This window comes from Phalangium opilio, unplaced genomic scaffold (genome assembly GCF_054372755.1).
Source record: "Phalangium opilio isolate 3A_F unplaced genomic scaffold, DU_Popi_V2 ptg000073l_1, whole genome shotgun sequence".
NCBI classification, from domain to species: Eukaryota; Metazoa; Arthropoda; class Arachnida; order Opiliones; family Phalangiidae; genus Phalangium; species Phalangium opilio.
The window spans coordinates 2,488,248-2,632,426 of NW_028324183.1; the positions used below are offsets into that span (position 1 = coordinate 2,488,248).

At 36.8% G+C, this 144,179-nt stretch overlaps 7 protein-coding genes and 6 non-coding genes across 14 annotated transcripts; 3 read left to right on the forward strand and 10 right to left on the reverse strand.

The window, feature by feature from the left end:
* Nucleotides 1-8,049: 8,049 nt before the first annotated feature.
* Nucleotides 8,050-9,237, forward strand: LOC149659307 (THAP domain-containing protein 1 A-like). Its single transcript, XM_089844046.1, has 2 exons — nt 8,050-8,473; nt 8,535-9,237. The coding sequence occupies exons 1-2, from the start codon at nt 8,266-8,268 to the stop codon at nt 8,582-8,584; spliced, it is 258 nt and encodes an 85-aa protein (XP_089700172.1). The 5' UTR covers nt 8,050-8,265; the 3' UTR covers nt 8,585-9,237.
* Nucleotides 9,238-38,124: 28,887 nt separating this feature from the next.
* On the reverse strand, nt 38,125-43,425 carry LOC149659308 (uncharacterized). Its single transcript, XM_089844072.1, has 4 exons — nt 43,224-43,425; nt 42,045-43,181; nt 40,762-41,984; nt 38,125-38,253 (listed from the first exon to the last, which is right to left on the reverse strand). The coding sequence occupies exons 1-4, from the start codon at nt 43,423-43,425 to the stop codon at nt 38,125-38,127; spliced, it is 2,691 nt and encodes an 896-aa protein (XP_089700198.1).
* A 245-nt stretch (nt 43,426-43,670) lies between these two features.
* Nucleotides 43,671-45,242, reverse strand: LOC149659309 (uncharacterized). Its single transcript, XM_089844073.1, has one exon. The coding sequence runs from the start codon at nt 45,240-45,242 to the stop codon at nt 43,671-43,673; it is 1,572 nt and encodes a 523-aa protein (XP_089700199.1).
* A 4,997-nt stretch (nt 45,243-50,239) lies between these two features.
* Nucleotides 50,240-51,859, forward strand: LOC149659310 (uncharacterized). The gene is made up of 2 exons (XM_089844007.1): nt 50,240-51,013; nt 51,302-51,859. The coding sequence occupies exons 1-2, from the start codon at nt 50,976-50,978 to the stop codon at nt 51,810-51,812; spliced, it is 549 nt and encodes a 182-aa protein (XP_089700133.1). The 5' UTR covers nt 50,240-50,975; the 3' UTR covers nt 51,813-51,859.
* A 53-nt stretch (nt 51,860-51,912) lies between these two features.
* LOC149659311 (deoxyuridine 5'-triphosphate nucleotidohydrolase-like) lies at nt 51,913-52,779 on the reverse strand. Its single transcript, XM_089844008.1, has 5 exons — nt 52,627-52,779; nt 52,480-52,571; nt 52,374-52,418; nt 52,161-52,306; nt 51,913-52,102 (listed from the first exon to the last, which is right to left on the reverse strand). Exons 1-5 carry the CDS (start codon nt 52,734-52,736, stop codon nt 52,043-52,045), a joined length of 453 nt encoding a protein of 150 aa, XP_089700134.1. The 5' UTR covers nt 52,737-52,779; the 3' UTR covers nt 51,913-52,042.
* A 511-nt stretch (nt 52,780-53,290) lies between these two features.
* Nucleotides 53,291-54,487, forward strand: LOC149659312 (uncharacterized). Of its 2 annotated transcripts, XM_089844006.1 has the most exons (3): nt 53,291-53,596; nt 53,687-54,224; nt 54,312-54,487. In XM_089844006.1, exons 1-3 carry the CDS (start codon nt 53,291-53,293, stop codon nt 54,485-54,487), a joined length of 1,020 nt encoding a protein of 339 aa, XP_089700132.1. The 2 variants fall into 2 exon arrangements, with proteins under 2 accessions (XP_089700132.1, XP_089700131.1); XM_089844005.1 differs by having other exon boundaries at nt 53,687-54,487.
* A 1,303-nt stretch (nt 54,488-55,790) lies between these two features.
* Nucleotides 55,791-60,271, reverse strand: LOC149659313 (uncharacterized). Its single transcript, XM_089844009.1, has 6 exons — nt 58,824-60,271; nt 58,376-58,745; nt 57,492-58,310; nt 56,911-57,419; nt 56,560-56,848; nt 55,791-56,496 (listed from the first exon to the last, which is right to left on the reverse strand). Exons 1-6 carry the CDS (start codon nt 60,123-60,125, stop codon nt 56,009-56,011), a joined length of 3,777 nt encoding a protein of 1,258 aa, XP_089700135.1. The 5' UTR covers nt 60,126-60,271; the 3' UTR covers nt 55,791-56,008.
* A 6,895-nt stretch (nt 60,272-67,166) lies between these two features.
* Nucleotides 67,167-67,248, reverse strand: TRNAL-AAG (transfer RNA leucine (anticodon AAG)). The gene has a single exon. It is a non-coding gene; the product is annotated as a tRNA-Leu (tRNA).
* A 1,461-nt stretch (nt 67,249-68,709) lies between these two features.
* On the reverse strand, nt 68,710-68,791 carry TRNAL-AAG (transfer RNA leucine (anticodon AAG)). Its single transcript has one exon. It is a non-coding gene; the product is annotated as a tRNA-Leu (tRNA).
* Nucleotides 68,792-69,856: 1,065 nt separating this feature from the next.
* On the reverse strand, nt 69,857-69,939 carry TRNAL-CAG (transfer RNA leucine (anticodon CAG)). The gene has a single exon. It is a non-coding gene; the product is annotated as a tRNA-Leu (tRNA).
* Nucleotides 69,940-70,009: 70 nt separating this feature from the next.
* TRNAL-AAG (transfer RNA leucine (anticodon AAG)) lies at nt 70,010-70,091 on the reverse strand. The gene has a single exon. It is a non-coding gene; the product is annotated as a tRNA-Leu (tRNA).
* A 473-nt stretch (nt 70,092-70,564) lies between these two features.
* On the reverse strand, nt 70,565-70,646 carry TRNAL-CAG (transfer RNA leucine (anticodon CAG)). Its single transcript has one exon. It is a non-coding gene; the product is annotated as a tRNA-Leu (tRNA).
* A 156-nt stretch (nt 70,647-70,802) lies between these two features.
* Nucleotides 70,803-70,884, reverse strand: TRNAL-AAG (transfer RNA leucine (anticodon AAG)). Its single transcript has one exon. It is a non-coding gene; the product is annotated as a tRNA-Leu (tRNA).
* Nucleotides 70,885-144,179: the final 73,295 nt, after the last annotated feature.

A 144,179-nucleotide genomic window follows, 5' to 3' on the forward strand; every position in this document is an offset into this window, starting at 1 on the left:
TATGCTCAGATACAAGAAAAAGCCACTGTCCATAGGCACCTATTCCATCCAATCAAATTCGAAGAACTTATTTAGCAAGTGTAAAACTTTTGAATTTATTTCTTTGCCTTTCTTAGGATTGAACCTGGCAATGCCCCTGAAATGATTAAATTATATTTATGTGAATCTACACAGATTCCTTTATTAATTTATTTATACCTTTGAAAGAATTCCAGAGTAGCCACACATTCTTCAGGGTATTCAACATTGAACATATAGTACATAGCAAAGAACATGGCTAATGCGCCAATGATTTCTTGTCCTCCGAAGTGGTCATTCACTATAATTTTATCTACCGTCACCCAGCCATATTATCACCTATTTCGATTAAATATCGTTATGTTTTGCTAAATCGAACGACATAGTCTTGTCAACTATATCTTACCAAATATGACCAGACAGGGATGTAATGGAATTTTCTTAATTACCTCGCTCTGAGGAGTACCAGGCTGCAAATTTTGTTGTTTTATATGATTAACTCCGAGAACTTTTATCTTAATTCTGATTCACCTTACCTCGACAACTGGAAAAATAGCATCGTATTTTTCACCAAAGTGGTTCAATACCAAGGACACCACCCCTGCAACCAAAGCCTGTTTTACAGGGCTACTATCTTGAATTTTGCCCGCCGATTTTATTTCAGCCAAAATTGCTTGAGTTGAGGTCTTTTTGCTTCTGGAGAAATACTGGCAAAGGAGATTGCTTTTTTTCTCGAAAAAGTTAATAAATAGTTCAGGAATGTTTTTCATTGTTAACATCTCAAGGTGAATGGCCACACCACGTAGCTCAAAGAGGAAAGGCCATTTTTCTTTAAAATCCGAAGTTAAGATCCCCTCGCTAATTTGTTTCCTTTGAAGTTTAAAACACATCTTTAGCTTAAGATCAACTTCAGCCATATTTGGATCAGCTTCCATCCAGAGTTTTCTAAGCTCTTCTTCCTCATAAACTTGCCGTTTCAAGTCTATTTCGTTAATTTCCACAGTTTCAAGGCGTGAACTTTTAGATAATTTAGGAGAGCATTTTGAAGACCTCTTCACTGGCGGCATCGCTCCTTCCGTTCTGCGCGACAGGTGATCTAGCCTTCCATAAAGTTGCACAACTAGGCTTTGATAGCCAGACCCAATTACTTCACCATCTTTGACTGCATTTGGAAACTTTTTGGTGAATAGTTCAGCAACTACGCGCATGTCACCCCTACTTGGCCTGCTGCATTTTTTTAAGGTATCATCGACTAATGCACGAACTAGTCGCCTTCGGGTTTTGGCATCCAGTTTTGTATTTCTTCCCAGTTTTTCTTGCGTTTGTTTGTTGAATATATTTGTCGAGATTTTGTACTTCTGTACCCATGTCTCCTACGTGGAAATAATATCACCTTTTTTTACTCTCTGTAGATACGAAAAGCAAATATTTTAAAATCTTTAAATCGGTTTAAACCGTAAAAGTGGTTTCGTGACCATTTTAAATTCAGATTTGGATACTTTCTAATTTAATGGGCATGTTCTTTGGGCAATTTCGAGTCCAAACTTTTCTATGACATTTTACCATCCGGGCCACTGTTTTCGAGTTAAGAATGAAATATTTTACGGATGACCCCTTAAAGAAATGTTAATTAAATTTAAGGGGTCATAAGTAAAATAATCCAATCTTTACTTGAGAACAATCAAACCCGAACGGCAAAATGTCATTGAACATTTTCGACTAAAAATCGCCCAAAGAACATCCCCTTTATTCTATGACCGGCTTATCAGATACACTCTAAATATAGTAGGCCTAGTAAAACAATCCTTTAATAGACCAATGAATGAATATTACATGAAGGGAAACAAACTTTCAGGGGCACGCCTCTATAGTGGATAATGTCAATCATGTCAGGAGACACCGCTAGAGGCATGACCGAGTTGGCTAGCCTCTCAGACGCAGTGAGCTTGGGCTGCCTCTAGTGTTGCCTTGTGGCGACAGGGAAATTATCCAGTATGTAGGCAAGCCCCTGGAAGTTTGTTTCTTCCCATAGGTAATATTCGTATTGGTCTATATTTACACGAAAATACAACAGTTTCGACTTGAAAACAACCAATTTCTAGTATTCTTACCGGGGTAATTTGAGAAGCCTTTTCAGAGTTTCCAGAGGGAGTTTCCCTCGAGTGCATAGATAAGTCAAACGAATCTTCGTCAATGAGTGTCATTGCTTTATCCATGGATGATGACGAAGCTTTGGATAAATAAAAACATAAAGGTTTGTATGCCATTTCTCAAAATTTGATTTGTGTACTAGCAAAGGAAACGAGCCTTATACCTTTTGTCAAACATTCTTCCAGCTGTTTTTTAGCATAAGTACAAATTTTTCTAGCTTGGACTGGTTTTAAAAACGAACATTTTAACATATTCTCATCTACTAGTTCCATGTCATTCAAGTTTTCAACTCCGAGCTCGATTAAATGATTAACAATCTGATCAACTAGGTTTGAAGGTGCTGATGGCAACGCACCTATAACCAAAGATTTAAGGCCAACATAGCTATTGTTTTCAGATGTCACAGGATTGATCGCTGTCAGATCGTGAACCAACTGAGTAAAAGTTTGAGAAGTTATAGATCCTTCCATAGTTTGAGCTGCTTCAAATTCAGCCATCTGAAAGAAATTAGTTAATCTATGGCGTGTGCGTATACTTGCAACATAACTATTTGCATGAATTTTTCCATGTACCATTGCAATGGTAACCGCACTGTCATAAATTGGTTGGCATTAATTCCCTTGAATCTCGATTTTTAGGGGCTCAACCTTTTAAGGACAGATACAGCAACCAATTGTTCTTAAGCTGTTCTTTACTCGTGTGAAGATATGAATTAATTCATGCTACGCGAAATAGCATCGACTTAAATATACTTTCAAATATAAACGGAGTATTATTAATGGCTATACGATATACGAGTCTAATGGTGATACACTGAGTGTTTTAACGTAATTATATCTTTCCCGTCAATTTTGTACAATGGAAGAGGATAATAATCAGATAAAGTTGACACTAATATTATCTTTGACTTGTTCATTTTTACCAGTTCGAATGAGTGCAAATTAGGAAGGTATTTAGAGCTATACATGGAAACTATGCTGTATAAATTCGTTTCGAACAGCATCGATTCAATTAAACCGAAGTTAACACTGTCTTCATTAGCGTCCACACATAAACAAAGACCTTCTTCGTACGTAGTTCCCTTATAGTCAACTTTTTTCATAGAAGTTGCTGCATTAGTGTTTATCTTAAGTCTCCGAATTTCTCTTTGCACATCATTATCAAACATTTTCAAATCAAAATACTTGGAATGTAAAACTTGAATATCGGGTGGAAATGGCGAACCTGAGCTTAGATATGCTTGTTGCAGTTGATGTTTCTCGCTCAGTGTTTTGGTAATGTTAATGAAGTTTTTTGTGTGTTTAGCGTATTTCTTGTAAACATCATGTTTGCTCTCAAATCTTAAAGTCCACAAACGAATTAGCGGGCCGAAATGTAATATAAGTTCTGGATAATGCTCAAAAAATATGTGGTGTTTGGGTTTTAGTTTGTAATCCGGAAATAAAGCTAATAAATCCGCTTTGTAATCTTGAAGGAGGATCATTAACTCGGCAACTTGATTTTTCGAAATTGCTGGAGCAGTTACAATTTCTAAAACTTGCTTTAGTTGCAGGTAAAGCCCCCAAACAGGATTTTTATAGTCTTGAACTTTGCCTATTAATATTAGAGACAAGAGCCTTAATAAACACCAGATTTGTGAAGCATCCCCATTCAGTTTTCTAAGTTTGGTTTTGCAGGACTTGGCTTATTGCCAGCATCTTTTCCTTGATAAGGAAACCTGCGCAGAAGCCAGTTAAAATAACACCAAGAAAACCATTTTTCTTTAACCCAATATGATATAAATAAGTAAAGATCATAAGAAACCACGCCTTCGAAAAGATCATGCGCTAAACACGGCGCTAGTCCTGGTTCGCATACATGAAAATTCTTCAAGTCATTGAAAGGGGAATTAAATTTAATACCGCGGCTCACACTCAAAGACGAATTACGATTAAGTACTTCAAGATCTTCATCGTATAAACGTTTGGTTCTTTTTTCAAATGACATGAATTCGTTTAGGTTTTCAGCCGATACTAAGCAAAAGCGACAAAAATTTCCATTTGCAAAACTCTTTTGAAAACCACCGATCTCGTTATTACCAAGATTGTCCCCAAGAAGCCTAACAAGATTTAATTTCAACTTTTGTCCTTGCTTAAGATGGAGTCCCTCGTCTTCTAATTTTTTCAAATCGCTCACTAGTTTTTGGTAACATTTTCTAATCCCAAAAGTATTTATGTTTTTGTCGTTATTGAGCGAAATAAGCTGAATGTGATCAACCGACGAACGAAATTCTGGGGGAATGTTAACAAGGGTGTAGTATACACCCACAATTTTGTGTTGGCATTTTGCTGATCCAAGTGGATTAACAGTTTCAAAAGCGTCTTGAAAAATAAGAAGCTGAATGGATTTTTCACCATTTTCTGAACAAGATTTTTTGAAGATCTTTCCATCACTTATATCTCTAAGAACTTGATTTTCACCAGTTCTATAAGTCGGCTTTGGAAACTGAAAAATTTTGGACAGCATTATTTGATAATAGTGCGGAAAGGGACTCCTTAATGGGGACATAATGGTAAAACATTTTAACACCTTCCGAATAGCCCAAGAAAACCGGAATTGGGTCCACTTAATTCATTTTAGCTTCATAATAATTATGACGACGGTGAATGGATGAAAATTCTTGGTTGCACTGCTGCACGAGGCTAGAGGTTGGTAGTTTTGCCATGATGTAAATAATAGTTTCATCATCCACCCCTGAAGATTTTAGAATGCGAGAAACATTTTGAGCAATGAAAGCGTTCTCTACAGTTTTTAATTCATGCATCTCCTGTGCTATAAACTGAATAGTTGAACTTGAACAAACTTTTTCGCTTGAAGTTTCAGATAAAATAGCCCAAGATTTTTCATGTGCAGGTTATAATCTTCAGAATTTTCATCACTTGCTTCGCTCAATGGCAGGTTGTCTTGAGTTTCTAATTCTAACAGATTTTCTCCCTCCCATTCTTCTTGCAACATATCAGTCTGGTCATTAAGATTTATATCCGAAGTTTCAAACTCGTTGCTAATTATATTTCCTGTGACGAGCTCTGGTCGAATGTTAGAAATATCCTTTTTGTGGTATCGACTCAAATGGCAGGTAAAAGAGCTGAGTATATTATATTGTTTGTCGCAATGATTAAATGGACACAAAAGTGTGTCACCTTTCTTCAAATGTTCTTTGATCAAATGTGATATAAGAAGTCTTGGGTGAAAAAATATGGCTTGGCAAGTCGCAAAGTTGCAAGTATAATTCCCACGTGACTGTTCTTGGACTTGAACGCGTCTATGTGATTTAATACAAACGCTTTTATTTCTATGAATACGCTGTGTGTGACTTTTCAAGGAGTCAAAACTGGAGTACGTCATACCGCAGTTGGGAACGACACATGAAAATTTTACATTCGGTTCATGTTTGTGAAGTGAGATGTGACTAACATATAAACCCAGTTCGTTTGTTGAAAAACCCTCACAGTCCTTTACGGTGCATTTAAAGTACATTTTGATTTTGCCGTAATGTAACGTATCATAAAAGCAATCTAAATTATAAATAAAAGAAGGAAAACAGTCCTTACAAGTCTGTCTAAATTTAAAAATTTTACAATTACACCCCTCAAAGCAATTCTTATTCATTTACGAATGCGCCAGTAACACAGTCCCCTCAATTTAACGAAACCTAACCTAACCATCCAGCACAAAGTGCACGAAATTTATCATGTTATATCCTTCACTCAAAAAGGCCGCGAAATTTAACCTACCCATCTTACATCTCTCCTCACCATTTCTCCCCCTCACTTATGTACGCAACGTTTTCCACTTTTAACGCGATGTACGAGGTTACCTCCCACTTCTTAAATGTTAGTAGTTTTTGATAAGCGCCATCTAGTGAGCGAATTCTGTACTTTGATTTTATTCCGTATTTTAAAAATGGCCGCGGACAACAACAATCTTTATGACACAGAGTTAACCCTTTGCCAGGCCCCGAATGAAGTTTGCAAACGCGCGATGTCCACTCCCTTAAATCCCTATCACTACTTTTACAGCCAAGAACGGAACATGTTCTACCCCAACTTGCCACTTTTATTTTTCAAAACATACTAATTACCAATGAGAATTAAAAAATATGTTCAAATCACCGGATTCACCGCGCCAAAGGATTTCAGACGATGGTTTTGAACTTTCTGCTTTTGAACGCTAGATGGCTTTAAGCACCGACGTTTAAAGAGACAAAATACCGAATTTTACGCTTTACTTCGACGCTAGATGGCGGTTTCAAAAACTACTAAGACGCAATGGCAGCCCCCTTGGAATTTGCTTGGTAAACGACGTATCTCTCTCTTCAAAACGCCCCCTCTCTCCCTTCCCCCGATCATTTATATATGAGGCAGCTAGTTCTCTCTCAACGCGGCCCTTTCCCTTCGTTTCTCTGGCACAGGGTGTAGAATTATTTAGCGTAAAATTCAAAATGTGTAAAAATATGTAATTAATTAATAAAACTGTAAGAATAAACTAGAATAAAAAATGTAAAATCTAAACACTATTTAAACATAAAATATAAAATTGTTAACTATTCAAAATGTAATGGTATTAAAACCACAAAATTCAAATGTATTAAACCTTAAGAAACATTATAATTGTAAAGCATGAAGGGCTTTGACCTTCTTTGTAAAGGGAAGCTTTTGGGACAAGAAAAATTTACCCAAAAGCCCCTCCAAAGCCTTTCTATGCTCAAGAGAAAACGCAAAGGTCACGGAGGAGTTCTGGGATGGATGAAAAGACAAGACCACCAAAAACCCCAAAAACCCACGGCGTCATTGCCACAAAATCTAGGTCCTTGTCCATCCCGGCCTCCTCATTGGCTAAAAATAAATGCGGTTTCAAGTCGATAAAATTGTATAACCAAAGAGGTACCAAACATGGCCGCCCACTGCCAAAGCTAAGCCTATGACGTTTTACCTAGGCACTGACGTCACAGCTGAGATAGCTCTATTAACTCTAAATTGCCCCCATAATTTGTGCTAGACTTGCCAGAAACACCCTGTATATGATGCGTTCGCATAAAGAGAGAGACTAGCAGGACTGTTTCGTGCCCCGCCCTACATTTTCGCGCGAAAACGGTTGAGAAGAGAAGGCGGTTCATAATGGCGTCATTTCTTTTTATTTGAACAACGTAATTTAAAGTGAAATAAGAGTTATCAATAAATGATGTGAATCTGAAGTATTAACTTTGACTAAACTCAGAAGTAAATATTTACTTCTGCTATACTATTAAAAAGTAAACCAACTGAATTTTATGACTACAATCGTTTGTTTGGTCTTTTTGTTCTATGGTATTACTGAACTGCATAGCTAATATAGAGCTATCTCAGAAGGCTTAGTGTGACGTCACCCATGCTATTTGCCCATAGAACCAAAGCGGTACCAAACATGGCCGCCCACTGCCAAAGCTAAACCCGTGACGTTTTACCTAGGCACTGACGTCACAACTGATATATCTCTATTACGTATGATTTCAGTTAATGCGTTTAACAACATTTTAAACTCACCTTAGACTTGTTATCATCTACCAATTTCAATTCACGAGCTTTTTGTAGAATATACTCCAACTAAACAACGTAAAACGATTATGAAATGTATATATATATATATATATAAAATGACTGTATGGACAGCGTTAAATTACTTACCAGAATATTCACATAGGCAAACTTAATTTTCCTTTCCAGTTGCGAACGCTACAATTTCGTGAATGCAACACGTCTGTCGCCTGACACGCCGCGCCCAAGTCTACACTCTACAGGCTACAGTGCTACTGACTGCACAAACTGTGCAAAATTTTATTTCTTTGTTGGCTTTTTCGAAAGAATTAAAAGGGGGCGCTTCGGTTTGTCCAATATGGCGCGATCTTAAGGAAACCAAAGGGAGTATAGGGGAGGAGTGGAAAGAGGGAAAAATCGAGGAAACAGAGCAGACGACTTGGTAGACTATTAGGCGCAAATCTCAGGGAGTGAAAGTAAAGTCAGACATTAACTAATTTATAATTAAGTAAACACTCTTTTACTTGTGTTTTAAATTACAAAAATGGTTACATATTGCTGTGTTTACGGGTGTAAAAACAATGGCACCATGAAAGGTATGCGGTTTCATCGTTTTCCTTCAAAACTACCGAAATTAGCCAAGGCTTGGGAAGTTACCTTAAAAATGGGAAAGAAACCTAGTAATACCATGGTTGTTTGCTCTTCTCACTTTAAAAAAGACGATTATAAAACAATTCCGCAAGAATATAGAGGTAAGACACTTGCTGGAGTAATAAAAATTGTAGTAGTTTTAATTCTACTATTCCTTAACAGATCAGTTCAAATACCCAGCGCGCCTAAGACCTTTGGCAATTCCATCCTAGAAGTATCTAGAGTTTCCTCTTCTTAGAATTTGGGTCACGTGAGTGAGTGAATAGTTTTTCCGAGAGGTCCGCCATTGAAATCTTAATGGTAGCCGACAGTGGACGAGAAATGGCCGATGCTAAAGGATTACTTCCTATTATTCACCCCCACGAATGAGAAAAGAATGTTTTCTTTCTAACCGGTCCTATCATGGACAATAGGCATAAGGAATGGAACAGAAGACATACCCGGTGGGGATGAGGGACAATCATGTTATGTTTAAATCAAAATTAGAATGACTCGTGTTCTATAGATATCACTAGTCTATGGGCAAGGGAAAATTCATCCCATCTTTCTCACTTTGATAGTCGTTGCTGAGTTACTAATCACTCGTGAATGTAATTTAGTCTTTATTATTTCAAAAGTATCTTTATCTGTGATTTAGACTGTTCTCACAAGTTTCTAGCAACACAAAAGGAACGTCAAATATCTCGTTAGACGGCGAGTTTGGATCCGTACAGTTCCTTATTAAATTACACATAGCGTCATCAGTGTAATTCTAGTCCTTCTATTTAGTGTTTATGATTCCTTTTCGTTTCACAAAAATGTCTCTCGAAGACCCACACCTCGTTTACTATAGGCCCCAAATCCCGAGAATGGAACGAAATTTTCAAAACCGATAACAGTTTCAGAGGGGGATGGGGCATTTTTAATCAATGTGAAGTAAAAATAAAAATATTTTCGCTTATGATCCCAGCAGATCAGCTCTCTCCTTTTCATTAGGAGATACAAAGAATTTACTCTATGGGCTTCAACAAATTATAAAATGAATGGGATACAAAAACCACTTACTGTTGGGATTGCTGTTTTTAATATCAAGTTTCACCTTGAAACAAAAATAACTCAAAAACAAATGCTAAAAATTTTTGAGGAGAAATACTTATAAATAAGCTTAACTTTGTCAAAATCGAAATAAAAAATAATAGTAGAAAAACGCTCTTTTGAAACCAACAAAAGTTTGAGAGATTATAGCCAAGACTATATATGCATTAATTCTCAAACTATCATAATTAATTCTAATTTAAGATGTTACCGAAATTCCAAAGAAATATGGTTTTAGGTTCAACCTGTGTAAAACCGGTAGTGATTTATTTTAATTGAGGATCTGAATTGTAATTTAGTTTAGACAAGTTGGGAAAACCAAAATATTACCTCTCCGAGTCAAGAGGTCTAATACTACAAACTTATTTACCTAGATATGGAATTATTTCTCTTTTTTGAAGTAAAAATTTACGAATTATTGAAGCAGTATTCCAAGCATAGCGAATATGCAGTAAAGCAGACGACATTTTACATCCAATAAGGGTAAATCTTGGACACATGGAAATCAGTCAATGGGGAAAAGAACAGGAAATGAAGTCTACGCTTATATTCTGATAGCTACATTCACAACTGGTTTGCAGTGTAAACACTATCGTCTCGTCTCACCTCAACAATATTCTTAGTTTGCCAACATGAATGTTAACGTTAAATAACACCAAAGCTAAATTGTAGCTAGACGCACTAATAGTCAATGCGCACCATAAAGAGAATAAAAAGTCTGTAGCTACAACCCGTTTACCATTAGCCCTTTTACTATTCCAATTGCCACCACGATCTTTTCTTCTATTTTAAAATCTTAACCTGATTATTTAAGAGTGTTTTAACTTTCGGCTCACTCTGAACCGTTGATGTCTCTTCATTTCAGACACGAAAATCAAAGCCCAAAGTTTACTTCACCTCAGGCCTCAATTATTTACTCTTTGTTTCACTAAGCCTATTACGGATGATATTTGATATACCCGCCGGAGTCTAGGTCTTAATTTTCTTCCTGAAGTCACTAAACCAAGGATTATTCTATATACAGATGTAGTATAGCTTAAGTAATATATAAACAGCCATTTCAAATAACAGTATTAAAAAAAAATCTTTGGAATATCAAAATGAAACAGAGCTTTAAAGCTACAAAAGTACTAAATGCATCATAATTACGAAAAATACTTCCACATATTCACTTTATATTATAGAAAAAGGGAATATTAAGGTTCTGTATGATTTCTTAACACATCAACACAAGGCTAACTGCTAACGCGACGCACTAGTGTAACAATGGACGGACACACACAGACAAAACATAGACTGCTTTTTAACTCTTTCCGTATTAATTTTGAGTTGAGAAACAAGATTATCTTAAATATTAAAATAAATATAATTACTATTAAATATGTTCTTCGTTAGTTGTTCGCCTTATTGAGCGTTACATCGTTTTGATAAAGAACAATTAAACATTCTTGAGAGACTTGACTAATATTGGCGTTTTAAATGAAGCATACGCCGGTTGCTTCGCCTTACTTAATTAGGTAGTATATAAGGGTGTCGAACTACAGTTAAAAGCAAGAACAACCGCAATTGCGAAAACCTTTGGTGGACAACCCACCCTAGGGAGGCTAGACGTTTCTCGTAACCCTAGCTGATCGCCGCGAATGTCTTAAACCAAACGATGACGATGGAGTTAGAAGCCAATGAGACAGATTGGTGTCTATGTGGAATAGACGGAAGACCAGTAGATGGTGGTGTTTAGAAGCCAGTATGTACAGACTGGTGTCCAAGTGGAATGGACGAAGACCAGAAGATGGTGGTGATTAGAAGCCAGTAAGAACAGTCTGGTGTCCGTGTGGGATGGACAAAGACCAGAAGATGGTGGTGTGAGAACTCAAGTAGAGGAGCCATTTCCGTGACTGTGAAAGCAGTTCAGAAATGGCGAACACGTTTGCTCCGATTTGGAAACTGCGAACGCGGTCACGTGGGTGTAAAAACAGACACACACAGACAGACAGACACAAACACAGACAGACAGACAGACACACACGATCGTTACAGAACCTCTCCGTGACATACGTCACTCGGAGAGGTAAAAAGTGGGTTGATTCTAGTTTTTGTTCCTGGTGTAAAGTTATTTTCAAAAATTGCCCATTATTTGCTTTGGGTGAATATACTTTGTGAAAGGTTTTGATGAAAATATATGAATGGTCTCTTTCTTCTATTGTAAGTTACCAGAAGAAAAACAATTTATGACTGATGTGACAATTTGGTTACATTTATCATCACAAAGCAAAATAGGAAATATATTTCATTTCAGTATCCTTTTTGGCTAAAACCTGGTTTATGGAAACGTCCCTTTCTATTTCCATCAGAATTCCAAAATTGCAACAAAATAGTGTCACGTAACTGCATGATAGGCTCTTGGGAGCATTTTGCACAGGGTTGCAAAAAATTTAACGAAAAAAGGACGGAACCATTTGAATAAACGAAGGACTAGTTACCAGGAAGCTTATAGTTGATGGATACTTTCCTAAATATATAAATTTTTGAAGAAAAAGTTAAAATTCTGTGTTTCTAGGAATGGAAGCAGAAACGGTTAGTTTTCGACTTTTTAAAAATTTACTGTAAACTTTTCAGACAGTTCCAGAATTTTAGGTCTTTTGCGTAGAAAATACAGAGCCAGTGCAATTTTCGATTAAAAAAAAATTCTGTATATTTGAAGTACATAAAACAAGATATTTTAGAAAACAGAAATGTTTGTATTGCATTTTTAAATTGATCCTGTAAAATTTACAGTTGAAACTGTAAAATCCCTAAATTTAATGTGAAAGTTACAGAGCCTTTCAGCGGTTCAAAAAAACTGCCGTTTCTGTATTTTAAAATTACAGAACATACTGCAAATTAGATAAAATTATAGCTTCTGTAATATTTCTCTGTAAAAATAACATAAATTTCTCTCAGTGTGGTCCTGACCATCTGACTTTGCCCAGTGAAAATGATATTTATATCCTAAAAGATATGTTGGCTCTTCTTCGTCCGTTTAAGTGGTCGACTGACCTCTTCCAATCGCAGGCCCCCGTGGCATCCAAAATGATTCCAACCCTGCTGGGAGTATTTCAGCAAGTAAGGGAAATAAGGAGTCCTTACTTGCATAAACTATAATCTGAGCTCTTGAAGCTCATGGCTAAGAGGTTCGAGGAAGAGGTGTCGGACAGCGATTACGTCCTAGCAAGCCTCCTTCATCCAGGAATAAAAGCTTCAGTTTTTGATGGTAAGGTGTAAACATTCTAAATTTACATAGCAACAATTGAATTTATTATTTTCTTTTAAAAGGGCCTTTCCAAAATCCTGAATGGATAGATGATTATCCAAACTTTAAATGTTGGACAAAAGAAAGAGCAGTGGAGCATTTGAAGACAATACTGACGGCGCTGGCTGAATCAATACCAGAATTGGAAAATGACATGCACGATCTTTTCCCTGAACTGGAGCAGCCAGACTATTCTGGGCCCAGTGCAGAAGAAAATCTAGAAGACTACTTAGCGGAGCCACTTCTCGAGGATGAGGACCTGTTTTCGCCGCTGGGTTTTTGGAAGCTGAAGGAAAATAGATTCCCTTATTTAGCCAAATTGGCTAGAAGGTATTTGTCCATCCCCGCTTGCTCCGCAGATGTTGAGAGAATGTTCTCAATTGCGGGGTATATTCTCAGACCAAGACGGTCAAAGATATCGTTCAAGCGCGTGGCTGCAATGTTGAGGCTTCGAGAAATTAGCAGCCTGATGACAGAGAAATAGATGAGCCAGAGGTGAGTTTTCGATTCCCACATTATGCATGCACTTCAATGAAATTGTAACAGATTAGGCCTTACTATGCTCGCTTTCTCATTATATCCCGTTATATCCTGTCATCTGCTCTTCCGTAACCGAGATACTAACTAAACATTAAGCTCCACTCGCACTCTACTATCCAAAAGACTACCCAGTAACTAGTATATCACAGCCAATACCCCTACTCTATCTCAGTTCAAGTGTCACTAGCAGACAGGATATCCCTAGAAATGAACGAATAGCTTATCTTTTATCTTCTATCTTCTCTTTAGGAGTCCGTCCGTCGTCGAGGCATAGTTTGGCGTAAAGAGGGGATAGGGCTACTGGCGAAACCCCTCGGAGTGAAGCGCGTACCCGGTACACTTCCTCCAAACAAAAACGCGTCCTACATCGAGTCAATTTAATCATAAGAATTACGCCGCCACGTCGTTCTTATGAGTAAATGACTCGAGTCTATTGTACCTCTTGGGTGGACGTGGAAACAATAGGCTAGAGTTTTTCTCTTTTCAGTTGGCGTCTTAACATTCACTTGGAATATTGCATCTAAAGCTATAAAAATTGCTTCGAATGCCGATTAAATTTAGTTTTAAGAAGGACGCTGCCACGTTCAGCTTAAGACTTAATTAGTCGTTTTTAGTTTTTCTTTTTCCAGTTTCCTCATCATGAACTGGTTCTGGAATCACCAACTGATGGGATGCTTCCAATTCGTTTAAAGGCTATTCTAAGCCTAGCGCATTTATATACTCGTAATATAATTATAGTTTAAAGAATGACGCCGCCACGTCAAGCTTAACACTAAATTATATTCCTATGTATTGTTGTACATTCATCTGGAAAAAATGTGTAGGCCGAAGTTATTACCTTACCTCAATCAGTTTGATCATCGGTGACGTCCACTTGGCCGCTTTTCTACTGGATCTGAAACAATCCGTTCTCGCCTAACTTTACATTACAAAACACGGTTAAACTCGGCTAACACAATTTATATTTGTAACTTTAATTTGATTTTATGACTTATAAAAATAAAACCAGTTGGGACTTTGGTCCTTGAAAATTACAAACATTTAAAAAAACTTACTTACTTCTTAACCTCTCCTATAAATATTACCGAAAATATTCATGTTCATAAGCAAACTTTTTACCTTAGCTACGAATAAAGCGCAAGTTTGCAGTTCCAAGCCCCTCAAATACTATGGAAGATAGAAATGAATAGGTTTTGGGGACAGGAATTTGTATCTTTAGGTCTACTTAAAGCAAATAAGGAATAAAACGATGCCAGACTTTGATTCGACATTTCAAATTATCGTAAAATTATTTCGCGCAAAATTAAAAACATGTAATAAAGATAATTAAAATGCGCAATAAAATGAAATGCATAGTGAAATGAACCTATTTTAATATGAAATGTCACCAAAAACTTGAATTTAATAACTTTAATTCTACATGGCATATTTTTAAATCGTTGAATGGCCGTATTATTTTTTTAAAATTTAAGACAATAGAGTAATGGCAGTACGACATACGCAAACGTCATACCCTTCTATCTCTTAGCTCAGTGTCACCCCCTACTGGGAGCGTACAGTATCCCCTCTTACAAGAGCGCTCCCAGATGGAGGGATGCACAGTTTACGCCCCTCTCTACCGCCACTAGTCTACTGAACAGAAACATGTCAAAAGAGACAGCCGGGCGCCGGCAGGTAGTCTAAGCCTCTTTTTTTTTGAAAATGATTACTGTGTCTCACCCTAGGAATTCAGCGTCGTGAATCGTTTAAAGCAAGCGCATTGATTGAGTTATCTTTTTGGTAAGAGGAATTGAACTCCGGTTGTGGGATAGCTTAAAGGAAGAGAATGTCCTGATAAACCCTACTGTAAAGGGGGCAGATAGGGATCAACCCCCGCTCAGCTGATCTCCATTCGAACCTTAGGTCGCTACTCTTCCCTCTTAATACGTTTCCAAGCTAGAGTAAACAGTGGAAATGGGGCTGTGTCAAGGGGGTTGTAAGTAAGTTAGTGGGTGAGTGGGGCGATTGAATCTAAGAATGTAAAATAAAGGAATGGAGACTGAGGCCAAAGAGACGTTTAGTTTGGAATAACGACTTCCGGTGAAGATCACGTACGTGGCTTTGCTTTAACTACAGCAAAGCCAATCACAGTCCAGAAATCTTAACAAAGCCCTACAGATGTTGTCCCTATATTTGATTACGGCTCCAAATTCTGGTCTTAACTGACTTTCAGACCTTACAAAAGACTCAAAAGTTATTTTTACTCTTTTCGTTTTCCTGTCTTCCATACGATAATCGAATATGTTACCGCTGAGGACAATTGTTTTCATTATACTGCTTAAGGCCGAGGGGTGGAAAGAGTCTCCATTCCTTATTTTTATAGTCTTTGATTAAATGCTGTAGATTGTGAAAAAAAACGCGGTGGCGTCAGTCCGACTGAATCAGTTCCATCGTGATGGGCCTATCAATTGGGTTTTTCCGTAAAATGTAGGTGAGAAGTTATGGGATGTTCGGTAAAATACAAATATTTCTGAAAGTATGCCTGGCGAAAAGTGGCTTACACAGTTTACGATAGTGACCACGGGTGAGGGTATTTGAACATGTGCCTGTTTTTGTTTATCCAAGATTGTCGATTCCGAAAGGGACATGGAAAGGCCAAAACACAACAGATGTCAAAAAGTGCTACTACGTCGAAAAGCTATGATTTTGCTGCTTTTATGGTCACTAAAAAGGGAACGACACTGAATACTTGGTACGTCGATTCAGGCGCAACAAGTCACATGTGTAGTGACCGCTCGTTTTTCGAGAAGTTGGAACGAAGGACGGAGAAAATATATTTGGCGGACGACTCGGAAATTCTCGCCGAAGGAATTGGATACGGAACCTTACAATGTCTCGGGCCAGAGGGTACTGTTCGACGCATAACGATAAAGAAGGTTCTTTACGTACCATCTCTTGGAGGCTGCTTGCTGTCAGTTCACCGGCTAGCGAAGACGGGACACAAGATAATATTTGAGAACAACCGTTGTCTTATCATGGAAGGAGATCACGTTGCTGCTGTTGCCGAAATGGATGGACAATTATATCGTCTGAATTATAAACAAAGGGCGAACATCATCGTGAATCCCACAGTTAACACCAGTCTTCATTTAAGGCATCGTAGACTGGGCCATAGAGATCCTGCAGCGATAAAGAAGTTAGCGCAACAAGGATTGGCTACCGGAATTACGCTACGGAACTGTTCGACCAATATTCTTTGCGAACATTGCATAAAGGGGAAGATGACTGAAAAACCCTTTCCCAAAGTATCTGTCACCACCAGTAAGCGGCCAATGGATCTCGTGCATACCGATGTTTGCGGCCCCATGAAGGTAGCAACGTGTAGCGGACACAGATACATGGTCACGTTCATCGACGATTATTCCCGATTCACTTACACGTATCTGATGAAGCACAAGGATGAAACGCTAGCTCGCCTCAAAGAATTTGTTGCATTGGTCAGCAACACTTTCCAAAGGAAGCCGAAAGTACTCAGATCTGATAATGGGGGTGAGTACGTTGGACGGAGTGTAGACGAATATCTTAAGAGGGAAGGCATTCAGCACCAGACTACGATACCCTATTCACCACAACAGAATGGAATCGCGGAGCGAAAGAATAGATCACTTGTTGAAATGGCGACATGCATGATGCTTGACGCCAAGCTCCCTGGACGCTTTTGGGGTGAAGCCATCATGACTGCCACATACCTGCAAAATCGTCTTCCTACTAGTCCGCTGGACACGACCCCTTACGAACGTTGGTGTGGCTCTAAGCCAAAACTTGGTCACATCAGGGTTTTTGGCTGTAAAGCTTTCGCATACGTGCCGAAGCAAAAACGAAGAAAATGGGACAACCATGCTTTTGAGGGAATTCTGGTTGGCTATGGACTTGCATCAAAGGGATATCGTATTCTCAATCCGAATACTGACAAGATAACGATGAGTAGAAGTGTCACATTTGATGAAGGCCAAGGCCATGATGCCGAAGATCAACCAAAGACCAAGAGTCCATCACCTTCAGAAGGGGACAGCGATATACCATTTGAAAGCCTACCACCACCCAATGACGAAGGATCAAATACCAACGACGAGATGGCGGCTGAGTCAGACGAAGAGAGTACAGAGTCCACTTCCGGAGAAGCAGAAGACGCTTTGTCAGACGTTGAGAGTACAGAGTCCACTTCCGAAGACGCGGACGACGCTTTGTCAGACAAAGAGAGGCCAGAGTCCCCAAGGCCAGAATCACGTCAATCAAAAAGGGTAAACAAAGGCATACCAGAGTAGTATAGGGCTACATTTCGTACCACGGTAGAGGTATAAAGTAGGTGCGTGGGAACTGGGTCATGGGAACTGGAGCGTGGGAACTGGAGCACGCCGCCGCCGCCACGGTGAATCTTCGCGAGTTCCCCGCGCGCGAGTTCCTTCCCCCCTCACCCCCGCGGGGTTCCCCGCGCGCGCCGCGAGTTCCTTCCCCCATTTTAACTCCGCGCGCGGCGCTAGTTTCGTACTATTCAATTCCAGGAAAAATTCTATTGTTAAATTCTTACTATCTACGTAGTGATTAATGCTTTTGGCATATATTCTATAGACCCATACTTATAGAGAGTATCATAGACTTATGGTGATAACTTATAGCGTATGAATACAGTTGTATTGTTATAGTGAAATCAATTCTAAATAAAGGAATAGGGTAATAGAATTTAAGCTTAGCAATAACAATGGAATCAAAATTAAGCCGAGTATATTACGATTCTGAAAACCCTCTTAGTTACGGAAGCGCAAATAAATTGAAACAAGGAGTAAAAGGTATTTCAAAGAAAAAAATTGAGACTTGGCTTCAGTCTCAACCCACATACACTATTCATAAACCAAGGAGAATAAACTTCCCTCGAAATCAAACTTATGCTACAACAGCTGATGAAGTATTTCAATGCGATCTAATTGTTCTACGACGTATCAAAAAGCATAACAAAGGTTTTCAATACATTTTGACTATAATAGACGTATTCTCAAAATATGCCTGGAGTTTTCCTTTAAAGAATAAAACTAGTAGAGAAGTTTTAAGCGCATTTCAGAAAGCGATCAAAGAGAGAAAGCCTTTGCGTATTAATGTTGACCAAGGCAGTGAATTTCTATCAAAATTGTTTAAAGAATATTTGAAGAAAGAGGGTATTCAACTCTATACAAGTGTTGGAAGGATAAAGTGCGGTGTTATTGAAAGATTTAACAGAACTTTAAGGGATAAAATTTTCAAACTATTTACAAGAACCAAAAAATATAATTATATTGGTAGTTTGCCAAAAATCACGAAGGCCTATAACTCTAGTACGCATTCAAGTATTGGTTTCGCTCCAAAAGATGTTAATATCGAAAATGAACATTTAGTATGGCAGCGTTTGTATGGCAATCAAAAACCTGCTAAACCCCCAAAGTTAAAGATTGGTGATTTTGTCAGACTGTCAAAGAGTAAACCTCTTTTCGAAAAGGGTTATAAAGGCTATTGGACGAGGGAAATATTTACCGTATCAAAAGTTCTTTACAGAAATCCAGTTTGTTACGTAGTTAAAGATTACGACGACGAAGAAATAAGAGGTGCCTTTTACGAATGTGAACTTCAAAAAGTAGTCTACTGATATATGTCTATTGGCAAATAAATAAATGTTCATTTTAATCTAGTTAACCATGTCGAACGATTCATTTTATGTTACACTCGTAAGTTCGGCTTCTATGAATGTCTTTCCGGATAACACGCAATCTCATTTTAAAGTTCAGTTACCAGCTCCTTTAAACTTAGTTGGTAATTGGCATGTGGGGCTTGCCGAAGCATTTTTACCCCAGGCTTGGGATAATGTATCCGGCGAGTATTTATATTTCAATGCTGGAGTACATGACTATACTGAAAACAGCTGGGACCAGTATAAGATACAACTTGTCGCGGGAAACTTGCGTGGAGACGAATACGATGTTTATAAGAAATTAATTAAATCTATTAATAATGCCATACCCCCCGAAATACGACGGTCGGTTTATATGTTTATCACCTACAGTGATGACAATGAGAAGGCTTTTTGCGCTCTGAGAGCTAAAAATGGATATGAAGTTCAAATACCGGAAGAAATGGGGATAATCTTAGGCTTACCCTTCATGGATTGGATCAAAGAGAGATACACTTTTCCCGAAGAACTGATTAAAAGAAAGAAAGACGATCCTTTAGAACTAAATAGTTCCAATAATTTTTTCCATATAAGAAAAAGAAAAGGCCCAACGAATCCAAGGGAAATTACTCTGCAAATTCAACCCGGCCAGTATAACCATATTGAAAATGTTATTGAAGCAATGCGCCACGCAATTCCTCGAGAACACAGTAGTAATTTTGTAATTAAGCTTAATCCCGACGGAAAAGTAAACGTAAAATGTGAAAATAACTATTATTTGTGTTTTAACAAAAATCAGTCTGGTCTAGGTAGACTATTAGGGTTTCATATGGACCAAATGGATAGACCCCTTATGGATGAAACTGGAAAAAGTGTTGCCGATATAGACAAGGGTACGGCTAGTTTGTATATTTATACAAATTTAATTCTACCACAAGTGGTTGGTGACGTTTATGCCCCTCTTCTGAGGGTTATACCAATAATAAATGATAAATCTTCTAGCTTAGCTGTACATAGGTTTCAAAACATTGATTATTACCCTTTAAGATGTCCATCATTTGAAATGATCGAAATTGATATGAGGACAGATTTCGGAGAAAATATTATGTTTAAATTAAACAAGTCCGTCATAAAACTTCATTTCATTCTCAAGCATGTCACGAAGTAACATATATCTAAACTACTACTTAAGCCAAACCGGAAATGGTCTTAATCACTACCGGAGGCCTGTATTTCAAAGAGGAAACGGACTCGGAAGCATCTTCAAAAGTTTAATTAGATATATTACACCGATATTTCGACCAGCAGGTAAAGTGTTAGGTAGGGAAGCTCTCAGAACGGGGTAGAGAATAGCAGGGGATCTCGTAGCAGGAAGAAACCTAAGAGAATCATTGAAATCAAATTTGAGCGAAGCAGGATCAAATTTACTACAAAAGGCTAGCCAACACTTGGCTCAACAACAAACGGGCCAAGGACTTCGCAGAAAGCTGAAGCCTAAAAAGCGATCAAAAAAGAGTAAAAGAACGAAAACCGATTTTCTCGATTAAAAATAACAATGGTTGAAGGAATGATGTCTGAACTGGTTTTGTTCGCGGAGCCACCAACAAATTACAACATAGAAAATAGTGATTATGCTATGTATAAAGCTTTGGCTTCGCTTTCTGATGATGGACCAATTGAATTTTTTATCCCTGGATCTAAAGACGTCTTTATGGATTTGTCTAAAACCTTATTGCAAGTTCGAGTCAAACTAGTTAAGGAGGATGGATCTTCTTTAACTTCCCAAGACAAGGACGTTGGTCCTACAAATTTATTACACGCATCTTTATTTAGTCAAGTTGACGTATTTTTTGGAGATACGCAAGTTAATACACCAACGAATGCCTACCCATATTTGGCATTTTTTGAAACACATTTAAACTATGGTACAAGTGCCAAAAAGTCTTATCTTTCTTCAAAAATGTATTACAAAGATGACCCTGTGGACGCTAGTAAAATGTTTTTACCCGCGTCAAACAACGACAAGAATGGAATGCTGAAACGAAGAGATCGGGCTGCCCTATCGAAACGCATTGATATGTTGGGTGATTTACATTTGGATGTATGTCGAATGAGTCGATTTCTCATTAATAATATTGATGTACGGTTTCGCTTCATAAAGTCAGTTAATGAATTTGCAATTATATCTACAGCAGCACTTAATCCAAAATTTAAAATTAAAATTGACGATGTTACATTATTTATAAAAAAGATTAAAATAAATAATGAGATTATGTTAGCTCAGGCGATGGTACACGAAAAGCACAATGTAATTTATCCAATTAACAGAACAGTGTTAAAATACTTTTCCATCAGTAGCGGTTCCACTGACATTATACGAGAAAATGTCTTTATGGAAAGACAACCATCACGCGTGGTTATCGGCTTAGTTAGAACAACGGCCTTTAATGGAGCCCTAGATTTGAATAGCTTTGAATTCAATCATTTTAATTTAAGCTACTTGGCACTAACAATTGGAAATCAAACATATCCCAATCCTCCGTTTACACCCCACTATGCCGTTAACGAGTATTCCAGAGAGTTCCTCTCAAACTATACGGCCTTGGATTTGTTGAAAAGTAATAAAGGAAACTGTATTACCTTCGAAGAATTTAAAGAGGGTAACGCTCTGTACGCGTTCGATCTTACACCGGAAGAACAAGCGGGCGCTGAACATTTGTCAAGAAACAAACAGGGAAGCCTAAGAATATCTATGAAGTTCAAATCTCCGCTAGTCCATAACGTAACTGTAATAGTGTACGCCGAGTTCGAATCTGAAATTATTATTTCTAAAGATCGTACCGTGATTTATAACCCATCGGGATAATGAATACGGTGGAATTAATCGAAATTTTAACGTGTGAACCTGTAACAAGACCTTTTTTCCTCGGTGTATTAGCTTTCGATCAAAAACCATTACCGCCAAAGCAAGCTAAATATTGCTTTTGTCTAAATACGGAACCTTCATCGAGTCCAGGACTTCATTGGTTAGCTATATATGTAAATAATAATGTAGGGAACTTTTTTGAATCTTATGGAAATGATCCCTCTTATTATAATCTTAGCGATCTTTATGTCTACGCTAAAGAATGGTTTATAAACCCTGTACCTGTTCAATATCCATTATCTTTAACATGCGGTTTACATTGTATTTTTTATCTAGTTAATGCCTGTTACGGTTATAATCTAAACGTTATTATTCAAGATTTATATAAACCAAATGATTTAATGTATAATGAAGCTTTGGTTCTATTGTTTTTATGTAATCATTTGTTGAAACATCAAAACAAATATTGCAATCAATAAAAAAACGTTTATTTAAATTTTTCTTTCCATAGTGTAGTGGGTACAACAGTTTTTTATCTTTTCTGGTTTTACGTTTAGAATGAAGAGGCGAATATAGTTCTTGAAATTTTTTAAATTCATCTAATGATTGAGCCACGCTGTTTTTACGTAGAGTTTTTTTTCTTTTGGGTGGTGGAGACTTAGCCGCTATAGCCGTAGCCGTAAATGGCTGCCATGTCAAGGTGGACCCGCTAGGTGGTGCTTGAAAAATGGTGGAACCCTGTGCAGAAGCGGTAGGCATAATGGGGGTAGTTGCGTGTATTCCTGTTAGGCTCGGAGTAATGGGTAAAGTAGCGGTAGAACTAGAAACCACCGGGGCAGAAGGTAGCGCTGGTTAAGTTGTAGGAGGTGCCGATACAGTTTTTACGGTAATGGGTTGTACTAGTTTCTTCATATTTAAATATTTTTGCTGGGTTTCCAAGTATTCTCTAAGTTTAGTTTCTGTAGACCCGGACTTTCGAAGAATGTTATGCATTTCTTGATCTAGCTCAGATAATTCTTTATCCACCGGATCCAAAATGGTATTGGCAGGCACCAAAACCATTTTCTTCATGTTAAACTTTTTATAGCTGAGATAGCACTAGGGATAATACTAGCCAGTAACATTGGCCAAAAGGCTCCGCCTGATTGATTAATCATCAACTGACGCTTCTTACTTAATGGCAAAGACTTTTGAGCCAATAGCCTTATAACTCTCCTGTGACGTTATAAATGATTTTTTAGTTTGGAGGTCAAAGGTATCCCGCCGTGTGTAATGTTAAAACAAATATTACAAAGCGTCTTTAATTGATCTTTGGTACTGTTTTTTAGAATGTGTTTTCTTTGAATTTTATTGCTTCGTTTAAGAAAAGTTAGGTGAGACCGGCAGCATCATTGTATTAAATAGATTAAAAATGCACCGTCACTCTTTCTTATTCGTCGATAAATACGTACATATTTCCATCTGGAGGGAGGACATTTGTTCTAACTTGTAGACATTCATCCGTGGCTTGATGACAGTCAATCAAAATGTACGAGTGCGGCTTTTCAGTAGCAATGGCGTAGGCCTTCACTAGAAACTGACTTTTTCTAGGAAAAACTTGCCTACTTAAAAATTGTATTGGCGATGAATCCCTGGGACATTTGAATATTAAAATATAAACGCAATTTAGGCTAATCAATCTGAACTCTATTTTTACTAAATAAGCTCTGTGTAATTACAATTATGCTGGTATTATAGTGGTGACTGCCCTTAATAAACATATCAGCTATTTCTTTACTATTACCACATTCTGAAGCTAAATCATCCAACACCAAAAGGTTATTTTGATTTCTATTCCAAAAGTCTTCGTTATTCGGAGGTAACCCTTCCATAAATTCTATTTCAGGGATTTCTTTTCAGATCATCAAATTTATTTTGGTAAATTGAATAGCAATAAACTATCCGATCTGGTTTTGGACTAATCATGCATGTTCTATATCTTAATAAATTAAAAACCCACGATGATTTACCACACATGCTAGAGCCTGCGCATAACATCTGAGAGGGCGCTACAAATTTTATTCGACACGCCATGGTTAATAAATGTAATTGAAATGACACAAAAAATTCAACACTTGAATATTATACTGCTCAGTTCGAATTGCATATATTTTGAGTAACATTTTTTCTACCTTTCGAATACGATCTTTAAACCTTAGCGCATTGTAAAGGGCGTAATTACGTCTATCTTCGATAGGTATTTCAAACACAGTTACATTTGGTGAAAATGTACATTCTTTATAGATCTACTCATCCTGAGTTGTCTCTGTTAAGTAACCATATGCAAATGTATTAAAACCCTTAACTACGCGCTTGTTAAATGTATATCCAAATGTCTTTTCCATTTTTTAATTTATTATTGTTGCCGTATATTTATCTCTACGTACATTAAAAGGAACGGCTACTTTAATTCTTTTTGACTGATTATGAATACTTTCAAATATAGAGTCAAAATTTACAATATTTTCATTTATTCGATTTTGAAGACTTATGCCCTTTACTTTCACGATAGTTTTGTTGTCTGTAGTTTTCAGGGCGTAACTTTTTGGAGCATTGCAAACAAATTCTAAAATTGATTCCTCTCCCAGTTCGTTTACCCAACACCCCAAGTTAATACCAGTGGGGGGTATGTAGTCCCCCTCTTTTGCAACAAAGATTACGCTATCAGTAGCCATATAAAGTTCACGCTCATTCAACTTTGCAAGTGTTTCATAAAGAGTTAATCTACCATAACATGAAACAAAGCTGGCAACATATGGGATCCCCTTATAATATGTGGGTTGAAACTCGTCCTTAAAACTATACGTTAACAAACATAGCTCTTCGTTTAGGGGCCTTAAATCTATAAGTTCTTTTGTGTCGTCTACTAAAATGCCAATTAGATCTTTATAATCATCTATTATGATAGACTTTGGTTTGTTAGTATTTAATCCAAATTTTCTTCATAGTGAGTTCAAACAAATTTTTGAGATTGCTCTCATAGCAGGGTTCCTCATCCATTTCGATTTTGATTCCTTCAGTCTCATAAATTGAATCTAAATATTCCCTCTTTTCTTCGAAGGTTTTTACTGAGGAGGGGAACCCCGAGTTGGCCTGCTTAATCTTTAAAAATTTATTTACGTAACCACCGAAAAGTCCGTCGCTTACACCTTTTTCATATTTGAAAGTTTCTTTATAATGATGCACTTCTGATATTTTTAAAAGTTTGTAACCCATTTCCATAGCTTTATAAATTGCTGGGGTACACCACACGCCCGAAATTGACCTTTCACCATCGCTATGACTACAAAGTTCAGTATTTTCTTCGATTACACAAGATTTACATAAAGGAAAATACAATCGCCCATTATGTCTGTAGGGTAATACAGGAATGTACAGACCATATGGGGGTAACAATTTCGCCGACATGATTCCAAAATAAGCGTCTTTCCGATAATCAAAATTGAATTGAATCATCTCAGGGAAATGTTTCGGGTAAATACCATATTTATTTTGACTAGGGTATAAAGACATAATGTCAAAATATAAAATACGTTCATTTTTACTTGGATCTGCTTTATAGTATAACTTTAGGGGTTCGCATCGTCCTCCATAAAGCGCTGATCTTGATAAGATAGGGTCACATACTTCGACTGAATTACAAAATTCCCTAAAATCTGAATTTTCAGCCATCAGTTTATCGTAATCACATTCCCACATAGTAATGATCTCAGTCCTATTATGAAGCTCTTTAATGTATTGTATTCTATCAAGTCCTTTTTCGTAAATAACTTTATTGGTTTCCTTAACTACGCTATTCCACTCACTTCCTTCGTAACACTTTTTACACGCGTGAGTTAAACAGCCCATGAATTCTAAAATTATTTCCGGGTCTCTACAATAACCATCAACTGCATATGGAGAAGAGAATAAACTACTAAAGGTTGTTGCTAGAAGGATTTTTCTTCGAATTATGACTCAACGCAACAATTAACTTTGAAGTCTAATGAGACTTATATATGCTTTACTATACTTAAACTATCTTTGCCAAAAAATCTAATATCACCTCCGTCATACATTGTATAGATAGTAGTTATTGGAAAAATAGACCTATAGTTTCACACGGAAAGATCACAGGTAACATTAGGTCGATTGGTAGCGTAATGGCTGCTAAATATGGAATTCGAAAGATCCTGGTTCGATTCCAGTTATCGGTAAGTAACCTTTCAATCGACCTAATGTTACTTTTGGCAAATATTTTTATCTAATTATTATAGTTATTAACTTTTAAGCATCTCTTCATATATTGAAAATCAATATGGAATCTCGTTCACCCATGTCTTTGAGATCCATGGCCGTTAGAGCGTTAGTAGTAACAATGGAATTCGTTTTAGCTAATACGGAGCAAACCTTTAATGATATTAAGAAAACAGTTCCTCGCCAACTTTGGGAGTATCTGAACGGGTATTTTGGAAAGCGGCTATTGGTGAACGAGGGAACCTGGGCGAAGAAGATCTATATCCCGAAGAAATTCCAAATTGGCTTTTTATCACAGAATCAGAAATTGAATTCGAAGTGGATAATCGCTTGACTTTTGCTCAATTTCACGCTACGCAAAGGAATAGAGTTACCATCCCTTTCTTTTTATTGGATGGGTACCACCACATAGAATATGACTATTTTTAAAAAACATAGACAAAAGGTGAAAGGAAATGCCAACGTACAGTTTGCAGAGACTGTTTTGTCTTTTGTAGCGATATGGACGAACCAAATACTAAATATCTAGCGGTAAAAACTCATACAGCAGTGCATCGAGACGACATGATGGTAGAAGTAATTTGGGACGTTCAGAAACGTTTCTGTAGTAATTGCATAAAAAACCTTTATTTAATATGTATCGGTACGCGACAATTTGGTCTCGCCGTTTTGGTCTTGCCGATTTGGTCTCGCTGTTTTGGTCTCGCCGTTTTGGTCTCGGGACAAATGGGTTTCGGGACAATTGGGTCTCGGGACAATTGGGTCTCGGGACAATTGGGTCTCGGGACAATTGGGTCTCGGGACAATTGGGTCTCGGGACTATTGGGTCTCGGGACTATTGGGTCTCGGGACTATTGGGTCTCGGGACTATTGGGTCTCGGGACTATTGGGTCTCGGAACTATTGGGTCTCGGGACTATTGGGTCTCGGGAAAATTGGGTCTCGGGACAATTGGGTCTCGGGACAATTGGGTCTCGAGACAATTGGGTCTCGGGACAATTGGGTCTCGAGACAATTGGGTCTCGGGACAATTGGGTCTCGGGACAAATGGGTCCCGGGACCTAACCCAACCCAACCTTGTTTGAAGGTAAGAAGATTATTTATATGAGTATTAAAAGCCCGCCTCTTACAACGAACAATTTATTAGCAATAATAGAAATATTTTGGATGGTGTCAGACAATTAATAGGAGAATATTTTGAAAAGGTGGCAGCTAATTAATTGGAGAATATTTTGGAAAAGGTGGCAGCTAATTAATTGGAGAATGTTTTGGAAAAGGTGGCAGCTAACTATTAGGAGAACATTTTGGAAAAGGTGGCAGCTAATTAGTAGGAGAATGTTTTGGAAAAGGTGTCAGATAATTAATAGGAGAATGTTTTGGAAAAGGTGTCAGATAATTAATAGGAGAATGTTTTGGAAAAGGTGTCAGATAATTAATAGGAGAATAATATGGAAATGGTGGCAGCCAATTAATTATAGAATATTTTGGAAAAGGTGGCAGCTAAGTATTAGGAGAATATTTTGGAAAAGGTGGCAGCTAATTAGTAGGAGAATGTTTTGGGAAAGGTGGCATCTAATTAATTGGAGAATATTTTGGAAAAGGTGGCAGCTAATTAATAGGAGAATATTTTGGAAAAGGTGGCAGCTATTTGGTAGGAGAATGTTTTGGAAAAGGTGGCAACGAATTATTGGAACCATTGTTTTGGAAAAGGTAGCAACGAATTATTTGGACCATTGCTTTGGAAAAGGTAGCAACGAATTATTTGGACCATTGCTTTGGAAAAGGAGATAACTAATTAGGTAACCAAATAATCACGAGACCAAATAATCACGATACCAAATAGTCCCGAGACCAAATAATCACGATACCAAATAGTCCCGAGACCAAATAATCACGATACCAAATAGTCCCGAGACCAAATAATCACGATACCAAATAATCACGATACCAAATAGTCCCGAGACCAAATAATCACGATACCAAATAGTCCCGAGACCAAATAATCACGATACCAAATAGTCCCGAGACCAAATAGTCCCGAGACCAAATAGTACCGAGACCAATTAGTCCCGCGACCAAATCGGCAAGACCAAAATGGCGAGACCAATTCGGCGAGACCAAATTTTCCTGTTCCGAATATGTATAGTGAGGAATTGTTCGCATAATACCGGCTGGCATACTATTAGCAATCGTAGATCATTTACATTTAGAGACCAAGAATAGGTAACGCATACTAAAGTGGCTCGTGTATCTTTTTTAAATTAATTTTTTTTCACGGATATGAATAATATGTATTGTAAATTGTAATATAATAAACTTAAATTCTCAGTCAGCTACATTGTTTTCATTTCTAGAGAAAAGGGTTTTACATCTCGCATTCCTAGCGAAAGGGTTTTTGCAGCTACAATTTCCAGTTAACAGGATGGTGTGACTTTTGTTTCATAAGAAAAGGGTTGGATTTTCTGCCGTTTGAGACAACTAAATAGATTAAGCTCTATACGCATTGGTAATTTAACTGAAGAGGAGGAGGATGAATTCGTTTATTTTTTTCGTTCATTACCCATTTTTGTCATGTATATTGATTTTATTTTAGTGGCTAACACCCTGGCACGTTTATAACTCATAACGATAGTTCACTTTTAGAATATTTTTCTTGAAATTTATTAAAGTGCACATTTCAAAAACTAGGCACCCCAAAACTATTTTAAAAATAGCAAAAAAATGTTACCTTTCAATGTGAATATATGTATTCCTTATTTAAGTTGATGATCACAAAAACAAACGTGGTTTTTTACTCGAAAATTACACGCTTGAAACCACTATATCCACACAAATTATATTTTGCACTCGTACTTAAAACCAAGTTGAAAACAAAAAGCCTTTTTAAAAATTTTTGACCATTTTTCCATTGAAATTTTTGCTAACTTGTAAGACCTCTAAATGACCGTCTTAAACTGAACTCTAAGAATCTCCCGATTCCAAGAAGTGCTTGTAACAGTAAAATCACGCTATAAACATAGGTCTTTCCATTTATATTTTATATAGCTATCTTGTAATATTCCATAAGAACAGGACGTGAATTTGTAAATATCGCTTTCGTTCTATGCCATTAGGAAATGCTTACGCCGTCGACCCTCAATAAATAATCTAACTTTATCAATAGAAGTTTGTAACAAACAGTCCCAATATAACAATAAAAAATCATTAGAGTGAAACTTAAGGCAAATATGACGTCATTCGTCGAACAGTTATTATATAGCCGCATTGATTGGTTCAATTAGATATGACGTCATTCGTATTACTTTTTTTTGGAGATCACCTAAACTTTGAGGAAAAACTATATTAGGTAGGAACTCAAAGTCGAAATCGTCATTTCTTAACCGCTTTAAAATGAACCAAGTTCACAATATTTCGGAGAAAGTAGAAGTTTGGGTTGGCAATGTCACGACCCCAAAGGTATATTTTAGACGTACTGGCACTCGTGTACAAATATCATTAAAGAAACACGTTTGGTCTAATATTTGGGAGTTTTCAAACGAAATCGACGCTTTCTTCAAAGGAAATTCGCCGAGGTTTTCCGTCTGGCTACATCCAACTACTACCAATTTAAAGCTAGAATGCTTCGTAAACCGGAAAGGTCATATATTTGACATTAGAAAATACACGAGAGGATGTCGAGAAAAATACAACATTTTGTACGCTACAAGCGGGGGCATTTCTTTTAACCAATCTAGTTGGGATTATTTGAAGAAAATTAAAGCCCTCATAGACTTAGAGCTACACGAAAAAACAAGAGCCGTTGAAACTATGAGAGAAGCGATTCTGAAAAACGTAACGGAAATCTTATTGGAGATGACCCAATGCTGCGACAATAGCTCTTGCCAAAACAAAATAGCCCACGATATTATGTGCGAGTCCGAAGAAACTGACTGGAACGAAAGGGTCGAAAAAAACCTAGTGAAAGCTTTAAAAGTAATTAACTACGATAATGTCATTGAAAAGTTTCGCAAAGATTTTGGTACTAATCTACCTATTGATGAACCATTTCTTTACAACTACATTGTAAACGATGTAAATGATTTAAAAACTAAACTGATATATATTTGAAGGCATTGAATAAAACGTATTATAGCCAGTTCGTGTTATTGAATAAATAATCCCTATTACTGATTAGACACACGCAAGGTATGAAAACAGAAAGGTTAAGGTTTGATGTTACCGAGGAAAAACACCTCTTAATTCTTTAAAAGGACAGTCTCAGGATAAAAAACTAAAGGGATAGTCTCAGTATAAAATCTCAGTAAATAGTAAGAATTTAACAATAGAATTTTCCCTGGAATTGAATAGTACGAAACTAGCGCCGCGCGCGGAGTTAAAATGGGGGAAGGAACTCGCGGCGCGCGCGGGGAACCCCGCGGGGGTGAGGGGGGTAAGGAACTCGCGGGGAACTCGCGAAGATTCACCGCGGCGGTGGCGGCGTGCTCCAGTTCCCACGCTCCAGTTCCCATGACCCAGTTCCCATGACCCAGTTCCCACGCACCTACTTTATACCTCTACCGTGGTACGAAATGTAGCCCTATACTACTCACCATGGCGCTCGAAATGTGAAGGAAATTGCGAACCAAAGTACTTTAGCGCTATCATATAAGTCTACAGCAGTTTTACTGGTTGCGAATAGACGTAAAACAAGCCTGTCGGGACCCTTCCCTTCAGTTGTAATCGATTTTTAGCTGCAAGTTTTAAAGACTTTTTCGATTATGTTCTGTGAGTGTGTATGTTGTGGATGTTAGATAGACGAAAAGACCTTTTTAGCTAGATGTGGTAAGAACTTGTACATGTACCTAAACCGGGAGCAGATGACAAAACAGTTGGACCATCTCAGATGTTAATTTAGCAAGTCAGAAAAGCGTGTATTCAGATAAATTACAGCTTAATATTTTTGTAAGGGATGAGTACAAGTTGGGAATCCAAAATAAACCTCTCCAAGTCGAGACGCAATTTAGAGGCTATTTTTAAATGTTAAAAAAAATATAATTGATATTTATTAATTTAATCGTCATTAATTTACCTTAATTCTAGTTAAATCGTTTTAAGGAACTTTATTCCTAAAATAATTTTAAACATAGCTATTGTTGACGTTTGAACTCAAGCGTAAGCCTCTTTAATTTTTTTTGGAAATTTAGGGTATATAAGGCGACTGATTCACAATAATTGATAGGAAAACCCGCAATGACCCTGCAAAGCATCTGAAACGCGCCTGCAATGATCCTGCAAAGAATCTGAAATGAACCTGCAATTATCCTACAAAGTATCTGAAATGCACCTGCAATGATCCTGCGAAGTATCTGAAATGCACCTGCAATGATCCTGCGAAGTATCTGAAACGCATCTGATATTATTCCACAAAGTATCTAAATCGCACCTGCAATGATCCTACAAAGAATCTGAAACGCGGCTGCAATGACCCTGCAAAGTATCTGAAACGCACCTGCAATTATCCTACAAAGTATCTGAAACGCGGCTGCAATGATCCTACAAAGTATCTGAAACGCACCTGCAATTATCCTACAAAGTATATGAAAAGAGCCTGCAATGATCCTGCAAAGAATCTGAAACGCGCCTGCAATTATTCTACAGAGTATCTGAAAAGCACCTGCAATGATCCCTCGAAGTATCTGAAAAGCACCTGCAATGATCCTGCGAAGTATCTGAAACGCGGCTGCAATGATCCTAAAAAGTATCTGAAACGCAGCTGCAATGATCCTAAAAAGTATCTGAAACGCACCTGCAATTATCCTACAAAGTATATGAAAAGAGCCTGCAATGATCCTGCAAAGAATTTGAAACGCGCCTGCAATTATTCTACAGAGTATCTGAAAAGCGCCTGCAATTATCCTACAAAATATATGAAATGCTCCTGCAATTATCCTAAAAATATCTGAAAAGTACCTGCAATTATCCTACAAAGTATCTGAAACGCGCCTGTAATTATCCTACAAAGTATCTGAAATTCGGCTGCAATGATCCTAAAAATTATCTGAAAAGCACCTGCAATGATCCTACAAAGCATCTGAAACGCGCCAATAATGATCCTGAAAAGTATCTGAAACGCGACTGCAATTGGCCTACGAAGTATATGAAAAGCGCCTGCAATTATCCTAAAAAGTACCTGAAACGCGCCTGCAATGATCCTGAAAAGTACCTGAAACACGCCTGCAATTATCCTAAAAAGTATCTGAAACGCGCCTGCAATGATCCTGAAAAGTACCAGAAACACACCTGCAATTTGCCTACAAAGTATATGAAAAGCGCCTGCAATTATCCTAAAAAGTATCTGAAACGCGCCTGCAATGATCCTGAAAAGTACCAGAAACACACCTGCAATTTTCCTACAAAGTATATGAAACGCTCCTGAAAAGTATCTGTAATGCGCCTGCAATTATCCTAAACATTATCTGAAAATCACCTGCAATTATCCTACAAAGTATCTGAAACGCGCCTGTAATTATCCTACAAAGTATCTGAAACGCGCCTGCAATTATCCTACAAAGTATCTGAAACGCGCCTGCAATTATCCTAAAAAGTATCTGAAAAGCATCTGCAATTATCGTACAAATTAAAGTATCTGAAACGCGCCTGTAATGGTCCTTAAAAGTATCTGAAACGCGGCTGCAATGATCCTGCAAAGTATTTGAAACGCGGCTGCAATTATCCTACAAAGTATCTGAAACGCAGCTGCAATGACCCTGCAAAGTATCTGAAACGCGCCTGCAATGATCCTACAAAGTATCTGAAACGCACCTACAATAATCCTGCAAAGTATCTGAAACGCATCTGCAATTATCCGACAAAGAATCGGAAATGCACCTGCTATTATCCTACAAAGTATCTGAAACGCGCCTGCAATGATCCAAGAAAGTATCTGAAACGCGCCTGCAATTTTCCTACGAAGTATATGAAACGCGCCTGCAATTATCCTAAAAAGTATCCGAAACAAGCCTGCCATTATCCTACAAACTTAGCAATTTCTGACTGTAACATGCATACAATATATCTGGAAGGTACAGTACCTGTAATGAGCCTACAAACATCCTGATTTCTTCGGTAGTTACTATTTCCCTTCTGTTTTCTAGCTGTAAGGTAGCTATTTTATGACTCTAGAGTAGCTAAATTTTGTATACTGCTGTACTGAGTTTTCCAACGGAAGATATTTCTCCTGCAAAACGTCTAAAATGTTCTGCATTGCTCTCTGGAATGCATCTTAATTTTGTCTGAAGTTAAACCTTTTTCAGGTTTATTCCAGTATTTTTCCAGAATATTCCAGTTTATTTGCAATATATTGCAGATTCTAAAAAATCTAAATAACAGCAAAATGCAGCCGTAAATTTTTGTACGGGCGCGCTGGCACAGCGCTGAGCACCGTGACGTCAAAATTCAAAAACAAAATCCCGTTATGTATGACACTGCTAACAGCGCTGGACTCTGCTGAACGCGGCCCAGATTTCCACCATGATTATAAAATCTAAGCCTAATTATTTAAAAGTGTATTTAACTTTCGGCTCACTCTGAACCGTTAATGTCTCTGCATTACAGAAACGAAAACCAAACGTTTACTTTTTGGTTCACTAGGCCTATTGACAGATTAAAATTCATTTAACCAACATAGTAGCTTTCTTCTTGTAATCACTTTAGAAAGGATTATGCTATAAACAGATGTAGTATAGCTTAAGTAATATATAAACATACATTTCAAATAATAATATAAAAAATATTCTTGGGGTATCAAAATGAAACAGAGCTTTATAGCTACAAAACCACTAAAGGCATCGAAATTACGAAAAATATTTCCATATATTAATTTTGCTTTATGAGAAAACCAAATATTAAGGTTTTGTAGGATTTCTTTCCACAAAACACAAAGCGATCTGCTAACGCGGTGCACTAGTGTAACAACGGACGGACACACACAGACTAAAGCATAGACTGCTTTTTAACTCTTTCTGTTTTAATTTTGAGTTGAGAAACAAGATTATCTTAAATATTAAAATAAATATAATTAATATTAAATATTTTCTTCGTTAGTTGTTCGCCTTATTGATCGTTACATCGCGTTGATAAAGAACAATTAAACATTCTTGAGAGACTTGACTAATATTGGCGTTTGAAATGAAGCATACGCCGGTTGCTTCGCCTTACTCAAATAGGTAGTATATAAAGGTTTCGATTCGAAGCTATGGATAAGAACAGCGCAATTGCGTGAACCTTTGGTGGAAGCCCCGCCATTGGGAGGCCGGACGTTTCTCGTAACCCTGGCCGATCGCCGCGTATGTCTTAACCTAGGAGGATATAGGGGTGAAGGAGTCTTCGACTGCCCGATTTCCCATTGAAACGCGCTTACGGATTATCGGCCGTGGTTTTCCCCGTTCTCTCTCGTTTTGGGAGATTCATAGCCGCGCAACTAGTTCCGCGCACATCGTCATCGGGCGTCGTCTTTTCTTCTGAATTCATTTTTGGTAAAGGCTCCATTTTTTAGTGCTTTAACGGAACATTTATCATTATTTCATTTTTTATTAATTGTAAATTATTTGTTCTTTGATAAAACTGTTGTAGAGGGTACGCTTTTTTACTCTATCCCTAAACCAAAAATTAAAGTAAAAAAATGTTTAAGATGGCTTAAAGCCTGTGGGAGAGTAAAGTTAACACCCGATAACATTAAAAAATATCATTCTTTCCGCAAATCTCTTACTTTTTACAACGCCGCCTACATATAGGCGGTGTTGCTTCTAAGGCCTAAGCTAGCATGAAAAACCCGCTCTTGTTTGAATTGGGATTTGCATGGTCACGTGATACGCGTAACCAAGGTCACTAGGTGCGCGTGAACGAATCTCCCATGGGAGAGGCCGAAACCTGAGCACTAAGAACGGGCAGTCGAAGACTCCTTCACCCCTATATCCTCCTAGTCTTAACCTTAAGGATGATGTTGGAGTAGAAGCCAGGTGTGCAGACTGGTGTCCATGTGGGATGGACAAAAACAAAGACCAGAAGATGGTGGTGTAGAAGCCAGGTGTACAGACTGGTGTCCATGCGGGATGGACAATGACCAGAAGATGGTGGTGTTAGAAGCCAGTAAGTACAGACTGGTGTCTATGTGGGATAGACTAAAACATCGCCCAGAAGATGGTGGTGCTAGAAGCCAATGAATACAGATTGGTGTACAGACTGTTAAACAAGTCTTTGCGCGTTGCGTTTTTCGCACATATTTTACTATATTTCAAAAACTATTAGAGCTAGCGCTCTGGAATAAAGTGCGTTATAAAAGTTTTGCATTCCTCTTTCATATTTTACCCGTTCCACAGTTGTCCTTTGCATAGTTATGCGGAAACCGGAAATGTCAAAATTATTAACTTTGAAAATATTGGATTCTCGAGGATATAAATGCGATTTTCGGATTCCTTGGGGTCGATTCATATTTGAAAAGTTTTCACCAGATTCAATTCGGATGAATAGATCACGAGTAATCAGCCTTTATTCAAAATCTGGCAAACTTGGTTAGATTGGCGATAATTCATAATCGGGTAGCGAATCTTTGTCGTAATAATGCTTGTTAGATGTTATGACACTTTATGCATATATATATGATTGGTCTTGTGGCGCAATTTTATGTGTGTTAAATGGCTTATATTTTAAAATATTATTAGGATTCCCCTAAAATAGATCTATATGTCCTTACCATAGATCTAAAATTATTAAGTTGAATATCTGTAAATATTTTTTGGTTTTATGCATTAAATATTTCCAAGATACCTATGCTTGACTCTCATTTAACAAACTTAACATCAAACGCGGAAATATTTTTGGCTCAGAAATTTAATAAGCCTCGTGAATGCTAAACACTCGTTGGCCTCTACTTACTGCAAAATTAACCATAAACTAGTGTTTGGGAGGTTGGACCAAAAGTGAAATAGGGTTACAACCGTCCCTCTCCCATAAAACCCTAACCAAAGAAGAAAAAGATCTATACAGTCAAAACTTGAGTTCAACGCTAATGATGCCTTGTTTATAGATTTTCATTTGTTTAACACATAAAGTAGTTGATTTTCTACAACCTTAATTTGAGTTCAGCACTAGGGGCGCTTCAAATGCACATTATCATTTGTTTCACCTTTGAAGTAATAGTAAATCATCCTTTTTAAATCTAATGTTTTGGTCCATCAATAGATTTCGCAAAAATAAAAGGAAGCCAGAAGCACAAAATGTAAGAAAAGTTAGGTTTCGACCAAAATTTACCGTATATTTTAAAGCACTATATAGTATGTGTTCGCTGTACTTTCTAGTGATGCCATAAACTTTATTGAGAATCCGTTCCACCTCTCTATACCCCAACAGTTCCAAACTGAAAATATTATGCAATATATCCATTAGTAGCATGACAAAAATAATCACGACACTAAAGGGGGAGTTTTTCCAAGAAATTACATTATGTTCCGCCAACTAATAGCTTTTGACAACGGCCACTTGATAATAGTAGAGTGAAATATAGACCGATTGGGAAAACGTTAATATCCGCCCCTTAATACTCGCGGAAACCACAGGATGTTTTACTTTCAAAAGCAACATGTAGATGGCGGGAATATCTACTATTTGGCGCAAAATTTAAAATGCTTCGTTTTGATGTTACTACAGACATTTTTAGTTCAAGTTTTAATAAATATATAAATTATCGTGTTATTTTACGGATTTTGAAATGTTTTTCACCAATTTTTAAACACAACTTACAAGTAGCTTATTACTAAAGAAAAACAGTTAATATGTTTAAGTTCATTAGTTTTGAATTTTTAAAGTTATAGTTATGGGCGTAGTTCTTCTTAAGGATTTTAATTTATTATTTCTTAAATAACTACATGTTGTAAGTGAGCAAACCCGTGTTGGTGAAACAACGAAATTGATATTTAGTTACTGCAATTAGCAAATTATAGTGACGTTCGGAAACGATGATTTAAATTTATGGGTATACCAAGTGTGGGTGGCGTAGCGGTTAGCGCTTTCGCCTCGATTCCGGACTGTGGCACCGGGTGAAAAATCTGGGAAGAAATCCTTCTGCGTAGAGTTTGCAAGTTCTCTCCCCGCTTGTTAAAAGGAGTTTTCCTCCGCGGTCTAACCCGGTCTCTCCTTTCCATCAAAATTTGCAGAGGTTAACGGTAATAGTTAGTATAGGGCGCTGTCGGTTAGCTGTGGCATAGGGGCTAGCCACCACCCCTCTATGCATTGTATAGCCGTTAGATAAGAGGCAATAAGTCGCAAGATGACTTGGTCCAATTAGCTAGCTGAACTATTTACTTTTAATGGAAAATGTCGGCACTTGCGTCTTTGCAACAGCGTTGCTGATTATTTTGATTGATCAAAAAATCGTATTTTTTATTTAAATCGGATTTTTTGGATATATTTGATTTATTGATTTTTATTGAACTACTAGTTAATAAATTACCAACATGAAAACTTTTGAGTCAAAATTAACAAAAAGCAAAATAATCATGACATTTTAGCAGCTATTGGATATTTTCTACTAAGTTATTCTTATTGTTACTATTCTAATGCTGGTAAAAAAGACTAGCGTGACCGCTATTTTATTTCCTAGCCTATTTCAAATCTTACTCCAGTAAAAATTGACCACATGAGTGGCAAGACAAACTTGAGTTCTGAAAAAAACTTAAACTGAAATATGCCAAAACCATGAGTTTTTAATTATAGGTCTTTTCTAGTAAAGTTTCTTAAACTATTTCTTGGAATCTTTGAAAACATTTAAAAAAAATAAATACTTGATTTTAATCAAAAGATTTAAAAAAATCATTTGATTTAAATAAGTGATTTAAATCAAACAACCCTGCTTTGCAAGGTAACCAATGAAAGACCTATAGTTTTGTAATAGCTACTTTGTTTGAACAATAATTTTCATTGGAATTGTTGCGTTTAATTCCAGGATAAGTCTAGGTCTTTGTAAAGTGCGGCGCTTAGAGTCAATTAAAGAGGCCATAAAGTTAAGTAATAACGATTATGATATTCCCGCCATCTAGAAGTTGCTGTTGAAAGTGAAACATCCAGTCGTTTCCGCTCATTTCCATGGGCGCAACTTTACATTTCCCCACTAGGTCTACATTCCACTCTCGCTAAGAGAGAAGATAAACACATTGGATGCTTCTATGAAATAAAGATTTTGCAATATTTTGGGTGTTTAATTTTCCTTAGTCATTAGGTTTTACTTGAAATATTTAACGAGTTATGAAATTTTTGTTTATCCTAGTATGTCACTGAACCATGAAAAACCCTATAAATTTCTGGATATTTCAAGTACTTGATACTTAGATTATCAACTAAACAGTTAATAATTGTAAAGCAATTTAATTTCGAATTTAAACTTACGTGACGTTTTCAATATTTGGAAAAATCTATGAAGAAAACAACCAAATGTCGCCTTTATACAGGGAATGTTGTCGATTAAGAATATTCTTTTGAAATTTTTCATTTTCCTGTGTAAAAAGACAACAGAATTTTCAATTCAGTACAATAGTTAGCTTGAAATACTAGGCAAGAACAACAATACCAATAATGCATCACTCTGGTTATATAGAAATCTACTTAGTATGTGTGTATAAAAATTCTAATCAATACGGAACTTTTGTGTTTTTCTGTAAAAGTGGATACGTGGGTCGTGCAAAACGTAAAAAGGAAATTTACGGAACATCGAAATTTTTAACCGCATAAAAGTGAATAAATATACTTGTTCGTGACCTTCATTATACCATTAATACTAAATTTAAACCAAAACTTCGATTTTATATCTTACGTACTGGGTGATTTAAAATCCTTATTTTCAAGGTTCTGTAAAGAATTTAATGATTTAATTAAAATAATTTCATGTAAAAGCAGTTTCCTAAATATCAACCGTGGTTCATAAAAAACGGCTTAGCTCAAAACTGCTGCTTTAGGAATAGCAGCCGCTGTTTTAACAAAAGCTGCTAATTTTCTAGAAATTTCAGCTTCAGTATTTCAAAAAATCATGGTTTAACTATAGTTTTGAACCCTATAGTCTGCCTTACCTATTAAGTACAAATTCATATTCATCATCACAAACTAACCTTACCTCACCGAATTGCTAGGTGAGGGTATGTAATCAGACCTAGCTCTGCACTGCTGTTTTGTGTTTGTGTGTTTTTTGTGGGGTACTTCGTAAACAAGTGTGGCTAGAAATCGATAAATGCAACATCTGCTACGAATTTGGAGCTCGTTACGAGAAAAAAATGGGGAAAGAAGTACATTAGCGTTAAGCTATGCGAGTACATTACTTTTTCTGAATTCGCCTGGACGTAAAAGAAGTTTCACGGAGCCCGTGTTAAAAAAGGTGTCCTCTTCCGGCTCTTGGAAGTATTGGGAAAGAAACAACATTGGCATCGTCAAAGAATTTACCCTTAAAGTTTTGTATAATTTGATGGACAACTGTAGCAAAGCCCATTTGTTGAAAGAGCTCATAATTAAAATATTTTTTGTAAACACCGGTGTTTGGGGTTACCGCGGAGTGATAGTAGGCTAGAACAGATAGACTAAAAACCTTGGCCTAGAACATTTGAACAAAAAGATGAAAATTGGTACATGAGTTGTTTTTGAGCCAACAAAAACTATACTAAAATTTTCCTGATGTATAGCGTGATTTTTCGCCGCCATCTTGGAAAATGGCCTCGGGTAATGCCAGCTACAATGCATTCCATATTCGTCTTCCATATTCATGGTGCACATGATGAATGGAACCACATAAACATCATATTAAAATTTCACAGCTCTGTGTTCGATAGTTTGGTCACCTTATTGGAAAATGGCCACCGTGTATTGCGGAATACTATTATTAATTGAAGGGAGAGCTTATTTAATTTAAAGCTTACACTTAAAAACCGACTGAAAAATTTCTAAGTGATTTTTGCCTATTTGGCTAGGCGCTAAATATTTTCTAAGTATTTTTACTTTTTACCTATTTGGCTAGGTTCTAAATTTTACCACTTTTTTGTGGTGCTAAAGTGACGAGATCTTAAGGGTTTGAATTCTTAAAAGCAAGTGATTTTATTTGTACGATTTTTTACAGAGGAAAAGTAGTTTTTCTTTAAAGGGGACCACCCCCAGATCGAAAAACCCCGTTCGTATCACCCTCGTCGCAGGTTATTTTTCATTTGGAATCTTTTCAAGGTACCCCAATCTTACAAAAATAGTTTTCTTTTCTTGGGGGTTTTTTGGTTTCTCCACAACCTGTTTTCAAATTTTAGAGGGTGCTTTTTAAACGTTGGGTTTTATGATACAAAGGGGTGAGGGGTTACATTTAATTTTTTAACACTCCCCACAAAAGACTTTGTCTTTTTTACATTCAATTACACTTTTACAAATTAAAAAATTATATCAATGTTACAGAGTTTTTTTTTTATACATAGATTTCAAATCAAATTTTTAGTTAAACAATATTACCTTTTATGATTAGTTCACTATTTAAACATTTTATAACATGAATTGCATGCAATTTTAATCTTAATTTATTTCATTGAGTTAGTCTATTCATTTACTTCTAAAGAATATAGTAGCTGCACTGGCCTACGTATCTCATGGCCTTTATCGTTTTTGACTATGCATGATCTTACTTTTCCATCTCTTCCTATTATTACTTCGTTAATTAAGCCTAACTTCCACATTTGTTTTTGAACTTTGTCCTCGTGAATTAGGACTACATCTCCTTTTTTCATTTCTTTTTGTTTTTTATCTAGTTTACTGTTATGAGCCGATCTTAGTTCTAAGAGATATTCATTTCTCCATCTTTTCCATAATCTATCATTTAATGCTAATCGGCTTTTTTCCCTTTTACTAAATTCCTCTTTTGAGGCTGGTATCTTTTTGGCTAAATCAAGTTTTTGAGGGGGGAGGCAAGTCACTCTTTTTCCTATTAATAGGTGGGATGGCGTTAAGGGGCTTGGTTCTCCTATCTCGTTAAAAACGTATGTTATTGGTCTGGAATTGACCACGGCTTCCGTTTCTATAAGCATTGTTTCTAGTTCAGTGTAGTTCAGAGCCGCTTTACCCAAAAGTTTTTTCAATACAGTTTTTGTTGAGCTGACTAAACGTTCCCAATAACCGCCATGCCAGGCAGCTCTATCTGTGATAAAGCGCCACTCGATTCCTCTTTTTCCAAAAAAATTCAAAACTTCCGGATCTTTAATTACTTTCCAAATAGTTTGTAATTCTTTATCAGCTTTTTTGAAGGTCTTGCCATTATCACTGTATACCAGGTGGGGAATTCCCCTCCGTGATATCATCCGTGAAAATGCAAGTAGGAATTCGTGAGTACTAAGGGAAGCCACCAACTCTAAATGTAGGGCTCTTGACACAGCACACGTGAACAAACAGATATAAGCTTTTTCGCTTTTCCCTGCTATTTGTACGTAAATAGGCCCCGCAAAGTCGATCCCTATGGTTTCAAAACATGGAGTTTCCTCAATTCTTTCTTTCGGCAAATTAGCGAAAGGTGCGTCACCAGCTTTAGCAAGGTGTTTTTTACATAAATAACAGCCTTTGACTACACTTTTGGCCAACTGCCGACCAGAAATCACCCAATAGCGCTCACGCGCCTGAGTTATGGTGTCTTGGACACCTGAGTGATAAACTTGGTCATGGCTTCTTTTCATTATCAATTTTGACAGTTGTTGATTTTTAGCTAGAATGATTGGATGTTTTGTTGCATAGCTCATGCTACCTTCCTTTAATCGACCCCCTACTCTTAACACACCTTGGTCATCCAAAAAGGGCGATAGGTTCACAATTTTAGAGTTATTGCTAATTTGTTTTCCTTCCTCTAATGTTTCAATTTCCTCTAAATAATCTTGTTTTTGAGAAGCTCTAATCCTGTATAACTCAGCTCAATTTAGTTCACTTGTTTGGATGGGTCCTTTTACAACATTCGCTTTCTTATAGATTTGCGTATCTAAAAATCTAATCATGTAGGCTGTGATTCTTAGCACTTTTTGAAGAGAGCTAAATTTGTTTAGGTCAATTATTTTGTTTAGGTTTCGATTTTCGGTGCATCTAACAACCAAAGTTTCAACTTTTCTTTCCCTTTTAATTTCATCTAAATTTGGTTCTATTCTAGATTGGTCTTCCGAAAATTTAGGCCAAAATGTTTCATCCTTTACGAGCCAACTCGGTCTTTCTAACCATTGTTTCCCTTTTAAAAGATCCTCAACTTTCACCCCCCTTGTACCTTTATCCGCGGGGTTTTGTTCCCCTGGGCAGTGAGCCCAAGTTTCGGGGTTGGATAGTTGCTTGATTTCTTTGATCCTATTTGAAACAAAAGGTTTCCAGACTTCTGATGCACCCTTTATCCAATGAAGCGCAATCATTGAATCTGTCCACATATGAACATCTAGATTTTCCTCTTTGAAAGCCTCTTTGACATAAGTTAATAGCCTAGCTCCTATTGCGCAACCCATCAGCTCAAGTCTTGGGAGGGTAAGTTCTTTCAAGGGAGCCACCCTAGCCTTTGCGGTAACAAATGCCACTTTTACCTCCTTGTGGTTGATTACGTAACGAATGTAAATTACGGCACAGTACGCTTTCATGCTCGCATCACAAAAACAGTGCAGAGACATGTTCGTTACTTTATCAGGAGCTTCCTTGAAATAGCACCTGTCTATTGCCACTTTCCCAATTTGTGGTAATTCTTGGTACCAATGACTAAACGATTTTCCTAAATTTTCAGATAGCTCTTCATCCCAACTTACTTTTTCAATCCAAAGTGTCTGTAGTATCATTTTTGCTCTAATCGTATAGGGCGCTAAAATCCCCATGGGGTCGAAAACTTGTGCCACAATACTAAGGACACCCCTTTTTGTTTGCTTAATGTTGGGTAAGGTCTCAATAATTTTTGTGACTTCTAATGAGAATGTGTCTGCCCTTGGGTCCCAAATTAACCCTAATAGTTTTTGCGGTTCAGCTTCCTGTTTACCATCGAATGGTATGCCTGATCCCTTTGCCTTTGTATTTTCTAGTCTCCAAAGTTCTCTAAGCTTGTCTGAGTTTGTTTGCCATTTTCTTAATTTCATATTGGCCTAACTAATAACTTCTGCTACGTCTTTTGACAGCTCAAAGGCTTTAGGTACGTCAGTTTCTCCAGTAGTAACGTCATCAACGTATGTGTCTTGGTTGATTACCTCAACAGCTTTTGGTTTTACTTCTCTTAAACTTTCTACATTAATTTTAAGTGTGGCTGCTAGTAAGCACGTACTACTGGTTAAACCGAAAGCTACCCTTGCCATTCTGAGTACAATTAATTCATCCTCATTAATATTCCCATCTATTTCGTTGACCCATAGGAACCTAAACGAATCTCTATCTTCTTCGGCTAGGGCCACTTGCAAAAATGCCTTCTCAATGTCGGCAGTAATTACTATGACGTGTTTTCTAAAACGCAGTAGCAATAGTAAAAGTTCAGGATTTAGATTTGGGCCGCTACTTAAACAATCATTGAGGGACGGTTCCCCTTTAGCGTGGGCCGAACCATCTAGGACCACCCTGAGCTTGGTTGTGGGGTGATCTTTCTTCTGACTGCCTGGTGAGGTGCATAATAAGTGCCTGGGTTGTTATCGCCTATTTTTGGGTTTTCTACCTTTTCTACTATCCCTTTCTCTAGCTGGTCCATGATTACTTCTTTGTAATCATGATAGAATTCTGGGTCCGACTTAAATTTTCTAACTAAGGGTTTGAAACGTTGAATAGCTAGGGGGAGATTGTTTGGTAGGACCTCCTTTTCTAAATGCCAGGGAAGTTTAACATGGTACCTCCCATCTTTAAATTCTGTTGTTTGTTCAAAATTTTCCATGAACTCTGAATCCATGTCCTGATTTTTAGGGTTCCCATCTATACCTATGGCTTCGAGCTCAAAGAGGGATTTTAGCATATCTGATGTTTTTCCAATGTTAACTAATCCTACTCTAACAGCTGTGCTGTTTACTTGAAATACCGGACCGTTTTGAGCTCCTTGAATAACCCAACCTAAGTGTGTTTCTAAACAAACCATATTCTTACTAAATCTTTTAGTTTCCCCGGTGACTATTTCCCAATAGTGGTCCACTCCTATCAAAATTTCAATATTGGTTTCGCCTATTTTTGCTTGGCTAGGAGGATCACATAGTTTTAGACCCTTTTCGCTCATTAATTCCTCAATTTGGTGGAATTCATTAGTAGCCACGGCTTCACATAAATACGGTAGAACTATTGCCTGAATTTCTACCCTTTTATCTGGATCCACTTGGCTTTGTAAGACTACTTTCACTACCTTTCTGACCTCAGAGCTTGGATTTTTATTTGCAAAATTGTATACTGTTATTGTTTCTTGCCCTACCTCGGGTAAGTCTAATTTCTTTGCAACTTCTTCCCTAATAAAAGTAGCTTGTGACCCATTATCTAGAAGAATTCTTACGCCTAATTGTTTTTCTGGGTTCTGGGGATTTTGAGCTGTAGTTTTCGCAGTTTGCAACAGAACTGAACCTAATTCTACCTGAGATGAGGTTATTGTCATTGCGCTTACTCCGTTTTGTGCTAGATCTTTTTTAATTTCATTCCCGCCTACGTTTTGTTTGTTAGCCTTGTTTTGATTACAAATTGCTGCATTGGGACCACCATCGCAAATTTTGCATGTTTGATACCTAGAATTGCATTCGCTAGCCATATGACCCCTTTTTATGCAAATAAAGCATCGTTCTTGTTCGATAATTAACCTTCTTTTATCCTCTAAACTGTGTTTTTCGCAATTAGTAGAAGTATGACCTTCGTTTTCACAAAATATACAATAAAATGAACCTCTGTTTTGAAACTGGTTGAAACCATTGCTTTGCATTCTAAAATTACCATTATTTCTAAAATTTCCTTGACCAAAATTTCCCTGATTTTGCAAATATCTAAAATTTCCTTGATTTTTCTGTTTGTTTACGCTTGTTGTTAGGGCTGATGCTGAAGCTGTTTTTGGTCCGTTCTCTGACGGTTTGAATTCTTTTGGTTTTACTTTTTCTTTGTTTTTTGTTCCTAATGTAATTGAAATTTCTCTAGCTTCTATTTGTTTACCCAAAAAATCCATTAATTTCTCAATATCAAATTCCGTGTCATAAGACCCTGCCAAACTATATTGTCTATAAAAATGGTCAAATTACAGTTTTTGGCCAGAGTAGAGGACAATCAATTTCCACGGGTCCTTTTAGTAACCGACGAGGCACATTTTTCCCGGGATGGAATTCTGAACTATCACAACCACCACGAATGGCGCCAATTAAACCCACACGCAACTAGTGTTAGAAGTCACCAACAGCAATTTTCTTTAAACGTATGGTGCGGCATTGTCGGTAATCATTTACTAGGTCCGCATTTTCTTCCACCCAGACTAAATGGTGAAGCATATCTCACGTTCTTAAGAGACACTTTACCTGAACTACTCGAGGACATACCGTTAGCATTACTTCGTGACATGTGGTTTATGCACGACGGGGCACCCCCACATTTCAGCCGTGCAGTTAGAGAACATCTTAATGCTACGTTTAATTTGAGGTGGATTGGGCGTGGAGAACCAGTTGCGTGGCCAGCCAGATCTCCGGATTTAAATCCGTGCGATTTCTATCTTTGGGGCCATCTCAAAGACATCGTGTACAAGAATGAAGTCCGTGATGAGGAAGACTTGCGAAGACGAATTATTGAAGGTTGTCAAACAATCAGGAACATGCCAGGAATCTTCCAACATGTCCAAGAATCTTTCGAAAGACGGGTTCATGTTTGTCTTAACGCCGTTGGTGGACATTTTGAACAATACCTGTAACGTCCATGTTAACTTGTTAAGAATAAAAGTAATACCAACCGAAAGGTACCATGATACTTTGAATTTACTTTACTAGAGTAGGCATACTTCTACTCATTTAATACACTTCTGCCAGGTGAAAGTTCAATAACGATGTTAGAGGGAAACTATTGAAATTGTCTCATATTTCTAAACAAGTTGATAAGGCTGAATTTGTTTTAGTCTACATTTTCGAATATTTTCTTGTTTTAGGGGCCAATGTTTGGGGGCCCATATCTTCGTTGCAAATTCTTGTACACCCCATGTTCTTTGACACTTTCCACTCAGTTTGACCCAAAGAACACGCCCCTTGATTTATGGCAGACTTATCAGAAACACCCTGTATAGAAAATAATAAAATCGAAATAAATAGTCTGAGAGAAACCACGAAAACAACACGCGGTAACTAAAAAAACTTTATACTAAATTCCCCAACCAAATCTGACGTGGTCCTTCAGTGGACCATTTGGCCCTCGGGAATTTCCTGCGCTATCTTGGGACAAGAAAAATCATCCAACACTATAGTCTGGGGAACGCAAACCTAATCAAATCGGGTACCGACGCTGTTAACTATTCATTATCGAATCTGGCAAAAGATACCGAACTTCAGGAAATGCAAGATCATCTTCATGATCTCAGCAGAACCCCCATTTGCATAAATTTATTAGAGTCTGATCGCTACACAAAGGCCTTCGAAATCGTAATCCCTAGAATTCATGAAATTAAATTAAGAAGTAAAACAAACTGGCCCACAGCCCCTGTAACAAAATCGACGTTGGACCGACGTAGTCGGTTCGAGGTCCAACCAACACTGACGTAAAAGCGTCGGTAAACTTTCATTTCGACCGTCGAAATGTCCTATCCGTTTAAGAGTCGGCCCGACTTCCGGTCATAGAAATTTTGCCAGCACTTTAACCGACTCTAAAAAGTAAGCGTGTCCAGCTCTTACCTTATCAAACAAGAAGTCGGCTTTGTTATCTAGTTATGGTCGGATTATTAATCTAATTGCGGTCGGATTTATGCCTTGTTTGTGGTCGGATTTATGGCTTGTTTGTAGTTGGCTTTATGGCTTGTTTCTGGTCGGCTTTATGGCTTGTTTGTGGTCGGCTATATGGCTTGTTTATGGTCGGCTTTACGACTTTATTATTGTCGCCTTTGCGACTTGATTATGGTAGGCTTTACGACTTGTTTATGGTAGGCTTTACGACTTGTTTATGGTCGGCTTTATGGATTGTTTATGGTTGGAAAACGGATTGTTTATGGTCGGCTTTATGGATTGTTTATGGTCGGCTTTGTGGATTGTTTATGGTCGGCTTTGTGGATTGTTTATGGTCGGTTTTGTGGATTGTTTATGGTCGGTTTTATGGATTGTTTATGGTCGGTTTTATGGATTGTTTATGGTCGGCTTTATGGATTGTTTATGGTCGGCTTTTGGCTTGTTTATGGTCGGATTTAAAGCTTATTTATGGTCGGCTATAAGGGTTGAAGTTACTGTCTTATAAACACCACTTTCATCTGGTCTTTTGTCCATACCACATGGACACCAGTGTGAAATTACTGGCTTCTACTCCTTCATCATCGTTAAGGTTACGATGTACGCGGCGATCGGCTAGGGTTACAAAAAACTTCCAGCCTCCCAATGGTGCAGTTTCCACCAAAGGTTCACGCAATTGTGCTGTTCTTATCCATTACTAAGATTCGAAACCATATGTACCGATTTGAGTAAGACAACAATAGGCGTATGCTTCATTTCAAACGTCAATATTAGTCTAGTTTCTCAAGAATGTTCAATAGTTATTTTTTAAACGATGTAACGCGCAATAAGGTTAATAGTTATCGAAGAAAATATATAATATTAATTATATATATTTTAATGTTTAAGATAATCTTAAACCGTTGATACACTAGTGCACTTTGATAAAAACGCATTTTAGTTGGTAAGGAGTCAAACAGCCAACATAATCCTTCATTACATTAACCGACTTAAAATGTAACTATCAGACTACTCCATTCTATTGTTCTCAAGGCCGACTGCAAAGCGGAGTTAGCAACTGAAGTTGAATAAGAGTCGGATTTCCGTTGTAAGTGCCAACTAGACCATAAACCGACGAATCTACCTCGAACCGACTCAAACGCGGAAGCTTCATTATAACGAAATTTGAAATATTTAGTATTGATTGAATTATTCCCTTGTTTTTGGTGTTATGCTCCCTAGTTTTTATTATAATATATTATAATAGTTTTTTATATAATATAAGAATATTGATTAACTATGATTAAATACAGAAAAAACGACAGAATGAAAGCCCCGAATTTCCGGGTGAAAAAAGGGTAAACTGTGGTGAAAATAACCCAGACGCAGATGAACCTTGTACAACACATGAAGAAATAGTATGTTTCGCAATGCACCTTATTCCCTATCGTCGGAAGTTAGGCTTATGTCAGGATTCATGGAGGGGAGTAACGGGAAAAAAATCATCAGTCGTCTGCTACAAAAGTAATGAATGGAGTTTTAAACATTATAACAGACGACTGATAACTTTTTCCCTTTACTGCACCTCCATGAATACCGAGATAAGCCTAACTTCCGGCGATTCAAAAAGATTACTTTTTGGATTAATCTTAAAACTGAAAACAGATAAATAATGACGAAATTCTAAAGGAACCAGAGTTAATTGCCTGGTAAGTATCTTATTAACGGGAGAGATAATTATAGCCATGGATAAAAGCAAGGATAGTCGACTCTATAACATCGCTAAGGTAACTGATTTTAGAGGGTCGATGATAGCTCCCCCTGGCAACCGTACGGAAAAAAGCGTCTGCTAAATTATAGTAGTATGCTACGTTGTTCAAGTCCAAGGCTTAGTTATTGAAAAGAAGAGCATAAACCCTGGGCGCTGCCATCATGTTTTTTTCCGTATGAGAAGAACCAGAGGCCGCTAGTGTTAGTATTTTGGTGCCAAAATGGCAGTGTCCCGGCGCTTACACGAAAACGGTCTAGTCGACTCTCCTTGTTTCCTCCATTATATAGCCATTTCAGTTGAGAGGTCAGGGCCTAGGCGAAACGTCACAGCCTACCTTAGCCAGTGGGTGGTCATATATTGAATTTTGAATAATTTTAGGGTAGCGGATAATCTTAAAGAAGGCATCGGAAATAGTTCTAGAACCACGTTTGCTTTAACATACACTCTTCCGGATTTGCCAGATATTTTCATTTCTGAGGAAAAATACAAGGACCTTAGTTCTCGCGAAAAAATAACTGTGAACAAAGAACTTCTGAAGATTTTGTTCAGCGATTTAATCAAGAGATATGGGTAGTAGTATATAAATGAGAGAACGGGATGGGTATGAATTTCCCAAGCAAATAACATGGGGTATGATACCCTATGGGAAAATTAACATTGGGTATGAAAATTCGACGGTCTCCAAATTTTTCGAAGCGGCTCTTTTGTGCACCTTGGACGGCACGGAGAGTACGTAAGTTTCACGGTAAAATGAGAACAAAGCGGAACGGGTTAGTAATAACATTGAGGGAAAATTAACATTGGGTATGAAAATTCGTCGGCCTCGAATGTTTCCGAAGCGGCTTTTTTGTGCACCTTGGACGGCACGGAGAGTACGTAAGTTTCACGGTAAAATGAGAACAGAGCGGGACGGGTTAATAATAACGTTAGGTGTATAATCTCGTCTCGATTTGTCTGTATCGTCTCTCTTGGAAGGCAAGGAGAGAGCGAGCTCTAGTTTCGTTACGATGAGAGAACTCGAGGTTTGGAATTTCATAAATTGTTTATGCGTGCATTTCACCCATACGAGACAGTTGTCTGCGGCGGTGGTGTTTTTTAATTGGATAAATCGGAGAGTAGGTGTAGAATGGGCCTACTGTCGATCCCACCATGGTGATGATTCTGGGTGTGACCATATTGTTTTTTAGTACTGCTCAAAGGGGGAGGATAGATAGGAAATTTTCGAAACTTTTCGGGGTTAGTAATATGTCCGGCTCATCTTGTTTGATTCCGAAGCTCCTCGAAAGCCAGGGAAAGACGATAAGATAAGACAAATCCTATACGCAGTTTGCACGAATTCGAATCGCGCGGTGGAATTTAATATGGTCTTGTTCGTCTTGTTTGGAAGAGATTAGAGTCTCGTCGAACTGATAAACGCGTAGATATTATTATTTTACTCCGAGCGAATTTTGACTTTTGTTATTCGTAGATAAGGGAGAAAGTCTAGATTACGAGAAATTTCTAGAAGTTCCATACTACGCGATTAATTTTAAACCATATGGTAGAAAAAACTCTTTAGAAATATTTAATTTTTGGAAGTTTTAATTACCACGGAATATCGCGTCAGCCACGGAATAAGTGACATTCAACGGTTTGCGGAATCTATTTTCGAGAGTTCAACAACATTTCATCAAAAAAGGTTATACGCGAATTTGTTTTTCGGAAGAGGACGTTATTCAATTTTTGTTTATACTCAATTTGACTGAAACAATGAACCTATTTGGTGTTAGTGTACTTACGGAATAAAATCGATGTTTCGAGATTGAAATAAGTTGAATGGAGTTTATTAATCCAGTGTATTCTTCGAATAATTAGACGCGTAATATATTGATTGAGAAATATGGTTTTCTCTTTTATTTATTTTCGAGTGCTTCGTTTTATGACGAATCAAGAGGGTGACACATGGAAATTTTCCGGAAAATCGGTCTTGTGAAATATTTTGTCTATAAGAGTGGTTTATGATTTCGCTTCACTTGTACCATCTGACAAATTGTATGTCGTATTGGTGCTTTTGTTTTCCTGGAATTGATCTGAGAGTGGATAAGGCTTTTTCTATGTTCGGTACATCTTGTTTCAGTCAAGAATAGATAAGACGCTTTCGTTGGAATGTCCTAGAATTTCTCCAGTATAAAAACAACGTTCTGTATTTTAAATTCCATATTTGTACATCATCTTGCATCTATGTTGAACCGTTTTCCGCTTAATGATGGCTAATGCAGATTCACAAAGTTGCACTCTTAAGTACGTTAAACTTTCTTCCAAGGAAAAATGTTTCATTAATGTAGGGTAAAAATTTTATGGAAAACCTTTTCTCCATAATTTCGGAAATCATAAGGTCATTAATAATTGTATTATTGGAAAATTTACTAACGATATCGTACACATTTATTCCTTGACATCTATTTATCTACTATCATTATCATACATATTTATTCCTCGACATCTATTTAAAGTAAAACAAGTATCTCTTTGTTGATCTTAAAGCTAATACCTCAGATAACCATCGATTAAGAACAGGTATTCTCCCAGGTCATCAAGCTGTGATATTCCTCGTGAAATGAGTGCAATCCTTGAGGTTAACTTCTTCAGGATCGACGAAGAATGGATCGTTAAAGAACTTTCCATGTACTTGCGGGAAACAGGTGCATACGACGTATGGATCTTCAAGTCGCCGCGATCATTCTCGGAGTTATCCACCCGGGATAAGAGACAGTGTCGATGGCTCGCACACAACATTTGCGATTTGACCTTTGAGGAGGGCGATTACCCTTATGAGACACTCCAGGAAGTAGGAGACTACATACGAGCGAGGGCATCAACCTTCGTTACGAAAGGTTCGGAAAAGGCGGAGGTCCTATCGGAGATTTTGAAGGTTGAAGTGATCAACGCCGAGGAGTACGGATGCCCAAAACTCTCCACCATAAAGGGTTGCGAAACCCCGAGGGCGTGTACCTTCCATCGGGTAGACGACAATTGCACCCTGGTGAAGGCTACCACGTTGGCAGCGTGGCTAAGCCAAAAAGAGTACGCGACCAGTTAAATGCTTAAACCATTTTAAATAAAAGAATACGTTTTCAATCAATAAAAGTCGACTTTATTCGGAAAACTCCTACAATATTTATCATATCACTGTGTGGCGGAATTGTGGAAGACCAAAAACCCGTGTTGAGAACTTCATAGAAATAGTATGTGTGGGGGTCCTATATCAAAAGTGGCGGGCTTAAGCTAAAAAAAAACATTTCCCTAATATGTAGATACAATATTTTAGTTTCAACAGGTTAGTCCGGAAGAGCCGAACCCCTTTTCGCCTCTATCGGTGTGTTGGAGAGTCTTAAAATGAAAATGAAGTTATTATTTCGACACCATTTAATGAGATGTATTTCCTTACTTTACACTCTTCCAGATCTGGGTATGCGATTTTCTCACTGATAAGTTGAGCGATTCTCATACCTTTATTAACTTTAAATTCGCTTTGACTAAAATTGAAAACTATAATGCCCACATTTCCACGGTAATCTTGATCAATTACACCCCCTACAACGAATTTAAGGAGCAAAATTGTAACCTAACAGTCCGTGGGTTTAAAGTATATTTTTCGTACCCCCAATATGTAAGAAATTGTTCAACGCCAGTCCCGATCTTGGTGCTGTAAACCATAGTAAATTATGAAATAGACGTAAATTTTTAAAATGAAACGTTCTACCTACCTATTCTCCCGTAACAACCGTCTGGAACCGCGATTCGTAAATCCGTTTTGACTAAAGTACGAGACATTGAAGATACAGTATAATCGTACGCACTGTAACAAGGTTGATTTTGAAAAAAGATAATTTTATATTTATTTATTTAATTACCTGTACAAGTCATATCCTGCCGCTTTATCCGATGTTTTGGTAGGGGTAAACGCGTTTGATGATATTATCACGTATTTCAGCTTACAGTTTTGCGGAGACGAAGTAGCCATGTTAGCTGTAGAACTGAAACTTATTTCGTGCTTCGAGGTTAGAGTAAGAAGTTCACTGAAGCAATGAAAATTCTAGAATTCTGATTAAATATCGAACTAAAAATTATGGCACATCGCTAACCTCAGACCACCTCTTCAAAATCAAATTGAGCAAGCTCAAGTGATGGTATACGTGCGGTATTTTACTATATTGCTCAGCTTAACTGTTTCGAAACGAGCTCTATGGATGATTAAATTTATTGCACATCGCTCTTTAAAATTCAATTGAGCAAGTTCAAGTGATGGTATTTTACTATACAATTTATCGAAATGGGATCAATGGAATGAAATCAATAATGCACAGTCATACCAGAAAACAAATTTCCCAAAACATTTCACAATTTCTGACTAATATCTAGCAATTATCATACTACTCTTGAACTTTCCACACTCTTTAAGGGCATCTGTCTTAGGCCTATAAATACCTTCCATCTCGTTCCTTTTCCGCATTCGCTAGATTCTTTCTCCTCTTTTCGACGGTCCAGCTCTAGTTTTCGAGTTTCCGGATATTAACAATGTCTCAGTGGAAAAAGAGAAGGCTAAACTTTCTATCGGATGAAGATGACGACCTGACCATAATGGGTACGGTACCAGACGGTCCTACAACATCTACAGCAATGACTCCTTCAACAGCAGCGTCCGAACCAAAGAAAAGCTCGCTCTCAGCTAAAAATAAACCGGCTGGTTCGAAACAGGGGGCTTCTACCTCTGCTACCACTGAGGAGGAAAGTACACTTTCGAAGCCAATGGATACAAATATAACAAAAGAGGACCAAGAAATAGTGAATCCTCCTTCTACATTTTTTACCATTCTCACAAACGTAAGAACTAGTTGTCACTTACAAGCCATTCGAATGGAATGTCCACGCATTCTGTTCAAATGACCTGTAAGTGACAACTATGTCTTACAGACTCTTCCTTCAATGACCCATGCGGAACTCAATCGATTTGCCGGATTATTATCCCATCATCCTTTACCTTTAACACGTTCCCCAGCTCTCTCGAGTGATCGAGTATTAAAAATAGAGTGTTCGCAGTACTCTACACTCATCGCGTCATACGTGAAATCCATCGCGGCAACGGTTCCGAACTTATTCGGACTCACCGACGAAGGTCTCCAGTACCAAAAAAAGAGTTTCCAATACTGGGTAGATCTGTATCTCACGCGTCGACCCGAAGACATTGAGTTATTAATGACCTCTGTCTCAATTCTCACACGAAATATTCTAGTCTCTTGGCTAGAAACCTGTTTGCAAGATGACTCCCCACCAGCTGCCGAGGCTCAGGGTATGTCCTCTTCCTCGCAACCCTCAAAGATATTGCCAAGCACCGACGAAATGTGGACAAGTGGTCAAACGTCTGTTAACGCGTTACTACGACGCTATAAAGGGCAATCAAAAAAAAAATCGGGACTAATCGCTCCCTTCGTAAAGCTTCGTGATGACGAAGGTATTACCACATATGTGTCTGCGGAAAAGACTTCCGCGGATATCTACCACATAAAACAATATCAAACGTCGGAAATCGCATTTTTAGACAGTGGGGAATGGTGGAAGAAATGCCAGATGGAAATGCTACTACCAATAAACCCTTCAACCTCAACGGATCAAGCGGTTTGTTCAGCAATTGAAACCGTAGTGAAACACGCTGAAACCATCATTACGGCCCCCAACGTGGAATGTTCGTTTAGAGCAATCAAAAAATTTAACTGAATGGATTTCAAGGGAACAAGAAGGTCATTGAAGTGAGTAACTGCATAAAAATTAAAACTTTAAACGTTAATTAAACTCAAATTAAATAACAAATATCCTAAATAAAATATAATAAATGAAAAAAGGTAATTAAAATATAATAACAAATATCCTAAATAAAATATAATAAATGAAAAAATGTAATTAAAATATCTTAAATGAAAAAAAGTGAAATTAATATAATAAATAAATAAAAAATGTAATAAAAATATCTTAAATGAAAATGTAATAAAAAATATCTTAAATGAAAATGTAATAAAAAATATCTTAAATGAAAATGCAATAAAAATTTACGTATTTTTAAAAATTCACGTTCTACATTAATAAACATAATTATCCAACACCTTTAATTTGTGAAAACATATTAAAAAAAGTAATGTGCGATACGGAATAGGTGATGGTTTAAATAAATACCTGAATAAAAATCATTGTTTTTAATTGTCTATAAGAATGTTTGTTTGTTTTGCTACGGTTTACAGGTGTAACGTGTTCAATGCCTCTACTCTTCTTTCAATCTCGAAACTTCGATTTTATTCCTTCGGTACAGTAGCACCGAATAGGTTCCTTGTTTACCTGAATTTCCTCCGTTCATCAAGGAAAAAATCACCTGTAACACGTGAGCTTTTTAATCGAAAGACTCTTTTAAACAAAATTGAATAACGCCCTCTCCCGAAAACCAAAATTCACGCATTACCTTTTTTTCGTTCAAATGTCGTTGAACTCTTGAAAATACATCCCGCAAACCGTTGAATGTCACCTACTCCGCGGTTGACGCGATATTCCGTGATGATTATACTTCCAAACTTCAAATATTTCTAAAGAAAGAGTTTTTTTTTAACGTATGGTTTTAAATTAATCGCGTAGTTTGGAACTTCTAGAATTTTCTCGTAATCTTGACTCTCTCCCTTATCTCCGAATAACAAGAGTAAACGCGCATGCCCGCGTCATCTTTGCTACATTTCTTATCATTCCCGCCCTTCGTGCCGCTATCTACAATAAGGTGTTTGAGTCGACAAAAATTTCACCGCGCGATTCGAATTCGTGCAAATTAGGTATAGGATTTTTCTTACCTTATCGTCGAAAATTTTTCGGGGTACGCGAAGCAACTGCAAAACAACACCAGTAAAACGTGCGAGGGTTATTGCGTATATTTTACTTTAAATAGATGTCGAGGAATAAATGTGTACGATATCGTTAGTAAGTTTTCCAATAATACAAATATTAATGAATTTCCGAATTTATGGAGAAAAAGTTTTCAATAAAATTTTTACCTTAAAACATTTTATTGGTTTTCTTTTTAAATCAATTAATGAAACATTTTTCCAAATTCAATAGAATTACAACAAATATTAGATGCATTTGATTTAAATACTCAGAAGTAGTTACAATTAAGTATTTGCAAAAAATATTTACAAGTAATAAATAAATAAATAAACAAATAAATAATAAATAAATAATAAATAAATAAATAAAATAAAATAATTAAATTATCTCATCCTGCTCCCTTATATCAACGTGACCGTACGCAAGAGTCGAAATACCGTCGGGGAGAATGAAACGCTTGTCATCAGATGGATTCAAACACTGTTTTACTTGACGCACCGAAAAAACTTCGTGTTTGTGACTAGTAATGCGCTTCATTTCCGCCGACGTCCGAGCACGGTTTACGAGGCAAGCCTTGTAATCTTCGAGCTTCACGCTCTTTTTAATCGTTGTTTTGTCCACGCCCTTAGCGGTTTTTTTCTCAGCTCCGGTGGCACTGATCATTGAGTACATTTTGCTCCTTAAACCGCAAAACTCGGCTATTATCGCGCCATTCATTTCGTCTTTAAAATAGCCGAGTTTCTTTTTGTTGTTGGCGCTGTAAAGGGCGTGACTAGGAGGGTAATCGCTAAAATCATAGTGATTATCAGCGTGAAGCGCGAAATCCGCGTACAGGTCCGGGGTCTCAACGAGATATGTCAGGCTATCTGTAATGAGATAAATTAGTATTAAACTTTGTCGAATCTATTAATAGGAAAAAACACTTCTACCTGTATCCGTGAAAAGTAATTTTGCCTTATCCTTGTATTGCGCTTTGATAATGTCGTAATGAAATTTATACATCAAAAGCTTGGATAAATCTAGGACACAGAAGCCTGTATATATGGGACGATTCAGGATGAGATTCTTTTTGGTCATGTGAATCCCCACGAGATCGTTGTGGAAAATGGAAAATTTTTGGAAGGCGGGACTTGAACTTTTCTTAATGGCGCGCTTTTCGGTTTGGACGAGATGGAAATCAATACGATTGCGTAAGTTTTCCATCGTTTTACCAAAAACCTGCAACGAGATATTAGAGTTAGAAAAACGCGCTTACTAGTTATAAAAATTGAGGTTCTCACCGAATTGATTAAGAGTTTGAAAAACGATTTTTCAAACTCGTTAGCGGCCATTTGACGTTTTTGCGTGTTGAACATAATGTACGGTTTTAACCACGGCTCTTGACGAAAGGATAAAATCCTGTGTACATTACCGATTTTCAGTCCCTTTTGTACGTAATATTTCAAGTTTCGGTAATGTACGACGTACTTGATTTTGGGATTAAAGTCGGTGACGAGTTTTGGTAAACTGTCTTTTTCTTTAATCCCAAAATCAGACAGAAGTTCTTTAGTGTACGTCGAGAGCTCGCAGGATTTTATGGCCCTCCTTTCCGGAGCCATGGGGTAACAATTATGTTCAACGTGGAGATTTTCGGGATAGTCCAAGTCCACTTCCAAAATATATCCGATCTCGTGGTCGTCGGGGTGATTTAAAATAGTCGCCTCCGTGAATTCGAGAGAAGGCACCTCCCATCGAAAATGTCGGGTCGGTAGGGCGTCGCACATAACCGTACCGTACAAGTTATTGCAATCTAAAAACGGAAGAAAGTATATAGCATGAAAACACTAACGAAACTACATTTTTTTCTACAAATTTGACTTACCAAGGTACGTTATGTACGTGCTCGGTTTTGTCTGGTCATAGGACTCGGACATGTATTTGTTGTTAGCTGTCGCGAGCCTATGACTTATGACGGATACGCCCCCAGGAATCCCTTTCTCGATGAACAGGTGCATATCATTGTCCACGAACAGGTCCAATTTCGCGTTTGTCATTTTTAAAGCGCATTCCCAGGAAAATCCAGGCAAAGTGTAGGCGTGTGCGCTGTCTAGCTCGTAATACGCCATACAAATTGACCTGAATTCTTGAAACACGTCGGCCAGTAATAAGGCATCCGACGTGACGTACAAGTCGTGATAATCTCCGAGAGTACGAATGTTAAATTTCCTCCAAACGTTCTTCGCGTGTTCGTAGTCCAGCTCCGTTACGGACTCGTCGGTCAAGGAATTGTAAAACCCTTCTTTCGAAGGCAATTCCGTCTCGTCGAAGCGTTTGGGGTCGTCCATGTAATCGTAGGGGTAGACTTGTTTCCTGAGTAACAAGTCTACCTCTTCGGGCTGGTACACGGAGTTTAAACATTTGAATTTATCTCGACCGCTCTTGACGAGATTACCGACGAGAGTTTCCAAGGAAGTTGGCAAGAAACGGAAACTGTCCACGAAGCGCAAAGAACCCAGGCCGAAGGAAATGTACGTCTCGGAGTTCGAGGGAATGCACTTAATTTCCGGTCCTTTAATTAACCCTATTCTTTGCATAATAAGGTGCGCGTCGTAACGCGACAGGTTATGTATTACGACCGGAATATGTTGCGGTATTCGGCGCTTCAAATTGCATGAATTATGCGCCGCGCCGAGAAATTGACCTACAAAATATGCTAAGTAAATAACTCGGGTATTAAGCTTTAAACATTTACCAAAATATATTTACCTGTTACGTGATCATGATCTCGTACTCTCTTATCGTCGAATGTAAACGGTTCGCCGCAAAGGTAACACGTTCTTGTCGTTAAGAAACCAAGATTCTCCGAGAATGTTAATTGGAGGGGTTTCTCAACGCTCAACTTTTCTTTAATCACCGATTCCTCCGCCATCAACCGGTCTAAAAATTTATCGGTAGCATCCATTCCCCGATAAGTTACGGGTTTGGACGGCGTACACTCGGGACCAACTACAACGTGGCTAAATCCGCAAGACACGTGTAAAGCTAACGTTGTGGTAGAAGACAGCGAAGAATCGGGAAAGGCTGTGGTAACTTTGGGCAAAACCGCTTCGAAATCCGCGTAAATAATCCACGGAACCTAAAATATTATATATATTATTATATTGATTGGATTTAAATTATGTAGATAATAAATCCAGGAAAAAAAAAGCCTCACCTTTTGCTGCCAATTATATTTTTCAAATTTTAAAATTGGTTTATCGACAGGCATCGATACTTTTTGAGGTCCGTGGATGTTACATTCGACGAGGTGTTTCTCGTGGTTTCTTTGCGCATTGCACCCCGCAAACCGATGAAGGCAATAGCGACAATTGTACGAAGTGTGATGACTTTTGGAGAAACCAGTTAGGAGGCGACTTAAACTTTTGATTAAACAAAAATGTTTTGTAGGTCCTTCCGTGAGCAGGAGTAAATCCACTTGGCGAGATTCCTCCACTTTGTGGGCGCTGATGTACAACGGGAAAATTTCGTTCGCGGGAACTAAGTCTTCCTCGAAGCCGAATATATTCACCGAGACATTATTGGCTTCTTCGAATTTTTTTACTCTGCGCGAGTTCAACTCGAAGGGAAACGTTATTCCGCAAAGATCTAATTCATTTTCGAAACGCGCGTAATGCCTCGGTAAATTCGGATTATTTTCCCTCGGCACCGGATGTAAAGCGGCCAACACGCACCACAGAAAGCACTTGTCATCGGTCGTCTTTATGTTCACAAGTGCTTTTTTTCTCGCCAAGCACACCGGAAGCTCTATGAAGGTTCCCCCGACCAAAGGCGCGTACGCGATAATATTGATTTGAATAAATAAAATCCTATCTAAAATCCACCCGCTCCCCATATCTTCGAATTCGGTCATCGATTGATCAATTTTCCGAATGCTCGAAGATATTTGTCCCGAAATACTTTCGGGGCTTACGGTGGTATTGGTAACTGACCGGAAGTAAGGGAAGGTTTCCGCTTCCGAGTCATTTTCACCAAGGAGGCGGGTGAAGCGCGCGCGAATGGTCAGGTACCATTTTAAACCTTTTTTAAATTTTAATTTATTCGCGATAATTTGTTCGATGGATGTTTTATAATAATTTAAAAGTTTCACCGGGTCCGTTTCCACGTCAACGAGAGTCAACCGGTTAGCGGAAACAACGTCTCTCAAAGCCGCCACTTCCTCCCATTGATGACTTTGGTGATCGGGTGAAGCGACACGTTTTGGGGAAGATGATTCGCTGTCCGAGGAGGATAGACGTCGCTTCCTCGGTACACCTCGCGACGTTGAAGGCGCGGACAAAGCGTCCTCCGAATCACCGGGATGGTCATTTAGGACGTGTCGATTTAAATTAGTTTTCCGCGTATATGATTTCGCGCACACCCCGCAAACGAACGTATGTTTTTCGTGTACCGATTTTTTATGACGTTGTAAACTCCTCAAAGTAGTAAATGATAGAGAGCAGATATCACAGGTATACATTTTAATTTAAACACGCTAAAAAATAAACGCGAGTAAAAAGAGAACGTCTAGCACTTACAAGATGATGAACAAATATGGAATTTAAAATACAGAACGTGGTTTTTTATACTCGAGAAATTCTAGAACATTCCATCGAAAAGGCCTTATCTATTCTTGACTGAAACAAGATGTAACGTGCATAGAAACAGTCTTATCCACTCTCAGATCAATTCCGGGAAAACAAAAAGACCAATACGACATACACTTTGTCAGACGGTATAAGTGAAACGAAATCATAAACCAATCTTCCAAACGAAATATTTCACAAGACCGATTTCTGGGAAATTTCGTTGAGTCATCTGCCTTACTCATCTGAAAACAAAACACTCGAAAATAAATATACAAGAAAACCATATTTCTCAATCAATATATTACGCGTCTAATTATTCGAGAATACGTTGGATTAATTAACTCCATTCACACTTTTCCCGTAAGTACACTATCACCAAATAGGTTCTTTGTTTCAGTCAAATTGAGTATAAACAAAAATTGAATAACGTCCTCTCCCATAAGACAAATTCACGCATTACCTTTAGATGTTGAAATGTCGTTGAACTCTTGAAAATAGATCTCGCAAACCGTTGAATGTCACTTATTCCGTGGCTGACGCGATATTCCGTGGTAATTAAAACTTCCAAAAATTAAATATTTCTAAAGAGTTTTTCTACCATATGGTTTAAAATTAATCGCGTAGCTAGAAAACATATTTCTCAATCACTTTACTACGTGTCTAATTATTCGAGAATACACTGGATTAATTAACTCCATTCACACTTTCCCGTAAGTACACTATCACCAAATAGGTTCTTTGTTTCAGTCAAATTGAGTATAAACAAAAATTGAATAACGTCCTCTCCCATAAAACAAATTCACGTATAACCTTTTTTGATGTTGAAATGTCGTTGAACTCTCGAAAATAGATTCCGCAAACCGTTGAATGTCACTTATTCCGTGGCTGACGCGATATTCCGTGGTAATTAAAACTTCCAAAAATTAAATATTTCTAAAGAGTTTTTTCTACCATATGGTTTAAAATTAATCGCGTAGTATGGAACTTCTAGAAATTTCTCGTAATCTAGACTTTCTCCCTTATCTACGAATAACAAAAGTCAAAATTCGCTCGGAGTAAAATAATAATATCTACGCGTTTATCAGTTCGACGAGACTCTAATCTCTTCCAAACAAGACGAACAAGACCATATTAAATGCCACAGCGCGATTCGAATTCGTGCAAACTGCGTATAGGATTTGTCTTATCTTATCGTCTTTCCCTGGCTTTCGAGGAGCTTCGGAATCAAACAAGATGAGCCGGACATATTACAAACCCCGAAAAGTTTCGAAAATTTCCTATCTATCCTCCCCCTTTGAGCAGTACTAAAAAACAATATGGTCACACCCAGAATCATCACCATGGTGGGATCGACAGTAGGCCCATTCTACACCTACTTAGGAGAGAAGAAAATTAAGCTAAATTTTGACAGTCTTTGAACAAATCGCGTACGGTTGGATATAAGAGATGGGGAAAGTTGGGTACAGGGTGATAGAAGAAACATGAGGCATGGATGAGGGATTTACCCTATGGAATATTACCATGGGTGTATATTTTCGTCTCGATTTCTCTGAATCGGCTCTCTTGGACGGCAAGGAGAGGACAAAGTTTCACGGTTAAAAAAAAGAGAGAAAGAGGGAGAGTTCTAGTTTCGTTACTATGAGAGAAGCTCGAGGTTTTGAATTTCTTAAATTGTTTATGCGTGCCTTTCACCCATACGAGACAGTTATCTGCCGCGGTGTGTTTTTAAATTAAGAAATAAAAATTGTAGTATGGGAGAGAAGAAAATGAAATGTTTTTGGCGTGATGCAAAATTAAGTTTTGACGGTCTTCGTACAAAACGCGTACGGTGGGGTATAAGATTTAGGGAAAGTTGGATATACTTATATGGATGAGGGATATACCCTATGGAATATTACGATAGGTATGCCCCCTATAAAATGGATACAATTTCGACTCAATTTCTCTGAATCGTCTCTCTTGGTCGGTATGGAGAAGACGTAAGTTTCAAGGTTATAAAAAAGAGAGCTCTAGTTTCGTTACGATGAGAGAACACAAGGTTTGGAATTTCATTAATTGTCAATGCGTGCGTTACACCTATACGTGACAGTTGTCTGCGGTGAAGTGTTTTTGTAATTAAGAGAGGTAAATCGGCTTATTGGAGAGAAGAAATTTTTCGGCGTGATGTAAAATCAAGTTACAGTATGACCGTCTTTGAACAAATCGCGTACGGTGGGGTATAAGAGATCAGCAAAGTTTGTATACGTATATGGTGATAGAACGAACATAGTTCGTGGATGAGGGATATGCCCTGTGTATTATATCGAGGGGTACATACACCCTTTAGAATATAACCTGGATGGATATATTAAGTTATAATTTTCAAGGAAAATATGCAGTATATCTACAAGTTTTATGTTTTTAATAACGAAAAAAATAATAATGAGGGTTACTACCCTTTTAATTTCATTCTGAACTTGTATCTGGTTTTGTACACATTCTGGAAAGCGACAAAAAATGTACGCGATTACCGTATTAAATTTTTCTGTGGTATTCGTTGCCAATGGGCCCTATAAAATGAAGTTTGGAAGGAATCTCCTGCATAGTTGAAGTGATTTTTATGAGAGCCAAGAACGAATTTGTCGTTAAAGAAGTACGGGAGAAATTCGTGTTTACACTTTTTTGGTCACCTTTCCCCCACAACAAGCTAAACGTGAAAGACAAGGCTTTAATTTCCTCGATCTCCAGACAGAACAAAGCCATAGAGTTAGCTAGATTGGGAGTATAATTTTGTGTCAATTTCTCTGAATCGGCTCTCTTGCTCGGCAAGGTTAGGACGTAAGTTTCATTTTCTCCCAAGCCTCGAGAGGAAGCGAAAATCGTTTAAGGTTATTCTTATTTTTTACGGAGTCCATCACCACAAGATATCCAATAAGGCCTACAACTATTTCGCGTACTTTCTTCAACTATGTCTGACATCGATTGTCTAAACGTGTAAGGCTTTTATCCGTATAATATGGTTGAAAACATTGTCAAATACTAAATTAGATTAAAAGGTACGGTTGGATGACATTTTCATTAAAAATTGCTGTTGAATAACTAATTTCAATAAGACGTTCTGCTTTTTGAACAAACTGTGGTTGAAACTGTTGTAAAACTATTAAAATGTGTTTTTAAAAAGTAAAACTATTAAAATGTGTTTTTAAAAAGTAAAACTATAAAAATGTGTTTTTAAAAAGTAAAACTATTAAAATGTGTTTTCAAAGATACCCTATGGGAAAGTTAACATTGAGTATGAAAATTAGACGGTCTCGAATGTTCCGAAGCGGCTGTTTTGTGCACCTTGGACGGCGCGGAGAGTAAGTTTCACGGTAAAATGAGAAAAGAGCGGGACGGGTTAGTAATAACATTGGTTGTATAATTTCGTCTCGATTTCTCTGAATTGGCTCTCTAGGACGGCAAGGAGAGAACGTAAATTTAACGGTTAAAACAAGATGGCCCAAGGGCTGGGCCTTAATAGTAATTTTACACGGCTCACGTGACCCCCCCCGTATAGTTGATCTCCAATAAATCGTACAACTAAAAACATTTCTGAAACACAATCGTGTATGCCCTTAATTTCTAATAACGTCACATTTCAAATAATATTAATGAAACTAAATTGTGCACCCCACTAAAGTATAACTTTTAAAAACCATACGAATCAAATAATGTATCTAAAACAAAATCCTGGATCCCCTAAATCAGAAATCACTATGACCGTAAACTGTCCCCTCTATTTTACGAAACCTAACCTAACCATCCAGCATAAATTGTTTATGCATGCGTTTCTCCCGTACGAGACATTTGTCTGTGGCGGTGTGATTTTTTTTTTTAAATTAAGGATGGTAAATCGAAGTATAGTAAAGAAGAAAAAGAATTTTTTGACTCAGAAACTGTTGCAAAATGATTAAAATGAGTTTTTAAAAAGTAAAACTATTAAAATGTGTTGTTAATTAAGTAAAAATTGGATAATTGTTGATAAATTACTATAAAAAATTGTTGAAAATTTCGTTAAATGACAAAAATGTGAATGAAAATATCATTGAATGCCTTAAATATGATAGAAAATGATGTGAAGTGACTGAGAAGCGGTTTGGAGTGTTGTTATATGAATAAAAGGTAATTTAAAGTGTCGTTAAATGACTAATAAAATAAGAATGGAAATGTCGTTAAATGACGAAAAAAGAATAAAACTGTCGTTAAATGACTATAATATTGAAGAAAACGATGTTGAATGACTAAAATGCGGCTTGAAGCGTAGTTAAATTACTGAAAAGTAGTTGAAAATGTTGATTAATGACTAAGAAATGGTTTAAAGTGTTGATAAATGACAAAAAAGTGGTTCAAAGCTTCGATAAATGACTATAAAATGAAAGAAAATTACATTAACGGACCGAAAAGCTGTCTATAGTGGCGATAAATGACTAAAAAATACTAGGAAGAGTTGTTAAATGAGTAAAACATGGTTCAAAGTGTTGTTAAGTTAATAAAATGGTGTTGAAAGTGTTTATGAATGTCTAGAAAAGTGGTTGAAAGAGTCGTTAAATGATTAAAATATGAATGAAAATGTCGTTAAATGACTATAATATAAAAGAGAACGATGTTAAGAGTGAAAAGAGGTTTGAAATGTAGTAAAATTACTAAAAAGTTGTTGAAAATGTTGATAAATGACAAAAACGTTGTTGAAAGTGTTGATCAATGACTAAAAAGTGGTTCAAACTTCGTTAAATGGCTATAATGTGATCGAAAATTATGTTAATGGAACGAAAAGTTGTTCGTTGTGTTGTCAAATGACCAAAAAGTGCAAGGAAGTGTCTTTAAATGACGTTTAATGTTTAGAAAGAAAACGATGGTAAATGACAGAAAAGCGGTTTAAAGCGTAGTTAAAATACTGAAAAGCAGTTGAAAATGTTGATTAATGACTAAAAAGTGGTTCAAAGTGTTGATAAATGACTAAAAAGTGGTTCAAAGTGTTGATAAATGACTAAAAAGTGGTTGAAAGCTTCGTTAAATGACTATAATACGATAGACAATTATGTTAAAGGACCGAAAAGCTGTTTGAAGTGCTGTCAAATGACAAAAAATGCTAGAAAGTGTTGTTAAATTACTAAAAACTGGTTCAAAGTGTTGTTAAATTTCGGAAAACTGGTTGAAAGTGTTACTAAATATATGATTAAGATGAGATACGCCAGCATGTACGTGATTGGTTGAATTTATCATATTATAGAGAGTCCTTATAAAATACTTCGTAGATCCCAAGATAAGGCTTACACAATTCTTCAAGCTGTCCAGAATACTTCTAAATGGCGATAATCAATTTAATCTGTTTTAAAGTTAATTCTTTCCCACGTGGTACCATGAACTTAAGTTCTGCCCTATAAATTTTTGACTTAAGCCTTGCCTGCACTCTCTATAAATTATCACCGTTCTACGTACCTTATCGTAAATAATTAAAACCGTTCAAATCGATTTAACCAGCTTTGATCAAATTTTTTCTATAGGGAGTGAAAATGTCTCTTTTTGGTGGGCATCGTCCACCGAAACATCACTAATTTAAAAGGTGTATGTGTCCCAATGCTTTTGAAGTCGACGGAGATGGACGGCTGTTATATATGCATAAGTCTAACTTTAAAGATAAGAAATAAACGTGTGCATATATATGTCCATCACCACACGATATCATACCCAATAGGGCCTCTAATTATTTATTGGATTTTCTATAAATATGTCTGGCCTCCAATGTCTAACCATTAAAGATTTCTATCAAAATAATATGGTTGAAACGTTGTAAAATACTAAATTTCATAAATAAAACGGTTAGACGAGAAATGTTTCATTGAAAATTGCTCTTAAATAACTAATTTCAATATGGAGTTCTGCTTTTTCAATACAATTTGGTTGAAAGTATTGTTAAATGAATAAAAAGTGCATAATTTCATTAAAAAGAACGGTTAGACGAAAAATGTTCCATTGAAAATTGCTGTTAAATAACTAATTTCAATAGGAAGATCTGCTTTTTCAATAAAATATGGTTGAAAGTGTTGTTACATGAGTCAAAATTAGTTGCAAGTGTTAGTAAATGACTAAAAAGTGGTTTACAGTTTTGATAAATGAGAAAAAAATGGTTAAAATGACTTTAAAGCGGTTGAAAGTTTCGTCAAATGACTACAACAAGGTTGAAAATAGTGTTAAATAACCAACAAAGTGGTTGAAAGTGTGGTTAAATGAGCAAAAGATGTTTGAAAGTGTTGTGGAATGAAAAATATGCTAGCAGTAGTTGGTCCTGTAACGTAACAGATGTGGATTACCTAAAAACAACCATTTGATTTCAATCGTGATTGAATACTATAATAACCTAAAATTTGGTATATCAAGACGTTTCGAGGATGCTTTTAGACAATTATAGTCAAAACCCATTGGCAAAAATTCTCTTTTATCAGTATCATTTCTATCTTACGGTTCAATTTCAGAATATCTATTATCCACTTTCGAACAGAAGTGCAATGCAAATTTAGCCACCGTCTTCGCGTAGTTTGAATAGAGTGTGATATGCCAATGCCATTCGATGAAAGTGTCAAGGGACCAAACCTCGATTTTTGTTTTCATCGCGCGTGTTTTATTAGGCGGCCCCCTAGTCCTGAATTGACTGGTGCCTTAAACCAGCGCCTTAGACAACTCGGCCACTCTACCTGAACACTCACGTCAACTCAGGCAAATAAGAAAAAGAGTCATAATATCAATCTTAGAAAATAAATCCCGCTGTTATAGGTGGGATTCGAACCCACGCCCCCGAAGAGGCTGGTGCCTAAACCAGCGCCTTAGACCAATCGGCCAATCTACCTGAAAACACAAACCAACTGAAACTAATAAGCAAAAGCTTGATATTATCGATCATAGAAAATACATCAGACTGATAGAGGTGGGACTCGAACCCACAACCCCGAAGAGACTGGTGCCTTAAACCAGCGCCTTAGACCACTCGGCCACTCTACCTGAACACTCGCGTCAACTCAGACAAATAAGCAAACGCTTCATAATATCAATCTTAGAAAATACAAACGGCTGTTAAAGGTGGGATTCGAACCCACGCCCCCGAAGAGACTAACAAAAAAAAAAGCTTGATATTATTGATCATAGAAAATCTATCAGGCTGATAGAGGTGGGATTCGAAACCACGCCCCCGAAGAGACTGGTGCCTTAAACAGCGCCTTAGAAAACTCGGCCACACTACCTGAAGACACGAATCAACTCAGACTAATAAGCAAAAGCTTGATATTATTAATCATAGAAAATACATCGCTCTGATAGAGGTGGGATTAGAACCCACGCCCCCGAAAAGCCTGGTACCTGAAACCAGCGCCTTAGACCACTCAGCCACTCAACATGAACACTCACGTCAACTCAGACAAATAAGGAAAAGCTTCATAATATCAATCTTAGAAAATACATCCGGCTGTTAAAGGTGGGGTTCGAACTCACGCCCTCGAAGAGACTGGTGCCTTAAACAGCGCCTTAGATCACTCGGCCACACTACCTGAAGACACGAATCAACTCAGACTAATAAGCAAAAGCTTGATATTATTAATCATAGAAAATACATCACTCTGATAGAGGTGGGATTAGAACCCACGCCCCCGAAAAGCCTGGTACCTGAAACCAGCGCCTTAGACCACTCAGCCACTCAACATGAACACTCACGTCAACTCAGGCAAATAAGAAAAAGAGTCATAATATCAATCTTAGAAAATAAATCCCGCTCTTATAGGTGGGATTCCAACCCACGCCCCCGAAGAGACTGGTGCCTAAAGAAAAAGCTTGATATTATTGATCATAGAAAATACATCAGGCTTATAGTGGTGGGATTCGAACCCACGCCTCGAAGAGACTGTTGCCTTAAACCAGCGCCTTAGACCACTTGGCCACTCTACCTGAATACACAAACCAACTCAAACTAATAAGCAAAAGCTTGATATTATTGATCATAGAAAATACATAAGGCTGATAGAGGTGGAATTCGAACCCACGCCCCCGAAGAGACTGATGCCTTATACAAGCGCCTTAGACCACTCGGCCACTCTACCTGAACACTTGAGTAAACTCAGACAAATAATAAAAAGCTTCATTATATCAATCTTAGAAAACACATCAGGCTGATATAAGTGGGGTTCGAACCCACGCCTCCGAAGAGACTGGTGCCTAAACTAGCGCCTTAGACCAATCGGCCACACTACCCGAAGACACGAATCAACTCAGACTAATAAGCAAAGGCTTGAAATTATTAATCATAGAAAATACATCACTCTGATAGAGGTGGGATTAGAACCCACGCTCCCGAAACGCCTGTTACCTGAAACCAGCGCCTTAGACCACTCGGCCACTCCACCTGAACACTCACGTCAACTCAGACAAATAAGCAAAAGCTTCATAATATCAATCTTAGAAAATACATCCGGCAGTTAAAGGTGGGATTCGAACCCACGCCCCCGAAGAGACTGGTGCCTTAAACCAGCGCCTTAGACCACTCGGCCACTCTACCTGAAGACACAAACCAACTCAAACTAATAAGCAAAAGCTTGATATTATTGATCATATAAAATATATCAGGCTGATAGAGGTGGGATTAGAACCCACACCCCCGAAAAGCCTGGTACCTGAAACCAGCGCCTTAGACCACTCGGCAACTCTACCTGAACACTCACGTCAACTCAGACCAGTAAGGAAAAGCTTCATAATATCAATCTTAGAAAATACATCCGGCTGTTAAAGGTGGGATTCGAACCCACGCCCCCGAAGAGACAAATAAGAAAAAGCTTGATATTATCAATCTTAGAAATACATCAGTCTGATAGAGGTAGAATTCAAAACCACGCCCCCGAAGAGACTGGTACCTGAAACCAGCGCCTTAGACCACTCGGCCACTCTACCTGAACCCTCACGTCAACTCAGACAAATAAGCAAAAGCTTCATAATATCAATCTTAGAAAATACATCCGGCTGTTAAAGGTGGGATTCGAACCCACGCCCCCGAAGAGACTGGTGCCTTAAACAGCGCCTTAGATCACTCGGCCACACTACCTGAAGACACGAATCAACTCAGACTAATAAGCAAAAGCTTGATATTATTAATCATAGAAAATACATCACTCTGATAGAGGTGGGATTAGAACCCACGCCCCCGAAAAGCCTGGTACCTGAAACGAAAGCCTTAGACCACTCGGCCACTCTACCTGAACCCACACGACAACTCAGACAAATAAGAAAAAGCTTCATAATATCAATCTTAGAAAATACATCCGGCTGTTAAAGGTGTGATTCGAACCCACGCCCCCGAAGAGACTGGTGCCTTAAACAGCGCCTTAGATCACTCGGCCACACTACCTGAAGACACGAATCAACTCAGACTAATAAGCAAAAGCTTGATATTATTAATCATAGAAAATACATCACTCTGATAGAGGTGGGATTAGAACCAACGCCCCCGAAAAGCCAGGTACCTGAAACCAGCGCCTTAGACCACTCGGCCACTCTTCCTGAACACTCACGTCAACTCAGACAAATAAGGAAAAGCTTCATAATATCAATCTTAGAAAATACATCCGGCTGTTAAAGGTGGGATTCGAACCCACGCCCCCGAAAGAGACTGGTACCTGAAACCAGCGCCTTAGACCACTCGGCCACTCTACCTGAAGACACAAACCAACTAAAACTAATAAGCAAAAGCTTGATATTATTGATCATAGAAAATCTATCAGGCTGATAGAAGTGGGATTCGAACCCACGCCCCCGCAGAGACTGGTGCCTTAATTCAGCGCCTTAGACCACTCGGCCACTCTACCTGAACACTCACGTCAAATCAGACAAATAAGAAAAAGCGTCATAATATCAATCTTAGAAAATACATCCAGCTGTTAAAGGTGGGATTCGAACCTACACCCCCGAAGAGACTGGTGCCTAAACCAGCGCCTTAGACCTTTCGGCCACTCTACCTGAAGACACGAGTCAACTCAGACTAATAAGCAAAAACTTGATATTATTAATCATAGAAAATACATCACTCTGATAGAGGTTTGATTCGAACCCATGCCCCCGAAGAGACTGGTACCAACTCAAACTAATAAGAAAAGCTTGATATTATTGATCATAGAAAATACATCAGGCTGATAGAGATGGGATTCAAACGCACGCCCCCGAAGAGACTGGTGCCTTAAACCAGGGCCTTAGACCAATCGGCCACACTACCTGAAGACACGAATCAACTTAGACTAATAAGCAAAAGCTTCATATTGTCAATCTCAGAAATACATCAGTCTGCTAGAGGTGGGATTCGAACCCACGCCCCCGAATAGACTGGTACCTGAAACCAGCGCCTTAGACCACTCGGCCACTCTACCTGAACACTCACATAAAGTCAGACAAATAAGGAAAAGCTTCATAATATCAATCTTAGAAAATATATCCGGCTGTTAAAGGTGGGATTCGAACCCACGCCCTAGAAGAGACTAATAAGAAAAAGATTGATATTATTGATTATAGAAAATACATGAGGCTGATAGAGATGGGATTCGAACCCACGCCCCCGAAGAGACTGGTGCCTTAAACCAGCGCCTTAGACCACTCGGCCACTCTACCTGAAGACAAAAACCAACTCAAACTAATAAGTAAAAGCTTGATATTATTGATCATAGAAAATACATCAGGCTGATACAGGTGGGATTCGAACCCACGCCCCCGAAGAGACTGGTACCAACTCAAACTAATAAGAAAAAGCTTGATATTACTGATCATAGAAAATACATCAGGCTGATAGAGATGGGATTCAAACCCACGCCCCCGAAGAGACTGGTGCCTTAAACTAGTAGGCCAGGACAGATAGGCCAAAAAAGGGCTTGACCTAGAACATTTGAACATAAAGATGAAAATTGGTACATGTGTTGTTTTTGACCCAACAAAAAATATACTAAAAGTCCCCTGCTGTAGAGCGCGAGCTTTCGCCGCCATCTTGGAAAATGGCCGTCGGGAATTACAGCTACAAAGTATTCCACGTTCTTCTTCAAAAATTATGAAAATTGGTACACATTATGTTTGGAGCCATATGAACATCACAGTAAAAGTTTACCGCTCTGTGTTTGACAGTTTGGTCGCCATATTAGAAAATGGCCGCCGTGAATGCTAGGTACAGTATATTTCACCATATTGTTGGATAATTATGAAAATTGATAGGTATTATAATCAGAGCTGTGTGAACCTCATAGTAAAATATTGAAGCCATTAATCAGATAGTTTGGCCTCCATGTTGGAAAATGGCCGCCATCAATGCCATTTAGATACAGTATATGGTTCAAAAATTATGAAAATTGGTAATTATTATGTTGAAGACCGTCTAAATATCATACTTGAATATGGAAGACGTGCTACTGATAGTTTGGGCACCATCTTCGAAATTGGCTGCTCTAAGTGCCAAATATATTACCGATATATAAATTTTTTCGATAATTTTTATTGAGTAGATGATTTTCATGAACGTATAAAAGGCTATTAAAATCAATATATTCGAGTCCATATTATCGATCCATCTTCAAAAATGGTCCCTGAAATATTACAATCCTAAAATCTGGAAAAAAAGGAAAGCCATATTACTCGGATTTTGGTTAGGAAAAGCCATTTTATATGGGGTATAAACATTCTAGTGTCGTTAAGGATTAGATTTAAGACACGTTTTTAACATTTCGTTCGTATTTCTCTTCATTCTGAAATTTTTTTATTGCGGCTAATACCTTGACAATGACCACACATGGCCCAGCAAGCTAATACAGATCGTCTACATTCACAGTTCTTTATACAAGATGTTCTGCAGACTGCAGGTACAAATAATGAGTGGAATAAGATCACCTGATGCCGGAAGGAGAATGGTGTGAATGGGTCTTCGACTTTCACGATCACGAACCAATCCCCACTGTTCGGGATTAAATCGTTTCCTAGCTATTGTTGGACTTGAAGATACGCTCAGAAAGAATGTAGTTTTGCGGTGTCGGTCGTTGGATGAAGCTTAGCGAGATCAAATGAGAACTTGACAGTATGTGTGGCAACGGTTCCTTAATACGTGTAATATCTACATAGTTGAAGCGTGACGGGTCAATTATCACCCTAATAAAAGCGAAAACAAATCTCTCTTCGGCAGCAGCTATAGCTTCCCTAGATGCAATATGGTCATTAAAAAAGCGCAACAAATTTGTAAGATGTTGATTATCTGTCATTACTTTAAACCACGCCTTATCAAAACCACACCCAGTTACAGCACGTAAATGAAAGAAGTGTTCTCTGAACCTTTTTAACTCATAGGTCTTGTCATGGCGGAGGGGGCCCGAGTTCGGTGTGACGGTTCGGGAATTCCTTGGGTTCGCCCTTGGTTCAGACCATTCCTTGCCCCGTTCCGTGAAGGGTTAGCTCGGCCGCTTCGCCTGCCCAGGTGTTGCCTTGGCTCGCTCCCGCTATTGGCAACCCTCTAGGGGTCGCGGATACACTGTTTGTTTGGATCGTATGGTACTGTTGTGCTTGGAGAGACTTCCTCCGTCCCCTCGAGTCTTCTGCTGCCTTAATCCTTCCCTGTTACCGACCACCTCCTGACTGGGCTCGCCACTGACGGTGTCAAGCTTCTGTCACCTGCTCAAGTGGCGTTTGTCGGTCCCACTGACCGATCCCGTGTGCCATGACGGCGGTTCCGCAGGTTCAATTTGGAATATGATGGGGAGGGGCACTGATAAGGTCCCCAGCTAGGTGTAGCGCCTAATCAAGGGTTCTGACATGCAATTATTAAGAAAAATCTTCAGGATGACGATGAATATGTATGAAATGCTAGAGATTTGTCTAAATTCTAATCTTAAACAACACTAGAATTTATAAACCCTATATTAAATCATACTCTCTAATCAACATATTGAGAATAACAGCTTTGAATAACTTTTCTTTCTTTCAGAATTTAGAGCAATGATTTTCGTGTAGCCATTTTTAAAGGTGGCGTCGATAATTTCAACTTCGAGATATCTATTTTTTTATTACGTTAATGAAAATCATCTATTCAAAATAGGAATTTCAAAAAATATTTATATATTTGAAACATATTTAGCATTTCCAGCAGTCATTTTCGAAGATGGCGCCCAAACTAACAGTAGCACGTCTTCAAAATTCAAGTATGTTTAGACGATCTTCAACATAATTATTACCAATTTTTATAATTTTTGAACCATATGCAGTATCTAAATGACATTGATGGCGGCCATTTTCCAACATGGCGGCCAAACTATCTGATGAATGGCTTCAATATTTTACTATGAGGTTCACACAGCTCTGATCATAATAACTATCAATTTTCATAATTTTCCAACAACATGGTGAAATATACTGTACCTAGCATTAACGGCGGCCATTTTCCAATTTGGCGACCAAACTATTGAACACAGAGCTGTAACATTTGGCCATGATATTCATGTGGCTCCAATCATTATGTGTACCAATTTTCATAATTTTTAAAGAAGAACGTGAAATACATTGTAGCTGGCATTCCCGACGGCCATTTTCCAAGATGGCGGCGAAAGCTCGCGCTCTACAGCAGGGGACTTTTAGTATATTTTTTGTTGGGTCAAAAACAACACATGTACCAATTTTCATCTTTATGTTCAAATGTTCTAGGTCAAACCCTAAAAGTCCTGGGCTATAGGGAGTTAGACCAATCGGCCACTGTGGATATGGTTTTGCAGACATACCCGGCGCTTGCGGACGCTCGACAAGTATTAAATTAAACATTTGTAAAATCAATGCTATAGTATACTAATATTTTCCTCGTAAAGATTTCAATGGAATTCAAGCGGGTCACAAAAGTTTCAATTATTGAAAAACTGGATGAAACGCTAATAAAATACTCCGAAAAAATTTGGGTCATGGCAAAGAAAGAAAGGACCAATTTGAAAGCAGAAATCTTAACTGAATTTAAAAAGGAAGAGAACGCTGAGACCATGCAAAGTAATATTCTGTTTTAAATATTTTGAAAATTATTTCATAATAACAATAATAATAATGCCAAGATAAAGTAATAAAAAATGTTTTAATTATATTTTATCATTTGTTAGGTTTGAAAAGATATCATTCAATCCTGCTAGTTCCAGTCCGGTTTAAAGAAAACCATGAAAAGTTTTTTTTTCCTAAAGGTGACACAAGCAGGTATCCAAAAGTGCCTGTTCTTATTTACTCGGGAAACAAAATTTTATCTGACTCAAATTATGAGTTGTACATCGATAGAATCAAAGTTGCTGAGGCTTCTTCATTTCAAGTTGCAATAACAACGCTCATTGCCAGTTACTGGATTTTTAACATACAATACCCCGCCGAATTGTTTAAAACTCTTTGTTTTATTGAATTGTGTTACTTAGAGTTTACCTTTACAAAGTGTCCAGCGCAGGTCAAAAGACTTATCAAAACATGTCAAAAATAAATGTTGATTTCAATTACTACAAAATTCGTTATTTCAATGAAAAGGCTTAATTATTTTGGATGAAGTGTTTTGGAATAAGTTTAGAAAATCTATTAGTTAAACTAATTTAGTTTAGGAACAAATACAAGATCCTTAATGATCCAGAAATACACCAAATATGTTTTTAAATTAAACCATTAACGGTTTAAATATTTGGCCACCAAAATCATTAAGGGACTAAACCTAAACCACTGAGGTATTGATACAAACCTGAAACGTTCTTAATTTAAACCATTTGCGGTTTAAATCTGAGATTACCAATAACAAAAACGGTCTAAAACTATACCGACTGATGGATGGGAAAAATCCAAATGTTCTTAATTTACGCCATTACGGGTTAAACGATATGTAACCAAAACCCATAAGGGTTTGAAACTAAGCAACTGAGGAATTGATACAAAACAAAAACGTTCTTCATTTAAATCATTCGCGATTTAAATCTTAGGTCACCAAATCCTATAAGGGTCTAAAAGTAAACCACTGATGGATTGATTTGCTGACAAACTTGACCAAACCATGTGGGGATTAAATATAAACCATAATTTTTTACTGTGTAGGAAAGCGAGCTCGCGCACTATTGAAAAGCTTTCAATGAGACTCCAGGTACTTATTGCTAATGTAATTCTGCTATTCAAATTGCAGAATTATGCATTATTGGGAAACTGGACATCAAATTCGAGCAAATTTCCTTCTGAACCAACAAAGTTGCTCGAGATATCTGATTCAAAAAAGAAATATGGAATTTTCGAAGACGTCCTTCCACTATATCAGCGTCATGTTTGTAATGTTCGCGGCTTTGACCATGCTGTCCATCTTGGCCTTGATCTGTGAAATCTGGTACGGTTCGAAGAAATCAAGTTTGGAGTGGGCTCTCAGAGATATGGAACTGGATACGTGTTCCGGTTAAGTCATGAAATTGCCTTTTCTGTAACTATATTTTCCTCAAGTTTATTTTCTCCACATAAGTTCAAGTCTATACTTTTCAAAGAATGGAGTGTTGTCTCAAAGTTTCCATTCCTTTATTGACTCCCTTGATTATGCGTGCTACTAGCCTACTACACTTGCCATTTTTATTTTTTGCAGCAAGAAGCTTTATATATAGTTCATTCTCCCTTTGAGCAACTATAAAATAGTGCTCCCACCTACATCTAACATTTTCTGTTGTACATTTGGATTTCCTAAATTTTATTAAGTTTAACTTTCCTCACAAAAATAATCAAATTTATTTTTTGAATATAACGTTCAGAATTAAACTTTTTGACAAAAGTTAAAATACGAGGTGGGTCTCCAGCAAACGAGCAAACGTTTTTAGGAATTCCCCGGTCTCTTTTTTTTCCAATATGGAATTTTCGCACATCAAATCTGATACTGGCTTTTCAGAAATGCTTTTAGGCTTAACGACCTTCATTTGATAAGTTTGGTATTATTTGCGCTAAAAACTGACACATTATGGGAGCGTTGGTAATGTTTTAACAAGAATAAAAAGAGTTTTAATAATTCATGTTTACATTCAAAACAATTCATGGTTAAGAATAATATTACCATAACACCGTCCAAGTTTCTATTTTCGATTTACAACACAATTTTTTCAAAAACTGGTAACGTGTTTAAAACAAACCACGTTACATTTTTGGATGTATACCGTAAATATTCCCTTAAGTGGAACAATAAATATTGTTTAAAATTTTTAGTTTTGCATGTCACAATGATATAAAATGTTTTTGCTATTGACGCAGAAGTTCAAACCAACTCAAATAGTGCACTTTTGACATTACGCTACTTTAAGGCTAGAAATGTATAGTACAACGATGTTGCAGCGATTAAACCTTTTATGGGACTATGTGACACCTAATGTCTGTTTTACACTTAGAGGTTCGAAAACCTTCCAAATTTAATTGTAAACTAATAATCATGAACCTAATTACATCCAATGTTTCCTTACTTTCTCTGTGAACCAATTTGAAGATGGTTTGGAGTTTAGTTTCTACTCTTTAGGATATTTTCAACTGGGATAAGGGTAGTCTTAAGTACACAGGTTAGCTTTTGCAACACCAAATAAAATAATATATTTATATATATATAATACTATCCCAAAAATACCGAAACCACCCTTTTCGAGTAAGAATAGTAAGAGACTTTGCAGACAGTAGTTATTAGAGCGTTTTAAAGTCTGAGCCAAGACTGTCGAAATCGCTACTTATAATGAGTGAAGGGATTTCAAAACTAACTAGACAAGCCAGTTCTGAACTGATTCGCATGTTATTGCAAATATAGCTTAACAGAATTGTCACCATAATCAATAAACATTGGGCTTCGTGTTTTTCCCACTACCTAAAAAGTGTCTCAAAGCAAAAATTAGTCAAAGACCATATTCCCTTAGTTCCCGCTTGTATCGTATCAGTCAACAGAAATAGAAACTTGTAAACATATCAATATTTTAACGGAACTTCATGATTAAAATATCCAGTTATTGTTCACGTAAGAACTTACTAAGCTTGTGTCTTAAGCGTAAATTTGAACTTGTTGAAATTCCACTTGGTAAATCTGCACGTAACGTAACGTGTATTTGTTAATTTTAGGTGACACTACACTTTAAAAACATTATGGTACCTAAATAGTGTTGTAGTTTTGTAGAATTTATTCTGCACTATTTGTACACCTTGACCGGGTGTTGAAATGGTATGAAAATAGTGCGATATATTATTAAAACCATTAGCTATAATGAATGGTGTAAAAAGGATTCAATAAATATCATTCGATAAAAGGTGCTCAATGCATTAAAATAACACCGTCGATTATATCATTAAATGGTGTTAAATAAAATGAAAATGGAGCTAATTTTTTAAAAACCATTTGCTTACATAAATGATGTAAAAAAAGGCTAAAAAAACTCCGTTTGTTAAAAGGTACGCAAATGATACCTAAATTTAATAAAAAAAAACACCTTTGAGCACCACAATAAAAAGTTTTAAACTTATTTGAAAGGATCATATGCCTGATTAACAGGAATATTTATAGTCGTGTTCAGTGGGACTTCAATATCTGTCCTTTTGTGTATGTACACGTTGAAGGCTTTCCGAATAAATACGACTATGTAAGTTAATGGTGTTGAAATAAATCTCTCTTAGTAACATTTAATGGAGTCATATTGCTGTTAATAAAGAGCATGTTTTTGCTTCTTAAAATACCACTTTAAACCCTTTCTTTGTTTTACACAACGAACGTGAGGTTAAATATCGAAACAAATATATAACACCTATTTCACTTTATTTGGTTTAGTAACGTGACATACGTCGCGTAATTTTGCCTACTTTTAATAACATTAAACCAAGTAATAATATAAGAAGTTTAACAGATTGCCTGTAAAAGATAATAAAAAGCACTATAAATGCCAAATATTTATTTTATAATTGTAAATAATATTTGTGAATGGCGTGATTTAGTCCTAAAAATGGTGTTATAGTACACCATAAATGGCGTAGTTTTTGGCACCGAAAAGGAAAGCATATACGGTGTTGGAATGCACCATTATTTTTAGAGTGTATCAACAGTAACAGTACATTGATAAGAAGCATCCATCATATACCGGTAATTTAAGCGGTAGAGGGGATATCGTTACATATTTCCAGTACGGATGCACGTGGTTAACTATAACTATTAAGAATTGAACACCAATTACAGATAACCAACAATTCGTAACAAATTTTATTTTCAAATTGTTTATTTGTTTTTTAAATTTGAGCGATTATGGGAACTGTTTAGGATTTTGAATCTAAAGCTATCTTTGCAAAGAAGCGGATAAGGCGAGGGAAGCTAAAAGCTGAAAGAGGTCTTGAAAGGATGCTTATTTTGAAGGAAACCAGTTTTCAGATTACGAACCCACTTTCATCTTCGCACCAGACCTTTCGCAAATGAGATGTTTGAAGAATCTGATTTAATGTTTAATTAAAAACAAGAAATCGGTCGAAGTAAAATGCCGAAGTTTAACAAGGAAGTTTAATTACTATTGTTATTTTAATAGAAATTATTGCTGCTATAGAAAAAGTAAAATAAACCAATAACTTTTTAGACGCAAAAAGGTGCGTAAGTGGGTAGATCCGATATGGTCAAACCGAAAGAAGGAATTAGATTGGTTTTATCTATGAAGAACTTCACTATAGTATTAAATGTAATACCTCAACATGAAATGGTCAGCTCGCACCAAAACTAGGTTTCTCTTTTTCTTCCTTTTTACCGCTATCCTTATTGGTAAGTGAAGTTTACGTGGGTAGCGGCTGAAGCTGCTAAATCAAAATGAAATTAATCTTTGAGCTTGGTTTAAAAAGACCTGCTTTAGTCGTCTGCTTTTAAATCACCTTTATCACACCAAACTGATGTTGCTATCCAGCTTTTATTTTCAGCTTAAGGTCTCTTATTTGCGCTACTTTGCGAAGGTAGCTTGAGAGTTTATTGGGATTGTTAAAATTTTTAATCTGGGCGATTTTTGGAATTGTTTAGAATTTTAAATCTGAGCCATTGGAATTGTTTAACTTTTAATCTAAATATTGATGCCATTAAAAATGTCGAAAGTATTGTTTTGTTTTTGCTTGTTTAACTTAAGGCAAACAATTTCCGCGGAGATCGTCATGGTATTCACCCTAGACGGAAAAAGATGGAGTCGAACATCCCCTCCCTTAAAGTTGTGGTGAGAACACACCAAGGATAATGAATGCTCTTGTTAACTTAGACTCGACAGAACGGTGCGAAAAAAGCGAGCACGGGACAAAACGAGTAACTTGCCAACACTGCTTGCTAATAGGAAAATTTCTCCTCGTATTGAGGTGAATTTCATGACGAACGCCTCTGGAAAAGACGATGATTCGTTTAACAGCGGATGTGTTTTCTTGGCTTTGTACATTGTTTATTCTGGTTTTTTAGTAAGAGTTAGAACAAACACTTGTTTCATGCAACTTGTATTTTGCAATTGAATAAATCTTAAATGTGCATGTTTGTCAAAATGTGTCGTTATTTATACATATACAAAGAACAACAAGAAAAATGTTCACTAGATTAAAATATGCCACACCGGCCAAACTAACCGACAAGTAGAAATGAAATTAGCCTTTGTAAATTTCAGCCATTCCCGAGAAATTGACTTTACCAGCTCATTACACCCTCATTGGGGAGTACGATTGTTGGGTTCATGTAGGGATGTAAACAGAACGTAACTTACTGACCGTTACAGTTTTACCAAATTTGAAAATGCCTTCTAACAGTACCCTAGAAGCACGAGTCTCCTGGTTAAAAGCCAGTTAAATGCCGAACAGTTAATTTACTAACGCATCGGCTGTGACATGCCTATTTCGAGAATTCTCCAACCCAAGTTTTCTTACTTGAAGTTTAAGTTAGTTGTACGAATAATTTCTAAACATTGGGCACAATGGGGTTTTCAATACGAGCTGCGAACTGTTATGTTAAAAAGTTCTCTACACCGTTACTTTTCCAACTCTTGTCCACTTGTCGCTAAACCTTTAGAAAACTTTCCAAAATACAAGAAAGTGTTCAATTGTTCGATATTGTGAGTTTGTGACATAGGAAAAGCATTACAAGACCAACAGCCATTGCAATTAAAAAGCTAACTGTTTTGTTTCACTTGGTTTATACGCGCCGAGGATTGAGAGGTAAACAAACACGTGAAGAAGAAAAGTGTGGCTTTTTTCAGTAAATTTTGTTTATTCGTGATGTCATATCAAGAAGGGAGTATTTTTATATCATATGTTACACACGGCAAGAGCCTAAACTATGGATGCACCGATATTTGAGGTTTCCCGATAGGCAGAAATTATCGGTATTGGTTTGTGTTTCCATCGCAATCGTTCCGGATCAATCATCGACCATTCCTAGTTGCAACCGTTAATTTTTGGAGTTTGGCATAGTGAAAATCCAAATTAGCACAAAGAGTTCTAAATTTGGATGCTAAGTGATGGAAGGGTCCAAAAATGCTACCTTTTGTCCAAAATTGGATTCCTTCGATTCTTGGTGCTATAACTATCCAAATTTGGATGGAGAGTAATGCAAGGGTCTAAAAATGGTAGGTCTAATCTGAAAATTGATTCTTTCGATTTTTGGGACTAAAACTGTCCTTACTAGCTCAACATAGACGGTCTAGACCCTAACAAAGAAGGGTTATTGTAATATGAAAAGTGTAAAGGTGAAACAGGGGGCGTGAAATACCATTTGAGGACTCTTTTGCCTCCCTACTTTGACCGCACCTGTTTCAAGACCGTGCTTTTTGTTTTTTCACTGAACAGTAAGCACAATAATTAATATTAATTGTATTTATTAAATTATTTAAGAAAAATTAGGGAAAACAAAAATATTACCTCTCTGAGTCAAGAGGAGGACTGCCTACATAATTATTTACCTAGATATGCAATTATTGCACTTTATTAAAAAGCAATAGCAGAAGTGAACACAAAGACAGACACGTTAGGCAGTGGCACAGAGCCTCTCAGTGGCATTCTTTACCCGGAGAAATAAAAATCCACTTGTCTTTACAGAGAGCCACACTTGAAACTGCATTTGATCATTTATCCCAAATCGTCTTATGTTATTCGTTTTTATTAACTATCGATTTCAATACTCGTCTTATATTAACTTTGGAAAGGTTCATGATTTTTAATACAACTGCCTTCTCTAATTAGAGATGGCAGTGGTAATACTGTGGAGTGAAATCTTAATTACTCGCTTTATATAAACTATGAAATGTATACAGTGTATCGACTTCATACGCGATCTCCCTTACCTGTCCTTTATTAACTTTGACTGGAGAGGTTTCAGTTACATGAGGTTTTCCACAAGTTTTTTATGTAATTTATTTGATATTAAATATTTCTATCGAGAGTTACTTGCCATACTTCTAGTTATATCGTTTTAAGAAACGTTTTACCTAACGTCATTTGAACCTAGTTATTCTTGACGTTTGACGCACAGAGTATGTCTCTTTCGCTATTGTCTGAAAGACCATAAGGTGGTGTTGTTAGAAAGATCGGTGATGAGAGACAATATAATAGAGGCAAGAACAAATGTGTCTTTAGTCTAAAGTAGAATGCAATTGTCCAGATTTCCGTGAATTGTCAATGTGGTCCGGAAAAAAGAGTAATTTTGCTCAGATTGGGAAAAGGTTTAAGCGGTATACTGGGGTGTAACAACGTACAGACAGACACACAGATAGACACCTTGATAACAGAACCTCTCTGTGATGAACGTCACTTGAACATATAGCTGCAATATTGGCTTTATATCAGAACAATGTTGTTTCATATCTTCCAATATCAGTTAGATATCAGTCCGATACACTGTTAGAAAAAAAGGTGTTTCATGGGTGTTCGGAAATACCTTGAGGTGTTTATACACTCTTTTTGGAGTGTTTTTTAAATGAAATGGGGTTTTCTTCGTAAAAAGGTGCTAGTTGACTCTTTTAAGGTATTTTTTAAGGAAATTGTGATTCACTGGTACGTAGACACACCTTTAGGTGTTAATTGACCCTTATTCAATTGTTTTTTAAACGGAAATAGTGTTTTTAATATAAATCTGTTCGAATGGTGCGAATAAACACCTTTGGGCTTTACTTTACACATTTTAAGCTGATATGGTGTCTTTTTAAGTGAAAGGTTATTGATATGAGCTTAGAGGGAAATAATCTACTAATTCTACCTGCACAGTTAAGCGTCCTAAAAATAACCCAAAGATTTTAAAAATCTAAATTATTTAACATTTCTTAGGACTAGCTTATTCTAATATTTGAAGGAATTTATACTTATTTTAATTTTATAATCATTGGAAAATAATTCTCGAAGAGTTCAATATGCTGGAATGTCTTGGAATTAGAGTAATTCATAAAGTTATCACTTGAATTTCCCCTTGACACAGGTTTTCATCTCTCCGAGTGACGATGACGTCACGGAGAGGTATTACCCTGGACGTATCTGTGCGTCTAAGATGAAACAAAGCTTTATAGCTACACAACTACTAAAAGAATCGTAATGCCGAAAAATATTTAAAATATTTCCTTTTAATATTCTGCAAAAAGAAAATTTTATCCTTTTGGAAGAGATCTTATCATCCTACTCGCTTTATATTAACTTTGATATGCGTGTTGTGTCTCGATTCAGATGCAATCTTCATTACTCGTTCAATATAAACTCTCTTTTTTGTCATTCCAAAGAAAGAAGTTTATCTTAAACAGAAATCTTAAATAATTAAATAAATATAAGTGATATGAATTATTTTAATTGTCAGTATTTTACGTTAATTATAATTAGGTAGGTTTCAGAAATTTAATTCCTAAAATAATTTTAAACATAGCTATCTATAAAGTTATACTTCTAGGAAACACCTATATCAGAACTTTTGTAAATTTTGGGTATATAAGGTGATTGATTCACACTAAGAGATAAGAAATGCGCAATTGCGTGAACCTTTGGTGGAAGCTCTGCCATTAGGAGGCTAGACGTTTCTCATGTCTCACGTGTGGCGTATGTGGTGTACAGTCGCGATCAAAAGTTTCCGGCCGTATTCATTCGGTCGCCATTTTTTTTTCTATAATAGCTAGAGCGACGAGTAAGACGTTTTTGGATAGGCTAACCCTTAAAAACCCGATGCCTTCGAAATTAATAGAAAATCTTGAAAGGAGCAGGAGCGAATGTGTAAATTATCGCAAAATGACGTCACGAAATATTTCTTCGAATTTGTTGTGGTTGGTCTCATTTTATGCATAACGTTACCTAGAAACCAAATCTGTTTTCAAAATTAAAATCGGATTTGAACTTCCAAGGTTATTAAGAAAATAGTAACGCAAAAAAACACTTTTTCATTGATTATAATTAAATTAGAGTCAACCCGACTATGCTGTAAGCTATAGCTGGGAAAAACAAGATGGGCCACACCGTATTTGAATCTAGCTTCACCCTAGAACGTTAACTTATACAATTGTAATGGAAATGTTCACTAGTTGTCTGAATCGCGGATATTTGTTAAGACTTGTGAAGGTGGAAGGGTAGACTAATGGAAGAAGTCTGGAAACTTGAATTTCGTTTCCGTGGCGCTTATTCACGTTTTCGACATTAAAGTCTCAAAGAGTCATGTTGGTAGGTGATTCGCAAATTTGAGAATCATCCAAGCTTTGGATGACTGAAGGAGAATTGAGTGCTTACCGATTCATGATCGACATTGTTTCATAATGGCTGGTCGGGGTTTCTAGACAGCCGGGCAGAATCTGAATGATTTTGTTTGGGTGACTAGTGTTCAATAACAGTGATAGAACTGGTCAGGGCGAATGTTTTTAGAATGGTGTAATTGACGAAGGACCTTTAATGTCGGGGTTGGGCAGGGAATGTGGAGTTTGGCTGATATTGATCCTCAGCATGACAAAATATGCACACGACAAGGTTGAAACCTCATTGCCAGCTTTTTTTGCCAGGGAAAACTACAAGGTAGGACACGAGTGACACGTGATATTATTTAAGCAGACAGTGTCTGTTGCATTTGGACAACAGCCATTTGTTTTTGGAGCGCCTAGAATGTTGTATACCCGCGCGTTCAAGTTTACTTGCCATATCAACAAGAAAAGTCGAAAGCACTCACTCACTGTGTTTGTAACGCGTAAGAGAATTTAGAAATAAGAGAGAAGCAACGGTTTTAGGTTTTTACCGGCTTTACGTGTTTTTCTCTTCGCATTGAGTTCTGATTTTAATTTTTTTGCCTTAGACAATATAAGGAAGGAATAGCAGATAGACCAATTTTTTAAAGGTTTACTGTTAATTTCAACCTCTCACGGCTTATACAACTCTGCTGCTGGAAAACGACTCTTATACTACTTAAGAAACTGTGTTTCGCGTTTTTACCAGTGGGTAGCTGTCCGAATCGTGCAGGGCGGCTGAGCCGCTCTCAAACAAATTACCATGAAAGCTAATAGGCCTATTTCATGTTTTTATATTTTGACTTTTCAGAAACAGTACGAATCCGTTTGAAAGAGTATAGTGTTGAATCGCCTCTAGATGGGGGAGATTTCAATTTTCGAAGCCCGATTTTTCCTCGTTAATCTTTACTATTTGCCTTCTAAATTTTAAAATGTTAGGCAATAACTAGTCTGTTGTCAAAGCTACTTGAATTAAGGATATAGATTAATTTCAAAAGAAGGTTCTCACGCGGTTGCAGAGTTGTAGGATGGAGTTTCCGCTGGTGTAGTATTCCGCTTTCAAAACGGATCTCTTCTTACAAGTCAGTCGCGGCTCCTTTTGACCCGCCTTTCTATGTTTATTAGTAGGGTGTTTCCGTGGTTCAATGATTAGAAGAAACGGTGATAATAACGTTCCAATTGGCAACGGAATAAATACAGCTGTTTTACCTAAAAAGTAAGCAATAAAAAATTAGTATGAAAATTAAAGTATAAAAGCGAATGAAACCCATGATAGATCACAGTTCAATCTTGGAATCCTAACGCGTAAAATGGGCGATCGAATTGAAGTAAGGCGTCAGATAGTAGAGTTGCATTAACAACGATTTTCAAATAGATTAATTACAAGGCAGTTGAACGTTTCTCGCGCTGCAGTAGCTACGTGGGTAGATAGATTCCGCAACAATGAGTTTAATGGCGGGGCGGACTTGGAATGCGCCGGAAAACCTAAGGTTTTGTCTGCCAGAGATTCGCGTCGTCTAGTTAGAACCAGTAGAGCGCAACCATTTCTGACAGCCAGAGGCCTGCGAACGGAACTAGAACTCCAAGCGTCCTTACCGACTGTGAGAAGGGAGTTGATCAGGCATGACCTTGACGGACGCATTGCCTGCAAGAAAGAGAAGTTAAGCGCAGAAAACCGACGAGGGAGACTAGAATTTGCACTAGGCTATTTAAACTGGACACCCGAGCAGTGGGCGCGAGTGATATTCACTGACGAAAAAAGCTTCGTTGTCGGGCACATTGGCCAGGTAATGAGTGTTTTTAACGAGTAATTAGAACATTCGTCAATATTTTATATTTAAGATCTGGGTTAGAAGACCAATTGTTACTCGCTTCGACGAACCATACGTAACCGAGGTTCAAAGAAGCGGTCGGTTTTCCGTAAACTGTTGGGGCTGGCTATGGGCAGCTAACTCCGGATGTCTTGTTCACATCCAAGGGAGAAATACCGCGTAACGATACGTCGAGTTATTGGAGAACAAAGGCCTTCCAAGCATCCTGGAAAGGTTTCCGAACGGGGACTTCGACTTTATGCACGACAGAGCCTAGATTCACACGGCAAGAATCGCAACCCAAGCATTGGAAAGGCTTAGGGAAATCCATGGATTTAGAGTAAGTTATGTTGTTTATACTTTTGTATAAGTATTAAAATCAATTGGACATTGTGATCTTGTAGATAATGGTTTATTTTATTTGAAAGTCATGAATTGGCCTGCTAAGGGATGCGACATGAATCCAAATGAGAATCTTTGGGTGGAAATGCTTCGTGTTATTGATCACAGAAACGTGAGAAATGTCCAAGAGTTGTTGGAGTCTGCGCAAAATGCATAACGAGATCTAAAGCTGAATGAGGAATTATTCGAATCCTACAATGAATCAATGCCCAATCGAGTAAGAGAAGTGTTCGAAAATGACGGTTACTGGTCGCATTATTAAGTATAAATTGTAGTATTAGTTAATTATTAACACTGATTCCTTTAAAATGTGCCGAATGATTATCTTTGAAGTAGAAAACAAAATAAAATTGAATAAACATTATAATTATTTTCCAATTGTGTTATTTTTTCGGTCTATATAAATAAAGCATGCCCCCGGACCGGAATTAATTAATTAAAACAGATTCCACCAGATTGATTTTACACATTTGCAATATAAATATATAGCGGCCACATTAAATTCTGCCAAAACCGAATTGAGTTCGATTCGGCCAACGTTATTATCACCGTTTATTATAATCATTGAACGACCAAAACACCTTACTGATAAACATAGAAAGGCGGGTCAAAAAGAGCCGCCACTGACTTGTAAGAAGGGATCTGTTTTGAAAGCGGAATACTACACCAGCGGAAACTCAATCCTACAACTCTGCAACCGCATGCGAACCTTCTTTTGAAATTAATCTATATCCTTAATTCAAGTAGCTTTGACAACAGACTAGTTGTTGCCTAACAATTGAAAATTTAGTAGGCAAATAGTAAAGATTAACGAGAAAAAATCGGGCTTCGAAAAGGGAAATCTACCCCATCTAGAGGCGATTCAACACTATACTCTTTCAAACAGATTCGTACTGTTTCTGAAAAGTCAAAATATAAAAACATGAAATAGGCCTATTAGCTTTCATGGTAATTTGTTTGAGAGCGGCGCAGCCGCCCTGCACGATTCGGACAGCTACCCACTGGTAAAAACGCGAAACACAGTTTCTTAAGTAGTATAAGAGTCGTTTTCCAGCAGCAGAGTTGTATAAGCCGTGAGAGGTTGAAATTAACAGTAAACCTTTAAAAAAATTGGTCTATCTGCTATTCCTTCCTTATATTGTCTAAGGCAAAAAAATTAAAATCAGAACTCAATGCGAAGAGAAAAACACGTAAAGCCGGTAAAAACCTAAAACCGTTGCTTCTCTCTTATTTCTAAATTCTCTTACGCGTTACAAACACAGTGAGTGAGTGCTTTCGACTTTTCTTGTTGATATGGCAAGTAAACTTGAACGCGCGGGTATACAACATTCTAGGCTCTCCAAAAACAAATGGCTGTTGTCCAAATGCAACAGACACTGTCTGCTTAAATAATATCACGTGTCACTCGTGTCCTACCTTGTAGTTTTCCCTGGCAAAAAAAGCTGGCAATGAGGTTTCAACCTTGTCGTGTGCATATTTTGTCATGCTGAGGATCAATATCAGCCAAACTTCACATTCCCTGCCCAACCCCGACATTAAAGGTCCTTCGTCAATTACACCATTCTAAAAACATTCGCCCTGACCAGTTCTATCACTGTTATTGAACACTAGTCACCCAAACAAAATCATTCAGATTCTGTCCGGCCATTATGAAACACTGTCGATCATGAATCCGTAAGCACTCAATTCTCCTTCAGTCATCCAAATCGTGGATGATTCTCAAATTTGCGAATCACCTACCAACATGACTCTTTGAGACTTTAATGTCGAAAACGTGAATAAGCGCCACCAAAACGAAATTCAAGTTTCCAGACGTCTCCCATTAGTCTACCCTTCCACCTTCACATGTCTAAACAAATTAATCAAAAATGTCTTGATTAGAATCAAGTCCTAAAAATTATCGATAAGACTGAGGTTATCACTTGACTGAAGGATCATATATTAAGTTTTCTTTTTAATTGAAACTTAAAGGCATGCTTAAGAAAAAACAACGTTCCATTACCGTTTTCCGTTGAAATAACTTATTTTACAGGTAATCAATTTCAAAAATTTACTTATCTCGGGTTTTCGGGCACAATTCCATTCCCCCAAAACATTTTATCATTACATTAATCACTTTTGAGAGAGTACGTGTATGACATTCCCTCATTTGTGCCCGGCATGCTTCGCAGTGGATACGTTTTAAAACAATGGCGGAAAATTAAGTAGGGACAGTTAGATTTTTACTCGTGGTTATGAAAAATGATGTAATGTCTAGTGTACTTCAGTCAACAGTCATACTGTTCATTCTCATAGCTCAGGACATGATTAATGCTGCTCACTATTTCTCTCTCTAGTTTCAAACAATGGTTAGAGACCATTCAGTGCCGCAGGTCGCATATGAATATATTTCAACTACAGTTTACATCAATTCTCTGTGGTCGTACTATTAGCGGGTTAAGCACTAATTTGTTCAGAACATGTCTCGAAAGTGTGCTTGTTGTAAGTTTTTAAAGCAGTGTTGCCAATGTGTGGGTAATTTCCCACATCGTGGGAGATTTAGGTTTGGTTTTAGGCTCTGTGGGGAAAAAGTAATATTATTCCGAAATCAATCAAATGTCGGAATTTTCCTGTTCAAGGGTTAATAGTGCAAAATTTTCAAAAATGCACTAATTTTAACTGCACAGTTAAAATTAGTGCATTTTCGAAAATTTTATCCGGTTTTATAATTTCAAGCGACATTTTGAAATAAATTCGGTGATTTTAAGTTTGGCACTGAAAAAAAAGAAAGCCTATTTTGAGAATTTTAAAGCTTTATAGCATTTGTACATATTGTCAAAGCCATGCGGAGTGATATTCCATATTAAACTTAGTATGATAAAATAGTCCAGATAAATATGACTGTAAAAAAGGGGGTGTGGGAAATGCGGCAAATTTTTAAAATGGAAGTGGGAAAATCCACTTTCTAACATTAGCAACACTGATTTGAAGGTTTTGGTCATGGCTAAACAGACCGCTCATTCAGCTTTCTATTGTTTTAAAGCTTATTTTGACACGTTATCTCTCAAAAGTAATGTAATGATAAAATGTTTTGGGGGAATGGAATTGTGCCCGAAAACCCGAGATAAGTAAATTTTTGAAATTGATTACCTGTAAAATAAGTTATTTCAACGGAAAACGGTAATGGAACGTTGTTTTTTCTTAAGCATGCCTTTAAGTTTCAATTAAAAAGAAAAGTTAATATCTGATCCTTCAGTCAAGTGATAACCTCAGTCTTATCGATAATTTTTAGGACTTGATTCTAATCAAGACATTTTTGATTAATATCTGCTCCTTCAGTCTTCATTTTAATTAAGATTGTTAAGAAACTGTTTTACATTTTCAAAATCTACACTAAGCAGAAACATATAAAAAGGGGACCGTAACTTTAGCTCAATCAGTCATTTATTTATAATGATACTCCAAAAAATAAAAACGTAACTCATTGAAAGTTTGTATTCTTATTGTAATTAACATAATACAATTTTTTACAACCCTTTATTGAAACGCGAGGCGCTCCCCTAAAAATTCCACAAATAGGACCAAATTGACAGTTTTACACAATTTTTTAAAACGCTGATTTAGCCTATGTCTGTTTAACCTTTAGCTCAAACTTTTCATAAGCCCAATATGAAATTCGGATATCCTTAAAACTTCTCAAAGACGATCCGAGATTATCAATTTCGAACTTTTTTGTAGCGTTAACTAACGTCTGTTTGATATTAAGCTTATAAACCTTAAACACAATATAGTCAGGGCAATGCCGACTCAATTTATAAGGGCTACCCTAAAAGTCCACAAAGGTCATCCAAGATTGTTAATAAATACGCCTAAAAAGTGCCCTCTTCAAAATATGTAGCCGGGGAAAAGAGAGCGTGATCGAGTGGGCTATGCTAGTGGGTATTTTGGTAGTAAGTAACGGGGGTTGGGACTCCAGGCATAGCCCGCTCCATCACGCACTCGACAACACAACTCGCGCCAGCGTGGGAAATAAGGCGGTAACACAAGGCAAATGACGAGTTTAAAAATTGCCTGTTACAGTTCAAAAATTAAATCGGAGGGGGGTCAGTGGTCCACGAGACTACTAAAAAATTCAAGGGTAACCAGAGTCCACACATTAAAATTCTAATATTTTAATTATCCACTTCCTTAGCTTAGCAGACGACGTGCTGTGGCCAATGGTCACGGACCAGTTTATTTATTCCAAGTCAGGAGGGTCTCTGGCCTAATGTCCAGTTCAAAAAAATCCTTATTTCCCACCCTGACTCGCGCTATAGCGCAAGCAGCTTGCGACGTGTTGCGCGTGATCGAGTAGGCTATGGTCCGGTCAAAAGAAATCTTCAGTTCAGCGTTGTAAATAAGGCGGTGGCACAGGGAAAATGACTAGTTTGAAAATTAAATCGGAGGGGGAGCAGTGGACCACAGGACCACTAAGGAAATTCTAGGGTAACCAGGGTCCAGACATTATCTCAACTATTTTAATTACCCACTTCTTTAGTTTAGCAAACGCCGCGCCCTGGTCAATGGTCATGGACCAGTTCATTTATTCCGGGGCAGGGGGTCGCTGGCCCAATGTCTAGTTTTAAAAAAATCCCTATTTCCCACCCTGCTTCAGTTGGGAGTCTGACTCCTGGAGCTCCTAAAGTCCAGAGATGCATATGACAAGGATTCATTTCTCATAAGCGAGAATGGCCAACTCTGTTGTGTTAGAGACAGCCTGGCAGCCTGGTATTTTTTTACTTCTAAAGTTCTAAGTCAGCTGGGTTTTCACCTTTAAAAGTTAATACAGCCCTTTAAAAATGTTATTAAATGAATGAATCTATACGGTTGCAGTTATGTCGAAATGAGAGCAATTAAATATGTGTCTTTGATATTTAGCTCTAATAATTTCAGAAAATTAATAAAAAGTAGTGTTATGTATTTAACCAGAATTTATTTTATTGAAATTTATTAATAATTATTTAATTAAAAAATTGTAATACTATTTTATGTTTTAAATTTTACTAATAAAATTCAAAACAGTAAACATAGGGCAAAGGTTATATTGTATTATAAATAGCCAGTGGGATTGATTTTAGCTATATCGCAATTAGAGCTCGACATTTTCTATCCATTATCCCCAAATTAGTAATTAATTTGAATGAAAATAGGTGGATATCTTTTATTAATTGGGAAATAATGCACACACTTTACATTTAAATTTTAGAAGTTAATTTATTATTTACTTTTTGTATGTAATATTCAGCATTAATTTGACTAAGACAATTAACTAATTACCTACGAGGAATTAACTAGTATATATGTTTAAAATTATAATTTAATCGTTTCAAAACTAATATGGTTTTGAACCGGTTTTAATAATTTAGTTATTAAAATTTGTGATTATCGATTGGTCAATATTGAAAATTAACCAATGGTGGAACTAATTTTTTTTAAACTCAATGAAACTGAAATATCAATGAATCATCTACTGAAAGAGGTATCAACCTATTATTTTTTTCAAAAGAAGGTAAATAAGGATTAGATGGCTTGCTGCTTCAAACAAGATTTTTAACCATGAATAGAATATTTGGTTAATTTTAGTCAAATTTAGATATTCGGTAATCGAGTTGATATGTCTATTTTAAACTTTAATCACAGATTTCGCTTACCATTTCACAAGCATAATAAACACTACTGAAGGGCGCAAATCTATCTGTGATCGGTAATGGTGACCCATATAGCAATTTGCCCAATTAATCAGTTTGAACTTCATTTGCACATTTCTATTCGTTAATTTGAAATGTTGCGAGAAATTTGAATGGAATATAAGTAGATATCTCTTTCAGAAGATAATTTTTGATGTTGATATTAAAGATTCATTGAGTTAAAAAAACTGGTATTGGTATTTCAAGTAAGCTTTGATATCAACATCGTTTAATTTATGATATGGGCTTATGACGGTAGTCTGTTTATAAGATTAAATCGTTACTTTAAGTGTCACTAGACAGTATCTACCTCCAAAATCGAGGGTTAGTAACTTTATAACCATCTCCAAGTCACAGGATATCCGAGGGTCAATTTCTTATATCATAGCACTCTGACTACAGCTGTTTTCGGCGCTGAAGCGACCAAGGCTTAGCGCAATTTCACGGGTTTCACCGCCTTAAAAAAAGTGGCAAGTTTAGGAATAGATTGTGGGACAATAAAAAGGCGGAAAATTATGAAATTAGGCTTATATTAAAGCTTGAAACCTACTTTATATTATATTTAAAATCCATCTATCAGCAAATCCTCAAAAAATATGAAAATGACAACGAAAAAGGACCCACTCTCAAATTTTTTCCCCTTAAAAAAATGGCGGCCGCCACAAACTTGGTAATATTGTCACGGCGACAATATTAAAGCAGTCTTTTCTCACTACCGATAGGCCATTTCAACCAAAAGGCATTAAGAAAAAACAATCGGATTAATATGACGCAACTATACGTAAAAAAAGGCCAATATTGGTCGCGCTGATAATTACTAGTAAATCAGTCTATCCATGCTTAAATAACGCAGATTGGAGTAATTTTGAAAACTTAAAATTAAACATACTTAAACTTAAAATTAATCAATGAAAGCTGGAAAGCACAAATACTAAATATGAGGCTTTCGTTTAAAACCGTTTTCAAATCAAACAAACGTATAGTTATATCATGACGGCTACAACAAGATGGTTATCTGTAAAATATTTTCCCATGTTATTTCTATGGGAAAATTTCGAGGTTTTCGTCAAAATCTATGATTATTTTTGTGGAAATGAAAACCACCCTTAGCAACTTTATTTTTTATAAGAAAAACTAATGGATGGATCTTTTTGAAATTTTAACCACATATTTAGGGCCCGAATTGTAGTTCTGTGGAATTTTTTCAAAGCAGTTAATACGATACAAAAAAGTTATAACCAATGAAAAAACCATCCTTATACATTAAAGTCGGTATGAAGTCTTATCTAAGAGAGCTATCGCTCTCCTAGAATATTATCACCTCTCTCACCATCTGTAGGCTCCCCATCAACTCCAATATTATCACCTCTCTCACCATCAACTCCAATATTATCACCTCTCTCACCATCAACTCCAATATTATCACCTCTCTCACCATCAACTCCAATATTATCACCTCTATCACCATCTATAAGCTCCCCACCAACTCCAATGTTATCCCCTCTATCATCTGTAACCTCCCCACAAAAATCACTTCTATCCTCCTTATCACTATATACAGGCTCCCCGCTAGCCCCAATTATATTCTTCTGACAATAATTTTCAGACTCCTTAGAGTCCCATTGACTAGAAGTTAAGTCTTTACTAGATACATACTTATTTGATGCCAAAATATCATTTTCAGTTTTACCTACAGACAAAGAAACCCTTTCATTTAACTGCCAAGCCCTCTGTAACTCTAATAAAAATGCGTACTTCTCTTTAAATCACACAACTGTTTCGCCAAGGGTAAAAGCTTATTAAACTTTTGTTCTTTGGTTAGAACTTTTCCCCCTTTACGTGATGTGGTAACGCAAATTGCAACAGGTTCGCATGTTCCAGCATGCTGAAAAATATTCATCTTTTCCACGTATCATTAACTAAATATTCATTAAAAATATCAATATTAGCCTGACTTCTTGCAAAAAATATATGTGAACATGGCAATCCATAATTTATGTTGAACTTGCAAGAACACCTGTTTAAAGACTCAAATTGTTTAAACCTTAACCTCCCCCTTATTTTTCGGAACTTTTACCTCTGATTTTAACTTATCAAACTCGTATCTATTACCCAAGTCTTCATATTTATGGGCCTGATCAAAAAGTACTTTAGTTGCGCCAACTGAACAAATTTTGATTATTTTTAGGCGCAAATTGTCCATATGATTGGTATTAATGGTGGTTTGGACTTCTTTGTAGCGTTTAACTGCTAAGTCATCCTCAATTTGCTTTTCAAATTTAATAAGCTCCCCAATTGCTTCAGATAACTTCATCCAGGAATTAAGATAATGTTTAATTTTACTATTATGACTCTCTAAATAATTATTTGTTTTATTTCCTAATATTTTTAACCCACTTCTAAACAACATAACCCATTTTTCCTTACAGCTATCCCAATTAGTCTCGAAATACCCAAAACATTCTGCACTAGCAATTAATCTGAAACTTTCCTTATGCTTCTCGTAGCTCTCATTATCAAAAGAATAAACCATTCCCATTAAAAACCCCATTAAATCCCCTTTACTATTTCTACTTTCAGCATACTGATTTACCCTGGGCTTAAAGCAATTCAAGACGTGATATGTACAAAGTAGAACTTCGGCAGAAGGAATATGCTAGTTTACTAAGTTCATTTCTATAAAATCTTTATCTAGCATTACTAAATTTGTATTGCTAACGCAACTATTTACTTGAACAAATTTTGAACTGCATTTATCTATAGTAGCTGAATCTTCCCTTCTAACAAAAAAGTAGCAAACTGGTCTACCATTAAGATTTGCATCTTCGCAGAGAATAACATAAAGGGGGAAGCCCTCTATATTATAAAAGTTCCATCCATAAAAAGAACATCATGGTACTTTAAGCATAAATCCCTCATAGTGGGGGTTTGAAATAATACGTATTCTAACTCATCATTTTCATCAACCTCAATACCAATAAGAGAATCCTTGGGTAACAGATGTTTAAGTTTGTCAATTAAAATCTCCCCTTGTGATATTTATTTATTTATTTATTTATTTTTAAATGGTTTCCACTAGTCCACCCGACTAAGCTTAAGCTTGTGTTTGGGTGGACGTGTTGAAGTTTGAGAGGTAGAGAGGGTTACATCCGTGATTTACATGGAATAAACAAAATTTTTTTTTTTTTTTTAATCATCATAGTCATTTAAAATATATATACTTAATCACAAGATTTCAGGTAATGATTTATTTCCCTTGAAAATAACTTAAACGTCGATATTTGTTTGATGTGGTTACTAAGAGTGTTAAAGAATCTATACCACCCTACTGTTCTGCCCTTAAATTTGCTCTTAGATTTTGTATATCTTTAGATGTAACAAGTTTTCCAAAATTATCAGACACAAACTCTTAAACTTGCAATGTTGGGACCTTTAACTTCAGAATGGTTTCTACTCTATTGTTATCTTCTCCATTTAATCTTCTGTTATTGGGATATTTACTAAAAATGGAGGGCTGGACAGGATGGTTGTGTATCAACTTACAGCAAGTAACCTTATAATTCGTTACACATTTAGACACCCTAAAAGAGAATTGGCAACGACGGGCATTGTGCTGTTGGTTTTCCCTAATTCCCTTACTTCTACAGCGAACATCACCATGATGTTTACAAGCATAATGAACAAATTTATACTTACCATCGTCGTCGAGTTTTGATGCCCGTTTACGAAATGGATGGCTGTTCTGCTTACACCACGATTCTATCGTCAATTCAACATCCTCCCAAGTGTCAAAAATGGCTCCATCTTTGTAACCTTTCCATCGTCCCCTCTGGCACAATCCTCAGAATCGGATGTTGCACCGCCACCAACTAGTATGGGACACTCCTGGTTCTGCATCTTCTTCCTGAAAGAACTCTTACACTTTGCCGTGTGATTAGTAACTGATTGCAAAGAACTATTACAATTAGTCATGTGATAAGCAGATTCCAAAGAACTCTTACACTTTGTCATATGATTAGCAGATTGCAAGGAACTCTTACACTTTGTCATATGATTAGCAGATTGCAAGGAACTCTTACACTTTGTCATATGATTAGCAGATTGCAAGGAACTCTTACACTTTGTCATATGATTAGCAGATTGCAAGGAACTCTTACACTTTGTCATGCAATTAGTAACTGATTGAAAAGTATCAATATTTAAAAGACCAAGGCAATCAAAACGGTTGAATGTAGAGACATTATACGATACCCGAAGCTGGGGATTGGGAAACCTTAGCGACTGCAGCTGGGGATTTGGAAACCTTAGCGACTGCAGCTGGGGATTGGGAAACCTTAGCGACTGCAGCTGGGGATTGGGAAACCTTAGCGACTGCAGCTGGAGATTGGGAAAGCTTAGCAACTACGGAAGCAGATTGGGAAAGCTTAGCAACTACGGAAGCAGATTGGGAAAGCTTAGCAACTACGGAAGCAGATTGGGAAAGCTTAGCAACTACGGAAGCAGATTGCAAAATAATACAAGCAGGGCGAGAAGGAGGTAATGGAGGAAATTCCAGTAAAGAGGCATGCAATACTGAAACGGAAGAAGGGGCAAGAGGAGGAGAAACGGAAGAAGGGGCAAGAGGAGGAGAAACGGAAGGCATAGTGATTGCACTAACAAAGTTTCTACTACCTAAACACAGCGTCAGCGCTACTACTAAACTCCTAAACACAACGTCAACGCTACTACTAAACTCCTAAACACAACGTCAACGCTACTACTAAACTCCTAAACACAACGTCAACGCTACTACTAAACTCCTAAACACAACGTCAACGCTACTAAACTCCTCAACACAACGTCAACGCTACTACTAAACTCCTAAACACAACGTCAACGCTACTACCAAACTCCTAAACACAACGTCAACGCTACTACCAAACTCCTAAACACAACGTCAACGCTACTACCAAACTCCTAAACACAACGTCAACGCTACTAAACTCCTACAAACACAGTACAGCAGTACCAAGAACACAGTACTAAAGTACCAAAACTCAGCCAAGAACAGTCAGAGATAATCTGTAAAGTTAAATAATTCAAGTTTTAGAATCAAGTCAAAAGTCAAAACAGTTATCAGCTGTTCTCTTATCTTATTAAAGGGAATTTAATGGGTAAATATAACCTATGACCTTAAAGCCTAGCCGAGGCTTAACAAACACGTTGTATTTTTTTAACTGTTATACAAATAGGTATATAATTTTGCAAATAACATACAAATATATCAATTTGTAAATAACATGAGCTTATATTTCGTAAATTAAATCAATTTTAAGAATTTCAATGAACTAATTTACCCATTTAAAACCGAAACTCTGGAGAGCGATAAAAATGTTCACTTACCTCGTTCACTGGCCAAAGAAGAGTAAACTAAAATGGCGTCCCGCCGACCACGTGCAATCGTGCATGGGATTGGGAACCACGCCCACTGTGTGGGAATAGGTGATTGGCTACTGCCACACATTGTGTGGCAGCAGTGCAGAGGCTATTCCCACACAATGTGTGGCAGCAGTGCAGAGGCTATTCCCACACACTGTGTGTGGCAATAGTCACTCCCATAAAATTTTAGGCTTTACTACCTGTATTACACAGGCAGAGGCAGAGCGGAGCCTCTGCCAGTCAAGGCCGGCGCCCGCGGGATGGGGAAATATAACAAGCTATACCTTTTATTTTCATTAAGTTTTCAAAAGAAACAACGCAAGCAAACCTTATATCACTTTAGATAAGCCCAGCTCTCACAATGATTTCATTTTTGGCAAAAAGCTAAAGAAAATGAAAGACGTATTGTAGTGTGATCCCATGTTAAATTGCCTAAAAACTAAAATAAAGGTAGAGGCAGGGTAGTGTCATCGCATGTTAACTACCTATAAGACGTAATACAGGCAGAGGCAGAGCGGAGCCTCAGCCAGTCAAAGCCGGTGCCCGCGGGATGGGGAAATAAAACAAGCTATACCTTTCTTTCCATTTAGCTTTAAAAAAATTTGATTATTAATGGTTATTTTAAGAATTAAATTCGCCACTTCCATTTTAATGAAGTCTAGTGGAGGATACGACCCCAAAGATACAAATTCAGAAGTATCCGACCCGAAAGATACAAATTCAGAAGTATCCGCCCCAAAGATACAAGTTAAGAAGTATCCGACCCCGAAGATACAAATTCAGAAGTATCCGACCCGAAAGATACAAGTTCAGAAGTATCCTTTCATACAAATTCAGAAAAGCCTAAAATGTATGATCAAATATTGATCAAATGAAGTTAATCCAAAATTAGGCCGATCAAACATTAAACAGAATTTTGATTTCAAAAAATCCAATCAAAATTTGTTCAAAGTCTGAAACATTTCAGAGCAAGCTTATCTCGGCCATTACAAATTTTATATCACCTTTATCAAGTCTCGATTTTTTTTCATCAATTAATCTAATTTTTTTCATTATTTTTCGTCAAATTTTGATCCCGATTCTGACATAGCTTTGATAAAATTTTGATGCCGTTTTTGACATAGCTTTGATAAAACTGTGATCCCGTTTCTGTTGTAGCTTTGATCAAACTTTGAGATCCCTTTCTTCTTGTAGCTTTGATCAAACTTTGAGATCCCTTTCTTCTTGTAGCTTTGATCAAACTTTGAGATCCCGTTTCTGTTATAGCTTTCATCAAACTTTAATCCCGGTTCTAAGATAGCTTTCATCAAACTTTAATTCTGGTTCTGTCGCAACTTTAAACTAATTTCAATTCCGGTATAATCAAATAGAATAACTCATTAATAAATCCTTTGGTCTTATTTGAAACCAGGTTTTATCAAATTCTAATTCCGGTTGCACCACAAATTTGATAAAATTCAAATCATAAATTCACCAAATTTTAATCGAAATCCTCATGTTTCTGTCAAATTTTCATTTTGGTTTTGTAAAGGTTGGATAACATTTCAAACACGGAACAATCACTGTTTACACAGTTTTTGGATTAAATTTAACCAAATTTTAATCACTGCTTTTACCGTGTTTTAATCAAATTGTAATCAGTTTATACCGCGTTTTCATTACATTTTAATCAGTTTATACCTTGCCTTGATAAAATTTTAATCCGTTTACACCGTGTTTTGATCAAATTTTAATCTGTGTTCACACCGTGTTTCGGTCAAATTTTAATCAATTTATACCGTGATTTGATCAACAACAATATCGAGGTTCATCATTTGCTGTAGCACCATTTCATAAAGGCTCAAAATATTATAATTGTAGAACATTTCAGCTGAAATTGCGTGAACGATAGGGTTTCATCTCTTTGCTTATCTGGGTGTAAAGGGGCAAATATAAAATAATTAAACAAAATGGGGCTGAATTATTTTGATAGAAATCAAACTGAATTTGAAAATGTTCTTATTAATTCTGCAAAATCAAGTAAAATAATATAATCATATTATAATTTATAATGTTAAAATTATCACGTTGTAATTTATCATCAAAACATTATCACGTTGTAATTCATCATTTAAAATTATCAATCTTTTAAAATTCCGAACCTGTGAGAAATAATCTAGTATTTAGTCATTGTCAAATTTTGTTTGAGGTATTGTGATATTATCAAATACGGATAAAGTTTAATTTCATTGATAGAGATATTATCAAATACGGATAAAGTTTAATTTCATTGATAGAGATATTATCAAATATTGATAAATATTTTAGGGAGAGACATTATCAAACATTGATCAAATTGTGTTTGATAGGGCGAGATATATTCAAATATTTATCAAATATTTATTTGATAAAGGAAAATGTTATTTAAAGTCGATCAAAGTATACATTATAGAGTAGATTCTTATCAGTTTGATTTGAATGAGTTTAAAATTGTCAAAAATTTATCAAAATTAGGTCCAACAAGCCTTATCAAAATTTCAATTGACCGATTAGTATATCTTTAGGTATTTTTTTTATCAAATTCCCAGTATTTGATCAGGGTATTTTCGTAAGGGATAGGAAGAAACACCCAATATGAAAGGTTTAAGGTATCTGGGTATAAGGTTTCATTTTCAGTTTTTGTGGAACTTTGAGGGTACTCAATTTTATAAATTTAAACAAAGTGAAATATCTTGCGAAATATTAAAGATAAAAGGAAGATGAAGACACTTCCTTAAAATGAATCTACCGCGCTCATAACGAAAATCACAATAATTTTCTCCGAAAAAATATTTAAAAAGTTGAACATTTTCAGATTTTTAAAAAATTCCCATTAGTAGCCTGTGCTTGGACCCGCGCCTCAAATTATGTGTCATTTGATGGGGAACTAAAATATGTATCTTATTCTTAATTATCAATTCTCTATCATCAACAGTTTTTGAATTATTGAAAAATAATGTATCTTATCGACATTTTAAAATTTGCGACCGTGGATATAGGAGTTGCATTGTGGTAATATTTTATTTACGAATTTTTTCTATCATGTCAAAGGTCTCGGTGTGGTTACGTTTCTATAGCTACAAAAATATAACTTTGTAATATGAGCATTACCTTTTTTATCGTCAATTTTATTTGTTTTTACTAGCCAAGTCTTAATATTCTGGAATACATTTGCTAATTTAAAATGGTTGTGGTGCAATCTTAGTGTATCATGTTATTAAAAGCACTTACTATCTAAATGGGTGAATAGATGTTTTGTATTTTGGTTTATTTCTTCAAAGCTAATAAAACCGAATGTTTGTAGTGGGATATTTTTAAAGACTCAAATGAAGAGCCACTATTTCATCAAACTCCAGATAATGCATAATGTATAGTTGTACTCAATTCTATCGATCCTCATGGAACCATTATTTCAAAATAGCATGGAAAATACTGTTGTAATGCTTAATGTTTGTCCTTAAATCAAACTCTCGTGATAAAAGGGTATTATTGCGATGAAACGCCTCTATTTCGAAAGGTGATTTATGTTAAAAAGGTAAGGTCTCCTATTTCTGGTGTCTAGATTTTGTTATGAATTTCATATTTCAAAAGACCACGAAGAACGAGTATGACTCCAGTATGTCCATGAAAATTGTCATCACTAGAGCGAGTATTATTACTATTTAGTTGATCGTGATAAAATGCAAGTTAATTTTCTGTTTAAGCAAATGGATCCTTGTGCTCGGAAATTTGTACAAGATAATTTCGCGGACGTGACTAAAAATCCTTTTTCTTCCTTATTATTCGATTTAAGTCACAATTGTAAAGACGAATGGAGAATCAGAACTAATATTTTTCCTGGCGAAACAAAAATAGAATCCCAAAATAAATAAAAGAATGTCCGTATTAAAACACGCTTTCATTTTCACTATGACTTCGAAACGTAATAGGTCGTCCAAAAAAACAAACTAAAAACTGTCAAGTTTTTGCCTAGAAAATTAATTAATGCCTTAGCGCGATTAAAAAAGAAACAACTATTAGGCATTTTGGAAGAAGCTAATAGATAATTAATAGAAACCCTTGGCGAAGTCGCATAAAATGCTATAAACGGAAACGATCGATTAAGCCCGAAAGTTTTCCAGAAATTGCCTAATCATAAAAATCAATTAGGAAAGTTAGTATATAAAAAATCTTTTTGAGATTTAAACTTCCTTAGAAAGAATCCGCGAGAGGTATGCTCGACCACTTCGCCCTCGCCTAGGAAATGCTTTGGTTCATTCCTAGCTTCCTGCATTACTTCTGATTGCCGCGGTTACATTACTGGAACCATATGAGACTGCTGTATTGCGCCCGATGGACAGAGAGTAAAAAGCGATTCGAGGGCGCTGGTATGGCCCTCCACTAATTACAACGCTTAATCAAAAACTAAACTGATAATGGCCACTTGTCGGCAAGGTCGTTGCGATGCTACTTTTACTCTTGGATTCACCACAGAAAAACATTGGCGGTTATTACGTCCACTCTTCATAAACTTTCCAAATTCATAAACATTTCCAAATTACCGCCAAAGATGAAAGAAAACCACTACAATTTGAACTCTTGCGCGTTTTGCAGCTTTAATACTCTTCCAAATTCCAACTGACTTTACAGTTAGTTGCAATCCGGCCAAGAAAGCAAACAAAAGCCAGCGATTCATCAAGTTTTGAGAATCGAATGTGAGAACATCTAGTCAGACTCTCATTCCATGAGGCAAAACACGCTAAACCGCCAAAAACTGGCATTTAGTTGATTTCTTAATTTGGCTTCTGACTTTACAATGTTTACGTTACATTGCAGTAGAGCCCATGTGTTCCGTAACTTCTTACTCCATTGACGATCAAATTGTTAATTAAAATTAAGTTTTGATCCGCTTTAAACAAAAATACGTGTAATTTTGCTTGAAAAGCTTCACTTCTTTTTGCGATTCTCAGAACCTTTGTTGATTGATTGTTAAGTTTTTCTCAATCCGGCATGAATCTTCCCATTTGAACCCATTTTCAAGCTTACATTGGTGGAGGACTTCTTTATGGAGTTCACGGGGAAGTAAATCGCGAGCGCGATTACTAAACACGTGAGTCCCCTTAAAAAATGTATTCAACCCGCTGGGCTTTTGATTAATTTAACTAATTTTAAGGGGTCATCCGTAAATGATTCTTATCATAACTTTTAAACGGTGGCCTGGATGACAAAATGCCACAGAACATTTTCGACTTAAAATCGCTCATAGAACCCGCAGTAGTTCGGTTATACCACCATTTTAGAATCACCCTGTATATTACCACGAAACTGATAGCTTAAACTTAACTTCGTTGACTCTCGTCTTATCACAACTTTAAAAATGGCGACAAAAAACGAAACAACCGGGCTTGCGCTACCACGTGACCTTAAGACCGGCTGTGATTGGTCTGCCTCTACGGGGAGAAAAATCCGCGGCATGAGAAAAACCGCAAAAATAGAAATAGGACCTTCGACGCCAAAACGCGAATTTCGTAAAAAAGGAATTATTTTTTCCTTTTCCGCGAAAATATGGGAAAATCGCCCAAAATTCGCTCAGTTAAAACCGGGTGTAAGTATGTCATTACCAAATAAAGAATTTGTGAAATCTGCCTACTTCCAGTATGCGTTTATATGCATGTTGCGAGATGTATATCATGTCAACCTACCTTGAATCAGGGCTACCGCGAGCTCTGCTGCGCAAAATCCAATTTTTTATCTGTCGTGCTGTCACTTCGCGCATGCTCAATGATCGGCCGAATGACCCAAGGTAAAGAGAGAGAACATAGTATTTCATACCCCCATTTTCAACCCCTTCCCGCTAGATACGAGTTCTGTTAGCATTAGGCGGCTTCTCCCTTTCTCCCTGCTTGAATGCACCCTACAGATAGTTTACTACCCCGTTTCATTTTATCGTAATGGTCGTATATGCTACGTAAGGACAGATATAACGATTTTATTCGAAAGCAAGGGCGAGATCAGTGGCGTCCCTTGATTTTTGCCTATCTCTTTAAGGTAACCGTTTGAGTTCCACCCTCCTGGTACAATGTAATTGGTTCCTGCTGTTGACAGGGTCAAATATGTGTGTTGGAGATTGGCCGGAACTCTGAGCACTCCATAGAGCCGCCTCTTGTTTGACAAAGCAGAGGAGATTAATATATTATCTTTTGTTTTCCGTTTTCAGAACATCAAATATAAACAAAGAAATAACTTTCCACACTTAAAATAGAAATGTCCTGTTGTGGTAATAATAGTTGCGAATAATAGCCTGAAAGAAAACAATTCATTTTTCCCTAAAAACCTTAATGGAAGAACTATTTAACTCGAGCAATCGCTACAACTTGACTTTTGCATTTTCAGATGAGGTAAAAATTAACCTTGAAAATAAGGCGTAGCTTTTATGACTTTTAATCTAGGAGGATATAGGAATGAATGAGTCTTCGACTGCCCGTTCTTAGAGCTCAGGTTTCGGCCTCTTTGATGGGAGATTCGTGCACGCGCACCTAGTTACATTGGTTACATGAATCACATGACCACGCAAATCCTATTTAAAAAATAGCGGGTTTTTCATGCTTTGAAGCAACGCCGCCTATATTACGTGTTCACTGCACATGTAGAGATATTCTTTAAGTTTATCGGGCGTTAATTCGACCCTCCCACAGGCTTTAATCCATCTTAAACACTTATCTAGTAGTGTTTTTGGTGTAGTGTAGCGAAATATTTTTATAGTTAGTAAATATTTTCACGCCATTATAGCATCAATCGAAATTATGGCTACTAGCCTTTTCGACCTAAGTACTGAGCATGCTCAGTTATACCTTTGTAGCAAAAGCAGACGATTGTAAAGAAAAATGGAAGGCTCTAACCGGAGGAAGAGTTTAGAAAAGTTCAATATCAAGAAATTAAAAGCATTATGTGATAATTTTAATATCAAATTCAAGTCTAAATGGAGAAAGATAGACTATATAAACAATATTTGTGATTTCAAGTTTTAAGTGATAATGCGGTTGAAAATCAGGAAAATAACTTAAGCCTTAGTCATGAAGCCGCGTTGGATTTGGATAGGCAATCCCTAAATTACCACCAACTTGGAATCTGCCGAAAATTTCCGAAAGTAAAAAACTCCACAATAATACTTTTTCCACTATGCGTCGTCTGCTAGAAAACACCCTTTGGCTAGATTGACTTGGCTTTCGACTTAGGCGGTAAAATAGAGTAGTAATTCGGCTAATCAAAAGACTAGGCGGTAAAATCCAAAAAACCATGATTAAAGCTAAATAACTACTTCATTTGAGTATAATAACGCAAGACCATTTAAATACGTTTAAATATTACAAATCAAAGTAATTAAAACGTTTTCTCTCAACAAAAAAGCCTGCGAAACACGGTACAGTAGTGTGTTTATTTTCGGCATTTTTCGAAACAAAACAAAATTAAAGCTAATTAACGACTCAAACAAGTTTAAATTAATCTTATAATGCTCTTTCAAAATTTTTGGACATTTAAACATCGCTTAAGTGCAAAACGTATACTTAGAATCCACTAAACTCCTCCATTGTCTAACGCCATGCCATTTAAATACGTTTAAATAATACTAATCAACATAAATTCGAACGTTTACTCTCATAAAATAACAGCGCGAAAACTTTACGGTAAAATTGTCTCTTCACTTTTGGCATTTTCCAAAAGAAAGAAAGAAAAAACACTAATTAAAACTTCTATTGGTTCTATCCAACCATTTAACGCCAAAAAATTAAATTTCGGCAATTTCCAGAAAAACCCTATATATAGCTAACAAACTAATTAAGTAAATAGTTTTCGAATACCAAATCCTTTTGTTAGTTGTACCGAACCATGTAGCACATAAATTGACAACAATGACCATTAAAATAATTTTACAATTAACTTTAATCATTCTTGGCCTATTAATATTCCAATTTAAACATCAATTCAGTAGAGAATTCGCTTAATACGATTAAGTTTCATCATCGTCTAATGCAAATGCCTTTACACACCTTTAATCATTAATTACCAAAGTTAATTATACTGAAATGACTTCGCTACGATTTATCTCATTCAAATAACCCGCTACAACAACATGGCTGTCCAAATCGGGGCGGTAAATTAGTGTATGACAACTTTCGGCATTTTACAAAAATCACGTCAGTTGCCTACTCTAGAGCCTAGATGGCAACCCCATCCCTATCGCCGTGAGACAAATCAATAGAAAAATGACTGTCCAAAACCAGGCGGTAATTTAGTGTATGGACACTTTCGGCATTTTCCAGAAAAATCCTATTTAAAAGTAACAAACTAATTAAACAAATAGTTTTCGAATACCAAATAGTTTTGCTAGCTGTACCGAACCATGTTGCACATAATTTTACAACAATGACCATTAAAATAATTTTACAATTTACTTTAATCATTCTCGGCGTATTAATATTCTAATTTAAACATCAATTCAGTAGAGAATTCCTTAAATATTGATTAAGTTTCATCATCATTGTCGCCTGTACACACCATTAAACGTTAATTACCAAAGTTAATTATACTTATATGACTTCGTTACGATTTATCTCATTCATTTAAAGGGAGGGTGAAGTGTAAAATCAAGTGATTTTTTATCGATTTTTCTAATAATTTTAAGACCAGTCTGCATAGTGAAACATTCAGGAAATACTTCCGAATGATTTTAAAATTCAAATTAGGGTCTGATTTTAAGAATAATTTGAAGTATCCCCCTCCGACCAATCGCGTAACGCCCTGCCTTTTTATTAATAAAATTCTCGTGGCACGTTCCGTGTTGAATGAAATTTGTCACGAGATTTGATAAAATTCGCGCGCGATGTGACAATCGTGGCGCGAGACATGGAGCGTCCCACGAGAATTTTATTAATAAAAAGGCAGGACGTTACGCGATTGGTCGGAGAGTATACTTCAAATTATTCTTAAAATCGGAACCTAATTTGAAATTTAAAATCATTCGGAAGTATTTCCTGAATGTTTCACTATGCAGACTGGTCTTAAAATTGGTAGAAAATTTGATAAAAAATCACTTGATTTTCCACTTCACCCTCCCTTTAAGCCAGTTATCTTTCACACTCTATCTAAAAATAGCGACCCTGCCTTTATGCTCAGTTCCCTTTCCGTCTGAAAGTGAATCTCTCATTCTAGTTACTGTGCCTCATTTCCTCCCCCCCCTCACGCCAACCCAACAAACTGGTCTTTAAGAGAATATGTTCCGATAGAGTAATGCCAGTACTACGTTTCCCAACGTCAGACCCTTCTATCTCTTAGCTCAGCCTCAGTGTCATCCCCCCACTGAGCGTGTACAGTATCTCCATGGATGAAGAATGCGCGTGAGGAAATTTGTTTTACTCTACAGGATCGGCAAATCCCTATCTCGAACGACAGCTTATTCTGTATATACTCTGTTACAACATCGGTTGTCAGCACGCGCAAAGCTAGGTCTCTATGTAACCTAGCTTTGTACGTGCTGTCAAAACTCGTGGATATTTTAAATCCTGAAGATCCTGAAGTTTTTTTTGGTCTCTTGACAGCACGTACACGGCTACGTTACATAGAGACCTTGCTTTGCGCTTGCTGACAACCGATGTTGTAACAGAGTATATACAGAATAAGCTGTCGTTCGAGATAGGGAGTTGCCGATCCTATAGCGTGAAAACAAATTTCCTCACGCGCATTCTTCATCCATTGTATCTCCTCATACAAGAACGCTCTGGTTTGATGTTTTCTTAGAAACAGGCGATCTCTTCGGTGTAAAATTTTGTATAGGTCTTTTAAATAGTGATAAGAATCTAAGAATACATACCTCGATACATACACTCAGTGAACTTAAAAGAGATTTTTGCAGTGCCCATCTCGGTTTTTCGTTGCTTATTTTACCAGAGAACACTTCATCCGAGCCCGCTTTGTTGCCGAATATAATGTCGAATTTATGATTTCCGGTTTCGACAAAACTGTTATATTAATCTTAATTAAATTTAAAAGATCCTCTTGACCAAATTTTTTAAGCTGACATATATTTTTATTTTTTTATAAGGTTACATATATTTTTATTTTTTTATAAGGTTACATATATTTTTTTTAGGTTAAGTGTTACATATATTGAATATTTTTTAAGGATTTAAGAATTTTTTTAAGAAAAAAAAGAAAGAAACATTTTTAATATGGACGGCCCCTTCTTCCATAAGGTCTTCGCCATTGGCCGTAATAACCCCTCAAATATGGGTCCGGCTGAAAACCACGGCCGCGGCTTCTATTGTGTCCGGCCAAACGTCTCTGTCCCATATGAACAGTCTGTTCAGATAGTTAATTTAAAAATTATATTCCACTAATTGCAAGGAGTTAGTTTTTTTTGCGTGAGATTATCCCCCTTTGGTCATCCGAAATAATAATGCTTGTCTGCCCATTTCAGTCTCCCTTCAAAATGAACTAAACGCGATTATAGATTTCGAGACGAATTTAATTCTTCTGTTCCTTCAATTTTTTCTATAGCTTCAAGGCTTTTTATGGCCTTTTCATGCTCAGCCAATAGCTGCGGACCGAACAGATTAGAGTTTCTTTCCAGGTCGCACTTTCCCATCAATTCTTTGGTCTTTGGAAAGAATGTGTATACATTTTCCCGACGACGCTCTTCGAGCACTTCCATGTGCTCGAAGACGAGACTTTTTGTTGCTTCCAGGGCTGTCTTAATTTCGGCCTATATAACGTCAAGAAAATTACGCAGTTTCAGAAGCTGATCGAAAAGATGTAAAGCCCCACAGATTCGAGTGATTTGCTCGGCCATACAGGTTGGTCGAATGCAGGGGGAAACCCGAAGCTCACCATTATGGCTGCCAAACCGAAGTAAGAGCTTGGAGGGTTGATGAAGACGTTTCGCTGTCGCACTTTTTATTATTTATTTGAAGGGATAGTTACAGCGGATTCGGAAAGGGACTGTTACCTCAGAACAAAACACAGACCATGTCCATCGCTTTCATTGACTAAATCGCGACTTTAGCCTGAACTAAATGACTAGGAGAAAATCCACTGCTGAGTAATAGCCCATTTAAATACTCTTCTTTATTTCAACTCTCAATTACGTGTTCTTCCTCAATCAATATCACGAGCCACTCGGTTTGAAATACCATGACGTCAATAGTGACGGTTTCTACACATCCTCCCTTTAATTCAAGCACTAAGACCCAGAAAATGTCCTCCTAAAGATTCCAAGTATAAGAAATCTATGCATTCCAGCCCCTGGTAATAACCATATTGTTCCAAAGTTTACTGCCAGCCGAAACGTTTTTTTTTTAAATTATTATTATTATTTATGGTCCAAAGTGAAGATTGATGTTATTTTAATAGAAAGTTTAAGAAATTGGCCGAAAACCGTTTACATAAACGTTGAGCGCCCTAAACGTAAGATCTTTGAAATACGGCGTGAGAAAAATCATCCGTTCTTTTAAATTTTAATATTTTAATTAATACAAACTTAACGAATTTGAAGTGCGAAAGCAGTGAAACGCCTAGGGAACTACAAGTTTTTGTACAAGTTTCTCGGTCAATACGTACAAAAACGTGCTGTAGCTTTTACAGTAGATAAGACCAATGAAATACTAAACAATGCGTTCGCGTATTTTAGTCGTTTTCTTATGGTGTAATTCATAAACGTCGGACGAAACGCAATTTAGTACAGGTGCTTTTTGCGCACGACGCCCTGCCTTTGCCTGTACTAAATAGCGTTGCGTCCGACGTTTAGGAATTACACCTTTTAATCTCTCTTAATACTTAAACTCAGTTCGATCACTTCCACGAATAATCCACAGAAAAAATCCTGTCCTCTATAGAGTAGTGTCGGTAGAGAGGGTAGTAGACTGTTTATCCCTCCCTCTAGGTGCGCTTTTGTAAGAGGGGATACTGTACGCGCGAGGTAGGGGGGATGACACTGAGCTAAGAGAGTAATGTCAGTTCTACGTATGCAAACGTCATACCCTTCTATCTCTTAGCTAAGTGTCATCCCCCTACCAGGCGCGTACAGTATCCCCACTTAAAAAAGCGCACCTAGAGGGAGGGATACATAGTCTACTCCCCCCTCTACCGACACTACTCTATGGTATGACGTTTGCATAGTAGAACTGACATTACTCGTGACGACACAAATTGTTAAAATTATTTATATAAAATGATTCCACATGTTTCGTCGTGTTTAGTTAATGCATAATGTAAAATCCCATAGGAAAGAAAGTAGTGACCACCAATATATGCCCTACACATGTACGCGTATGAGGGATGCGTATGGTAAATCTCTCTAATTTCTTAAATTATAAAATAAAAATAGTTGTAAATCATTGCCATATCTCGTAATTTAGTTGTCTCATAAAGAGTAGTTAGTACCCCGCACAGCACCGTCTCAGTCTGGAAATAGATCGCCTCTTTTTGTTTTAATTCTTCGGTACATCTTGTGGAACGTTTTATAAAATCGTCTATACCGGGCACAAAGGTACATTCCTCGAAATTTACCTGTTTATATAAAACTACAACTGTTAGATTATCCGAATAATCATAGAACCATAAAAAATAGAGTGACATCATGAGTTAATAATATGTTAGCTCCCTATAAGTTACTCAGGCAATTCATTTTTATACTCCAGCGTTTTCTCCCGCGCCGTCGGCTTCCCAATTATATGCAACGCTCTGCGGCCGCCACGTGAACGAAAATCTTATTTATTCTTCTTTCCGGTTTTTCCCCGGAAGCGCGTGTAGTGGAAGCTAGCCAATGATATCGGAGCTATTTAAGCAGCCGAATATTTCGCTCAGTAGCCTCGGTTAAGAAAACAATTAAGAGATCTGTGGATTTGATTTAGCTCAGTTGTATAATTTTCTGGTTTCAAGTCACAATAACAACTCTTATCTTTAGCATTCTTTATCGTTATCGGCAAATTGTATTGAGTTCCTGCATTTTTTGTCTCAGTACTGACACAATCGCCACGATTTAATGTTAAATTGTTAAAACATAAACATTCACGACTAAAACACTCCCTTGGTGAAAAAGCAGCCGACGACTCGAGGTCAAGGAGCCGTACGAGCGGGATTTTTTTTCGACAAGAGAGAGCGCAACATTCGGATTTTTTCCCCGCGCGGGCGAAATGAGAAGAAATCGCTGGATACATTACGCCTATGGAGCCTGAGTAACTTATAGGGAGCTAACATATTATTAACTCCTCGACCTCATGCTTAAATCGAAAAGTGCAGCTATTCTTCGGAAAAGCGAAAGGGAGCTGTAAGGCTGTTTCAGCCCTAGCTCGTCACTTAAAAGGAACAAAAAAAAAGTCAGACGCTGATTTCAATTATACGGTGCAGTCAGTAGCCTCAGTGTGACGTCACCCATGCTATTAGCCCATTATAGAACTATTTCAGAAGACTTAGTCGTCACCCATGCTATTTGTTCATAGAACCTAAGCCAAATCCAAGCCCGTGACGTTTTACCTAGGCACTGACGTCACAACTATCTCTATTAAGATAAAACTTTAACAGTCATAGCCGCCCATTACCAATTTTTTTTGGCGCTTAATGCCAAAAAAAATAAATGGTATTATGGGTCTAACAATCCAAAATTATAGGATATTTATAGGTCCAAAAATGATTAATTTATAAGTTCAAACTTATGTTAGTTTTATAAGTTTCAAATTTTTACTGAAAATATATGCCTCGGGGTTTTAACCAACGTATAAAAAATATAGATATTTATAGGTTAAATTTGGAAATTATAGGTTTGTATAGAGTGCTGTCAGAAGCGCCGGTGTGACGTCACCCATGCTGTTTTCCCATAAAGAAAAAACGGTAACTGTCATGGCCGTCCATTGCTAAAGGCAGACTCGTGACGTTTAACCTTGGATCTGACGTCACAACTGACAGCACTCTATAGGACCATCTCGGAATTTTAGGTATTTATTGGTATCTCCCTTAGATAAGACTTAATACTGCCTTCAATGTATTAGGGAGGTTTATGCTAAGGTCTTCCGATAGTTAACTCACCAGTTGGCTCATGCTGTTCTATTTTTTTAAATAATTGCACTGATTTCCTTTGTCTCTGTTTTATTTGTTTTTCTTGCTGCTTCACGAAATAACAACGCCTGTAGTTGTTGCAACTTGGAGAACGAATGAGTAATCCCAGTCCCGGATTGTGCGCAACTTTGACGTCGTAGTTTTGTCACGTTGAGATCACGTGCTACGATTTTAGTGTTTTTACCTCTCCGAGTGACGTATGTCACGGAGAGGTTCTGTGACGATCGTGTGTGTCTGTTGTTACACCCACGTGACCGCGTTCGCAATTTCCAAATCGGAGCAAACGTGTTCGCCATTTCCGAACTGCATTCACAGTCACGGAAATAGCTCCTCTACTTGAGTTCTCACACCACCATCTTCTGGTCTTTGTCCATTCCACACGGACACCAAACTGTACATACTGGCTTCTAATCACCATTATCTTCTGGTCCACGTCCATTCCACTTGGACACCAGTCTGTACATACTGCCTTCTAATCACCACCATCTTCTGGTGTTCGTCCATTCCACTTGGACACCGGTCTGTACATACAGACTTCTAATCACCACCATCTTCTGGTCTTCGTCCATTCCACTTGAACACCAGTATGTACATACTGGCTTCTAATCACCACCATCTTCTGGTCTTCGTCCATCCCACTTGGACACCAGTCTGTACATACTGGCTTCTAAACACCACAATCTACTGGTCTTCCGTCTATTCCACATAGACACCAATCTGTCTCATTGGCTTCTAACTCCATCGTCATCGTTTGGTTTAAGACATTCGCGGCGATCAGCTAGGGTTACGAGAAACGTCTAGCCTCCCTAGGGTGGGTTGTCCACCAAAGGTTTTCGCAATTGCGGTTGTTCTTGCTTTTAACTGTAGTTCGACACCCTTATATACTACCTATTTGAGTAACGCGAAGCAACCGGCGTATGCTTCATTTCAAACGCCAATATTAGTCAAGTCTTTCAAAAATGTTTAATTGTTCTTTTTTAAAATGATGTAACGTTCAATAAGGCGAACAACTAACGAAGAAAATATTTAATATTAATTATATTTATTTAAATATTAAAGATAATCTTGTTTCTCAACTCAAAATTAATACGGAAAGAGTTAAAAAGCAGTCTTATGTTTTTGTCTGTGTGTGTCCGTCCATTGTTACACTAGTGCGTCGCGTTAGCAGTTAGCCTTGTGTTGATGTGTAAAGAAATCACACAGAACCTTAATATTCCCTTTTTCCATAATATAAAGTGAATATGTGGAAGTATTTTTCTTAATTATGATGCATTTAGTACTTTTGTAGCTTTCAAGCTCTGTTTAATTTTGATATTACAAAGATTTGTTTTAATATTGTTATTTGAAATGGCTGTTTATATATTACTTAAGCTATACTGCAAATGTATATAGAATAATCCTTGGTTTAGTGATTTCATGAAGAAAACTAAGACCTAGACTCCGGCGGGTATGTCCAGTATTATCCGCAATAGGCTTAGTGAAACAAAGAGTAAACAATTGAGGCCTGAGGTGAAGCAAACTTTGGGCTTTGATTTTCGTGTCTGAAATGAAGAGACATCAACGTTTCAGAGATAGCCGAAAGTTAAATACACTCTAAAATAATCAGGTTAAGATTTTATAATAGAAGAAAAGATCGTGGTGGCAATTAGAATAGTAAAAGGGCTAATGGTAAACGGGAAGTAGCTACAGACTTTTTATTCTCTTTATGGTGCGCGTTGACTATTAGTGCGTCTAGCTACAATTTAGCTTTGGTGTTATTTAACGTTAACATTCATGTTGGCAAACTAAGAATATTGTTGAGGTGAGACGAGACGACAGTGTTTACACTGCAAACCAGTTGTGAATGTAGCTATCAGAATATAAGCGTAGACTTCATTTCCTGTTCTTTTCCCCATTGACTGATTTCCATGTGGCCAAGATTTATCCTTATTGGATGTAAAATGTCGTCTGCTTTACTGCATATTCGCTATGCTTGGAATACTGCTTCAATAATTCGTAAATTTATACTTCAAAAAAGGGAAATAATTCCATATCTAGGTAAATAACTTTGTAGTATTAGACCTCTTGACTCGGAGAGGTAATATTTTGGTTTTCCCAACTTGTTATATTCTTTGGTGAGAGATGGAGAACAAGACTCATGGCTAGGGGCGTGCAGACTATTCGTTACTATTTGGTCGGACCAAATAATTTAGGATAGTTTTATATAAATTTAAATTTGGTAGGATAGTTTTATATAAATTGAAATTTGGTAAGATAGTTTTATATAAATTGAATTTTGGTAGGATAGTTTTATTTAAATTGAAATTTGGTAGGATAGTTTTATATAAATTCAAATTTGGTAGGATAGTTTTATATAAATTCAAATTTGGTAGGATAGTTTTATATAAATTCAAATTTGGTAGGATAGTTTTATATAAATTCAAATTTGGTAGGATAGTTTTATATAAATTCAAATTTGGTAGAATTTGTAAACTTAACAATATTTGGTCGAATTATTTCGTCATTTTCGTATTCCGACCCGAGAGATAACTCCCAAAAATAGTGCCATTTGGTATTCGACGAATACCTTAAAAAGTAATATTCGCACAGCCCTGCAAATAAAATGGCCGCCCCAAGCGGTTTCATAATATATAGACTAAAAACTATTTAAGCTTCACTGCGAGGTAAGTGGCTCTATTTTAATGTTCGGTCCCTCTGGAAGCCAATATTTAAGATAAGTAAACTTAAGGTACTAGATAATTCAGTCCCAGTATTTGGCCAGGATGGCTGCACTTTCCTCAAAACAATACATTCCATCATAAGTTTATAAGATCTTTTCAATATGTGTGCCACTTGCTATACTTTGTAGTGCTACTGCCTTAATGTAATCCAGCTCGAGAACGACGCTAGAATTGACTATACGCAGATTTGTAGTAAGTTTCGATATTTAGTCCCCCACCCCCCTGGGTTACTAGTGCATATATAATCTCCTATATTTGGAAAAAATAATAATAATAATCGCGTATTTGATGGAAAGTTTACAAAGCCACTTGGCTTAGAATTGGATTAATCGCCTATTTGGTGAAATGATAACAATGTCACTTGGCTTAGAACTGTATTAATCACCTATTTGGTGAAATGATTACAATGCCACTTGGCTTAGAATTGGAGTAATCGTTTTTTTTTGGTGAAAATATTACACTGTTACTTGGCTTAGAATTGGATTAATCGCCTCTTTGGTGAAAATATTACAATGACAGTTGACTTAGAATTGAATTAATCGTTTATATGGTGAAACGATTACACTGGTACTAGGCATAGAATTGGATTAATCGCCTATTTGGTGAAAAGATTACAATGACACTTGGCTTAGAATTGAATTAATCGTTTATATGGTGAAACGATTACACTGGTACTAGGCATAGAATTGGATAAATCGCCTATTTGTTGAAAATGTTTCCAAGCCAGTTGACTTAGAATTGGATTTATCTTCTATTTGGTGAAAATATTACAGGGGCATTTGACATATTGGATTAAGAATTTCCTATTTGCTAAAAATCGATACATTTCAAGGCCATTTTCCCTTAGTTTTTGATAAACCCGGGCCTGTTTAAAAAATTTACAATGAAACATGTCAAACACCTCAGTCTACCTGATTCAAAATATTGATATTAAAGCTAGATTTTAATATAGGCCAAATTTGAAGTAAAGGAAAGGGCACATTTTTCTTGATTTAAAATATAAAACTAGTAAAAAATGAAAACCGCCGGAGAAAGTGAAAGATCCCTTTTTTCTGGGAGACGAGAACGATAAAGAGAAAAATTGTACAAACTCTCAAACACTTTCTTCATTTGAACCAAATTCGTCTAAGATAAGAAACGACTACACCACAATTATGAAACAAATTTACGAACCTTCATTATCTAGGCCACTTACAAAGTTAAGCCGAAAATACGGTAGACCCTTGATTATCAAAAAAGATAACGCAGAGAGTAACTTGACTTCAGCCTGTGTATCATCATACTCAGCACTAAACTGTAAAGCCACAAGATCGCTTACAAAGTTACGTCGTAAATATATAAAACCAGATATTTCCATTCCTTAAAAATATCCAATTGCTTTTGTGCTGGAATAGGAGTTGGGCCTATGTTTGACTGCGCCAAATGCAGTCAAACATTACATGTATAATGTATGTCTGTAATAAAAAATCAAACGGAATGCCTGCTATGTCAAAACATATTACGGAGAATAGTCAATGCAAATGGAAAAAACTGCTAACTCTCCTCTTCCACTCAAGCTCTAGTAGTGGTTGGTTTACTTTCACTCTCCAGCACATCATGTAATCCGTTTAATAAATTTGTAGAAAATGTAATTAAAAATTTTGTAATAATAGAAGGGGAAGTCCTGGAAGTTTTGCATTGGATTTATTGCAAAACTAGAGCTCTCCGAAGCGACATACAAAATGACCCAGTAGAATTTACTACCATCGTTCAAGACAACATACCTAAAAGCTCTGTCCAAGAAAAAGTCTTAATGCAATTTTGCCAAAAATGTAAATCTGAGACAGTTCGTGAACCGCATTGTTTTTCTCGCGGGTTCATAGTTAACTTAGATGGTAGTAGCAAAAGGCTATCGGAAAGACTTGAAGGTCAAGTAAATGGAATAACAACTACTGAAAGATGTCAAAAATGCTCTGGACTGACCTTTACGAAAGTCAGATTTGGAAATTCCTAAGTGCTTATCGCGTATTGTCCAAGAAATACTGGGCTAGATAATATGAGCTATGAATCATGTAATTTAGACCATGCAATTATACTTTCTCAAAAACACTACAAATTGAGAAGTGTCGTTGTCAGATTAGGTCTAAAAATCACGTAAATGTATTCTCATTATGTCTTTTACGTTCGAAAACCAAATTTTTGGATTCAGTTTGACTGAGAAAAATTGGACTCTAGCATTCTACCAAGACGCCGACTATTTAGACCAGAAATCGAACATCCGAACATAGAGAAAAGCCAAGTTTTTTAAACAGAAAATTGACTAATTATAACTTCTAAAACTGACACAGTCCAAAATACTAGCTTAAATTCTACATGAATTATTTGTCTAAATTTAAGAAAATCAAAGATTTCACTACCTTATACGACTATCCCTTAATTCATACCGCTAGTATTACCTTAGATTTCTACTTAAACATTCTTTGACTTTTGCATTTTTCCCCTAGACGAAAGTTCACCTTTGCGAAGTTTTCACTATTTTATTAGTTTTACTAGTAATATTTATATTTTAAGTTTCAGTTATTAATTAATAAGAGATAAAATTTTGATCGGTTGCCTAGGGAATTTTATGTCAGCATTGGTTTAAAAGTAAAGGGAACATGACTCGGGGAAACATATATCTACTGATGATGATGATGATGTTTCGTTCGCTATTTTTAAATAGTACTTCGAAAAATCACTTCTAGGTGGCGCTGGCTCCATATTTTTCATGTGAACGACACTACCTAGTTAATAGTATACGCTTTTAAGACTGTATATAATGTGTATAGGCTCGGGCTTTTATGAATTTTAGTTTTTATTTTATTGTATCTAATTTAATTTAATATATTTGTTAGACTATATGTAATTTTATATCATTGTTAGACCTTATTTAATTGTAATTTAATACTCTGTATGTCTATGAAAAGCTCAAGTAGGGTGTTGTCATGCAGAGGAAATAAACTAAAATTGAATTGAATTGAATTGAATAATATACCAATCAGTTTGTAAAAACAATTTTTTCGTCATTTTTTTTAGGTTTTTTCCATAGCTCTAAAATAAGTTAGAATTACTTTATTTTATTTTATTTTTGAGTTTCTTAAATAGTAAAAATTAAAAAAAAGGTAAGTATTAGTTCAAGCCACATTTGAAGCGAATAAATGAAATTTCAGTATATTAAAGCGGATTCAGTTCCTATTTGGGAGAGCGGTGCTGATTTTTAGTAACACGAAACCGACTGAAAAATCTCGTGTTGAAATTTTGTTTTGTTTATTTATCTTAAAGTTTTAAGTTTAAATTTTCTCAGCTAATTCTGAGGTTACGTTTTAATTTTTTCTACTGTTCCTTAGCTAAATCTAAGGTTACTTTTTGAATGAAGAAGAGTTTATTTTTTTAAGTTTTAAAGTTTTATTTTTACCATTGACAAATTTTACGTCTTCTCTCCTGAGAAGCTAAAAGGCGAGTGCCTTATCAAAGGCAAATTTATTTTCGTGAAAACTCTTGTGAGGTCTCTTTTTTAAAAAGGGGGTTTTTGTATATAATGCCCATCGTCACTATTTTCGTTACAATTTTACTAAACGGGCTTTTAGGTGACGCATGGGATTTTTTCTTTAGTGACCAATGTTTATTTTAGGGATTATTTTGGGTAGGGTCGGGCGAGGCGAATCTTTTCAAAGGAAGAGGTATGCTTAACTGATTCTCCTCGCTCGACCTTTGACCTGTGTTAATCTCTCTTTTTTTCCCTTTTCAATGTAATTCTTATTTTAAGGGTTAGACAAGTTGAGCAAGCCCAACTTGCTAATTTTAAATTTATCTTTCTTGATATAATTTTTCTACATATATTGACAGAGTCTCGAACGACTGATGTCGCTACTTCGTTGATTAGTGGCCTTTGTAGATTAAATTATCTAACGAAATCGGCAAAGAATTTCGTTATCGTTCCACGCGATCCCACGTACAGGCTGATAGTCTCCCACTCTCCCACTTCCGGGTATTTATCGCGAAAATACGCGTGAGTCGTATCCATGTACGCCTTTTTCTCCAATTTAACCCGGTTGGCCTGGTCCAAATGCTGCTCAAAACGTATTGTTGGGTCGATAATGAATCCGACGGGTAGTCTGGCGCTTTGATTTGAGGCGTCAGATTTACGTATTGCAGCCGTCCTGTCAATAATCACAAGATCGGCCCGTTATTAGTTCCGTTCTCGTCTGTGCAGTGTACTTCCAGAAGCGATACAGATCAAATTTACATCGCATTTGTTAATCCGATGAACAATAAATTCCTCACTGTTTCGTAAAGAAGAGTTGTTTGAACTTACGTGTTTAAAACCTGAGATATCAAATCCCGAATTAGAGTAATCATCTTTCGTCTGATTTAATTCATCAATATGAAGCTTGCGGCTTGACGCCTTCATTGAAGATTACGAATCTGATATTTCGCTTGGAGAGAAAGACAAATCTTTTTCCGCTTTTTCAATACAGGGAGTTGACAAAAGTTTTGTAATCGAGGCATTCAAGTTCATTTTAAAGGATTTTGTGGAGTCAGCAAACAATTGAGATATGCATGTTGCTTTTCTTGTTTTTCATTTGCTTTAATCACTAAGCTGAAAGATTCTATTTTGTTTTAAAATTGTTTCCGGATTTCTTTCTGAAAACATGTGCGCTGCTAAAATGTGAAAACACATTTTTTTTTCTAGACGCGCAACTGCGTGGTTGTTCAACATAATTTAGATTCACAAAATTAATTCTTTCCAGTTCGTAAGGGTCTCTAACATAATAAACGTCAGAACTTGGGCACAATTTTCCCAGTGTTTTCAGAGAAGATGGTACTCTGGGTCTCTTAAGTGCCTTAGGTTTATCAGAGGGATACGCTCCCATGACAACACACTTGATATTATCTTCATCTGAACCAACTAAGAGTGATTATGAAATACTGTATAAATAGGATAGGTAAAAACACGCAGCACACCAAACAAAAGTCTTTGGTACCATTTCCTATTGTCAAATTATTTCATGATTTTTAATTGCTTTAAAGAAGAGTGTGTTACAATTAATGCTAAATCATTTTACAATAGTATAACTACTGGTTGACTTGGTTCAACCCTAAACATTGGCGTTTTCATCGTTAATATTGGGGTGTCCCATGACATTCATATACTAGAGAGTGGCATAGCAAACGCCAGATCCATGATTATAGACGCAATGGATCTTCCTCAAATAGCTAAGCCACTCTCTATTATTTGAGCGCTATAGTGCACTCCAATATTGCAACACATGTATCGGTGGAATGACAAGAGACGTTGGTTATTGAAGCAAAGAACTCTTTATTAGGGAAATAACGACATTAAAAAAAATAAAATACACTGAGGGGCTAGACCTACCGCTTAGGTCGAGCGCGTACGAGAGAGAGAGCGAGCCCCCGAGGTTGTCCGGTCTTCGAACCTCATGGACAAACTAGGGGAGAGGAAAGGTTCAGTTGTGGGGGGGGGGTAGGTGAGAGGGAGGAAGCGTTGCCCCCAAAAGGGGTAGGGAAAAAGAGCTCGTTGCAATGTTAACAATGAAAATCAGCCAATGTTTATGGTTGAACCAAGTCAACCTAATGTTGTTATATTTTTTCTAAACTATTTTGGGTTGCATCCAACTTCTCTCTTCTTAAAGACCCTTGTATTTGGTGCTTAGTCAAACTATTATATTGGGGCTCCTTTTCATAGGGAGAGTGCCAATAGTTAGGGACCAGGTTTATTTTTTACTAATATTCTATGGTGTGCTGATTTTTGGTCTTTAAGGCTCGATACGATAGAAGTTGAGGGTTTACATAATACGCTTTAAAACTACACCAATAGTTTAGAATAATATTTTTCTCATCGAAAAGGTGGAGAGATATTATCAAGAGGTGAAAGTTCGTAACATAGATTTCTAGGGCTAGGATTAGAGTGTTCAGTTCTCAGTATCTTACCTATTTTTACTTATTATTATTATTTTTTTCCTTTATTTTTTGTATCTACAAGCTGATTTTAATTGACTTTTTGAAACGGGCCAAAGAAGTTGCTCATCTATCTGTCAGAAAATCAGCCTTTATAATTGTAATTAGTGATCTTTTTAACAATAAATTTCGGGAAGAGAATTTATCGTGGCTATTGCCTCTGTTAAGGATAATGATTTCTAGTGCTTGGACTATATTGTTATTAATTATTTTTAATATATTTTTTAAAGTTTAAAATGTTCAGTTTCTTAGCACTGTGGCCGGTTATATTTTAGGAATATTCCGAAGTACAACCTATTTTTCCAGTTTTAATTACATTTTTCAAAACTTAGTGTTTTATTTTTTTTTCGGGCCAACTTTTAGGTAGCCACTTTTAATCACTAATTTCTAAACCATAATGTGCGCTGCGCAGTTGCATTAAGTATCGTGAAAATGCTTCTAATGTTTATTGGTTACATTTTATAAATATTTGATTTTTTGAAATTATAATCTGCAAGCCGATTTTCATTGACATTTTGAAATGGGTCAAAGAAGTTACTCATCTACGTTTCAGAAAATCAGCAGATGTAATTAGAGATGTTCATAACAATAACTTATGGGACGAGAATTTATCGAGGCTTCTGCCTCTGTTAATCCTGTCTCCATTTAGATATTATTTAAAAACCTTTTTCATAAGTTTATTTTTCAGTGCTAATCTAGTGGATTTCACTAAAACGCTTTTTTATATTTGAATTTTTTTAAAGTTTTTTTTTTTGAGGTTTTTCTTATAAATCACTTTTTACGGTTCTTAGCACATCGTTCCAATTTTATATAGGCGTTAATTTTTCTGCTCTTACGAGTAAAAAACTGCAACCTTTCTTTAATCTTTATACAAGGGGGTTTGAACTTTGAAGTATACCTTACTTAATTAAGGGGCCTGGGGTTTTCTTTTTCTTACGAGAGTATTTCAAAATGGGAGGGTTATTGAGATACGTAATTTGTGAACTGCCCCAACATTCTTAAATGAGTAAATTTAAGATGTGTTTTATTATTACCTTTTGAATTAGTGTAATATACCTTTATTCCTATCCCTACCATAACATACTTGTAAATTCGTTCAAATTTAGTTAAACCTCATTTTAATCAGATATGCAATTTCATTAGTTTTGTTTGTTGAATGTCGAGCATGGCCAAGTATTTTTCTTCTCAAAACTAATGCATTCGATATTTGTGTGATGACTTGAACGAGAGAATGGGTTCAGTCACCCAAACATAATTTCCTGCAAACTCTTCCTCCATTTTCCGCCTAAAACTTTCTTCCTGGCATGAGAACGACGACTATTATCTTTAAAATGTGCAGTAATTATTTCTGCTACGAGTGCCACTGTCGCTACTGCCAGTCCTACAAAGAATAGCTTTGATGCTTCAAAAATGATTTGTATGCCAAGTGGGCTCCAAGTGTCAGTTTGCGCTGGCTGCTCAAACACCTGTCTGCGAAGAAAATTCCGTTCACGTAGTACAGGGGTGTCCTGACTAGTTTCGTGGAAGAGAAGAGCTCTGAAATACAAAATTGTTTGCGTTTAGCTGAAGAAAACAGTATTAATCACCGTTTTAGATGCGCATGAAACTTGAAAAGCTTATAAAAAGACACATTTTGGCTAGCTGGTTGTTATGACCTGAGATAGAAGGCGTCCTACAGTATAAGGAGGATTAATGTCGGAAATGATGAACTTTGTAGAACTGATTATGCTAGTATCATTTGCTTTCAGTTTTATCATAATTAAATTTTTCTATATAAGTGTCCCATGATAGTTTTTTCACAACGATGGGAACCGAAGTCAAATAATTCACTGGAATTACTCGGTAAATAGTGCTATCAAACGAAGTACATACTTAAATCTCAAAATATAGATTATAGGACCAAGAAGTGATATCTAGTTTATTAGTGAGAAGGTATAAGATGCCTATGTATTCGCACGCCATAGTTTCAGTCCCCCTTTCAAAATAAAAGGGGGACGTAAAAGGACGCCGGGCTATTTCGCCTCTCCTCAGTCGGAAAATACGTAATTTTCGTCATTCGCGTCGCGAGGTCGTGTGTTTTCAAGAACCAATGAGATGCTGGTTGTAATTTAGAGTCGAGGATTAACTCCGGACCTACGTTTGAACTGGAGATAAAGCTTGAAATGTGGCGAATTTATACCTTCTCCCTAGTTAACTATATATCACTTCTTGATAGGACCATAGAATAAAAACTGAAATTTACAAGAGCTAATTTTAACTAAAAAAATAAAATGTGTGTTGGGCGTAATTGAAGTAGCTAAAATTGTATCTGGTAAAGGTTTTATATTACCACACGGCAATAACTTGTTACTGTATTGTATAATTCTATGAGAGCGGTAGCTCTCTTAGATAAGACTTCATACTGACTTTAATGTATAAGGATGGTTTTTTGATTGGATATAACTTTTTTGTATATTATTAACTGTTTTGAAAAAATTCCACAGAACTACAATTCGGACCATGAATATGTGGTTAAAATTTCAAAAAGATTCATTTAATAGTTTATTTTATAAAAATAAAGTTGCTAAGGGTGGTTTTCATTTCCATAAAAATTTTACGACATTTTGATGAAAACCTCGAAATTTTTCCATAGAAATAACATGGGAAAATATTTTACAAATAACCATTTTGTGGCAGCCGTAATGCAATAACTATTCGTTTGTTTGACTTGAAAACGGTTTTAAACGAAAGCCTGGACCCCACACATATATTTTAAGTTAACAAGATTACCTACGACTGGTAATTAAACTAGAATACCTACGACTGGTAATTAAACTAGAATACCTACGACTGGTAATTAAGCTAGAATACCTACGACTGGTAATTAAGCTAGAATACCTACGATTGGTAATTAAGCTAGAATACCTACGACTGGTAATTAAGCTAGAATACCTACGACTGGTAATTAAGCTAGAATACCTACGACTGGTAATTAAGCTAGAATACCTACGACTGGTAATTAAGCTAGAATACCTACGACTGGAAATTAAGCTAGATTACCGACGACTGGTAATTAAGCTAGAATACCTACGACTGGTAATTAAGCTAGAATACCTACGACTGGTAATTAAGCTAGAATACCTACGACTGGTAATTAAGCTAGAATACCTACGACTGGAAATTAAGCTAGAATACCTACGACTGGTAATTAAGCTAGAATACCTACGACTGGTAATTAAGCTAGAATACCTACGACTGGTAATTAAGCTAGAATACCTACGACTGGTAATTAAGCTAGATTACCGACGACTGGAAATTAAGCTAGATTACCGACGACTGGTAATAAAGCTAGATTAGCGACGACTGGTAATTAAGCTAGATTAGCGACGACTGGTAATTAAGCTAGATTAGCGACGACTGGTAATTAAGCTAGATTAGCGACGACTGGTAATTAAGCTAGATTAGCGACGACTGGTAATTAAGCTAGATTAGCGACGACTGGTAATTAAGCTAGATTACCGACGACTGGTAATTAAGCTAGATTAGCGACGACTGGTAATTAAGCTAGATTAGCGACGACTGGTAATTAAGCTAGATTAGCGACGACTGGTAATTAAGCTAGATTAGCGACGACTGGTAATTAAGCTAGATTAGCGACGACTGGTAATTAAGCTAGACTAGCGACGACAGGTAATTAAGCTAGACTAGCGACGACAGGTAATTAAGCTAGATTAGCGACGACTGGTAATTAAGCTAGATCAGCGACGACTGGTAATTAAGCTAGATCAGCGACGACTGGTAATTAAGCTAGATTACCGACGACTGGTAATTAACCTAGATTACCGACGACTGGTAATTAACCTAGATTAACGACGACTGGTAATTAAGCTAGATTACCGACGACCGGAAATTAAGCTAGATTACCCACGACTGGTAATTAAGCTTGATTAGCGACGACTGGCAATTAAGCTAGATTACCGACGAATGTTAATTAAGTTAGATCAGCGACGACTGGTAAATAAGCTAGATTACCGACGACTGGTAATTAAGCTAGATTACCGACGTCTGGTAATTAAGCTAGATTACCGATGTCTGGTAATTAAGCTAGATTACCGACGACTGGTAATTAAGCTAGATTACCGACGACTGGTAATTAAGCTAGATTACCGACGACTGGTAATTAAGCTAGATTACCGACGACTGGTAATTAAGCTAGATTACCGACGACTGGTAATTAAGCTAGATTACCGAAGACTGGAAATTAAGCTAGATCAGCGACGACTGGTAATTAAGCTAGATTACCGAAGACTGGAAATTAAGCTAGATCAGCGACGACTGGTAATTAAGCTAGATTACCGACGACAGGTAATTAAGCTAGATTACAGACGACTGGTAATTAAGCTAGATTACCGACGACTGGTAATTAAGCTAGATTACCGACGACTGGTAATTAAGCTAGATTAGCGACGACTGGTTATTAAGCTAGATTACCGACGTCTGGTAATTAAGCTACATTACCGACGACTGGTAATTAAGCTAGATTACTGACGACTGGTAATTAAGCCAGATTACAGATGACTGGTAATTGAACTTGATAAGTATATGACATGTGTTGGTGCTCAGGTGTACGGAATCTTTTTGTGGTATAACTATGTACAGCTTCCTCTGTATTTGCATGTGAAAATGACGGGAAAGCAATTTGAGTTTGATCGGACGTTCATTGTCAAGTCAAGCAGTCAGGAATGACAGTTTTATAATATAATTTAGTTCAAACGCGTTAACTAATGTATGCACAATGCCCTAATACTTTTACTCTCCTAAGGTTTCTGAATTTGAATTAATATTAAGACTGAAGTTACAGATATTAATAAAAACTGTCATTGTAGACAAAGACGGGAAAGTGTAAAAGATAAGTGTAGAAAATGAATTGCCAGAAGTAACAGATATTAAAATTTTTACTTTTGAAGACATGATCATAAAACATCGATTATTTTAAATAATTCTTATCTTAGTTTTTTTCACCAAAATTAGTCAAAATATTTTGTCATGAAACATGTACATCATTTCAAAACCAGTACGCGTGTACATTTTATTTTATACCAAAAATTTACAATGAGTTTTGAGGAGAGAAAAATAGTCAGAAAATGGTTGAACAAAAAACTGTGTGAAAACTTTTCAAATCGTAGTCGTTATTTTGAAAGTTTTAAAAGTATCAAAATTAACGTGATGCATAGGTCCCAAAACATCTTTTGAACATTAATAACCACATCACAGTCAAACGGCCTTTGTAATTTTCTGCTTGGCAATATTTCCAATTATAAAATATAAAAATTGGAGTATTTGAACTAAAACCTAGTATCAAAAAACTTGAAGATACCATTTTTTTCTGGAACTACTATATAGAGCAAAATACTTGTAGAAAAATATATTGTGTTTAATGAAAATTTGGTGAAAAAAACTAAGATAAGAATTTTTTAAAATAATCGATGTTTTATGATCATGTCTTCAAAAGTAAAAATTTTAATATCTGTTACTTCTGGCAATTCATTTTCTACACTTATCTTTTACACTTTCCCGTCTTTGTCTACAATGACAGTTTTTATTAATTTATATATATGTACCCAAGCATTTCGCTAATCCTGAATGAACTTTTGAGAAAATATTTACATACGCTGTATTGAACTTTTCTTTCAATTGAAAATTTGGTACACGTTTGAACGCAATTCCAATTGGTATGTCGTTAGAAGGCGCTCCAATACGAACGTAATAATCTTTTTTCTTCAGAAAAAGCTTGTCCTTTATATTATCAAGTAACCACACGATCCGTGAGTAGAATGCCACAACAGTCATTTGCTCATCCATGAACATTTTAATAAACCTTTCAAAATGTTCAGGATTTTCGTAGAATTCTTCTTCCAGGAAAGTCATTTCCATATTTTTTAGAAATTCGCACTCCTCAAAGGGCTAAAAAAGTAAAGTTAAAGACCGAATTACGATACAAAACGTGGAATTTAACACCATTTTTGAAGTACCAAAGTCCTTATTTTAACAGTCTCCGTTACGATCCACGGTATTTGTGCAAACGACGGCCACTAACTAACAGCAACTGTGCATCTGCATCAGCACATTATCTAGGAACATGGTAAATTGCATGCAAACATATCTAGAAACATGGTAAATTGCACGCATAAATATCTAAGAACATGATAAATTGCATGCATACATATCTACGAACATGGTGAATTGCATACTAATAACGGGTCAGTATGTCAAGCAAACATAATTTATTTTGAATTTACGTGAATGCCTTTTCGTCCTAAATAGCAAGATACTCCCAAGTTATCGCCCAGCCAAAGTAGAAGTCTGGAATTTGGGTTAGATTTCAGGTCCGAAATGCCGTTGAACAAGTACTTGTTTGCGGGCAAGAAGTTGGTTTTAACACCACAGCAGAAAATAGTTGACAAAAAGAAGCAAGACCAACAAATATACTGTTGCATGGAACGCGTGGATATTCCGAATTTGGTAGTGCCGAATTCAGGAACATCTAAATTGGAATAAATGAAATTCTAATGTAAAGATTTATTTAAATTATAATAAAATTCCACAAAACTCGAGGGCGGACACCCTGCCAGTCAGTTTGTTGAACAATGATTTAGGAGCCGATGTTATAACTTTTCAAATATGTGTGGTTGTGCACAATATGCATAGAAATATGTTCGTAGTCCTTCGGGAATGATTTTAAGGGGTTTGCGCTGGAGCTAAATAATCCATAAAATCAGAAGTAGGGATGAACCGGTACCGATAACATATCGGTATCGGCACCGATACTCAGGGTTTCCCGATAGTATCGGATTGGTTGGTTTAATCCGATACTAAACCGATACTCGTTTAAAATGCGTAATATGGCGCTACATGAAATTTTTAGGTCTTTCGGTAACGTATTGAAGGTGATAATATCTCATTTCTATGAATTTCAATCGTGACGAGTTCTCGTTGATATAAAAAGTACCTCAATTCAGTTTATCTAACAACTATTGAGCGAAAATCTTTCTTAGTACGCGCCGGTAGGGATGAACCGGTACCGATACCATATCGGTATCGGGTTTTGGATCTTAGTGAGTAAATATCGGTATCGGTTCATGTTTGCACCGGTATCGATCTGTATCGGGTTAAGCCTGGTATCGGCCATCTCTAATCAGAAGTATTCGAAGCGATACCTTTCAATAATTTCGAGAAATTCATCCAAGATATTGTTACTTTGTACAATGTTCATTTAGGCCTATATACAACTAACTTTGCTTTTTCGCCGCTATCACTTATTTTCGTTACCCCATTCATGCTTTACACAACAATGTTAAAAAAAGTTATTTTGAAGGTACTACAAAATACCTTCGCGACCTTTTTAGAACCCATGAACGTATTCTATTAGTTGTCTCACAGTTCTGGTATTAAATGATTTCGAAAAAGGTATTTTGGAAATATAAGGTATATAACGAAACCTTTTAGAGTTTCAGCGCTTATGGTGGTATGTTATCGTACCCTGGAAGTAGAAAAGGACTTAACAGATTCCTTTAGAGGGATTTTTTAGCTCCGGCGTACTAATAGACCTTTTCGCAAATTTATGCGCGCATGCGCTTGTCGTGAGTCGTGGATAAAATAGCAGACGACGCCATCGGTCTATGGGGAAATAGCTGGGATTGTAGAGAACGGAGTAAATTTGAATCTGCACTGTGATAAACTAAAAATATTGGAACTTAAAGAAGTTTGTAAAAATATGGAAATTATATTTAAATCCTACTGGCGAAAACACATGCACATTGAAGCTTTAAAAAATTATAATATCGAAAATATTTCCCTTAATAGCCAAGGCTTAGTGTCGGCTTCATAAATAATGTCGGTATCCAAGCAGCGCCGGGCAAAACCACGAGAGCAACCTGTCAAAAAAAGAGCGCTTTCCCCGCGAGGGCCGCCGATTCCCGACCAGGGTCCGATACCCACTAACGAAATGCAAGTTACATATCCCCGTCTTTGGAGTTCCAATATTTTCGATTTATAACTCGTTCTCCTTTTCACAACAATTATGTGAAATTTAATTTCCACTGTTTTATCATCCCTCTTTACTTTATACGACTGATTCTTGCATCCTACCCACTACCACAACACAGCATCCAGGCATAGTGCAAAGGCTTAAGAATCATATGGAAAAAAATAATTGAACAATGCTACAAAATTGAACTAACTAAAAAACCACTGGCTTAAATGAATTTTATTACACTTTTTTTCCAAATTTCTAAGAAAAAAAATCAAGAAAATGTATCGAAAATGATTAGATTTAATGGCAAAGTTGATGCCTCTAAAGTAATGAGGAAATACGCGGAGGCTAAGACCGTAGTCTGCTATTTTATCCACGTTGTTACTAACACGCATGCGCTTCGCATTTTCCCCCTCTTTTACCCTCCGACATGCGAAAAGGGCTATTATAACTAACACTACTAAAGCAAAATACATGATATAATACTTATAGCCCAAATTCTCTGACACTGACTATTTACTCCACCATTAGCACTAGTAATGGCAGCGTAGAAATCTCTATTTTAATATTATATATAAACATAAAGAATAGGTTCGGTAGGGTAGAATAGGGTAGTGGTTTTCTACCCGAGATTTAAATTTGAATCTCAAGTTTCCTAGCTAGTAGTTTTTCTTAAATGTTTAATAACATTTAATATTAATTATTTTCTTTGACAGTTATGTACACTAGCATGCGTTACATCATTTAAAGGCAATAAAATTATGATATAAGGCATACATAATTAATATTAAGGTTTGAATCCGAGCTTACGCCTTCAGTCGCCATTCAGAAAATATTGAGGTATATGTGACCCTGAATTACCTTCACACTATGAGAGTATCACACCTTCCTTAACAGGGGGAAGCATAATTTAGTATCGGAAATCTAGAGTGTTTGATCCCTTGCTTACTATGCGAATTCTCACGATCCCGCAAGCATACGGCGCAGACACTAAAAGGCGAGATGGAAGGCAAATTTTACACTCGTCCCGTAAGCCCACATTGCAGACAATAAAAGTTGAGATGGAAGGAAAATTTTACTCTCATGTCCGTCTCTTTTACATCGAAGTGGTGTATTGCTTACCTTGTCTGAAAATGTTTCAAGCCCGGGGTAATTAAGGCAAAGTTTACCAGTTTCAAATGTGCCGCAAATATTTTTGATGGCGCAAAAACATAATTTAGACCTGGTTGTGGGTTTCATTTGACTCCTAATTCGGTAGCACAAAATACCATAAAAGTATATTATCGCACATTTTTGAGTGTTAACAGGTACCGCTTTCGGTACTAATTTTAAAGTTTATTCTGACCTTTGTTGACGTCTACATGATACCCATTACGGGATACAAAATATCTTGTAGTCGTCAAAAGTACCTTCTTTAAGAGGTATTTCAGAGTACCTTTACACAACGGTATTTTGTAGTACCTTTATAGGTACGTCTGGGGAGGCATCGAAGAATACCTTTAAAGGCAGTACGGTTATTTTTTACAGTGAAGATAAATTGCCGTGTGAAAGTTAAGTCGACGTTTTCTTTTTATTTTGCGCCATCGTCCTTCGTTTCGTCTTCGTCACACCGCTTATTGGACGGCGTCGAAAACCCCGCCTTAATTTTCACCCTCAGCTGTCAGTCAACTCTAGCTTTACAATATGTATACAGTACGCAAACAGAAGGGAAAACGCAGAGCTATTCGTAGCCCAGTTGGTTCAACGCTCGACTGTTTTTTCCTCGTGGATTGTTTTAAAGCCGAGGGTCGCGCGTTCAAATCTACCTTGAAATTTTGGTTAAAAATTTATATTTATTTTAAGCTATTTAATTCATTTACAAAATATTATTTTAAATTATATAAATTATTTATTTTAAATTATATAAATTATTTATTTTAAATTATATAAATTATTTATTTTAAATTATATAAATTATTTATTTTAAATTATATAAATTATTTATTTTAAATTATATAAATTATTTATTTTAAATTATATAAATTATTTATTTTAAATTATATAAATTATTTATTTTAAATTATATAAATTATTTATTTTAAATAATATGAAAAAATAATATTTTAAATAGTAATTTGAAATATAATTTTAAATATATTTTGGAAAATGCCAAGTGTTGATTTCGCTAAAATATACAAGATGTCGCCAGTGTTTCCACTTTGCGGCGAAAAGGTCCGTTTTTGGCGAAAATCGAGTCTGTGAATTATCGACTGTGGAGCTACTCTTCTTAATGCGATTTCTACATTAATTAATCCAGCGAGATAACCTAATTTTTAATTTTATTTCATATTTATTACTTTATCTGTGCTTAATTTATACGAGATGTGGCGCAAAATTGTAATGGTCCTCTTGGGACCCTTGTTTAATTAGATGCTTGATCTTTAGCTAGATAGTTTAGTTTGCGATGGACTAGTTGATGATGTACCTGATTTGTTATTTTTAAAGGGAGTGTGCAAAGTGACTGGATTGTGGTAAGGTAACTATTTTCGTTCGTTCTTTCTTCTATCGTTTGATAGTATTGTGATATTTTAAAGCTCCGGATTGTCAACTTTTTAGCCACATCGTAGTATACGATGAGGCTCTTAGTTTGACCCAAGCCGTAGTAGTAGTACTTGTGGCCGGAGTTTTCGCTTTCGTTATCGTTATTTTTTAGCTTAAAAGAAACTCCACATTACCACAACCCACCCATAGGGGTAGCTGAGCTCTATTAGAGATTTTATTTTAATTTAAATGTTTTCACGTCGCACCCGGGAATAGAACCCGGGTCGCTGGCGCAGCAGTAAGGCTCGCTACCACTGAACCGTAAAGACTCGATAGAAAATCCGAGTTTTTTTCCTTATAAGTTTATCTCCAAAGTGTCGGGGATGGGGGGAGGGTACCTCTCTATCTGTAGGGTCGGATACTTTTGAATTTTTATCTGTGGGGTCGGACACTTCTGATTTTTTTATTTTAGGTTTTTATATTTATTTTCTTTTTTCTTTTAGGTTTTTACATTTATTTTCTTTTTTTCTTTTAGGTTTTTATATTTATTTTCTTTTTATTTATGTGCTAATTAAATAGATAACGATTTTTCCCGTTTCCTACCGCGCTCCTCGTGTGTTTCGTTCTCGTTCGGTAGCTTTGGCGGTTAATTCAAATGTGTCTCAAGAGTGGAGGATGGGGGCGAAGCCCTCTTATTTGTGGGGTCGGATACTTCGGAACTTGTATGAACAACATGCACTTATAAGTGACCACGATCGTATCTTTGGGGTCGGATAATTCTGAAGTTGTATATTTGGGGTCGGATACTTCTGAACTTGTATCTTTGGGGTCGGATACTTCTGAACTGGTATCTTTGGGGTCGGATACTTCTGAACTTGTATCTTTGGGGTCGGATACTTCTGAACTGGTATCTTTGGGGTCGGATACTTCTGAACTTGCATCTTTGGGGTCGGATACTTCTGAACTTGTATCTTTGGGGTCGGATACTTCTGAACTTGTACCTTTGGGGTCGGATACTTCTGAACTTGTATCTTTGGGGTCGGATACTTCTGAACTTGGATCTTTGGGGTCGGATACATCTTTGGGGTCGGATGCTTCTGAACTTGTATCTTTGGGGTCGGATACTTCTGAACTTGTATCTTTGGGGTCGGATACTTCTGAACTTGTATCTTTGGGGTCGGATACTTCTGAACTTGTATCTTTGGGGTCGGATACTTCTGAACTTGTATCTTTGGGGTCGGATACTTCTGAACTTGTATCTTTGGGGTCGGATGCTTCTGAACTTGTGTCTTTGGGTTTTTCGATTGCGTACTAACTACAGTGTTTCACAAGTAAAACGTTCTCGATTGCTGGAGCCTTACAAACGATGGGGCTCTAATCTGGCCGGGGCCATCTTGTTATCTAAAAATAAGTGGATAATCGTTTCAATAGCGTCGATTTAGCACGCAACCTCCTCGGGTAATTTTCCATAGGGCTGTGCGAGCCTTGAATTTTTGGTTTCGAGTCGAGTCTCGAGTATTGAAATTTTCCCTAATCGAGTATCGAGCCGAGTCTCGAGTACTCGAATCGAGTATCGAGTAGTTGGAAAATTTGTTTCGAGTCGAGTCTCGAGTATTGAAATTTTCCCTAATCGAGTATCGAGCCGAGTCTCGAGTACTCGAATCGAGTATCGAGTAGTTGGAAAATTTGTTTCGAGTATTTATCGAGTAATTGGGAATTGATTTTCTAGTATTTTCACACTTTCTTTTAATTTATTGCTCTCATAATGGACATTTGGTGTAATTTTGATCATCTACAACTACTTCAAACAATTCCCAGACGGTATTAGTCTTCTTCCCTTTTAATTTATATAACTGAATTCCTCCTTAATATCTTCTTCGGAATCTCATTCCTCACCGAAGTCACTTGTAGCCATTGTTATACTTCGCGCAGAGTTCCAAACGAAAATTACTAAACTAAACTTAAAAAAAAATAATAATAAATAATAATAGAAAACGCGCCTTTAACTGCATTTCATTACTTTTTCTTTCACTATTTTACCAGCTAGGAGCTACTACCCTACTACATTACACTGGCATTATGATCTAACCTCCCCAATGAGCACTAATGTGCGTCTGTTAACCACTAAGCGTGATTTTCTTGTAGATTTTTATAGCTACTACATCCTATTTTCAGAGTTGAAGGCTTTCCAAAAGCAGGTTCGAGTATTTATCGAGCCTTGGTTTGATACTCGAAACTTTTTCGAGTCTCAGAAAATTTCTTATCGAGTACTTGCACAGCACTAAATTTTTCCACTACAGATATCGTTTATAGAATGTGAATAATGGTTTAAAAGTGCCTAGCTCTATTGGTAGCAAGAAAAACTAGAAGAGAGTATACTTGGGTCGAAATTTAGCCTTTCTTTCAGCTGTTAGACTATAAAGTCGACACATTTATTAAAGTCTAAGTTTATTCAAGTCCAATTAATTACATGACTAGTTAATAACTCGTCAGCTTCATCGGCTCACGCGTAGTGGTACTCTGACCGGTTATTATCGCGGGGGTTCTATTTATGGGTTAAAGTTCACTACACTAGAATACATAGTTACATACTAGAAATAATTAATCTATACTAGAATACATAGTTACTACTAGAAATAATTAATCTATACTAGAATACATAGTTACATAATAGAATACATAGTTACATACTAGAATACATAGTTACATACTAGAATACATAGTTACATACTAGGAATAATTAATCTATACTAGAATACATAGTTACATACTAGGAATAATTAATCTATACTAGAATACATAGTTACATACTAGGAAAAATTAATCTATACTAGAATACATAGTTACATAGTAGGAATAATTAATCTATACTAGAATACATACTTATATACTAGGAATAATTAATCTATACTAGAATACATAGTTACATATTAGGAATTCTTATCCCCAAACATCAGCCTTCAGGAAGATGCAATAACGATGGTGCTTAGATTATGAAGTTTTCTGTGGAGGCCCATTCAAACTACCCAACTTTAGTCAGCTGACAAATCATAGACTTGTCACCCAATTTAGTCGTCAGGTCACTCATTCACACCACTCATCTAGTCGGGCCGACTACCTTTGGACCACAAGAGGGAGTGCAAAGCGGTATATAATATAATTTCGATTAATTTACGAGCGTCAGAGCTATGCCAACTAAATTTCTGCAGTTCAGAACATAATAAACGTCTATAAAATTCAATGAAGAAATCCATCAAAACCATAAAAAATTACTAAGGTTCGAAAACGTTTTTCAGGCTTTCAGCGACTATTAAGTAATTGCCGCTACTCTCGGTTTTCTCTCTCGCTCTAAATGAAAAAAATCACACGTGTCCCATGACGTAATAGTTCCGCCTATGGTGATTGGTTTGCTCCCTCTCTGGCTTTAGTCGGCCCGATTCCAATCCGAGCTCCGACCTGACAATAGTACGGTTGGGTGAAACGTTCATATTGCCTGACAATCTGGCCTGACTGGTGAGTCTGGGTTATCTGAACGGGCCTTCTAGGCGATTGATACACTGCGAATGATAAGTAAACCCGCAATTGCAAATGGTGCCATCGTTCGGTGATTTCGCGTGGATCGACCCCATGGAAGTCCCAACTCTCCGGCTCTCCGCGGCAGAGTCTATAGCGCCTAGAAGAGGTGCATAGAGGCGTTCAATTGCGGATTAGTCGAGCGGATAGTCAGCCTGTACACCGATTACGGACTACTAGCATAAGTGGCAGGGTTGGCACGCTGGTATCCATTCCGGTTTTATCCATCTGGATTAAACCGGTTTAAACCACGTTGAAAAATCCAGTGGATTTTTCCAAAAAAATGATAATATAGGCACCATAAAGTGAGATGGAAGGAAAGGTTTGACCCACATGCCTTTACCTCTTTATTTCATCGAAATGGTTGATTCCCATATATTGTGGGTTAGTTTGACACGTCCTCCTCTCACTGATCCACCCGAAATTCGTGAGACCGAGTTGAATTTTTCGCAACGCTAAATTGTTGGGTCGGACCGCGCATTTAGAAAAATCTTTATCAGACCCTGCCCTATTGAAGATCACAAAAAAGCCTAAACGGGCCCGACCCTGCCCTATTGAAGATAATAATTATGTCTACCCGGGCCCGACCCTGCCCTATTGAAGGTAATAAAAAAATGTCTACCCTGGCCCGACCCTGCTCTATTGAAGATAATAAAAATGTCTACCCGGGTAGATGGTATGATAACCCTGCCCGACCCGACCAGCAAAACCTTTTAAATAATTTTCGACCCGATCGCGTCGGGTTGGATTGAAAAATCCCGATTAAATCAGGGGCCCTACTCATCTCTAAGGGAAATGTCTATAATTTTATCAACTTTATCAGACGGCCTAGCAAATGACAACTAGCGCACTAAATGTAAGTAGAAGTGCTAAAATTAAGCACTAGAGAGTAGTTTAAAAATAAGCTGGATAAATCCTATAAAATTCGGTTTCAACCAGAAAAAAACCATACCAGTGGCTTTATCAAAAAATTCCGGATTTTTGCCAACCTTGTTAAGTGGATAAAGAGATAAGTGTGTCAGACCAAGCCATTTGTTAATGATAGTTTGTCGCAGAGCAATTGCGTAATCGCTAATCTCGGAATCGGAAACACGTCAGTCAAGAAAACGGAAATAATAGTATCCTTCCGCGCTATCCGTTTAAAGCCCCGCCTACTAGATTGACAGTTCAGGGTTCAGGCATATGTTTTGATCCTAAACAAGGGTTAAAAAGTTGCGGCAACGGTGATATACGGGAGTTGCGGAATTAATGAATTTATTATGGATTTAAAAAGTGATAATTTTAATTCAATTGTGAGAAATACTTTTGGAGAGGGAACTGAAAAAACTAATCTCCATAGTAAAATAGTATCAGCAGGCCTTTTAGATACGATAGTAGGTGTTTTAAGTTCAAAGTTTGAGCAAATAATAAAGAAAAACCAACCAAGGGGAGACTGTAACACTAAAGATTCCAAATTTCAAAGCACGCAAACAACGTTCGAATGGTATCAAAGTGTTCGAGAGAATTTAGCAAATTTTCAAGAAATATTAAAGGACTTGACGTATAACGAGGATGATTATTTTGCTCTAATTCACACCTACGCAGAGGAAGTGTTTAAATTTTGGTGTTTAAAAAAGAATAATCGTAAAGATCTTTCTGTTACGGAACTAAAAGAAACCACCGTAAGTTTGTTAATCAAATATCTAGGTTCGCGGTTTGGCACGGTTTATGTTTAGTTGCAGTAAGAAAAAGATTATGCGAGATCACTTTTGACACTTGGTGGAGGGTGTATTGGTGAAGTATGGCGAACCAGAAAAAGGCGAGTCATGTCCGGAAAGGTTCAAAACCTATCTGATGACCAAGTGGAGGAATCGAACAAATTATACCAAGCCGCACTAAATATACGGAATTCATCTGCGGAAAAAGCGAAATAACTTTCGAGGGGATAAAAATTAGAGATAGAGGAGGCCTCTTCATTCTAAAAGCTCAACTGAATCCATATTTCATATTATTGAACAGAGTAGTAAGGACCGAGTTGTGTGAAGCGGGTGTTAAACGCCACGGACACAAAATGTACAAGTAATGTCATAATAGTGGATGCACTTATATTTTGGAAGTAGACAAATTTTCTAAGGTTAGGGTTAAACCAGTGTTCTTGTTAATGAATAGGCTGTTAAAGATTTTCTGTCAAGCAATGATGGAATATTAAGGGAAACAATTTAGGGTTGCGCTGAGAGTCTGGTTTCTGGAGAAGAAGCTATTTTGATTAAGAAAGAACTGCAAAGAAAATTTACACACGCGCTTTGCAATGAATTTTTAACAGCTAGGGATTACAATTTCAAAGGTGCAAACGGATTAAGAGACGAACTTTTTGTCATTGCTAAAAATGGGATGAAAAGTAATGAAAAGTTTCTAAAAACTCCTCAAGCACAAAACGTGTTTATAAGAAAAGCTGTAAGAAAGTAGTTTCTAACAAGTTGAGAAAACCAAAATACTACCTCTCCGAGACAAGAGGAGAACTAACTAATTTACCCAAATATGGATATGTTTCTTTTTTTAAGAACAAATACTGAAGTTAAAATTTATGAAATATTAAAGCAGTATACAAAGCATAGCAAATATACTGTAAATCAGACGACATTTTACATCCAATAAGGATATACTTATACACATTAAAATCATCCGATGGAGAAAAAACGGAAAATGAAGAGATAAAACTTTGGAGGGATATTACCTTTACGTGTTTGTAAAAGCCCAATTTTCTGCTCCTCAACTGTATACCCTCTACGTTCAAAGACATATTCACAACAGGGTTGCCATGTAAACACTATCCTCTCGTTTCACCTCAACGATTTTCTTAGTTTGTCAACATGGCTGTTAACGTTACATAACACCAAAGCTTATTTGTGGCTACACACACTGAAAGTAAATGCGCAACATTAAAAGCATGAAAACATGAAGCTATAATCCGATTACGATCAGACCTTTCACTGATCTGGGCTGCGTTCAGCAGAGCTCACCAATAAAGACAGCGGATTTTGGAAAACGTTTACCGGTGAGCTCTGTCGTCATAGCTTATCTCCGGTCATCGGTGTTTTAAAAATGACACTAGCGCTATAAAGTGTGCAAGGCCAAGGCTTAACAAAAATTGTATGATATTATATTTGTAGAGATAGATAAGAACAACTTTTATAATTAAAATTAGAAACTAACATGTCTCTTAAAGTTTTCGCGTCATCAACTGGTTTCACGCCAATGAAAGAGAGTATAGGGGAGGGGTGGAAGGAATGCCTCAACTTGTTGCTCCTTTTTCCCGGTACAGGGCGACTTCCGCTGAGCAAAATCAAACGGGCCGGAAGCTCTCATGTACCAATTTAGGAGCAACATCATTATTTGCGCTTGTGGAGCGGGGTAGCTTCCACTCCTCCCCTTTACTTTCTTTGCGCCAATTGAATTATATCGTAATAGTTCCTCCATGTTTTTCTCGCCAAGTTGAGAACAACGCTTTTTACGTCGCGTTATCCAAAAACCCGACTAATTTCTTTAGTGACCGCGCTGGCTCTTCGCCAAGCACCGTGACGTCAAAATTCAAAACATAAACCCCGTTCTGTAGGACATAGCTAACAGCGCTGAGCTCTGCTGAACGCGGTTCAGATTTCCACCATGATGCTTTCTTCTATTATAAAATCTAAGCCTGATTATATAAAAGTGTATTTAACTTTCGGCTCACTCTGAACCGTTAATGTCTCTGTACTACAGAAACGAAAAACAAACCCAAGCGTTTACTTTATGGTTCACTAGGACTGTTGACAAAAATTTCATTAATCACAAAAGAAAGGATTATGCTATAAACAGATTGAGTATAGCCAGAAGTGAAATGAGAACAGAAGTACTGAGCTAACCAAATTCTTCACTCGGCATTACAGAAACGAAAACCAAGCGTTTACTTTTTGGTTCACTAGGCCTATTGACAAACAAAAGTTCATTTGACCAACATAGTAGCGTTCTTCTTGTAATCACTATAAAAAGGATTATGCTATAAGCAGATGTAGTATACCTTAAGTAATATATAAACATCCATTTCAAATAATAATATTAAAAAATATTCTTGGGATATAAAAATGAAACAGAGCTTTATAGCTACAAAACTACTAAAGGCATCGAAATTACTAAAAATATTTCCATATATTAATTTTACATTATGAGAAAACCAAATATTAAGGTTTTGTAGGATTTCTTTCCACAAAACACAAGGCAAACTGCTAACGCGGTGCACTAGTGTAACAACGGACGGACACACACAGATTAAAACATAGGCTGCTTTTTAACTCTTTCCGTTTTATTTTGAGTTGAGAAACAAGGTTATCTTAAATATTAAAATAAATATGATTAATATTAAATATTTTCTTCGTTAGTTGTTCGCCTTATTGAGCGTTACATCGTGTTGATAAAGAACAATTAAACATTCGTGAGAGACTTGACTAATATTGGCGTTTGAAATGAAGCACACGCCGGTTGCCTCGCCTTACTCAAATAGGTAGTATATAAGGGTATCGAATCGCAGCTATGGATAAGAACAGCGCAATTGCGTGAACCTTTGGTGGAAGCCCCGCCATTGGGAGGCCGGACGTTTCTCGTAACCCTAGCCGATCGAAGCGTATGTCTTAACATTAAGGATGATGATGGAGTAGAGGCCAGGTGTGCAGACTGGTGTCCATATGGGATGGACAAAAACAAAGACCAGAAGATGGTGGTGTTAGTAACCAGTGTGTACAGGCTGGTGTCCATGTGGGATGGACAATGACCAGAAGATGATGGTGTTAGAAGCCAGTGTATACAGACTGGTGTCCATGTGGGATGGACAATGACCCAAAGATGGTGGTGTTAGAAGCCAGTGTGTACAGACTGGTGTCCATGTGGGATGGACAATGACCAGTAGATAGTGGTGTTAGAAGCCAGTAAGTACAGACTGGTGTCTTTGTGGGATAGACAAAAACAACGCCCAGAAGATGGTGGTGTTAGAAGCCAATGAGTACAGATTGGTGTTCATGTGGAATGGACAATTGTCTAGTCAGATTAGAGAGCTGCAGAGAACAAAATATCTGTGTCCGATCCTTTTCAATTCCGTGGCCATAAGATAGTTTTTTCGTTTTTCCGTTTTTCCGTTTCCGTTCCGTTTCCACAAATCCTTCATTAGATCTTCCGTTTCCGTTCCGTTTCCACAAATCCTTCATTAGATCTTCCGTTTCCGTTCCGTTTCCACAAAATCGTTCATTAGCTTTTCCGTTTCCGATCCGTTTCAATAAAATCGTTCATTAGCTTTACCGTTTCCGTTCCGTTTCCACAACTCCTTCATTAGCTCTTCCGTTTCCGTTCTGTTTCCGTTTTAATCCGGCGGAACGGAACGGACTCCGCGGAAAACGGAAAAAATTCCTTTCGGTGCAGCTCAGAGAACAAAAGATCTGTGTCCGATCCTATTCAATTCCTTAACCGTGGATAAAAAATGCCCGTGAGGAAATTTCTTTTCACGCTATAGGATAGGCAACTCCCTATCTCGAACGACAGCTTATTCTGTACATACTCTGTTACAAGATAGGTTGTCAGCACGCGCACTGCTAGGTCTCTATGTAACCTAGCTTTGTGCTCAGGCCTTAGATTCAAATACTTGCGGCAGGCTGTAGGCAATATCACGCATCTGAAACTAAAGCCTTGAGGTCCTTACACTCGAGCTAAAAAAACTCGCGGATACATTAAATCCTGAAGTTTTTCGTCTCGTGACATCACGTACAAAGTTAAGTTACATAGAGACCGAGCTTTGCGCGTGCTGAAAACCGATGCTGTAAAAGAGTATATACAGAATAAACTGTCGTTCGAGATAGGGAGTTGCCTATCCTGTAGAGTGAAAACTCCTCGCGGGTATTCTATATCCATGCCTTAACCATAACACATTTTTTTCCTGTTTCCGTTCCGTTTCCACAAAATCGTTCGTTAGCTCTTCCGTTTCCGATCCGTTTCCGTTATATAGATCTTTCTTCCTTCCGATTCGGTTTTAAGCCGGCGGACCGGAACGAAATCCGCGGAAAACGGAAGAAATTCTATTCCGTGCAGCTCTCTAAGTCAGATAAAGTAATAGTGGCCAGTTGAATTGTGGATAGCCTCAAGTTTTGAATTTTGCGGGAACTGTGAATGCGGTCCGGAAATAGCGAACACATTTGCTTCGATTCGGAAACTGCGAACGCGGTCCTCTGGGGTGTAAGTCAGCCTGACACACACACACACCCACCCATGCCTGTCGATTTTAGAACCTCTCCGTGACATACGTGACTCGGAGAGGTAAAAATAATCCAAAGAAACTTCCTGAAAACTCCTCAACCACGTACGTACCTGAAAAACATGTTCCTAAACAAAGCTGTAAGGAAGCAGTTTCTAAAAATTCCTCCGCTAGAAATGCTCTAGAGAAAAACCCAACGGGTACCAATAGCTTAGTCACCCACGAAACTAGTCCAGTACAAAAGTCTGGAAGTACTCTAGGAAAAAGGAAGAAAAGAGCTCCAGCTCACTTATCTAATTATAATTAAATTTTGTTAAAGGAAGAGAAAACTTATGGCAATTAAATACAAGTATTTTATTAGGTGTAGAATGCCTAATTAAAATACATTAAGATGAGAGCTTTCGGCTCGTGAGCCTTCATCAGTCATACTAAAATCTAACGCGCGTGACCCTTACGAGGTGACCTCGGTTTTTTTTTAACAAATCATATCACGCCCTCTCTTGAACAAAATGCCTGTCGTCGATGACTCCCCAATATTTTGCTTCAGCACAACCTTGGTTTAAATTTAATTTTCCCGATTTTTTAATAAATATACCCTCAATAAACTTTCTTTTTCGCCAATTTTTCTCCCGATACAGAATTTTCGGATATTTAAAATCCATTACGTGACCTTTAGACTCCCAAACATGTACCGCTATGCCGTTTTCTTTATTATAGTTTTTAATGCATTGCTTATGCCCTGAGAACCTATTTTTTAATGTTTGTTGTGTTTCGCCAACATACATTTCGCCGCATGTTTCACATTTTACTTGGTAAACGACGCAGCGATTATCCAATAGGTTAATATCTCTTTTAGGCCTATTTTTAACTAAGTGATTGTTTAAATTTTGTCCCCCTATATTTAATAATTTAACGTTAAATAAATTTTTAAATTGTCTACCTAATTTTTCACTAATTCCCCTAATATACGGGAGCGCTAAGCATGGTTGAGAGTCTCTAGGTCTATTGTAATCATTATTAACAATGTTATTTTTAAAAATCGCATCAATTAAACCATTTGGGTAATTACTATTAATTAACTGATTTTTAACAATGGCTTTATCAGTCTCAGGTTCGTCGGAGATAATTTCTATGCGGTATTTTAAGCTTTTTACTATACCTAACTTTACAATTTGGCTATGGCAGGAATTATAATCTAGAAATTTTTTACAGTGAGTGGGTTTTTGAAAAAGAGTACATTTTAAACTATTAACATTATCTAATCTTCTGGTCATTATGTCTAGAAAGGGTAAACTGCCCTTATTTTCTAATTCAATTGTAAATTTAATAGAATTATCTAAACTATTAACTAAATCCAATAACAAATTTGTATTGTTTCTTACATTTTTTAAGATGACAAAAATGTCATCGACGAACCTTACCCAAAATTTTATATTTCTTGCCATTCTTTTGTGACTAAATAGTTTTTCTTCAATAAACTCCATATATAAATTTGCTAAGACACTCGAAAGTGGATTACCCATCGATAAACCCTTTGTTTGTACAAAAAATTGATCTTTAAAGCTAAAGTATGTATTTTCTATACAAATTTGGCTAAGTTCTACGATTGAATCAATGGTTAAGTCTGTTCTGTTTTTTAAAGTGGGGGTCCTTTTCTAATTTACATCTTAAAACATCTAGAACACCTTCAATAGGTACTCTAGTGTATAAGTTTATTACATCTAGGCTAAGGATAGTATCAGAATTATTAACTTGGATCTTTTTAACTTTCTCTACAAAATCATACGAGTTTTTTAGACTTCGTTCGGTATTATTTATTAGGGGGGAGATTATTGGTACGAGATTTTTAGCTAAATAGTAGGTGGGGCCATCAATACTGGAAACAATTAACCTTAATGGACACCCTTCTTTATGGACTTTAGGCAAACCATAAACATGTGGCGGTTTAAGGTTGCTTGCTACAAATCTAAAGTACGTTCTTTTATCTAACTCTTTGTTTTTAATACATTCGGTAATTTTTGCCCGTACCAGTTTGTCAATTCTTTGAGAACAATCACCAATTATAGTATCGCAATCACCACTATTTTCAAGAACATTTAAGATCTTCTCGTCATAAACTAAGCTATCAAGAATAACAACTTTGCCACCTTTATCTGCGTTAACGATTTTGATGCTGGGGTTGTTTTTCAGATTTTTAAGCGCGAATTAATTAATTAATTAATAGTAATTACCCAAATGGTTTAATTGATGCGATTTTTAAAAATAACATTGTTAATAATGATTACAATAGACCTAGAGACTCTCAACCATGCTTAGCGCTCCCGTATATTAGGGGAATTAGTGAAACATTAGGTAGACAATTAAAAAATAAATTTAACGTTAAATTATTAAATATAGGGGGACAAAATTTAAACAATCACTTAGTTAAAAATAGGCCTAAAAGAGATATTAACCTATTGGATAATCGCTGCGTCGTTTACCAAGTAAAATGTGAAACATGCGGCGAAATGTATGTTGGCGAAACACAACAAACATTAAAAAATAGGTTCTCAGGGCATAAGCAATGCATTAAAAACTATAATAAAGAAAACGGCATAGCGGTACATGTTTGGGAGTCTAAAGGTCACGTAATGGATTTTAAATATCCGAAAATTCTGTATCGGGAGAAAAATTGGCGAAAAAGAAAGTTTATTGAGGGTATATTTATTAAAAAATCGGGAAAATTAAATTTAAACCAAGGTTGTGCTGAAGCAAAATATTGGGGAGTCATCGACGACAGGCATTTTGTTCAAGAGAGGGCGTGATATGATTTGTTAAAAAAAAAACCGAGGTCACCTCGTAAGGGTCACGCGCGTTAGATTTTAGTATGACTGATGAAGGCTCACGAGCCGAAAGGTCTCATCTTAATGTATTTTAATTAGGCATTCTACACCTAATAAAATACTTGTATTTAATTGCCATAAGTTTTCTCTTCCTTTAACAAAATTTAATTATTATCTCACACTATGGCTTCGAAAAAGTTTAATATTTATCTAATTATGTACAATTTTAAAGTGATGATGTCTAAAATCTGTATTCATTTAAAAGTGATATTTCAAAGAATGTGATATTCCAAAAAATGTGATAATTCATTTTAATGATACAGTGAAATAAATTCCACCTCATTTATTTGTTTGTCGTAAATTTTTGGTCAAAAGCCTATCGTACATATAAAGGAACATCGCGATAACCCTTTCCACTGTGATGTCCTTTGACATCTCGAGTTGTTAAAACATTTTTTCGAGATGTATTAAAGTTAACGCTGTTAATTTACCTCCTGCGCTATGTTTTTATAGAGAAAATTACGTCTCTACCGCACTTCCATTGATTCTTAGTGGGCACAAATAATAGTTTCCATCCGTATGTTTTGAAAAACTCTTCAGCCAAGCTTTTCATCCCAAAAACCATTATTCTTAAAAGAGTTCAAGTCTAAAAACATAATATTGTAAAATGTTTATGTCGAAATGAAGCCCAAAACTAAAAAAAGTAATTGAAAAAATAAATCTTCCTTCCCTAAAACAACTAACCAAACTATCACACACCTGCCAAGAAAGAGATTTCTTTTGACGAGGGTTACTCGAATTATACTCTGTATCATCATCTACCAAAACAAAAAACTGAACATTACGATAATTAAGTTCAATCCCTCCAATCTATTTGAGCCATTTAGTAA

Excerpts from the sequence above, each read along its gene's own strand:
- LOC149659313 (XM_089844009.1), bottom strand. The coding sequence starts at position 60,125 with ATGTATACCTGTGATATCTGCTCTCTATCATTTACTACTTTGAGGAGT. Across the intron at positions 57,420-57,491 it reads CACGTACATAACGTACCTTG|ATTGCAATAACTTGTACGGT; the intron begins GTAAGTCAAATT and ends TTCCGTTTTTAG. Across the intron at positions 56,497-56,559 it reads ATTACTTTTCACGGATACAG|ATAGCCTGACATATCTCGTT; the intron begins GTAGAAGTGTTT and ends ATCTCATTACAG.
- LOC149659312 (XM_089844005.1), top strand. The coding sequence starts at position 53,291 with ATGTCTCAGTGGAAAAAGAGAAGGCTAAACTTTCTATCGGATGAAGAT. Across the intron at positions 53,597-53,686 it reads TTTTTACCATTCTCACAAAC|ACTCTTCCTTCAATGACCCA; the intron begins GTAAGAACTAGT and ends TATGTCTTACAG.
- LOC149659307 (XM_089844046.1), top strand. The coding sequence starts at position 8,266 with ATGGTTACATATTGCTGTGTTTACGGGTGTAAAAACAATGGCACCATG. Across the intron at positions 8,474-8,534 it reads AATTCCGCAAGAATATAGAG|ATCAGTTCAAATACCCAGCG; the intron begins GTAAGACACTTG and ends ATTCCTTAACAG.
- LOC149659308 (XM_089844072.1), bottom strand. The coding sequence starts at position 43,425 with ATGGCAAGGGTAGCTTTCGGTTTAACCAGTAGTACGTGCTTACTAGCA. Across the intron at positions 41,985-42,044 it reads AAAAGGACCCATCCAAACAA|AGGAAATTGAAACATTAGAG; the intron begins GTGAACTAAATT and ends AAGATTATTTAG. Across the intron at positions 38,254-40,761 it reads TAATAGGAAGAGATGGAAAA|CGAGAGTGGAATGTAGACCT; the intron begins GTAAGATCATGC and ends CTTCTCTCTTAG.
- LOC149659310 (XM_089844007.1), top strand. The coding sequence starts at position 50,976 with ATGATGGCTAATGCAGATTCACAAAGTTGCACTCTTAA. Across the intron at positions 51,014-51,301 it reads TCACAAAGTTGCACTCTTAA|GTCATCAAGCTGTGATATTC; the intron begins GTACGTTAAACT and ends GTATTCTCCCAG.
- LOC149659309 (XM_089844073.1), bottom strand. The coding sequence starts at position 45,242 with ATGGATTTTTTGGGTAAACAAATAGAAGCTAGAGAAATTTCAATTACA.
- LOC149659311 (XM_089844008.1), bottom strand. The coding sequence starts at position 52,736 with ATGGCTACTTCGTCTCCGCAAAACTGTAAGCTGAAATACGTGATAATA. Across the intron at positions 52,572-52,626 it reads GCAGGATATGACTTGTACAG|TGCGTACGATTATACTGTAT; the intron begins GTAATTAAATAA and ends ACCTTGTTACAG. Across the intron at positions 52,419-52,479 it reads CGGTTGTTACGGGAGAATAG|CACCAAGATCGGGACTGGCG; the intron begins GTAGGTAGAACG and ends TATGGTTTACAG.